Genomic DNA, 117,814 nt, shown 5'->3' with positions numbered 1-117,814 from the left:
TGTTTATTGTAAACGTCATTTTCATATATGCAAGTACACGTCTAAAAGTATCGATATCTGTATCGGGATATTATCCTTGGAATTACTTGGTATCGGATCGAGAGGAAAAAAAGTGGCATCATCACATTCCCGGGTACCAGGCGGTGACTGCGTGTGTGTTGTGAGGAATCTGTGTGTTAAATCAACAAATAAATAAATAAAATTTCTATGCAGTGTATGATTCCCATCCGAAATCACCGCCGTGAACGCGCCTTCACAGCAAAGTTCGCGAGAGGCACCCAACTGCAGTCAATATGGCCGATAAGGGCGCCGCCATATCTCAACTCCGTGCCGGATCTCCAAAACGGAAGTTTCTTCTTCGTGTGTTTATTCGGCGTTCACGCTGGTTTGATAACCACCATTAAAAACCGACAAAAAATCATCCAACCAGTATGGTTTGATTCCTAAAACGTAATTTGTACGACTCACAAGTTCGATGCATCGATGCATGTCTCCTTAACTTTGTTTTTCTAGTCCGGACTAACGTTAACTTAGCCAAAGAAAATACTGTGCACATTACAGGATGATAGTTGCCACAAGACTTGGCCAAATCCATTATTTTTCACCCTTTTTGGTGTGCTGTGGCGTAAAAAATGTTCACATTTCTTTTACCCTACACACACGCATACTTTTCATACCTATATACAATTATTCTTTTCTTCCAGATGCAACCTTCTATAAGTGAAGAAGACAACAGCCTACGGTACAGAAGTGTGTCAACATCTGTGTTTGGGTGTCCCGTCTGCCCCAAATTCAGCACTAAAAGTGAAAGTGTCGTCTAAAGGCACTTGCTTAATCATATGGAAAATGCAGTGCATGTTGAGGGTATGTCCAGGAAAAGTATCTTTTTCAGATCACATGCTTTTACATGTAATTTTGGTTGATACTTGCATTTCTACGGTCATATTTTAACCCGTGTCAAATTGGAGCTATCCAGAAATGAAGATACTTTCAAAGGGTCCCTACTTGCAGTACTCAGTGCTATGTTTTACCTTTACCTTTTTAAATAGACATAGCTGTTTATAATATGAAAAACACACCTGTGTATAGGATGTTAAGTAAATATATTTTTTTCTCAGGTACTGTATGATTTTAAGACAAATTCCTTTTTTTCTGTTTGTTTTTTTTTTTTTAGAAAAGATCATCTGCAGATAGATATAGGAGTTCTACAGCACAATATCACTTACAAAGTACATCTGTTGACCCAAGCAACGGCCTCCATGCCATTGAAAAAACTTCAAGAGGATTCAGTGTCCCAGTGCATGTGCAGCAAAAGACATGGGGACATAAGGATTCCCGGAAATACTACCTGCTTGCACAACAAAGTGGCCTCCGTCAGGGCATGTGCCATCACGTCAGTTCATCGGATTATTGTAGCACCACTGGCAGAGAGATACGACTGGACCACCAAGTCCTCCAGGAAATGGTGAAAAACTATTTTTTGGCCAACACTAAAGTAGCGGTGTGCAAAACAAGGCAACAAGAAGTAGAAAAAGTACATGTCCCCTCGTCTGTCTTTGCTGACCTTACTGGTTCTGAAAATCATATCTATATTCCCATTCTTGAACCAAAATTACACCATAACAGCACTTTACAAAACACTAAAGAAAACACCTGGAATTGTCCCTCTGCTAAAGCACATGCATCTTGTACTCATAAAGACATTGCAAAGAAGCACTTTTTCCAGGCACACAAACACCTTATCAAGGCTCTGTCATCAAACCCTACATCAGCAACAACAACTCACTCTGTCAATCACCCCACTACAGAGAGAAGTGTGAGGCATGTCTTGAAGTATAACAAAATACCAACCACTCTCCCTGAAGAAGTGGCAGCCTGCAGAACTCCAACAGATTTCACTCAGGGGTTGTTTCCTATTGACACAACGGGTATGTGCTCTGAAGACAATCCAAAACTGGAGGAGGAGGCTGTTCAAATAAATAACAAAGCCACAGTAGTTGGCATGGAAGGGTTAATGCAAAGTGAGTTCAATACATTATTGGATTGATGAGCAGGTATAGTTAATGTGATATTTATTTTATGTTTGTTTTTATGTCTATTTCAGACATCTCAGCTTACAATAGTAGATGCAACAGATACCAGGAGCGGGCAGATGGATTCCAGGTGTGTGTGAAACCCCAAACAATACAAAATGTTGTTACTCGTGTTGCCACTAGAGTATATTTTTAATTTGATGTGGTCCTACATTTGTTTTCTAAAGAAATTTTTCGGCAAATGTGGTTTCTAATGCACATATACATAAACTAGTTTACAGGAATGTGCCTGTGTAGGAGGTGTAAATACAAATTAGGAATAAAAGAACAACAGTCAGTTTCCACTTCATGTTGGCAGTGAGGTTGAATATATCCACATAGCAGGGGTACATTGAATGTAGGTAGGGGCAATACAGAGCTTTATTTGTTAGCTGTTAGCTTAGCTGGTCGATGTTAGTGACAAAAAGACAAACAATAAGTACCGTATTTTCCGCACTATAAGGCGCACCTAAAAACCTCCACAAAAGCTTACAGTGCGCCTTATAATCAGGTGCGCCTTATATATGGACCAATATTGAGCCACAACAGGTCTCGCAACTACGGTAAGCAGCCGCCGACTTCATTTTCCCCCGTAGAAGAAGAAGCGCGCGGTGCATGCTGGGATATATGACTGCGCGAGGCGGGCCGTTTCATTTCATTTCCATTTGTGTGTTTATGTGAAGACCCCAACATGGCTCCTATTAAGAGACACGCTTACGACGCAGAGTTTAAACTCAAGGCGATCAGTCACGCAGTAGAACACGGGAATAGAGCAGCAGCGAGAGAATTCAACATTAACGAATCAATGGTGCGGAAGTGGAGGAAGCAACAAGACGACCTGCGCCAAGTAAAGAAGACTAAACAGAGTTTCCGAGGGAACAAAGCGAGATGGCTGCAGTTGGAGGACAAACTCGAACAGTGGGTTGTTGAACAGAGAGCAGCGAGTAGAAGTGTCAGTACAATCACTATTCGAATGAAGGCAACAGCGCTAGCAAGCGAACTTAACATCGGTGAATTTAAAGGCGGTGCTTCTTGGTGCTTTCGGTTTATGAAAAGACGTAATCTCTCCATCCGCACACGAACTACTGTTTCACAGCAACTACCAGAAGACTACCAAGAAGAGCTGGCCACTTTCCGCGCATGTTGCAAAAACATCAACATGGACGAGGTTCCACTCACCTTTGATATTCCTGTGAACCGCACTGAGGATAAAACGGGAGCACGTACGGTAAATGAGAAGTCGTCCTTCACTGTAGTTCTCGCTTGCCACTCATTGAAGGTGCGCCTTATAATCCGGTGCGCCTTATAGTGTGAAAATACGGTAATTCAGTGGCTGTTTAAAATACGTTAATATTAATCGTAGCATAACAAATATATTCATGTGTGAATCAAAGCCAATGGTGACTCCCATTATAAAACGTATAATGTAATTTGGGAATATTAACATGTTCAATATTTTTCTTGTTAGTCTCTCCATTCCCCTTCCACTCCCACTACTCTAAGTTTATTCCAAGGAGGTGGTGAGAAGGCTGGGTCCACTCCGTTAAGTTCCTCCATCATTTCACAAGCTGGTAAGAACATTTGCTCTCATTCTCTCTCTGTACAAGTAAAAAAAAAGGAAGCTTGAGAGATAAAAAGTCTTCTTTCTTTGTAGCTTGCAGCCCCTCCAGCAGCAGCAGCAGCAGCAGTGACCTCCCAGTTATTTCTGATGTATTCTCACTGTCAGTGACCCCCCAAAGGTACGTTCTTGGGTTGTTCATGAACTTAACTATATCACTGATATGTCTATGAAGACATGAACTCTTCTTTGTGTTCACAACAGGCGGAAACGGTCACAGCCTGTTACTCCACAAACAACACTGAAGAGACCAAGAGTAAATGGCTTCCATAGTAGCACCCCCACTACACCCTCATCAGTAGATGTGAGACCACTGAGCCCCAAGTCTGTGCCTCATTTTAGTGATGATGATGGTGATACTAAAGTTGACACAAATGATGACAACATTGTCATCTTGGAGACTGCTAGTGCTCCCAAGCCAAAGAAACCCGTCGTTCATCTTAATCAAGTGAAGAAGGAGGAAGAGTCGAGTCAGATTCCCATCAGTATGGAGTGTGGCAACGATGCAGCTGTTGATGCCACCTCAGAGATAAAAGTTGAAGGAACGAGCTCTGCAGAGTCTGCTGCTGTGGAAAGCTGTCCTTCCCCATCACTCCTTGAAGGACAGGCCAGCGCCACCACCCAGAAAGAAATACGCCTGGTGAAGCAGGAAGTGGACAGCCAAAATCAGACTGAAAGGGAGGAGGGAGCACCACAGAGTACGAGTGCATGCAGTGCAGAGCAAAAGCTAATTAAGCAGGAGAGCAGTGAAAACACTGGAGAGTGGGTGTTGCAGAATATGATGAGAGATCATAGTCAGTCTGAGGTCAGTGTAAGGAAGGAGTTTGCTCACCAAGGAAGCCAGACAGAAGAAACAGAGGAAAAGATCGACTACAAAAGTCTGTTTGAGAAGACCAAAAAGAAAGTCAATGAACTCATTAAGGATATTGAGGCCTTATTTGAAGCTACTGAGATGAAGCCCAACAGTGAGGAAGAAGACAGTGATGAGATTTCAATGATGTTTGGCCGTCTACTACATGAACTGGATGAAAGAAACCAGGAGAGGGATGAACTACGCTCACAGGTCAGTGACACAGTTTTGATTTGAGTCCAGTTCAATTTAATACTAAGTAAGTCGAGCTTTACCTCAACATATATTTATTCTAAACATGTACATATATTTGTACCTCAAAAACGTGGATAGAACAAAGTCAAACAAGAACTCTTTCTTGTTGTTCTGCACCTTCAGCTGAACAGTCTGGAGGATCGAAATGCAAACCTAGAAGCCCAGCTGAACAGTCTGGAGGATCGAAATGCAAACCTGGAAGCCAAGTGTGAATTGCTGAAGTTGATTTTGCAGCATCAACAGAAGGAAAATTCAGGAGAAGGAAACGAGTCCATGAGGGGATGATCAGACATGTCCAGGGGAGGCAGGAAGGTTTGTGGTCTCTGGCCCTAATTTAAACTCTGAATCATACAGAAAGGTGGAGGTTACAGACACTCCATTCACATCTCATTACAACAATTTATAAAACCCCTAAATTATCAGAACAGTGATGTAAACATTCATTTCCTTGCCTATTTTTCTCCTTTTCTTTTTCCTCTTAGTTTCAGCAGAGCGTAGGGCACCTTCTCGTCCCCTTCACGCCTACACTGAAGTGGCAGTGAATGAATCATGATGAGATCCTAGAACAGGTTGTTTCTGACTCTGTCACAGCTCAGGTCAGACCAAGAAATTCTATTATGTGAATTTTCAGCTAAAATTAAGAAAACATTTGTCAGTGTGCTGATATATATATGTAGACCTGGTTATTCTTGATTCGTGAATGTAATACATGTATCAGCTTTACAACAGTGGTGGATAATTTACTGCTTTAATGCTGTACTTAAGGACAGCTTTGAGATGTAATAAATACATTTTACTTTGTAGTTATCTTTTATATTAAATTATTTTATGAGGTTTTAATGTGTCATGTTATTTTTGGGCTTTTTTGGACTATGAATTCACTATTTCAGATTTAACATAATAAAAACATTTTATTATTCCATTCCATTGTACTTCTAAGTATTCATTTATATATATTTTTAATGTAACTAAACTAATTTCAGTAGTTATTTTATTAAGAATCAGAGAAAAGTCAACTCATATACTTAAGAGAACAAGAAAGATTTGTGAAGTTAGAATTTACAAGTATTTCATTGTGTGCCCTATAAAGTTTTAATCTCATGTTCAATACAACTTTACAATTGGTGGCAGTAATGAGCCTTGAAGCTGATTTGACAACATAGATTCTGTTGCAATATTTGCAGAATAACGGTTCAGTTAAGTCCAACAGATTGTTTTATTTTTTTTTGTTTTGTTTTTTTTTTTTTTTTTTTTTTACTTGTATCTACTCGTGTCAAAAATCATGTTTGATTTGAACCTGTTAAGTTGTCAAAAACAGGTAGAGCACACAGACCTAAATGAAATGCAGACAGTATTAATGTATCTAAGTGAAACTGGAAGATGTGAACTTCCAGCAGGGCCATAGTTAGCAGTGGTAGCTTGGGAAAAGCCTCATCAGTTGCCAGCAGTTTTATTATTATTATTAATAATGAATAAGTTAAAAAATATGAATTAAATTACTCTTATGAATTTTTGAAGTGTTACAAATCTTTCATTTTTAATCAAAATAAGGCACTAAATGACACTTTATCGTCATTACATTGATTAGAAACTATGTCCATTTTGACAGATAATTTGATTATAGTCGTCTTAGGCATCGAGTGAAAGTAGGACACTGGACAAATCAGACGCACCCCTATCTTAGATTCAAGTTCTCAGTCTTTCCACACAGAGCCATGAGTGTCAGCCGGCTGAGGCAGACATGAAGTCATTAAAACATCTATGGTTCTTCAAAGCACTGTGGGTGTAAGGCGGGGCAGAATAGCAACTGAAAGACACTCGTAATGTCATTTTCAATCAGATTTCAGAACAATCTGAACAAAGAAACCAATGAGTTCAAATCAAATTCCATATTAAAGCGAATTATATAACTACACAGGACAAATAAGACACACCTGTTTATATTGGATTCAAGAACTTATTCATTTCCCGCTTTTCACATTTTTAAAGAATTCTTTGTAGGAAATGACATAGTTGCATATCATGTAAATACTGTGAATTAAAGTAAAATTAAAAACAGAGACACATGGAATTTATTTATTTGTTTTTTATTAGTTTTTAATTTAGAGTGTGCAACTAACCTAAGGTTTGTGTTGGTGTGGGAGGAAACCGGAGGAACCCGGGGAAAACCCACAAGAACACGGGGATAGTGCACAAAGGGGTGGGGGGAGTGTGGGGTGGGGGGTTGATTTCAAGAGGGGAGTAGTGTAATGGAAGGAGGGTGGTGGAGGTCTGGTAGAGGTAGGTCTGTGGAGAGGATGGAGAGGTGAGGATGGTTGAGGTGGAGGAAGAGTGACAGAAGGTTTTTAGATGAAAGATGGAGAAGAGGTGGAGGGAGCTGCTGAACAACTCGGAGCCTCCTCTTCCACTCTCACAAAACTGACCTTGTTCTTTCTTCGGAGCCAACTCCAGAAGCCCTTCTTCTTCTTCTTCTTCCCCTCCTCCTCCTCCTTCTGTTCTTCCTTGTTTGACGTTGTGGGCTCAATGTCTTTGTCCTCTGTCTCTTCCTTTGCCTCAGAGTCTTTATTCCTTTTCTCTATTTCTTTCTTTTCCTCTTCCATTTCTCTGATCCTCTCCTTCAGTTCTTTGTATTTTTCTTCTGCTTCTCTCTTCTTCGTCCTCAGTTCGTTATTTTTCTCCATCATCTCTTTCTTATTCTCCTTTAGTTCTTTATTCCTCTCCATTATTTCACTATTCCTCTTCCTCAGCTCTTTAATTTTCTCCTCCATTTCTTGATTCCTCTCCTCCATTTCTTTTCTCTCTTTCTCTAGACCTTCATTCTTCTCCTTCACTTCTTCATTTTTTTCTAGAATTTCTTTCATATTCTCCTCCAGACCTTTGTTTTTCTCCACCAGGTCTTTTTTCTCCTCTTCCAAATCATTGTTTTCCTCTTTCAGTCTTTTACTTGTCTCCTGAGTCTTGTTCCTACTCTCCTCCACTTCTTTCATTTTCTCTTCCATTACTCTCTTCTGCTCCTCCAGTTCTTTATTTTTCTCCTCCAGTTCTTTATTTTTCTCCTCCAGTTCTTTCATCCTTTCAGTTAAGTCGTTAACTTTACCGTTTAGTTCTTCACTTCTCTCCACCGTGGCTTTATTTCTCGTCTCCAGATCGTTCTTCTCTCGCTCCAACTCTTGGTTCTTCTCTGTCAGTTTTTTACTTCTCTTTTCCATTTCTTTCATGGTCTCTTCCAGATGTTGAACGTTTTCCTTCAGTTCCATGTTTTCTCGCTCCACATCTTCACTCTGGTTTTTCAGAGCTTTCATTTTCTTCCCCATTTCTTTCTTAGTCTCCTCCAGCTGTTTGTTTTTCTTCTCCAATTCTTTCATCTTTTGCTCCATCTCAGCGCTCTTCTCTCTCAGTTCTTGTTTACTTTTTAACATTTCTTTCTTAGTCACCTCCAGCTGTTTGTTTTTCTTCTCCAATTCTTTCGTCTTTTGCTCCATCTCAGTGCTCTTCTCTCTCAGTTCTTGTTGACTTTTTAACATTTCTTTCTTAGTCTCCTCCAGCTGTTTGTTTTTCTTCTCCAATTCTTTCGTCTTTTGCTCCATCTCAGTGCTCTTCTCTCTCAGTTCTTGTTGACTTTTTAACATTTCTTTCTTAGTCTCCTCCAGCTGCTTCTTTTTCTCCTCAATTTCTTTATTCTTGTCTTCAAGTTCTTGAGCACTCTGGTCTGCTTCCTTGTAAATGATTTCTCTCCTTTCCTTCCTCCGTTGTTTCTTCTGCTCCTCCAGAGCCTTACTCTCTTCTTCTATCTTTTCTTTCTCAGCCAGCAGATCTCTGGTCTCACTCAAGCTTGCAGACAAACTCTCCTTCTCCTTCTGGAAGTGAAGGATTTGTGAGTCTCTTTGGCCGAGTTCCTTCTTCAGGTCATTCACCTCCAGCTGGAGCTTGCTCAATATGGTGCTGTGACTCTGTGAAGGTGTCTTGTCCTTCTTGTTGGCTGTGGTGTTTCTCTGCTTCTCCAGCAGACCCTTCAGCCTTTCATTCTCGCGCCTCATGGAGCTGTAGTCGTTGTGGAGTTTGTTCTTTTCACTGACAAGCCCGTTGTTCTGCTTGCGCAGTGATTTCAGTTGACGCCGCAGATCGCGGACTTCCTCAAGGCACAAGTCGAGGTCAGTTTCGTCCCCGGTGAATGCAAAGAATCGTGGGGGGGGGTTATTTTGAGGAGGAGTCATTGCAGACTCCTGCCTATGGATTGGGTAGTATCTTTGGGCCATTGATGCGGGTCACAAAGACAATGTAGAATCAGTTGTAGATGTCTGATATAGACTGTGTCAAGGTCTATAACAAAGTTTGTAGATGTCTGATATAGACTGTGTCGAGGTCTATAACAAAGTTTGTAGATGTCTGATATAGATTGTGTCAAGGTCTCTCACAGGTTGTCTCTCGCAGGTAATCTCTCTATGTCTCACTTATCGCCAGTCGATAATGAAATGAAAGTTAACGTGCAGATAGTCCTATATGAAGAAAACTGCAGTATGAGATCATGTGATGTCATCAATTTGCCTTTGATGTTGCCCTAAAATGATCATGTGACCACACTATTTTGTCTTTGATGTTTTTAATCATCATTTGTTTATTAGTTCTTCAAGATGTTGCCTAGCAACAGGGGTTGAGCAGAAAGAATTTTCCATGATTTCCCCCCAAATTTCTTAGTTTTATTTCATTCATTGATTAAAACAAAACAATTTAACATAAACATGGATCAATTTACAAAGAACTTACATTAAAAAAAAAACACAATAAGCAGCAAAAAAAGAAGAAGAAGAAGAAGATAATAATAGAATAAAATGAAATAGGTATCAACCAACTGTGACTGTCATGTTTCTGTTTTAATTCCAAGGATGCAATTCCACCATACAACAAAACAAAACTAAACAAACTGAAATCTTTGCTTCATTTTTTTGCTTCATGTTGTGGTACAGGTCTGTTTTACATAGCGTAATGCAGGACAGGGACTTGGGCTACAGACTGTACACAAAGCATGGTTGATCCACCACTGTCTCCACCATCAAGGAGAACCTTAAAATAGCAGTTACAGTTAAAGCATTTATAACAATATCCGAAATCAAACACTGTGAGGGGCTTTTCTGTTCATTCTCCTCGGAGCCGAGCTGACGCAAATCGTCGCCATTTTGTCTGTCGCCCATCCCCCTCCTTCTTCCTGGACCTGGAATTTTACAGTTCGGTAAGTTCAGTTAAATAATCGTAAATAATAAACGTATTTTCCTGTTGTGAGACAATGTTATTTTCTGTTATTAAATTATTATTATTATTATGTGCATAAACCTTTTTAGCTAAAGCTAACCGTAACCTAGCTAAAGCAGCTCGCACCCATTGGTCCAGGGTCAGTGTCATTATCTACAAGTCTGCTTTCCCGGTATGAAACTCGAAATAAAAGTCAAATCAACGATGAATTCTTTCCTATCATTTAATAACAAGTTGCTTGATTATAAGGACTGAATCCACCTTTGTCTAGTGGCTCCTCTCATCGTTAGCTCCAGTAATAGCCACTAGCAATTAAAGGCTAGGCTAGGTCTTCATTATGGATTGTTACTGACCACACACAATGCCTTTGTTCAGATACTGTACTTTATTAAACCAGTCAGACTTAGGGAGCCTTTAGCACTACTGTGGTACACACTGTATCTTCTTATTTGCTTAAAAATGTTTTTTTTTTTTTTTTTTTTTTTTTCCAATAAGGAACCCAATGTCATTTAGGAATATTGATAATTATCAATAATATACTCTGTTGTCTTCTAACTATACTTGTAGACTGTCCATTCTCCATGAGTCTTCTCTGCTCAGTAGACTACCTGTACCAGTTCACAAGCTGGTGAGGAAAATTGCTCTCTCTCTCTCTAAAATTGAAGAAAGGAAGCTTCAGATGAAAGTGTTTATTATCTTGGTAGCTCACAGCCCCTCAGCAGTGTTGGCCTTTCAGTTATTTTTGAGGGCGTCTAATCATTACCTTTCTATGACATAGTTTTTGTCAGTTTTGATGATTTAAGCTGCTTTTTTTTCTTTTTTTTTCAAGGCCTGAGATTCCTGTGAAAGTGAAAGATTGGAAAAGGAAATTCAAACTGCTAGTACCATCTGTCCTCATGGGCAACGTGATGTCTGGCCAAACTCCGCCCCACACTCGGTCTGTCAGTTGCAGAACAACTGGTCCACGCCTTTATCTCCTCAAGGCTCGACTGTTTTAACGCACTCCTCATGGGGATTCCTAGCAAGAGCCTACAAGAACTGCGATACATCCAGAACAGCGCTGCTAGGGTCCTGATGAGGGTGCGTAAATATGATCACATCACACCCATCTTGCACTCACTCCACTGGCTTCCTATTTCGTCCAGAATCAAATACAAAATCGCACTACTAACCCATCAGTGCATTCATGGAAACGCCCCGCCCTACCTCAAAGACCTCCTCACACCGCAAAGCCCCTCACGCAACCTCCGCTCAGCAAACAAAAATACCTTACAGCCCCCCAGGACTAAGCTTTGCACGGTGGGTGATCGGGCTTTCTGCTCAGCTGCTCCTCACATCTGTAATTCCCTCCCAGACTGAGGGCTCCTCAAACACCAGACTCTTTTAAGAAAGGCCTGAAAATCTGTCTTTTTGAAAAAGCCTTTTCCTAAACGTATCGCTGTGTTTTGGCTTTTTAAACCTGTTTTAAATTTTGTTGTTAGTCTGTAGCACTTTAGGATTGTTTTTAACTGTGAAAAGTGCTTTACAAATAAAAAATTATTATTATCTTTGAAAGTAAGATGGACGAACTGCGCGCACTTGTTTGGACCCAGAGGGAGAAGAACCCTGGATCGACTGTATGCTAATTCAAAGGATGCATACTGTTCCACTGCCCTGCCCTCGCTGGGACAGTCTGACCACAACCTGGTGCTGTTAACACCTGAGTATGTTCCTACACCCAGCCTGTCTCTATGAGGACAATTAGGAGGTTGAGTCGGGACTACAGGACTGCTTCGAGACCACCAACTGGGAAGGGCTCTGACAGCCCTACGGGAATTACTAGACAGCACAACAGACTGTATCATGGACAATATAAACTTCTACAAGGGTACAGCCATCCCTATAGCGGCTGTCCGCTGTTATTCTAACAGTGGGTGCATGATACAGGATCTGCTGAACAAGAAGAAACAGGCTTTCAGATCTGGAGATGGGAACAAGTTGAGCGGGATACAGAGGCGACTCGATGTCAAACTGAGGGAGTGTAAAAGGTGGTTTAGGCGGCTTATGCAGCCCATTTGCAGAGCCTGGCACCGTAGCTGATGTGCACCTCGCCAGAAATATAACTACATGTCATGGCAACACAGACCACAAGAGCTCTGACTGGTCCGCAGGAGCGTATTTCCACTTTACTATTTCCGGCTGCTAGTCCAACTCTGCAATTTTCAAAGTGATTGTTTGTAAGTTAACTTAAATTTGTACTTGTACTTTGTACTGTACTTTCACAATTATATTTTATACAAACTTAAAAGCAAAAGTAAAATGTGGTCTTTTACGTTCACTCTAAATAAAACCTACAGTCGATTTACACTCGGAAGTTTACCTTTTTTATTTTCAAGTGCACTTTAAATGTACAGTTTATTCCAACATAAAAGTTCATTTTTCTTTATAAGTGGACTGTACTTTTAAAATAAAATGTATTTAAACTGAAATTATATTTTTTTTCTCTAATTGCACTGCAAAATATTTAGAGCTTTAATTTTTTATTTATTTATTTATTTGTTTATTTTTTAAATACAGTACATACAATACAAATATGAACAACAAAGAAGATATGAACAGTGTGTGTGTGTGTGTGTGTGTATCATAATTTGTATATTTACCAGTTAATACAATAATACAGGAATAATAATAATTATCACATTGTTATTTATATTATAGTAAGGATATATAATGAACATATGAAGTAAAACAACGCTTCCATTAATAAGTATTAAAAAAAGAAAGTAATAATGATAATAAATAAAACAAAACCAACAGACAAGTGTAAAACAATTAATAATTATAGTGATGATAATTACTATAGTGAAGGATAGTGAGAGATACTGGAGACGGAGGAGGAAGAATAGGGAAGATAAATCGGGTGGTGGTGTTGGAGTGGTTTTGTCCCAGACGGTGAACGCGGTGAAAGGTGATGTTGTTGACGGTGTTCGTGGGAAGTTGTGGTTGTTTGAGCATGAAGTCCTTCATTGTTTTTTCGGGTTTGTAAGTGTGTAGTTCTTGAATGTCGGTAAAAAAAAAATCTAATTGTCCCTCATGCTGCCCATCTGCAAGTCCAGGATGGTTTCTTTCATGATTTTATTTTCTGCGGTGACTGTAGCGAGTTGGAAGGTGACGGAGGAGAGTTGGGAAGACATCGTTGTGATTTATTTTATTTATTTTTATTTTTTTGGCTTTTTGAGAGCGTCCCATGTTGCAGAGTCGGTTGTAACTATCGTCACTGTATGCCTCGAGGTTTTCCGGGTCTGCGGTGTAATCCGGTTTGTTGAGTGAGACATGAGAAAAAAGAAGATGAAATAAATGAAAAGTTTGTGTATGCTCAGGTGTATCGCAGGTGTCTAGCAGCAGGCCGCCATGTTGCGTGTACGCACGATCTCGCGAGAGTTTGCGGTCACAGCTCCATCAGTTTGGTCACAACGCCCACAGCTTTAATTTGTATGTATTTGAGTTCTGTTAACTCTCTGTAATCTGAACTCACCGGGAGCTTGATTAGCCAATCAAAAAATAACATACCGCTGCATATCAGCCAATCTACGGGTGATCCTGCCCCTCTCTGTTACGTATATATCAGACATGTCATGTGACAGCTGAATCAGCTTCTTTATTGTTTCTTTTATTACGTCTTTTATTGATGTTTTCTGAGGCGGCGTCAACCTGTAGGAGCTGGTATCATTCGTCACGTTACAGGGAGTGGTACCTCTGAAGAAGACGGAAGAACCCGCCGTCAAAACATAACAGGTATGTCTCAAATAACCTAAAAGAAATCAAAAGAAAAGCGATCACATTATAGACACTATGCATGTTCTTGGATAATTGTTGCACATTGCAACCTATGTCGTCAAACACGTAAAGAAGACAGGAAATTCCACTAATCCACTTTTGACATGGCACATGGAGTTTACTGATAACCATAGATAACTACCAAATGAAGCTGAGAGTGTGTAAAGCTGTCATAAAAGCAAAACATCTAAATCATCTAAGATATATAGTCTGGTTTATGTAACACCTCAGTACAAATCTACAACTCTGAATATAATACAAATAAAGAAAAAACACTGTATTACTTCAACCCATTCAGTAACCATTTGAGTTTGACACTTTACAGACTGACCTAGACTCTGCTCATCACCTTAACGTGAAGATGGCGACGACATCAGACCACGTGGTCCCTCTTAGTATGGTGAGTTTAGTCCCTTATTGTTTTTAGGAATTTAAACCTTTAAATTTGATGCCAATAAATGTGGAGAATAAAAAAACAAATAGCAAATAACCGCTTCATATTTGCAAGGAGGTTAAATTTATCCATAATGTACAAATTTCTAGTCGTATATTGAATGAAGTCTTTTCTAAGTATGCGACTCTTTCACTCTCTTGTTATTTATTACTTACACTATAACATCATATTTTCCCAAGGATTTAATTATTTTTGTTTTTTCATTGGCTCAAAATGGTAAATAACACATTGCTGTTATTACTGCAGTTTTTTGCTTGTTTTTTATTTTACTTGGTGTGTGAATGATTAAATGGATGTAAGTTTCAATTTGGAGGTAAATTGAAAGCGAAAGTTCAACAAACAAATGATCAAAATGGGAATGCAGATCTAACTGTTGTGTCACCTTTGATCTGTTCCACTTGTAGCTTTCTCCAAAGTTTCTTCACAGCAACTCCACCAGTCACACCTGGCCCTTCAGTGCCATAGCTGAACTCATAGGTGAGTCATGAGTCATCTTCACTTCAACAGGGACAGGGCGTCTTTGTTCAGTTCTCCTCAGGTGATCTTCATAACTATTATTTCCAGTGGCGGCTGGTGGTGAAATTTGGTGGGTGGGCTAACAAATGCATAATACAGATTAAATAGTTAACATGGTAGCAAAAGGAATATCACCTACAATACACACAGTTACATCAATTACAGGTACGCATACTTTTTTAGTGCTCTACACCAGTGCTTCTCAGCTGGTCTGGCTTCACGACCCCTTAATCACCCCTTAATGACAAGCTGAGATCCAAATCCGAAAAATATTTCAACTTCTCCAATTTATTGAATGAAAAGATTGTGCAATTTAAACCTGAGACAGTAGAATACAATATCACAATATCAAAACACACACAAAAAAAAACAAATGTAAAAAAGTAGCTGCAAGTGTCAGTCACTTCTTCAAGCATTAATCATGAAGCTGACATGACAGTCACAGCATTTCATGAACAGACATTTTAACAGACTCAGTGTTTTCATGCAAAATATGTGATATAGAAAAGTGCAACTTCGGGGGAATATTCATAAAAAATTCAGTAGCTTAAGTTATGTGGCTTTAGCTGAGACTTTTCACTTACTGAACCTATAACAACCACCACTGCACTATGGAGACGTCCCGTGTGGAAGTCAGTGTCATAAACCACTGTACTATCCATATTTTCTAATTTTGTACAACAAATGTTTCAAATACACAATTCCTTGTTGGGTCCGTGCCGTATCTCCTCCGAAAAGTAGGCACAGAAAACGGAAGAGTGATTTCTTGGATACAGTTGTTGTTAGCCAGTCCTTTCTGTCAAACCAAGAAACACAAAATTTACGATTTTGTTGTTTGTCACTTTAAGTTATTTGCACATCGTTTGGCCCAGGTTAGATATCAAATAATCCACCTGGTACATGCTAACTCCACCATAGCTGAACTTCTTCTCTCTCCTCCCACTCTGGCACCAGCAGCACCTTTGACCAACGACCAGCAGCCTGAGGGCTCACTGGATTTAGCCCAAATGATTGGCGAATGACGGGGGGCGTGACATGACACCTGTCATTCACAAGAATTAAATGAATGGAAGCAGAAGTGAGCGGCGCTGGGATTGTAAAAAAATCAGCCCATTTAAAGATATTTTATGTTTTTCTTTTGACTTTTTGATGCTGTTGCTACCTTTGGTTTCACCAAAACTTGAAACAGTGCATTGCAAGTTATTTAAAAAATAATTTTATCATCTTTTTTGTGTTAGCTTGGGAGGGCTTAGCCCTGTTAGCCAGTTATACCAGCCGTCCCTGATCATTTCATATATTTTTTTATTTCTGTAAAGTTTAAATGAACATGAAGATATCTTCTTTTCCACACCAAGATTTCCCAAAGAGCACTAACCTACAGCAATATTTGAATCATTACCACTTCCTCCAGTTTTAGGATTAGAATCTGTTTTGCAATGCAATTCTTAGAGTGACTTTAGTTGAGTGTAGAAGAAGATAAGTCCCGCAACACGTCACTGGGATCTTGCATGCAGATGGATAGTTCTACAACCAATCAGAGCCATTTTGTTGTCAACAACTTCTGTCCCTCACTGCATAAAACCAGGGAGATCTTCCCTAGGGTAGAATGAGTTCCCAATGGAGTGACTCCAGACAACTTCCCCACAGAATCTGACTGAAAAACCATCCAGTACATTGGGCTCTCCATACGCCCCTAAATCACTGCAATTTTGTTAGAAAATGAAAGAATACTTTGTGTATGGTTTAAAAAAAAACTTTCTCAAATTGTTTCTTTTGACAGACAATGCCTATGATCCAGATGTCAACGCAAAACATTTCTGGATTGATAAGACTGTGATCAAGGGTGAAGAATGTCTCATCTTTATGGATGATGGAAATGGATTGGACTATGAAACAATGCGCAAGATGCTCAGGTACAGATGCTACTGATTGGTATTCCTGAAAAACTACAATTTCAGTGGTAAAGAAATATACTAAAAAAGTGAATGTAGGTGTGAGGGTAGAAGGAGAAGCTGGGGCCGTGGATGGGTGAGACAGGAGTTGCTCTGCTTTCCTACTCTCTGTGCTCACGTATACATGTATATAATGTTTTAATACAGCCAAATTACCAGTAAAGCTGTTCTCATTCACATAGTTTTGTGTTTCTGTTGTCAGACAATGTAATAAGTATGAAATAGTGTGAAATGTGTCTTGCTTAGATTAAATATTGCATTGAATTTCATAATTGCTGTATTGCAAAAATCATGATCTTATGGCAAATTCCTTGTAGACATAAGTTAGACACTTGCAGTGTTTACGTAGTGACTCAGAAGGTTATTGAGGGACTGTTGCAAAGCAAGTGGAAGAGTAAGCCGTCATACAGAACGCTGTGTTATCGTTAAAGTATTGTTTACACATCTATATGAACAGAGAAGTTTCCAACAGTTGACTCTGCAATGTTGAGAAATGTGTAAATAAATGACAATATTAATATCAGCATTCTTATACATCACGTTTTTTAAAATTATTTTGCCCCTTTCAGCTTTGGGTACAGTGACAAAACTGCTTTGCGTGGTAAACAGCCCATTGGAATCTATGGGAACGGCTTCAAGTCTGGATCCATGCGTCTTGGCCAAGATGTCATTGTTTTTTCCAAGTCAAAGAACGCGTCGTGTGTTGGGATGCTCTCTCGGACCTACCTGGAAAAGACTGCTGCCGAGCAAATAGTTGTGCCTATTGTTTCCTTTGAAGAGAGAGAATCAGAATCAGCTTCATTGGCCAAGTATGTTTGCACATACAAGGAATTTGACTTTGTACAAAAACACAGAACTTAAATAAGCATTAAAATAAAAGTGTAAAATATAAGACTACACAGCATAAATTAGACTTTATGGAATAAAACTTAAATACAACAGAAACAAAACGGAAGTATATACCCTTTCCCTAATGCTATGGCACTGCTATCTAGCTTGATAATACCCCTACTGGAAATGTAATGTTGTCTTTTAATGTGAAAAGGTTGCAGTGTAGTATTGTTGCAAATCATCATGTTATGTTTGTGAATTTAACATAGAGAAGAGCATGAAGCCAGTCTACAGGACATCCTGCTCTATTCACCTTTCAACAAGCAGGAAGAACTGCTCATTGAAATCAATGCCATCACCTCCTCCTGGTCCAAAACCAAAACTGGCTCTCGGATCATCATCTGGAATTTGCGAAGGTCTGACTGTAGTCCACACGCACTGTGCACTGATGAATACACTAAGCTTTCCTGCCTTCATTTACTTAAGTGTCTTGGAACCCTGTTTTGCTCATACCCAAAGCGTCCCAGGTGCTTCGCTTGAAAACCTGTTATAAGTTCACAAAAAACATGACAACTCACCTGTTTGTTTTTTTGTAGCACGTCCACTAGAAGAACAGAGTTTGATTTTCAGACGGACTGTTACGATATCCGAATTCCATCTGACGTCTATGAGGATCTGAAGGAGTCTACTCAAACTCCAGACAAGGTCACATCACACATCCCTGAGTGTGTGTTCTCACTGCGGGTAAGGAGCAGTAATGTATGGACTGATGTGTGTGTGAAGTTTGACTCTAGGAGGCTGTTTGCACATTTATCAGTGAAATATTATGTGACATTGCAGGTAGGAGACCTCCAACAGTAGCCAGCACTTAAACTTTTGAAATTAAAATCAGATTTTACACTTCAGAACATTCAGTATCATGTCAAAACTAAACTTCAGACCCATTTTAAGAAGGTCAGAGAAATTGCAATCGCAGTCTTTTGGGGATTATTTAGCAAAGTATTTTCATGTTCTATCACATCTACTTCAATTTTATAAATAAATTGATAGCTGTGTTTCTCGTGGTTTCAGGCATATTGCAGTATTCTCTACCTGAAGCCTCGGATGCAGATTGTGGTACGAGGTCAAAAGGTGAAATCTCAGCTCGTCGCTAAGAGCCTGGCCTGCATCAGAAAGGACCACTACAAGCCCACTTTCCTGGTATCCTTTCTTCACATGTTTCTTTCTAATCTTCTTATTTTTGATTGATCATATGTGTTCATTTTGCTGCTCTTCAGATTTCCTTAAACATTATTTCAGAACAGACGCATTCCTATAACTTTTGGGTACAACACCATGAGTAAAGACCAGTATGGCATCATGATGTATCACAAGAATCGACTCATCAAAGCCTATGAACGTGTGGGCTGTCAGCTTAAGGTGAGTTTGGAGTTTTTTTTAGAGAGCTTGTTTATTCCTCATGTATTCAGACGTTTCTAAGTGTTAATATGTGCTGGATCTTTACCTTCTACAGGGCAACAACATGGGAGTTGGAGTCATTGGGGTCATAGAATGTGACTTTTTAGATCCTACCCACAACAAACAGGACTTTATGGACACAGAGAACTACAGGTAATAACAGCACCATGAGCACACTGGATTTCTGATGCATAAAAATATATTTTTATTAGTTTGTTCATATTTCCTGATTCCTCAAAGTCTGATATGTTTGATACAGAAAAACCATCAACAATTTGGGGATAAAACTGGAAGAGTACTGGAAGGAAATCCGCTACAGGAAGACAAAAGATAATCCAAACTGCACCGTACCAGTCGAAGATACCATGTTAGTAGAATCTGAAATGACTGACATCATGTGTCATGTATTGGTTTAACCATGTCGTTGACTCCTCCATAGGAAGCAACCAGATCAAAACTGGGTAAGCTGTGATGAGTGTATGAAGTGGCGCAAACTCCCTGATGGGATTGACAACAGCAAGCTGCCAGAAAAATGGTTCTGCTATTTGAACCCTGACCCTCAGTTCAGGTAATTAAAGCATTATCAATTTAACTGATGATTAAAAAAAAAAACATAAAATCCACTCATATTGTTAAAAAGGTTGCTAACTCATAGTTTGTAGGACTAGAGGAATTACACAAACGTGTAATGATGGACTACTGATTGGACCATCTATTCAGGACAGCCTCTACAACCTTAATATTTACTATGTGCTTGGGTCAAACACGGCATGCTTTCTATCTGATTTACCCACACAGGAGCTGCAATGTAGATGAGGAGGCCGAGGACTTTGCTGATGACCAACCGTCATACACGAAGACCTATAAACAAGAGTGAGACTCAAATTTTCTTTTCAAAACCCACCACAACTTACTAAATATTTAGACTCAATAATAATGATATTGCTAATGGAAACGACTGCACAGAGGTCACTAAGAATGAAATAACAACCTTACTGAATAGGTTGTTATTTAACCTGATAAGAGTTAGTGGTTGTGATTTAACATAGAAGTTTTGGATGTGTTGAAATGTCAACATGATATTAACTGGGTCATAATCAGCCAATCTACCAAATTCCACTTGCACAACATTACTAACATCAGGGCTCTGGGTTTATTCATTTTTTTGTACTGTTTCATAGACACATCGTAACTTGCTCTTCTGGACAATTAGCATTAAAACTGTCCTGTCTAATTCTAAATTGGGATTGAACGACTTCTGACTCTTTAAAGTCGACTATCAGGTGCTTAAAGTGGAGTCTACACCAACAAATAGTAGCCAAAGACACAATAGAAATTAATGGTTTGCAACAGTGAAATCTATATTCTTGACCTAAATACATAGCGTCACCTCAGATGAGTGTGCATTTCTGTAGTACTTTTGTGGAGTATTTCTACACACTGCTGACCTGATGGACCACTGCTAGTTTGCTGCAACGACCTACTGCTCTCCTCAACTGTCTTGTCTTCTTAGAGGCATTTATCCTGTTATTGTCATGCGTCATGCGACTATTGTCATAGTCATCAGTGACTAGTCGACATTCCTGAATTTTAAATAATATTTAATATTTGCAAGGGTTATGTGCTTAACCAAAACTAAAGAGAAGAGAAGGTCACATCACACATTTTTTTTCTTTAGTTAAGCAGTTAATTAAAACAGTTCTCTCTTTGACAGGCTCCATGAAAGTTTTTTAGTTTAAAGTGAAATTGATATGATTTCTTTTGATATTTTCTTCTCGCTTGACTCCAGAAGTTAGTTGTTCTGATTTTTGTGACCGTTTTTAGCCCTGATTAGTTTGCATCTCTGCTTAATGTCTGCGGGTGTGACTCCTTACTTCTGTGATTTATTTGTTACAGAGAGAACAAAAAGAAACGAGAAATGAAAAAAACGACGGTAAGAGAACATGGTCTGCTATAAATCAGCATCTCGTGTGTCCATCTTAAGGTACCTGTAACACATCAGCGGACTTTAATATACTGTACAATGGGATACTTGATGTTAATTTATTTTACTTTAATCAGATGATTTGTGTCTATAGTTTCAAAATCTTAATACTTATAGTAACATAATATTAATTTTGAAACATTAGTAACTACAAATAATATAAACTCTTTTCATTTCTTTTCTTGTAGACTGTTCACTCCCCTTCCACTTCCAGTAGTGAGATCGCTGAGTCCACTCCGCTAAGTTCCTCCGCCGTTTCACAAGCTGGTGAGAAAAATTGCTCTCTCTCTGGATGAGTAAAAGAAAGGAAGCTTAAATTAAAGAGTATTCTTTCTTTGTAGCCTGCAGCCCCTCCAGAAGAAGCAGTGGCCTTCCAGTTATTCCTGATGGAGCCTCACTGTCAGTGACCCCCCAAAGGTACGTTCTTGAGTTGTTCATTAACTTAACTGTATCACTTCTGTGTCTGTAAAGACATTTTTTCGTGTTCACTGCAGGCGAAAAAGATCACAGGCTGTTACTTCACAAGTAACACAGAAAAAAACGAGAGTAAATGACCATAGCAGCGCCCCAGCTACACCCTCATCAGTAGATGTGAGGCCTCATGACGAGAAGGAAAACGATGATGATGACATTGTCATCTTGGAGACTGCTAGTACTCCCAAGCCAAATAAACTTGTCCTTCATTTTGTGAAGAACGAAGAAGAGTCGAGTGAGATTCCTATCAGTATGGAGTGTGACAACGATGCTGCTGTTGATGCCACCTCAGCGAGCAGCCAAAATCAGGGGAGAGGATGGGGCCGTGAACTTAGCTTTTCCCTGGAAGCTCAGCACAGACTGCAGAATCAGTCTGAGGTCAAGGTGAAGAAGGAGGTTTCTCACCAAGGAAGCCAGACAGAAGAAACAGAGGAAAAGATCGACTACAAAAGTCTGTTTGAGAAGATCAAAAAGAAAGTCAATGAACTCATTAAGGACAATGAGGCCTTATTTGAAGCTACTGAGATGAAGCCCAACAGTGAGGAAGAAGACAGTGATGAGATTTCAATGATGTTTGGCCGTCTACTACATGAACTGGATGAAAGAAACCAGGAGAGGGATGAACTACGCTCACAGGTCAGTGACACAGTTTTGATTTGAGTCCAGTTTAATTTAATACTTACCAGTAAGTCGACCTTAACCTCCAAAAACGTGGATAGAACAAAATCAAACAAGAACTCTTCTGTGTATCTTACACTACTATGTTCTGTGCCATCAGCTGAACAGTCTGGAGGATCGAAATGCAAAACTGGAAGCCAAGTGTGAATTGCTGAAGTTGACTTTGAAGGATCAACAGAAGGAAAATTCAGCAGAAGGAAACGAGTCCATGAGGGGATGATCAGACATGTCCAGGGGAGGCAGGAAGGTTTGTGGTCTCTGGCCCTAATTTAAACTCTGAATCATACAGAAAGGAGGAGGTTACAGACACTCCACTCACATCTCATTACAGCAGTTTATAAAACCCCAAAATTATCAGAACAGTGATGTAAACATTCATTTCCTTGCCTATTTTTCTCCTTTTCTTTTTCCTCTTAGTTTCAGCAGAGCGTAGGGCACCTTCTCGTCCCCTTCGTGCCTACACTGAAGTGGCAGTGAATGAATCATGATGAGATCCTAGAACAGGTTGTTTCTGACTCTGTCACAGCTCAGGTCAGATCAAGAAATTCTATTATGTGAATTTTCAGCTAAAATTAAGAAAACATTTGTCAGTGTGGTAATATATATATGTAGACCTGGTTATTCTTGATTCATGAATGTAATACATGTATCAGCTTTACAACAGTGGTGGATAATTTACTGCTTTAATGCTGTACTTAAGGACAGTTTTGAGATCTAATAATTACATTTTACTTTGTAGTTATCTTTTATATTAAAATATTTTATGATGTTTTAATATGTCATGTTATTTTTGGGCTTTTTTGGACTATGAATTCACTATTTCAGATTTAACATAATAAAAACATTTTATTATTCCATTCCATTGTACTTCTAAGTATTCATTTATATATATTTTTTAATGTAACTAAACTAATTTCAGTAGTTATTTTATTAAGAGTCAGAGAAAAGTCAACTCATATACTTAAGAGAACAAGAAAGCTTTATGAATTCTTCTCACACCTTGCCTGTCCTACAATAACACTCTAGGGGCGAAAGTTTGAATTTACAAGTATTTCATTGTGTGCCTTATAAAGTTTTAATCCCACGTTCAATACAAGTTTACAATTGGTGGCAGTAATGAGCCTTGAAGCTGATTTGACAACATAGATTCTGTTGCAATATTTGCAGAATAAAGACCAACAGGTTTTTTTTTTACTTGTATCTACTCGTGTCAAAAATCATGTTTGATTTGAACCTGTTAAGTTGTCAAAAACAGGTAGAGCACACAGACCTAAATGAAATGCAGACAGTATTAATGTATCCAAGTGAAACTGGAAGATGTGAACTTCCAGCAGGGCCATAGCTAGGGCACTGTAGTCTTTGTGTTTTCTAATGTTGATATGAAAGATCATTATTACAGTCACAGACATTCACTCTGGATTCAGGGGTCACTCAATTAATTGAGGAATGTATTACACAAAACCATGAAATATTTAATATCTTCATGTTTTCAATTGTGATTTTTTTTAAAAAAAAAAATGAAAAATCCTTGAATCCATTATAGAAGTGTGTCTGATTTGTCCAGTGTCCTACTTTCACTCGACAACTAAGACTACTATAATCAAATTATCTATCAAAATAAACACAGTTACTAATCAATGTAATGACACTAAAGTTTCATTTAGTGAGTTATTTTGATTAAAACTAAAAGATTTGTAACACTTCAAAAATTCATAAAAGAGTAATTTAATTAATATTTTTTAACTTATTCACTAAAATAATAACAGTACAATTGCTGGCAGATATGGGGTTTCCAGAGGGGAGTAGTGTAATGCAACAGGGGTTCCGTGGGCAGTGCTTTTAAACATGACTGACATGGTATGATATCTGGTCTTTTACTTAGTTCTTATAACTCTGTTTGTTCAGGCGTTCATTCTTCCGGTAATGTCTGTGGATTTTTTTTTGTATTTTACATAAAATGCAACATTAACTTGCTTTCCACAATTGAAGTTTTTCTTAGCTAAAGGACATTGAAAGCACTGCCTACGGAACCCCTGTTGCTAGGCAACATCTTGAAGAACTAATAAACAAATGATGATAAAAACATCAAAGACAAAATAGTGTGGTCACATGATCATTTTAGGGCAACATCAAAGGCAAATTGATGACATCACATGATCTCATACTGCAGTTTTCTACATATAGGACTATCTGCACGTTAACTTTCATTCATTTCATTATCGAGTGACGATAAGTGAGACATAGAGAGATTACCTGCGAGAGACAACCTGTGAGAGACCTTGACACAGTCTATATCAGACATCTACAAACTTTGTTATAGACCTTGCACAGTCTATATCAGACATCTACAAACTTTGTTATAGACCTTGACACAGTCTATATCAGACATCTACAACTGATTCTACATTGTCTTTGTGACCCGCATCAATGGCCCAAAGATACTACCCAATCCATAGGCAGGAGTCTGCAATGACTCCTCCTCAAAATAATCCCCCCCCACGATTCTTTGCATTCACCGGGGACGAAACTGACCTCGACTTGTGCCTTGAGGAAGTCCGCGATCTGCGGCGTCAACTGAAATCACTGCGCAAGCAGAACAACGGGCTTGTCAGTGAAAAGAACAAACTCCACAACGACTACAGCTCCATGAGGCGCGAGAATGAAAGGCTGAAGGGTCTGCTGGAGAAGCAGAGAAACACCACAGCCAACAAGCCGAAGGACAAGACACCTTCACAGAGTCACAGCACCATGTTGAGCAAGCTCCAGCTGGAGGTGAATGACCTGAAGAAGGAACTCGGCCAGAGAGACTCACAAATCCTTCACTTCCAGAAGGAGAAGGAGAGTTTGTCTGCAAGCTTGAGTGAGACCAGAGATCTGCTGGCTGAGAAAGAAAAGATAGAAGAAGAGAGGAAGGCTCTGGAGGAGCAGAAGAAACAATGGAGGAAGGAAAGGAGAGAAATCATTTACAAGGAAGCAGACCAGAGTGCTCAAGAACTTGAAGACAAGAATAAAGAAATTGAGGAGAAAAACAAACAGCTGGAGGAGACTAAGAAAGAAATGTTAAAAAGTCAACAAGAACTGAGAGAGAAGAGCACTGAGATAGAGCAAAAGATGAAAGAATTGGAGAAGAAAAACAAACAGCTGGAGGAGACTAAGAAAGAAATGTTAAAAAGTCAACAAGAACTGAGAGAGAAGAGCACTGAGATGGAGCAAAAGACGAAAGAATTGGAGAAGAAAAACAAACAGCTGGAGGTGACTAAGAAAGAAATGTTAAAAAGTAAACAAGAACTGAGAGAGAAGAGCGCTGAGATGGAGCAAAAGATGAAAGAATTGGAGAAGAAAAACAAACATCTGGAGGAGACTAAGAAAGAAATGGGGAAGAAAATGAAAGCTCTGAAAAACCAGAGTGAAGATGTGGAGCGAGAAAACATGGAACTGAAGGAAAACGTTCAACATCTGGAAGAGACCATGAAAGAAATGGAAAAGAGAAGTAAAAAACTGACAGAGAAGAACCAAGAGTTGGAGCAAGAGAAGAACGATCTGGAGACGAGAAATAAAGCCACGGTGGAGAGAAGTGAAGAACTAAACGGTAAAGTTAACGACTTAACTGAAAGGATGAAAGAACTGGAGGAGAAAAATAAAGAACTGGAGGAGAAAAATAAAGAACTGGAGGAGCAGAAGAAAGTAATGGAAGAGAAAATGAAAGAAGTGGAGGAGAGTAGGAACAAGACTCAGGAGACAAGTAAAAGACTGAAAGAGGAAAACAATGATTTGGAAGAGGAGAAAAAAGACCTGATGGAGAAAAACAAAGGTCTGGAGGAGAATATGAAAGAAATTCTAGAAAAAAATGAAGAAGTGAAGGAGAAGAATGAAGGTCTAGAGAAAGAGAGAAAAGAAATGGAGGAGAGGAGAAATGAGGAGAAATAAAGACGAGGAAGAGAATGTGAAATAATGGAGAGAAAATAAAGACTAAAGGAGAATAGATGAAAAGATGGGAGGAAAAAACGAACTAGAAGGACGAAATTAAGAAAGAGAATGATGGAAAAAAATAACGAAGAATAAAGACTGAGGAGAAGGAAGAGAGAGAGACAAGAAGAAAAATACAAAGAACGAAGGAGAGGATCAGAGGAAATGAAGAGGAAAAGAAAGAAATAGGAGAAAAGAATAAAGACTCTGAGGCAAGGAAGAGACCGAGGAGACCAAACGACATTGAGCCCACAAACGTCAAACAAGGAAGAACAAAGGAGGACGGAGGACGGAAGTCATAGAAAGAAGAAGGCTTCTGGATTGCTCCGAAGACAAAAACAAGGTCAGTTTTGTGAGAGTGGAAGAGGAGGCTCCGAGTTGTTCAGCAGCTCCCTCCACCTCCACCTCCACCTCCACCTCCACCCCTTCTCCATCTTTCATCTAAAAACCTTCTGTCACTCTTCCTCCATCTCTCCATCCTCTCCACATTACCTCTGCTACCAGACCTCCACCACCCTTCTTCCATTACACTACTCCCCTCTTGAAATCAACCCCCCACCACACCCCCACCCCACCCCACACTCCCCCCACCCCCTTTGTGCACTATCCCCGTGTTCTTGTGGGTTTTCCCCGGGTTCCTCCGGTTTCCTCCCACACCAACACAAACCTTAGGTTAGTTGCACACTCTAAATGAAAAACTAATAAAAACAAATAAATAAATCCTATGTTGTTAATTTGATTTAATTTTACTTTATTTCACAGTACTTACATGATATGCAATTTTGTCGTTTTCTACAAAGAAATGTGAAAGCGAGAAATGATGTTTGGAATCAGTGGGTCACAAGGCATGGAAAAGTATACAACCGGAAGTGAAGTGCAGTATTGTATTGTGTAAATCTCATAAAATAATAAATAATAATGTTATTTTGCCCTTTTAACAACCAAATACAATTCAGAAGAAGTATTTCCTACCAACTGAACCATAACATGCCACATCTTCACATGGATTGGCCTTCTTGCTTTTCACTCAATACAAAACTATATTATATAAACAACAATGTATTTAAGTGATATTCTTTGCTCAGTGTACAAAGCTCCATTAAATTAAATGGCAGCTGCACAGCATTGGCACAGCATTATATGCTGTATGTGCACAGTAAAGTATTTCCTTGCTCGATTGTCTGTTATCACAACACACTGATGATAGTTTAATCATTTTCATGTCCTGCAGACTTCTTGCCAACGTGTGTGTTCCCTTCAGATGTCAATAACAAAATTGTATCTTCACAGCCCAGACAAAACCAAACCTGATAGAAAATGAGATTATGAGGGTCTTTCAGTTCTTATTCTGTGACGGGTTAGGTGGGGACTCCAAACAGAGAACAAGGCAGAGCCGAGAGGCAATTTATTAGCCAAAGGTTGAGTAATGGACACCATTTGTTTTGTTTTGTTTATTTTTATTAAGGTTATAAAACTACTCTTCCTGGGGTCTATTAAAATACATATAAAGCAATTAAACATGCAATAATAATAATGAAATATTATCAAACTAATCTATCTAACTAGAACAAAATCAAAACAACAATCAACCAAGGACCTCCAGGTCTGGCTGCAAAAAGGAGCAAATCCCCATAGACCCCCATGTTAAAAAGCCCAACTTTACAGCATTATTAAACATGTTTACAGCCCGGTTCAAAAAAACGGTTTTGGTGTCAATGGGTTATTTCACTATTCATGGCAACTGTGTGGTGGCTGAATTTTTTTCAAACTCATTCGTTTATTTTTTATTTACGTTTAAATTTCTGCATAATTAAGGGCGTTGGCGCTTTGAGTGACAGGTGACGTATGGGCGCTGCCAGAGGCTGCTAACTGCTAGCCTTGGTCTCTCTGCTAGTCCTCACCTAAGCTAATGACAACCTGAGGTACGTCACTTCTACCAGATGATGCCTCTGAAGAAGACTGCAGATGACAGTCAAAATATGTCAGGGATTTAAAAATCTTACCTATCCTCTCGTCTTACCAAACGAATCAAACAACATTACTGAAAGTTTAAAGAAGACAAAATGAATGGTTTTGAGCTGTATCACATCCTGCCTGATGTTTTCCTCCATCTTCTCCTCCATCAACCTCTCTGTGAGCTTGTTAAGTTCTTTCCATAAATGGATACTTGACAAAACAGTAACATCAATTCACTTCTTCAGCGTTGAACTCAGTCGCCTTTGTGCGATTAGCAATCATCCTGGTGTTATCAGTCGTCTTCGTATGAAACTCCTCCATCTTTTGCTCTTGGTTATCAAATCTGGTGTGAAGAGCTTGAATGGCTGCAACACATCAGCAGCAGTTGGAGATGATTTTCTGAAGATGATCTCCTTTGGATGGAGTTAGTGGATGAATTTCATCAAGGCTTCATTTTTCTGCAATGGATGTTACTGCTTTGTCATCTTTTTTGTTGTTTTTTTTTTTTTTTTAAAAAAAACTTTTGGGTCAATTCCTTCCTTCTTTTGCTATGGTCGGACTGTTGATTGTAGATAAGTTGAAAAACATACTTTGAGGAAATTTTGCACACATCCTCTGAGTACCCACAGTCTGTGATGAGTCAGTTTCTCCTTGATCTTCATGACGTGTGACGTCAGCGCTACCGATCTGAAAAGGCCAGATGGGATGGACTTCTTGGGGATTAGGGGGTCCAGTGCTGAATCTATTGAAAAAGATATTCAGTTCATTGGCTGTGTCTGGGTCACTGTCCTGCTGCTTGGCTTTAATGTTAATGCTGTGTTACGTCCTCTTCATTTTCACTGGCTATACAGGTGTGTTTGGCCTGTGCCTAATCACCTTAATCAGCTACACCTGAGAAGACTGACTAAAAGGCCTGTTGAAGAGGCCCAGGGGATGACTTTTCCACTGCAGAAGCTCACCTGTTTTTCTGTCCCTTCTTGTAAAAATAAATACTTTTTGAAAAGTGCTGGTGATCAGCTTCTTGCCTCTCAAGACATCCTGGGTGTTGTTCTACTGGAGCTTGGCTTCCAAATGAGGGCCTTTGGGTGTTTTTTTTTACGCAGAAGCCTAAACCACCTTTTACACTCCATCAGCTTGACCTCGAGCTGCACTTTTATCTCTTTCAACTTGTCCTCATTTCCAGATCTGAAGGCTTGCTTCTTCTTGTCCAGCAGTTCCTTCAGCTGGCTGATGATACAGTGCGTTGTGCTATCTATGCCATTCCCATTGGGCTGGCAAAGCCCTTCCCAGTTGGTGGTCTCGAAGCAGTCCTGCAGACCGTCACTAGCCTCCTGACTCAACTTCCTAACTTTCCTCATAGAGACAGGCTGACTCTTTGGTGTAGGAACACACTCAGGTGTTAACAGCACCAGGTTGTGATCAGACCGCCCCAGTGGGGGCAGAGCAGTGGAACAGTAAGCATCCTTTGAATTAGCATACAGTAGATCCAGAGTTGTCTGTCGTCGGGTTGTACAGTGAACAAACTGGTGGAAATTTGGCAAAACATCGTTCAAAGTGACATGATTAAAATCACCTGAAATGACAATGAGGGCCTCCGGAAAAATGGACTCTTGATTTTTAACAGTGTCTTTAATAATGCCACAAACTGACTTTTTGCGCACTCGGGGCCGGATGTAAACGGCAACAAAGATGACAGATTTGAATTCCCTCTGTAAATGATATGGACACATTCTCACAACTAAGAGTTCAATGTCTGGTGTACAGACACGCTTCTCTACAGTTATTTTAGCGGGACTGCACCATCTCTCATTGACAAAACAGCAATCCCACCACCACACTTCTTCTTACTCAGGGCCGTGTCTCTATCCGCCCGTATAGTCTTGAAGCCAGGTATAGACGCTCTGTGGTCCGGGATTTTGTTGTTCAGCCAGGTCTCCGTAAAACACAAAATACTGCTCATGGCGTACTCCCTCTGGGTCCCAACAAGCACACGCAGTTCATCCATTTTATTTTTCAAAGACCAAACATTCCCCATGAGGACAGATGGTAGCAGCAGCAGTTGCTCTCTAGTACACACAAATGGACGGCCACGCTCCTGAGTGTCACACCTAACGTCCAGAAAAAAAGGTGTCCAGGTCAGAAATACACTGATTTCTTAACGTGAAGTTATTTCTTAAGTAAAAATACTGGACTAGACAGCATACTAAACTGGTTAACCCACTGTTCCACTCTAGCACATACAGCAAACAGAAAACGTACTAAAATATAATTTGACCTGATTTCAAAATGTAAACTGTCACATTGGTTGGATCGTCCCCTACCATGCTCTTTACAAGTCAAATGAATTATGACTCTTTAATTTAATTTTGTGTAATTATTTGTTTCCTCTCTTATTAATGAAAACTATTGCAGCTATCGTATAAGTCAATTCTGACCTGGAGGCATCCTGGCTTTTAAAAGTTTGAGGTAATGACCTGCAATGAAGTTTGATATATATATGTATATATGTAGCACAGAATGGTTTGATAATTTTACACATTATGCTTTATAACCAGCTAAAACAGCCAGGGGTCAGTTTGATCCAGGAGGACAACAGGTTTGACTTTGTTACCATTAAAAAAGATCAAAAAGATTTCAAAACAATATCCTGACGGAACTTTTAAACTGAAATTTTTAAAATCATTGTGCTTCATCAGCAGTCAAAACAGACTCCATCACATTTTCCCGGAAGAACAACATGGTTTGTCCCAAGCGTTAACACAGGCTTCGTATGATAACTTAGCCCTGTGGTTAGCGCCGCTCACCACCGTATAGTAACGACTACGTTAGCCCTAGTCTTGTTTTATTCTGGCCTCAGTTGAAAGTGTCGATGACATCAAATTCCTACAAATTAAAGATAGCGTTAGTAAACCATACCGTGGACTGTTGATCTCATGACATCTTATGGAAAATGACGTCCTATTGGCCCCACTTGATAAAACAGTCCGGGGAAAAGTTTTTGCTTTTGAGCCTATACAGCGGAGCACAGAACAGCTTAAATACCCGGCCCGCTTCATCGTTGATGCTTATCCAAAACTTGTTTCGATATCATTGATGGTACCTGCGCACACGGAAGGGAAGGGCGAGGCTAATCGGAAGCCATGTATGGCAGGGCAGGGCAGGACTGGCATCACGTGAGAGGTGGGGTACACCCTGGACAGGACTCCAGTCCATTGCAGAGACAAACAAACCTTCGTACTCGCACCTACGGCCAATTTAGAATCACCAATTAACCTAAGAAGCATGTCTTTGGACAGTGGGAGGAAGCCAGAGTACCAGGAGAAAACTCATGCAGACACAAACCCCACACAGAAAGGCCACAATTGGATTTGAACCCAGACCTTCCTGTTGAGAGGCATCAGTGCTAACCACTGTTCCCGTAATGGATCTCATAATGGTAGAAATAGTGAATTTACGTCTAAATAAGAAAATAAACTCACCAAATATTTGCTTTTGAAAGTCCAAAGAAACTTGAACACAATTAATTATTCAGTTTTCTCAAAATTACAGCATGTGAGTAAATGTACCTCGTTATTTTCCACCGCTGCTCGTAAAGCAAATACATGTATCCTAGGAAAGTTTCTAGTAACAGTAAGTAATGGTTACATGATAAAAGGCCAACATTTGGTATTCTCATAAATCAAGGATAAACACGTCCACATATTTTTGCACACTGACACAATTTTAGATGTTAAACAAAACAAATTCACACAATAAAATGAAAATAGATTTATTGTTAATGTATTATGTAATGAAGAGTAGATCTAGTAGAGAAAAAAAAGTGTACTGAAAAAAGGAATAAAAGGTGCCACTATGCTGAGCAGATAATCCAAATTATTAATAAATCCAAAAGGGAATAAAACCCCAGGCACACAGAGAATACAGATTGGAAACAAAAACAACAACACACTAGTATTAAAAGCTAAGAATACAGATGAACTGACAAATAACAAAATGAACCAATCTACTTCATACATACTAGCGGTGAAGTAATGTAAAAGAAAATAAGTCAAATCAGGGCTCCGTGGTCTCATGTCTACAGATGAGGACGTATGTGGGGAGCTCTCTATCTAGGTCTCTTCGCAGTTTGTAGAACACCAGGCTGTGATCTTCTTCGCCTGCAGTGAACACAAAACAGAGTTAATTATATATAACATATCATTTTAATAGTCTTCACAGATGCAGAATTAATATAGATGAGTTCATAAACACCACAATAACATACCATGGGGGGCTCTCTGACAGTGGCCCTCGCTCAAAAATAACTGAAAGGCCACCACTGCTGCTGGAGGGGGTGTGAGCTATAAAGAAACAGTACACAAACATGTCATTCTCTCAAGCTTCCTTTCTTTTACTCGTACAGAGAGAGAGTAATTCTTTCTCACCAGCTTGTGAAATGGTGAAGGAAGTCAATAAAGATGACTGGGAATGGACAATCTACAGTATGACAAGAAAATATAATACGTTATTTATAATTATTAATATTCCTAAATGACATCCGGTTTCTATATTGGAATATTTAAAGAGGTTTTTAAGGTTAAATTAAAATAAATGTGGACACATGAACAGGCAGGTGTTGATTTACCGTGGATGATGTATGCTTTTTGTTCTCTTTGTGACAAATAAATCAATGAAGGAATCAAACTCACAGACATTGAGCAGAGGTGCAATCTCATCAGGTGGCAAAAAATATGAACACCGAAGTTCTGGTAAGATTATTTTAAATATTAGATTGATGGAGACACATGGTATTGCACATCACGCTGTCACACCGTGGTGAGGGCGTCTTGTCTTGGGGTTGTTCTGTCCTGTCATTTCCTGTTTTATTTTGAAAAGTAACGCTCCTCTCGTTTCAGGTCACTTGCCCTTCATCATGTGTCACAAGTCTGATTGTCTTCCCTGATTCCTGATTGTGTCCACCTGTCCCCTATTTCCCTCCATGTGTTTAAGTAGTCTGCGTTCCCCTTGTCTTGTGCCAGAGTGTTGTCGTCGTCAACTTGTTCTCGTGCCTTGCTTCATGTTTTCAACCAAAGAATTTCCAAGTAAGCCTGTGAATCCTCTCGGAGAAATAGTTTTTGTTTGTCTAGTCCTTTCTTAGTTATTTCCTCAGTTCTGAGGTTTCCTCCATTCGGAGTGTTTTGTTTTTAATTAGTGATTTGTTTCTACGATTTGTATTTCCTCCTTTTGGAGAGTTTTTGTTTTCACTGATTAGAATTACATCCAGGAATTTTTGTGGCCATTTGTTTGTCCCTCTGTGAGGGATCTCTGAACATTCCAATTAAAACCCCTTTTTCATCTCTGCATACTGAATCCTGAGTTCTGCTTCGAGTCCCGGCCTGACACACGCCTCTGATTTCAGGACATTTTCACGCTATCTGAATGTCCACACTTGGACGGCATTACTCCAGCAATGATTGAGAAAAAGGGGCTATTTACAGCAGGGGGAGAACTGGATTCATATTGCCAACTTCAGTTTTGGGCAAAATTTGGCCGTATTAAAACACGGGTTACGTGAGCACAGAGGGAAAGAAGCAGAGCAACACCTGCCTCCGTCTTTGATCCCCACTTGTTCCAGCTGCCTAATTTCCCTCAGCTTACGTGTTGCATTAAGTTTAATGCAAAGTTTGCACGTAGATCCTGGGTACCCACTCCGGATTTGCATGCAAACTTTGCATTTCCTGCAATTTCGTGTTACTGATTTCTTTGTTTGACTTTTAATTTCAAATTACCACCAAAAGGGAAATTTACAAAGATTTAATCAATAAAAAAAAAGGTGAAAAAAAACAGCAGTAAAACAGCAATGTGTTATTGACAGATTTGAGATTTTGTCCAATGAAAAAGACAAAAATAATCAAATCCTTGGGAAAACATGATGTTATTTTATTAAGAGGTGTGAGAAGTATGAAAAATAATATCTATATAAAATTATTGTATGATAAAAAAAGTACTAAATCTTTGAGAAGAACACTCTAACACACCTATAATAACATAAAAACTAAGTGAAAGTTTCACATACTTGAAAAAGAATTAGAAACCTGTCCAGGGTGTACCCCGCCTCATCTGGGACAGGATCCAGCAACCCCCGCGACCCTAGTGAAGGATTAAACGTAATGGAAGATGAGATGAGATATAAGGAGCCTCGAAGAGGTTTTAGCAATTTAACACTTACAGAAGTTTCTTGAATTCAAAAAGTACTTATAACTTATATTTAGAGTAGATGTACGTTCAAATTTACAGATTACCAAGAGAAACATCATCATCAACGTTAACATACCAAATATTAACTAAACAGTTATGTCAAATAAATGTATATGACAAATAAATGTGAGCACAGAACCCTGGATCTCTGAATAACCACTCAATATACAACTACAAATTCATACAATATGGATTTAACCTCATTACACATTACGTGGATATTTTTTCTCTCTATATACATATATTTTTATTATTCTTTACATTTATTGCTACCAATTTAAAGGTTAAATTCCTAAAAATGAGTGAGTAAACTCACCATACTAAGAGGGACAGCGCAGTCTGTGGTCATCGGCATCTTCACGTAATCTTCGGGTGCTGAGCAGAGTGGAATCTGAGAGAGTCTGTGGATACTGGATGGGTTTATCAGTGTGCTATGTTTATATAAAACCTTCCTCTAAATATTCAAATAAACTGTTTATCTGCACAGAGGTGAGGTCACAGGTTGGAGCCAGTGATTATTTGTTTATGTCTGTGGGAGTCAGTGTCATGAAACACAAGGTTTGGACATTAGAAGAGTCGATATCTAATTAAGTCAAAATTGTTTGATTTATCTTATTTATTTTTGGTTTGAATTCAATTTGAGACACGGAGGCCAAACCAGTCCAAAAAACTGTGCATGCCATCTCATTCAGTGTTTTGTCATTTTCTACATGGTAGATTTGTACTGAAGTGTTAAATAAACCATAACATATTTTAGATTTGTAATTCCTCAAAGCGGCCACCATCTACTTTGATAACAGCTTTACATACTCTTGGCTTCATGTAGTAGTTACCTATGGTTGTCAGTTAATAGCTGTGCCATGCCAAGAGTGAATTAGTGGAAGTATCTATCTTCTTTACGGTTCGACATAGGTTGTAATGTTTAGAGTTAGGGTTAGGCGCATAGTTCTCTCCAGTGAGAAGCGTTATTGGACTGCTGTTCTAATCTGTATTAAGGCAAGAACCACTCAAGATAAAAGTCACTCCATCATTACATTAAGATGTGAAAGTCAGTCAGTCTGAAAATTTCAAGAACTTTTAATGTACCCACAAATGCAGATGAAAAAAACATATAACTGTCCCCCAATAAGAACAGGAAAGACCAAGAGTTACCTTTGATGTTCATTAAGCGTGGTTCATACCTCTGCGGCACATAGACAGCGTAACCTATGTATGTCGCCGGTGCAACACTTGTGTGCTCGTCAGTCTGGCTCACTCTGTAGAAACGCCACCTAAATGATAGTCGGTGCTGTGTCTTTTTTGAGAGTTCATTTTTATTACATGATAATCAAGGCTCTTGGCCTCTGCGTTACATAGTTACATTTCTGGGGAGGTGCACATCAGTTGGGGTCTGCACTTTTTCCAGAAGTCCAAAGCTCCTATTAGGGTCTGGGCTGTCGCTATGCCGCTATGCCGCTATGCCGCTATGCAAATCAACATCACTTCAGATTAGAGGCCACAATGATGCTTAAAGCGGCACAGCTCATGATCAACATTTTAGACGTGAATGTGTGAGTCAATCCTTCACTGTGGAAATGCTGCAAAGAAGTCACTACTGATGAAGAGCGATAGCTAGAAGAAAAAGTTTGGGCCGAGACACGCAATAAATGAACATTAGATCAGTGACAATCTGGACTTTTGTTGTGTGTGTTGTGTATTCGTTCTACTCTGTGAAGCGTGGAGGAGGAGGTGCTGATGATGTGTGCGTTGTTGTGTCCTTATTTCCACTCTCTTCCTACTGTCCTGATTTTCATTTGACTTGGTTTGCATGCAAGTAGCGCAGATTAGGCACCTTGACATTTGCATGGAGAACCCGGACTTCCTGGATGAAAACTTTTTCCTGCAATTGCACGCTACTCTTTAATTTCCCACGCTCATTCTAAACCCGTATTATTCCACACAACAGGTGTAGATATTTTTCTATACAACTATAAACATAATTTAAACATATAAATGGACATAGCTGCCTAGCTGCTCAGTACCAAGAGTGAATGAGTCATGTAAACTAAGAAAAATCTTAGTTTAAGTTCATAGAGTAAAATTTCTCCCTCTGTCTGGAGGCGATTGTGTGAAACATAAAATGTGAAAGCATTTTTGCTCCCATGAAGTGTCAGAAAAATCTATACTGATTACAACGGCATTACATTTTCATACAATTTGTTCAGAATAAGATTAGCATTTGAGCAATTAAAACATTTATTATTTATTTACTTAAACAGTTCAAGAGTTTTATGTAGAGGTCTATTGAGATAAACAGGCTTGTGTTTCTCCCTTGCTGTCTCTAATTAGCGGTTTTACCCAGGATACATGTTTTATACGCTTGACAATTTACACTGACACTGTGGGAAATGATCATCACAAAGGATGAGAATGCTGCTGACCTGGCCTCCAAATTCACTAGATCACAAACTGATCAAGTATCTGTGGGATGATCCACAGAGGCCCCTCCCCTCAACCCATAGGACCCAAAGCCCCCCCACTAAAACTGTCCTGTAGCCATACACCGACACTCAGAAGACCCATGTCCATTAGTCTGATCAGTCAAAACTGTTTTAGAGGCACATTATACGGAAGGTGGTCATAATGTTACGGCCCGATCGGTACAGTTAAGTTAGATTGTCTAATAACTTGTTGCAGTGTTTTCTAAATTCAACTTATTTCATTATGCAAGTGTTATTATAAAGGAAAAAAAACAACACTCAAGTTTCATGTTTAATTTAATGAGTCTTATTTTTGCTTAAGCAAAACCTGACGCTGTCCTTTAAACATCCAAAAATAACTTACTTAAACATTCAGCATTATGAAAAAAAAAAGAAAAAAAAAAGACAGAGGTCAGTTGTAAAAACCATCCACGTAGAACTACAAAGACATTTCCCTTCAACACCGAAGTCTGCAAGCATGTATTATTACATCGAGGCACAGCCATTAACAGAAAGGGTTTTTTTCCTGGTGTGCACGGAGAACATTCAGTAATGTACTATTGAAACTCTTAACATAATTTAAAGACGTCTGGACTTTACATTCTGAGTCAGAGTCGTGCTGTAGAACCAGACATATGGAAAAGAACATCAACAATCATTAATACGGGTCTTCACAGTTAATCTGCTATTTGGCGTCAAACCAAATAAATCTTTACTGGAACTATCATTATTATAAGGTGCATGCCTTATAAAAGCAATAGCAGAGGAATGGAGGGTTTTAATGGTAACATGTTAGTCTTTAATACCACGTAAAGGAAGAGAGAAGACTCTATGTCACAATCCCAGTGTGCGAACAACTCGCAAGTGAGACAACGCTCTCAAAGCAAGTGAGAACAAAAAGCATTTCCCTGTCATTTTTCATCAACATACCACATTTTTCAAATATCAAAAAAGCCCATAGGGAAGAACTACCATGAAGTCCCTTTGTTTTTCCAGTATAGATTCAGTGTGAGAGCACCTCAGCGGTACATGTACTGATGTGAAGATCAAACAAGTAAAACATTAAAAAGCAGATTCCCAAAAGATTTCCTTTTTTTTTTTTTCTAGTTCACAATACAACATTATTACTGGGTGTGCCCATGTTAGGTATTCTACTTTTATGGCTGCACATGAAAACGTCACGACAGAGCTTTCAGCTCTGCATGGGGTCCAGGAACTCTTCTTCAGTGATGTGCTCCAGCTTCCTCAGGACCATGTGTGAACTGGCTGGTGGGTAGTCCGCTACGGGGAAGTGGGCCATAGGGTGGCCGTTGGTTGGAGGGCCCTGGAAGGAGCAGCACAGGGTGCGCAGGAAAGGCAACAGCTGGGTGATGGAGGACAGGGAGCGCTCAGTGAGGAGGGGGAACTGCAAGGGCTCCGTGGAGGATTCCTCACTCAGCCCGTTCAGGGTCTGAAAGGACAGGAGAAGACATTGCAATCACAGCTCAGTGTGGGCGGCACAGACCTGAATAACTCTTGGCCAATTCAGTAATGGCCATAGAGGTGGAGCGTGAGTGGAGCTGAGGCAAGTGGGTGAGACAAATATAGGGAAATATCTAAAGAGACATTATGTACCAGGCTGTAACTTATTTCTTATTAATATTAACACTGACTTGTTTTTGGAGCCTCCTTGTGGCCATTTGAGGAACGACACGTTGTCTTAATTTTTGAGCCATGGTGTGAGACATCTATTAACTATTTATAATTTTTTTTAAATCAATATAAATTTGACACAGGACTCCACCAACTTTATTAGGATAGAATCATGTTGTAGGACCGTAACACATACACATGTTATTTTGTCATAGATGTGGCTATCGCTGCAGCTCATTGGCACATGTGATGAGGCTGGTGCCTCTTTTGAGTTAATCTCTTCTAACTCTATGTAAAAGAACTAAAGCAGCTTTCACACTCACATGAGGTTTGATTTGAACTTGCCTTTAAGGCTACACAATTATTCATCATGTTAAAGCAAACGTCTATATTTTTATTGCACTACGTTTAAACAAACAATGTTCGAACAGTTTTCAGTGCAAAACCTTAACTTTTAAATTAGAATAAATTCTTAAAAATAAAAACCTGTTGTCAGGGTTGCCGATGGACACGGACGTACTTTGGAGTGTGATGCTGATTTTAGATGTGTGAACAGATTTGAACAAGTTATATGCAAAGCTGCACGCTTTGCATATAACTTGTTTCACTTCACTCGGCCTGAATCCAGAACAAGTCCTTGTCAGTACACCGTGTAACTTGAGGCTCCCGCTCAGAGGCGCACTCGTTTTAGGCAGCTTACTGATGCCTAAACCTTGCATTCGCCCCCTGGTGGTTCGGCAGACTACAGGTTGAGAAACCGCTTGATTCGATTTGCACTAGTGCATTATAAATGTAAATATCGCAGACGATTTTATTGTGGCAGCCAAAATCGTGATCACGATTAAAATTCAATTAACTGTGCAGCCTTATTTGCCACGATGCAAATGATACCCATATGTTAGCAAGTGCAGATTAGTGAGTCCTGTGCTTATTTCAAGCTTTACATCAACATGACTCTTGACCCTACAACGCTCTGCATTGTGAGGCAGTTTTGACACACATACATACACACATAATAAACAACAATAACTTACCCCATAGCGCTGCTGGATCCCTTCCACCACTCGAACAACATGTGGTATGCATTCCTGCTCGCCTTCGATCAGCGCCGTCTCTGGACCGCTGTAGCGGTTTACATCCACCTCAGGGACAAATGCCCAGCGATACCTGCAAGTCGAACAGACAGTTACATAAAACAGACAAGAAAACAAATTAACCAGTCGATACCTAATCTAATTTCGAATGTAAGCATGGGTTCGTGCGACTCAGGCTCTTACATCTGAAAGAGTGGTATCCTCTCTGAAGGGAAAGCCAGGGAGGTGTCCAGAAACTTGCAGGCTGACAGGTACATGTCCAACTCTGACTGTGAGAAGTTCACTAGTGTATTGGTCCTGTCCAGGGCTCCACGTACCACTTTAGCCAGTCTAGGTAGCACATAAGGAGGCAAAAAAAAAAATGTAACAAGATATTCAACATGAGAGTTTCAACTGGGCGTCAGTGAAATACAACTGTGAATTAACTCACTTTGAGGTGTCTTTATCCGCCTGCAGAGCCTTCTCCAGACGTGTGAAAGTGCGAATCTGGAAATGGAAATTGAAATTAACAGAACTTACAGAAAACTGACCCTCTGTATCAAAGCAACCGCCAGAAGACTGGATCTCACCAGTTCTGTGACCATTATAGGCCATAGAGACGTCAGATGCTGGGACGAGATCCGCAGCAAGAGAACCCGAAACATCAGGAACATCTGCGCCGAGGCAGCGGGGCTCGGGTTCGTCCGCAAAACCTCAGTGAGGCGCTCTGAACGTAAGGGGAAGGTCACAGTCAGCGTCAAGGTCTGTTTTTAAATCTAGAATGAATCCAATCACATAAATATCAAGTAACAACCCCTCCCACCTTGGATAAGGGGCAGGTAGAGATGATATTGGTCGAGTTCACCGCTGAACATGGCGAATGCCTGGCGTTTCAGCAGCATGGGCTTCTGGTCGACGTTGTTGAACAGTTTCAGGGAGCCACTCTGCATGCCTGCAGCAGGAATAAAGGAAGATTTGTGAAAGACAATATTAAACAAGCATTTATGTGGAATTGTAAACTACTGTAATGATCTGAAAATAAATGATGTGCTTTTCTTTACAAGGCTGATCGTGTATCCCTATACAGTCATTTGACTTTCTTCAGACTCAAAAAATAAATGCATAAAATCCTTCTCTATCTTAGCATAGCTTTTATCTTTAGATTGCAATAATGTCTTTACAGCAGGGGTCTTCAACGTTTTTTTAAGGCCAAAAACCCCAGTCTGAATAGAAATAAAGTAGTGACCCCCTACCTACTAGATGTGTTCTATATTAAACTGGGCCTAGTGCTATTTCTAAATATACATTATTATTTGCATTCAATATTAAGGTATTCAAATAATACACAGGTTCAAATATCCATTTTTTTTTTTTTTTTAATTTCAAACGTGCGATAGTAGGGTGGCTGTGCATCTGCAGTATATACATATATATATATACATATATATATATACATACATATACATATGTATATGTATATATATATGTATACTGCAGAGTACTGCATATACAATATAACAATAATATGTATATTATATGTATATATGTTAATATATAGTGTATATATAAATATATATATATATATATAAATATATAATGTATTATGTATATATATATGTTGTATATATTATATATATATATATATATATATATATATATATAATAAAACTAAGCGATCCATTTTGTGACTAGCTCAGCAGCAATAGGGGCGGGGCCTACTGTGTACAGGAGGCTTAGATTGGCAGGTCTCAGCTCTCACCTTCTGCCTCCATTTATAAAATATGTTAGATTCATGTTAATGTGTATTTAAAGAAATTTATATTTGTTGGGGAAAATATAAAAAAATATATAAAAAAAAAATCTTATCAACCAAAAATTTTGCGACCCCCCCTGCAGTACCGCCGTGGACACCCGAAGGGTGGCGGACCCCCTGTTGAAGACCTATGCTTTACGGAATCAAACGTTTCTTAGAGGCCATACTCACTCATGAGGTCTTTAAACACGGTCTTCTCGTGAGTCAGCAGGTGATCAATGATGGATTTCCAGCTAAAAACAACACAAGTAAGTCAACAGACATTTGATGATGTCAAAGTCATGCGTGTAATACTGTTTAAGCATCGTAATAATGCTCTACACTTGGTTTGAGAATCCAAATGTACTAACTTGTGTGTACAGGAGGCATCCATGGTGAAGAAGAGGGGGTCCATGTAAAGCTCGAAGACTTCTTTCTTCCAGGCCCTTTTGGTGTAGGCGTACCCACTCAGGCTGCTCAACAGCCGGGAGCCCGCTTCAAAGCTGGGCATGTTGTAGGCACTGCAAGAAGGGAGATCCCCAAGTTAACCCCAAAAGACCGACGCCGTACATGGAGGCAGCCGTGCGACAGCGGCAGTCACCTGTGGTTCTTCAGGTAGGGGAACACGTAGTACATGAGGCGAGAGATGAGAGGGACCGCTTTCTCCTTCTCATCGCTGCGATACACCATGTCCAGAAGCGGTGCCAGGATCTACACGGAGACGACGTGTGTTAAGTAGCACCTATTGCTCATTCATGTATATGGATTAGAACAGTAAATACACAACATCCATCCTACCTCAGCCAGAAGCACAAGAGCCTGCACGCTGTAAATTGAGGGAGCAGAGGAGGAGACCATGGTGCTGGCTTGGGCCGCTGACTCTGACAAGGAGAGGGACATAAGTGAAAGTTATTTCTCAGTTTTTTTTACTGCTACACTGACTTGAACGGCGTAAAATGGGAGAACCATCTGACTGTGTCGCCGTATAGGACAAGCATTAAAGTCTGTACAGTCTGAATTATCACCATGCCCAGATGTGTAATTGCCCGTCTGGGATAAATAAAGTTTTTTATTTTTTATTCTGATTCTGATTACACAGAAGAACAGTGACTGAAACTCTCTCCGAGGTGCAAAGTTACTTCATTCAAAGCTCAGGTTTACATGACAGAATCCATTTCTGTCCACAACGTTCTCTTTCTTTCACTCTCAGTTTGAAGCCCATAATTGTATCATACGTCTGGCACATAGTTTAAATGTTGTAGATTAAAGTCAGCAGACTGACCCTCTTAACAGAAACAGGTGGCATCTGTTTTTCCCACCGTGCTTCCATAGTCAATGGGCAGAGCTCTACTTTTATGTACACTACCAGTCAAAGGTTTGGACACTCTTCTCATTTAGTTCAATGAGAAGGTGTCTCCAAACTTTTGACTGGTAGTGTATGTCCATTCACAGGAATACTGAGCCTAATAATAGCAACAGTAGTTTATATGGCAAGAGGAGCGATTTGTTCTGCATCTGATTGAGGAAGTGACACTATTACATGACATAGATGTTGACAGTTACCACAGTGGTCTCCATCCATGTCTGCATCATCAGGTTCTTCTGCTTCTGGGCAAACCTGCGGCTGGTTCTTGACCTCCAGGCTGCGGCTGAGCCAGCTGGTCTGCTCTAAAGATGAACCGGCGATGCCTCCTACCGCCTCGAGGATCCGCTGAGTCACCTCCTGCATAACGATCGAACCATTAACATCACCACAGCATCCTGTCGGCTCTCAACCAACAACTTAGCAGACATCTGCAAATGGTAACACGATGCTGCTTCTCACCTGCAGATCTTTACTGTCCTTCTTGCTGTCCACGTTTGGGAGTCGACTGACGAAATCATTCAGGATTCTGAAAGACGTGTTACATCATGTTGAATTAAATGTCGTTATAGTCGTTTTTCTGTTAAGGTCAAACTACGTTTGAAATCACCTTCTAACATGGAATTAATAAACATGTTTTACAACAGAGTGAGGATGAGAACTGACCCCAGTAGCAGGAAGTGTCCGGGTGGGGCCAGGTTGAGCTGCACAGACTCCCGTAACAGACTGAGTAGAGGAGCAACGTTTTCCTGCAGAGCCTGAGCTGAAATACTGCAAACAAAACAAGGGGTTGTCATCAGAGTGAGAATTTCAAGAAATATATTAAGTCAACCTGCACTGTGTTCCTCCACTTACCTCTGGATGTAGGCGTAGCTGAATTGCAACATGGGTATATCGACCAATGCTGACTTCTGGTGAAGAAAAAAAAAGATAGATAGAAAATTGGATTAAAAGAAAAAAAAATCACAAATAATCTTGATTGTTTTTACTTGTATGTATGATTATGTACCTGTTCTCCCTTGAGCTGATGTGGTTTTTTCACCACCTCTTTGATCAGTTGTAGAACGGTGTCCGTATGTAAGGTGTTGAGGGATTTCACCAACTCCACGATGGTTAGACGAGACTCACTGGGCACAGGTAAGACCTGAAGGAGAATAGAGTGTGAAGATGTCAGCAGGTTTCCTAAAGCTTATAAAATTACTTACACAGATCAAGTATAACATGATGATGATGTGTGTGAGTCTGTGTCAGGCTGCATCCTGCTGGACTGCTGCTGATTGAATTGTCACAAGATGTTACTTACTTCTCCTGTCAGTGGTTTCAATGTTGTGTGTATATACAACCCGGTCTTTGTTTGTAGCTACACAGCAGCACTTACTTTGTTTTTATGCCTCCTTTTACTCTTCCTGTTGCTCCACACTGCTCCCAGTGAAGCCATCAGCTGCACGCCATACTGCCCTGTCAGAGGGAGCAAGAACTCCAGTATCCTCTGCCTCAAGATCTAAACATGGACACATAGGAAATGAATAAAAACCACAACATTTTTTAACCATTCTGCATCATCAACAAACGCAGACAGCAGGCATGACACTGCGTGCCCTACATATGACTAATAATAGTAAAACACACCTTGGTGCTTTTGAAATAGACGGAGGTAGAAGTGTGCTTGTAGCTCTGGGCGGAGTCGGTTGCGCGCCTCTGAAACTCTTCCCTCATCACCACACCCCACAGCAACGCCATACTATTAAGCATGTGCGGCAGTGCCTCAATCACGGCATTGCGCGCGTTACGGATGTCCACAGGATCGCAGGCGACGAGGGTCTGACAGAGGGAGAAAGAGGGAAGCATGAAATAATCATAGTTACTAGACGTGTATATAGTTTGTTTTGTGTGTGTTCAGTTTACCCTCTTGCTATCCAGCAGACAGTAGTGCGTTATGGTTGTCAGGCCTTCTAGCAGGGTCAGAGGGTAGTCAGGGGCTATGTTCTCCTTCCTCCCGCTCAGGCTGATCAAAATTCAAGAAAAGAAATGAAATAAGCAAAACCATCCTCACTGCACCAGAAAGCATCTCCAGCACCAACATGAAGAATCCCATGTTATATAGGTTTATCATATAATTAAAGATCATGCAAGACCTAGCACTGAAGGTTACTGTTTATTCAGGGTACCTCTGGTTTGTCTTTCCTCCGTCATGCTCGTACAGCTTCACCAGTTCGTCCAAGTTCAAGCAGATCTGGCTGATGAGCGGAGACACGATGATGCCTAGCGAGCGTCCCAGGTACGGCAGCGAGGTGCACAGCAGCGACACCCAGTGGGGGTGCATGGCGTAGCCGTACTGAGGCTGCAGAGCTCTGGCCGCGGCAGAAACAAACATGCCCTGGGCCGTGATGGGGTGGCTTTGGACGTACTGGCCCGCCTTGATGGACTGCTGGAAAAGGACCGCAGTTTGCCACTCGCGAGCGAGGGAAGAGCTGCCCGCTGAGGATTCGCGGGGCTCCCCGGCCTGACCGCCGGGCCCGGGCGCTGAGGCCACCCCACCCGGCCACACGTGGTGCTCGAGGACTATGAGAGCCTGCAGCAGCTTGAGTAATTCCATTTGTAAAGGGTACTGCTCTGATCCCCCTCCTGCCTCGAGGTTCACCAGACTCTCCTCTGACAGGCCCCTCTGCTCATCAAGGAGCTCCGCGCTTTTGGACGACCCCTTGTCCGTTCCCCTCTGGCTGATGTACATAGATGCCGAAAGCGTGAGCAGGGCATACTGCTGCACTTTACAATCTGAGAGGAGCTTGCGGATGAACTCCAGATTGGCCTTGCTGCCTTCTTGTTGCACTGTGGAGCCGAGTTGCTTCACCATCTGAGTCAGCACCTCCACGCTCTTCACCTGGACCTCCCTGTTTCCCTGCAGGTCAAGAGGACTCAGGCTCAGGTAGGAAGGGTAGTGAGAGCGCAGAAATTGGAGGCACAGGGACACCAGCAGTTCAATGAGCAGGGATGGGGGCACAGATGGGGAGGAGGAAGGGGACAGCAGACCGCCGTAGAACCCTTTACCATCCAGGGCCTGCTGGTGCCGCTGCAGAAGGTTAGAGACCAGGTTTAGATGCGAAGCGGAGCTCGTGTCAAGGGACGTGGAGGAGAGGGCGTCCACTAGAGGGTACTGAGCACTGCTCCTCAGGAGGCTGTCAAGCAGTGCCAAGCCTTGGAGGAGGAGGCGCCAGCCTCCCGGCACAGGGTAGAGCAGCACATGGCGGAACAGAGAGTCGATGGCCTCTCTCTTCTCACGCTCCTGCTTCAACAGTCGAGACCTGGCCATGGCCTCCAGCTCTAAATCGTCTTCATCCTCACTCGAGAGTGAATCGGACGCTTGCGTGTGCTCCGACTCCGCCCTCCGCAGGCCGTTGACCACGCCTCCGTCCTCAATGCCACGGTACGGAGCAGAGCCTGAACTGGAGTTCTCCGTGGACACTTGGGCGCCGCTGGTGTCGGCGGACTCGGTGTGTTCGCTCTCAACCTCCTCCTCTTCATCTCTGTCCTCCTCTTCTTCCGTCTCTTCACTCTCACTCCTCGATGCCACTAAGGCGTCATCTAGCTTTGCCAGGATCTCTGGTCCGCTCTCTAACTCTGTCCACAAGGATTCCCGGTCCACGATGTTGAGGACATTTAAGGTGGTGACCTCTGCTACCATGCCGTTTGCGGACGACCCAAGGGTTTTGGTGGAGCTTCGACTTCTGTTGTTGAGGACCTTCAGGTTACCTTAAAAAAGCATAAAAGCATTATAACAACTTAACACACACGAGAGAAAGCATAAAAAAGTCAAATTTGGAAAAGTCAAATCCTTACCAACGGTAAGATTTTGTTTGATGCTCTGAATGGAGCAGCGCTGGGTGGACGGATGAAGCAGCAGCAAGAGGATGGGTTCCAGGACACGGATAACGTCATTGAGGGACAAAGCCCTGACCAGCCAGCACTGAGCTGCTGCACTTATTGAACCGTCAGTAGAGCTCAGACTGTTCAACACGACACACAGAGACCTGAGAGAGACACGCAGATTTAAAATGTCAGACTTCGTAAATACAGAAAGGAAACTTTCAAGCTGAAGCTTCTTCTTTACTATTTTTAATTATTTTATTTTATTTTAATGACAACACAGAGCGACAGATTGTTACCATATCAGAGTAGAATAGAATAAAAACTACATACAAAGTATTAAAATTACAAACTAAGAAACCATACAACCATTATGGGATCATGCAAATGATATGACTAGTTATATTAAGGGATAAACAGGAATGTTATTTAAATGCTTATGTCACTAACAAGGACAGAAATCTAACTAAGATACCATTGATTGTGAGCCAAAAGGCAATAACAAGAAAACAGCATGAGAAGGGACAACCTATAGAGAAAATTACTTTTTGTTTTGTTAACAACCGGAATGGACAGAACGGGAGATGTTTAAGACGTCGTTTATCTTAACTGTACTAACCGATCAAAGGAGCGACTGAGGGACATGGTCCTGCTGGTCAGGATCTCCCGGGTCAGGTGCCATAGGACTGTGAAGCGGTGCTGAGCCTCCAGTCTAACCGCCTGGGGAAGAAACGTACAAAACTTTGGCTTATTTGCTCAACTCACCGGATTATTATTAAGCCTATTTGTGTGTCCCAGTTAAATACGTCTAGAAGCCATTACGGCAAAAAAAAAAAAATGTAAATGTGTGAACAAGCTGTTGGTTCAGCATGTCTGCAGGCGTTGATACCTTGTCTTTGTGCTGTAGCGCTTGGCAGATGATGTCTTCGCAGATGGACGCTGACGGAGCCAAACAGTGCAGCCTGTAGAAGAGCTCCACGCAGGAAATGTGCTGCTCCCTGCGCTCTGTGTCCAGTTGATTCCACAGGACCTGGGACACCCTCTGGGTTACACAAAAAAAGACATTGAATATTGAATTTATGCTACTGTTAAAGGCTACAGCATTTTCCTTTTTTAATTTTTTTTTATGTAAACGCTAACCTGATAGAAATCGGTGCTGTCCTCTATGGCGCGAAGCATGGCGGGGTAGATGGGTGGCACTGTGACCATCTGCAGCCGTCCACTCAGGGGGTTGGCTTCGCAGCTCTGGTAGCGTCTGTGCTTGTCCTGAATGACCAGTGCCAAGGACTGGGAATGGTTGATGAGTTCCAACAGGGAAGCCACTGCCGTGTGCTGGATGTTGTAGTCTCTGGACAGGCAGCAGAGTGTCATCAGGGACCTCAGCCACGTTGGCAGGCTGTCCACGTCACCATCTGCAACAAACAAAGATGTTTTAATCAATTACTTGATGGTGGAAACCTGTTCCTGGACTTTAGCATGTGTCCAACCATCGGTGTGCTAACCTGTTTCAGCAAACATGTCTGCGTGAAGAGCCAGAGTCTCCTCTTCGCTTAGGTAGACAGGGAAGGTGGCGCTCTCCAGCAGTAGGTGGCAGGTGGCGATGAAAGCCTGTCGACACGCCTCAGAGATCTCTGCCCGTCCCCGTGGCATGTAGCCGGCCGCCCAGTCCAGACCCCCCGAACGCCCACGCTCCTTTCTCTGCTCCTTTTTCTTTTCAGCGGGAGCCGCCGAGGGCTCGGCCTCGGCCTCAGGAGAGGAGCGGGCTTTGAGTTTATTTGGAGTGAACAGCTCAGTCAGTTTGTCTTTGATTTCACGTCCACCTCTGACACCCAACGAAACCTTCTGATCTACAGGGGAGGAGCTAAGGTCGGGTTGGGGCTCCTCTTCGGGTCCCCTGACATCCTCCACCTGCACCAACAGGTATCTGAAAAGTGGAGTGAAATCACAGTTAATAAAAACGTCCCGTGAAGACCGTTTACCTGACAACCACAACTGGCTCACCTTGTGGTTATAAAGGCCAGGATGTCCTGCAGACACTGTGTCATGGTGTCTATACTGCCTCCCCTTCTCCACACTCCTTCGCTGTCTTTGGTAATTTCATTTCCCGCAGCTCCCGTTTTCATCCCAGGGGGCAGATGCTGCTCTGAGGGTGAGGCGCTGATGCCCAATCCACTGTCTTCTGACCTGAGAGTTGGGTAAACGCCATTCGCAGGTTCCGTCTCATCTTCACCGTTTTGGTTCAGCTCCTGCTCCTCATGGTGCCCGTTGAGCTGAACGGCGCTGCCATCCTTCTCTCCTTCATTCTCTACATCCTGTATAAAATATAAAATAGAAATTATGTAATGAGGCACAGACATATATCAAAAGAAAACCACACAGGCAAACATTTGTAAATGCCTAACCTGAGTCTTTGTGCTTTCCTCTTCTGGTGACTGTAACTCCATCTCCTCTGTGTGTGAGCCTGACTCAGCGTCCATGTAGGCCACGGGCATCTGGATCTTACTGAGGACCTTGAAGCACGCACGCAGTCCCTGTGTGACGTCCTCGAGGCAAACCGCGTCCATGTGGCTGCGCAGAGTCTGCAGCATGGTGCCCAGCATCTCAGGGAGGAAATGTGACTGGATGTCAGCATGGAGCTCCTGTGGAAGAAAATATGTCAAACGTGCCGTTTGTGAACAGGAAGTTCTTCAGGTGCTTAGGTTTCAGTATTTATAACTGTAACTGAGTACTTGAAGGTTGCAAATTGCTTCACTGAGAAGTTCTTTACACTTTATAGGGGACTCAATCTTGTGTAGAAAGTGATTCTATGAATCCCCATAAAGGGTTAACTATTCTTTTCTAATATGATATTCTAGGTTTAAATACGTTGTTTACCAGGGGAAGAACATCAAGGAGGAAAATGATGAGGTTGGACATCTCTGTGACAGAGGGAGGTGGAGGAGGAGGAGGAGGAGGACTGCTCTCCTGCTCAGGAGATGCTGCCGGATCATCTTTGTCGCTGGAGTAAAACAGAGAAATACAAACAGCCAATTATTGTCAACTGATATATGGAAGCAAACGAGTAACGCATTCTTCTTCTTCTTCTCTATTTTCTCCCCCACCCATCGCCATCACAGACTCATCACAGATTCCCCATAACAACTCGGGATTCGGCGTCATACCCGAGAGAAGTGCAGAAGAGCCGGGTCATGTACTCCCACAGGTATTCGCTGTTCATGGAGCTCACGAGCATATTCATCGTCTTTATGATCTCCGATGTGTTCTTGTCCTCTTTTATTTTACTGTTTAAAGAAAACAAAACAAAAAAAAAAGACTTGCGTTGGCACATGTTTCATTCAACAGCGAACATGCAGCGGACCCACTTATGGCTCTCACCTAGCTAACTGGTTGGTTGAGAGTCCTGAGCTGGCGACGCCTTCCTGCCCGAGCACCTCTCGACAGTAGCTGTAGAAAGCTCGGACCACCTCTAGCAGCACCCTGCTCAAGACGGCCGGACCTGAGCGGAAACATCAATGAGGTCATTTTCAATTCTGTCTACACTGCGGACTATACTGCTTAGTTGCTGTGTACCTATCTCCGGTTTATCAAGCAGACTGATGATGATGCGAAAGGGCCTGAGGTAACCGATCACATGTTCCGGGTCGCTTTCCACATCCTTCTGTTTGAGGATGTTAATCAGAGCCTGGAGTCACACACACCAACACATGGGGGAGAAGAGAAAGAGGTGACAAAAACATATTAATGCACTGTTTAGACAGAAGCACATGACAAGCATAATATGTTCCCGCTCAGCTATTTGTATTTCACTTTAGCAAAAACTGCTTATTTGTTTTTGTGCTGTTAATTAGGCTGAAATTAGACAAGAGACGTCTCCTAGTAGGTCAGGTGGGATTATTTCCTGGAGGCTCAGGTTTCAGCTGAGAAATAGATGTTTGCATAAACCCCTGGGAAATGACAACATGCTGTTTTCACACGTTTTTTTATGGATTAGTCAAAGTGAATACAGAGTGCTTGTAAATGGGTTATATTATCTAGAGACAGGACAAATTTTAATTTTGAGTATGTAAATAAAATTATAAATTGTACAACTATACACACTTGTATAACACAAGTGTTATATTTGCATTTTCTATAATTTCTTGACAAACCAGCAGCCTTGTTCTCCCTTGTTTAACATGCAGAACCTTCTTTCCTCTGGCTTTAAATACAAATAGGAACATTGACGTGTGATTAACCACCTACAGTCCTTTTAACAAGTCTGAACATCCTGCTAGGTCAGCAGGCTTTTGTTATAATTAAATAAAGGTGAATCAAATGTGAATTTCTAAACTGCAGGCTTTGCAATTCCACCAATGACTCAGAGAAAACCAAAGTAGAATAATGCAACCAAGATAAGATAAGACATATGGGTTCTGCAGCAGACTGATTTCATCTCTAGAAGGTTACAAAGCATCAACAGGATACCGTTGCTGAGGTGATTGCAACAAAAAAGTGTCCAAGTGGTTAAATATGACAGGAAACGCAGTGAAAATAGTGATCAGGAACTGAAAAAAAAAAACAAGTGACAAGCGAGACATTATCGAGAACAGGACAATAAAACAAAAAGGGAACTGATAAACGTTTCAGCTACCTTCACAAGGAAGTCTCTAGAGTAGTTGTTGAAGTAGAAGGATGAATGCTCCTCTACGGTGGCGGACAGCGTGGGGTGTGGAGCCACCATTCCTCCTTTGATGTCTGTGCCTGAGATCACGTACACATAAAAGACAAACATACGTGAGCGAACACAGAGGGAGTGATTCATTTGACCCATCTGCGATTCGTCGTGTATGAACGGTGCGGACCTAGGAGCCAGGCGTAGAGGCGTCTGTTCAGGGACATGTCTCTTCGGAGCAGCGTGAGAGAAGCTGAGGACACCAGCGTGATCATGTCTTCCGCTCTCAGAGCAATGCTGGGCACGGCTTGGTCCTACAGCAACACACAGAGCAAAAATAGTTACAACATAAAAAAAATATTATAAATAATTATGGTTTATTCCCTAAATAACCTAAATCTAATATTTGCAGTTTTTCCATTTTGATAACCTTTAATTCAGCCAATTAAGTCCTCTAATGCTCATAATATGGTGGCATTGCTGGATCATGAGAGTGAGCAACATTGTGTTTTGCAATCTAATGCAATTACCTCAACAGAGGAAAAAACTAAAGTACGTGGACTTGAAATATCATCTGTAAGGGATCCTGATGGCAACACTAGTAAAACAGATTTTCTCGGTATTTATGTGCATCCTCTCTGACTACTCTAGCAAACAATGGTGCGTGAGATTTTAATGCAATGAAAGAAAACAACATTGTAAGTAAACCTATTTTTTGGACCAAAACCAAAGAAAGTTGTCTGATACGAGGATTGCTTTAAATGGATTCTTGAGGTATTGCCTTAAAAAAATAAGAAGAATCGTGTTCATGTTGATACCTACCATGCACGTGGCAAAAGGGAAAAAGTAGAGCAGGATTTCCAGTGTGTTCCTCTGCACCAAGACATTTGAATCTTGCAGGGAAAGACAAACTGACTTCACCTGGAGGCACACAAAGGTTCAGACGGCTGATGTAGTTTATGATCCAGAGTAAATGTATATCTATACATATATATATACATATGAAGAAAACTCACCACTACACGGTGATCGTAGCCGAGCATGTGTGTTTGTTGACTCAAAGGTGCCATCCGATCAAAATGTGTGACTACGAACACGGAAGCGGGCAGTCGCACCATGGGGGTGACCAGCATGCTGCCCCACAGGGCACCGTAGAAGACCTGCTGGCCCACCAGCAGAGACAACTTCACCAACAAAGCATCCGTCCTGGACAAAAAGGAGAGGAAGAAGCGAACAGATAACTTTTAAAACTATAAAACAAGCAGAGCAGCCTCCAGAGGGGACTGTAAGGTGCAGTTCAGGCGAAACTACGACAAGTCAAAACACCACGTCTGTCAAAGGCTGAGTTGGAAAAGTTTCCCAGCTACTATTCGAGAAAGTTTGTCATTCGCCGCCTTTAAAAAAAAAACAGCTCAAAAAATGGTTAAAAACTAATTAAACCTGTGGACATGTGTGACGTCTGATAAGCACTTCTTTACTGTAAAGTATTACCCACATTTGTCTTTTATTTATTGTACTGAAAAGTTATCTGTTGCTTTTGTAAAGTCTTGTATATGCTGTATGTTTATGTTATGTCTGAGGACTACAGATGGATATGAGCTTGCAGCTAAATCCGACATATTTACACAAGGTCACGTTTGTGTACAGAGTATTCATTCACCTTCGCAGTCCTCACCAAATAAATAACAAATGAATAACAATAAAATAGGAAATCTACCCGTACTTCTGTTTTGTGGTCAGTGACGCATACACCCGTCAATACAGACGCTCGTTTTAAACATTATATGATCCTCTGGGGCTCCAGAGACTCAGAACCTACTTCATGTACTTTAGATGACACCGTGGTCACACGTTCTGTGTTCCCTGATTACTTTGCCCTCTGGCTGTTTAAACTAGTCTGTAAGTTAGTGCAAAAGTAACAAAGCAAGCAGACAGATTAAACTGAAACTGAAATATTCACAGTAAATATTTACAGAATGAGAAAGGAAAGGGAACGAGGTAAAGGTGAAAAGGATGATATCGGTTCAAATACCGATAAACGTGTGTGTTTAGAGGTAAAAACAATAATCGAGTTTTCTGTTGTATTCTTTTGATACTGTGCAGTAACACTGATCAGGCATAACATTATGACCGGAGAAGTGAATAACGTTGACCATCTTGTGACAATTCAACGTTCTGCTTGGAGATTTCTGGACCTGGCATTCTTGTGGATGTTACTTAGACATGTACCACCCACGCACACCAGACTAAGCAACCCCACCCCACAGCGATGACACTCCCTGATGGCAGCAGCCATCCCCAGCAGGATGCAGCCTGACACAGACACACACACACACAAAAACAGTTTAGGAGGAACAAGTTGTTGACCCTGGTACGTACTTGTCATAGACGTCCAGTCCTTCCTCCAGGCCCGGTAGGAGTCCTGTTATGAAGGCCTGAAGACTGGGCAGCAGAGCCCTCTGCAGCGGGAGGTAGTAACGCTCATACAGTTTCAGCAGCACGGGCTTCACTGCAATAGCTGCGTGGGCCAACAGCGGGAACAAGCCCGAGCTGAAAAAATCAGGACATTCTCATCAGGAGCTAAAACTTAACTTAAAAATCTGCACTCACAATAATAATAATAAGGTCAGCCCTCCGTGATGCAGTGAAAGATTTAGGTCAGTTTCTTTTTTCTTTTTTTTACCTGTAAATGAACAGATCCTTGGCCAACCATTTTGTTCCAATGATCTTGAAGATGACCTCGTAGGTCTCCAGAGCCTTGAGGTGCACTCCGCTGGGCAGAGCAGGGTGCAGGCACTGAGCCAGGCGCTTCCCGATGATCAGCCTCTTGGGCAGGAGCGAGTAGCGAAGGTTACTCTGCAGGGCCTGATAGAAAGAATGAAAGAAGACCAAAAAAAAGAAAGAAAGAATTCATCAATGCACGGTTTCATGTTTATCAGATCTCTCCCTCACATTCTTTGTGGACTTTAAGGAGCAGTTCCTCTGCATCAACACGCCGACACTCCAAAGTCAACATCCGCTCTGCAGGTAAATGGAGCAGCGGAACATTTATTGCCCACAATAAATGGTCACGGGAATTAAGCAACACATTTGTATTATCACAGAGAGAGAGGCGATATGAAACAAGAACTTCCTCATATCTACAGAGAACCGAAACACACACACAGCAGCTGTAAAGTCAACGCCCTTAAATTATGTTTACAGAAAAAAGAAAACACCACGGTATATGTCCTGTGGCATGAGGTCATCATCACACTGTACCTTATTGAGCTTGCCCAGGGAGGAGATGAGATCGGCCCACTCGCTCGAAGACTCAAAGTTTCGCAGCGCTTTCTCGATGACTGTCGCATAGCTACGGTAACGGTAGTCATTCTGCAGCTCTAGCTCCTCGGGATCCATGATACGTTAGTCTGATCCCAGCATGTTTAGCACGACGCGACTGGGAAAAGAAAAGAAAAAAATAATAATTAGAAATTGCATATTTTGTGAAAAAAAACAGAAAGCAAATCAGCAGTCGGGCCTGCCTGAAACCTGCTGCGTGCTCCTCCGCCTCTGAGCCTTGTTTATCGCAAACAGAATTAGCCAATTAGCTCGGTTCACTGGCATACACAAGGTCTGAGGCAATGCGGACAAGTACGCTCATTCATGGCCGGTAAGTGTTTGGCCGATGGACCTGTCTCTCTTTCTGAGGAGTCGTTCTAACACAAACTCTGTGGCCCTGCGTACGCCGCCTGAGAAAAACAAGTCGAGGACTGAGCACAAACACAGAGAGGGAACCATGCTGCCTCTGCTCTCGTATTGACCGAAATGTAAAACAGCGTTGATTGATTTGTTTTTAACCTCCTCGGGGCAAAATGGGACAACACAGAACCACCTTCTAGTGTTTTCACAGCAAACAGCAGACACAAGCAATATTGGCATTTCATGAGCTTCCAGTACGGTTTTGGTATCCATCTACTTGTGAGGGAAATTTCTGTCTCTTTGATAAACAGATACTGAGTCTCCAGTTTGGCCTCAAAATAAGGTGAAACAGAGCGCTGAGACTATTTGCAGACTGGACGACCAAAACCCATGAGCCGAGAGACGGCAAATCGAGACACTGCAGTTATAAGTCACATTACAGTAATTGCTCTGGTTCATCACCACAAACCCTCACTGTCACATTAAATCTATCCCCTGAGAATCTGTCAATCTCACAATGCGCATTTAAATCGTCCTGAGGAAAACTTTAAGTAGAAATAAAGGCTTATTTTCAGCAACAAAATTAGAAATAAAATCAAGTGCTAAATGTGTGAGTGAAGAAGTATAGCTTTCTTATTTGTAAGCACCCAAACAGTCGTCTGTGTGCATATAGTATTACGTATTTGAATATAACTAAACAAAGAGATGGGTGGGGGAGTATGAAGTTGGGATTAGAGGAGCACAGACATCTGGACTCCCTGCAGCTGAGCTAAGAGGGTTTTACCGCTGAGAATAAGGCCAGCAACACGTGTTCGGGATGGTGCTGCCTCAACAGTGCCCGACGAATACCGTAAATGTTCAAGTCGAGAGAAGGAAAATTTTGGAGCAGTGCACAAAACCTAAATACACAACAAAAAAAAAAGCTTCTCATTCGCTGCTTCTGTTATGTTTATCTGTCTCCTTTACGTTCAGCTTAAACAGGCAGATTAAAGCATAAAATCAATTTTGCAGACTAAAAAAGTAAGAAATATTTAGAAAATGATGGACAACTCTAAAAAAAAGAGGCATGTTTACAGTCACACTAGCACCAAGAACATGTGAGAACCATCAAATTACGTGAGTATATGGAGAGTAATGAAATAGAGAACCCATGGAGCATCTCTTAATAAAACAAATACTGTGCAGATTTCAAGTAAAATAAGTAAAATACTTGACACATATATTGTCCAGTTCATGTTTGTAGGACTGGACACAGGATTTGACATTTTGGATTTTGGATATTGTCCTTATTTTTTCCTATTAGGCATTTGTGTGAAATCGTGTAATGAATTCTCGAGCTAAGGCAAAAAAACATGTGTTGCAAAGTCTCATCTGACGACCTCTCTCTAATCCGTTGATCCTTGCATCAACGGGAACCGTTCTGTCAAATTCCAAGAGATTTCTTCAAGGCGCTTCTGAAGTATCACAACATAACGCTTCAGGACTTGACTGGCGCACACGAGGAGGAGGCACAAAGAGGAATTAAGTGGCGTGATATAACACCGCCAACAGCCGACCTTCAGTACGATCACACAGGGAGACAGAAGGCTAACCCAGTCCAATACGTCGTTCACTAGTGTTCATCCTGGTTGTTGAATCCTAGAAAAACAGCATGTGATGTCTTATAAATTTACAATAAAGGACTGAATGAGTAATTGTTGAAGGGTAACAATGACGTAATGGTCTTATGATGCATGTAAAGTGTGCGCTCACTGTGCTCTAAGTCTGCAGTTGTGCAGGACGGAGATCTTGTTTGTTTTTTTGTGTGTGATATCTCACCTCACTCCGAATAGCATGTTGTATCAATAGCAGTGCACTGTATATAAGAGATAAGATATTACTGGCCAATAATACTGGCCTGTCATTTACAACTCAGGAAGACAGTGAAGCCACATCCTCTTTTCGCGTTCACGAACTGTGCGCTTTTAGACGTGGTGAAAAGACAAATTTGAATTGTCAACATATTAGATGTAAAAAGTAAACTGGAACAGGAGGTCGAATATATTGAATTGGAAGCTCAAACATTACATCCCTGCATTTTTTAATATACGACACAATTCTGAGGGCAGCAAAACAAAAAAAACATACTGTTGTTTTACTAAAGATGTCAGGCAAAACTGTCCTTTTTCATCATTTTGTGAGCAGCTCTGATTTGACTGTTAAAGATCACCTTTCTGAAAAACTGGAGCAGCTCTTCATCTAACAGCTCAATGTGGCTGTTCCTTTTTTTGTGGCTGTATGTAGTTTAACTTTTTCTGCATTTCCTGCCAACGTAAGGAACCTTTCATGTTTGTGTTTTTTTGGGGAGGGTGACTACTGCCATACTTCATTAATACAGTGACTGCGACACTTGTCGTTTCTTTTGCTGACACACACACACATTTTACAGAAGAACTTTCTTCATCATTACTTTTAAAATACATATCCAGAATTGTCTATTCCATCCCCCCCACACCAGGCACATGCTGGACTTGTGACCTCAGCATTTGTAAATCCCTTTCACTCGCGGATTATATTTTCCCCACGTGCTTTTGTGGCTGCTGGCAGCACTCCTATAAGTGGTTGGAATAAAAAAAAAAAAAAAAAAAGTGATGTCCAGAAATGTATGGCTGATATTACGTAACCAAATAAGGATTCTGAAACCCCTGCTTAATCAGAAGTGACACTCTGATAAACAAATTGTGAAGGCGACGGATAACAAAACGCACGTTCACACTTCCTTCACTGTATGTCCCAGCAAAACAGCAAGTGTGATAAAGACATGCACTTTTACAGACTCGTGTCAGGTTCAGTGGCGTGTGTGCTTTGAGGGTGGACACGCGCTTACAGCACACAGTGAGCCCGTGCGTGGAGCGAATCACCTGACTGACTGACACCACCACCACCACCACCACAGGCTTTTAATGTGACGGTGTTGGATGCAGCACGATCTGCGGCCAAATGACAGCCTCCCGCCACGGCTCTCGGCCTGTGAGAGCCTTTGCTGTGGCATCAGTGGAGCCTAATGATGTGCGCGTTATGTAAGTGCGCGACCTCAGATCACAGGCAGGGTAAAAAAAAAAAAATAGATATATATAACACAGCGTCAAAGACTCTGAAACGGTATTTTACAGAGGTCAAATGTGTGCACAGCAAACAGCACAACATGAAAACAGAATGAGCTAGCTAGTATCAGGTGCATCAATGACTCACCAAGCGAGAAACACGCACAGGATGGGCCGGACAGCACTCGCTTCAACGCGGACTCAAAACAGGAGACAGCCAGGCGCTCCCGGTTCATCTCCCACGCCTACACGGCCGAAAGAAAATTAGGACCTATTTGTCGTGGGGTATGTATTTGTGAAGTCAACCATCCCCGGTGTCTCACAGAGAGAGAGAGAGAGAGAGAGTTGACAGGCGTAACGGGGCGGGATCCTCAAACTCAGCTGATCCAGAGCCGAGCGCGGCCGCACGGCCCACTTCCGGCTAGCGAGGAGGGGTGAGGTGGGAATATGCGAAGCAGTAACTTAACTGTTTGTCTTCTAACTGTCATTGAAATGTCAATACGCACAGAAAAAAGTTACACTGCACTCCCGCTCGGAGGCAAAGGAAACACGTTTGTCTTCTTGCAGCGCTGAAGCTAAGATGTAGACATTTGCCGCAAACCCACCGCCTCCGGCTTTGGTATATTCCAGGATATGCAGTGTTTACAAACCTCTCACCTCGCTGTCAGATATTTGACCATGTATTTGTTAGCAAGCTGCGCTGCATTGTGACCATATAGGCTGTGATAACAACTTAAAACTCAACACAGACCATTTTTTTCGTTAAGGTGGACAAAAAATAGTTTTCTATATTTGCTTTGTTTCACACAACACAATCGATGCCTATACAGTACAATAATAATGGTTAATTGTCCAGTAGAGGCCATCATTTTAACAGCTAACTCATAAATAGGTTCATCAGTACAGTATTGCATATTTAGGTAGGATCACTGTATTTTTGGGATGAAAGGAATCAGTAGTGAAAGCAATATATATATTTGCTGCCTCCATTATTCTGCAGAACCACTCATAGCAGTGCTACTATAAAATAAATATATAGCTACATTATTTAACAATTATCAGCAACTTTATGGTTATTTTTCACACTGCTGGCTGGTTTAACCTGAAGTCCATTGCATATGATTAGCTAACCATATATGCAATGTCTTCAGTAACTAGTATAAACTAGGTGTGCCATATAAAAGCTGTCTGTTCCTCTGAAATGTTGAGGATTTTTATAATATAAATAATTGACAACTATAAAAAGGTTTGGATTCTACTTAGGGTTTCCAGTCCCTGATGTTTTTACATAGAAGATGTTTTAACATGTCACAGAAGCAGTGGAACAGATGCACGTAAATAGGAAGTTGCAGGATATATACATTCATATGTCTTGCGTTCTTTGAGTGCTGGTTCTGGATTAGTCTTTCATGCTGTATCATGTACATGTGCTGCATGTATGCTTTACCCCGATGCATGTGTTAATTTGAATGCGCTTGCTTCTGATTCTTCCCCTCCTTTCCTCCTTTCTCTGCTGTCCTCATTTTTCCTGTCTCTATGCAGGCGACCTCAAGCAGAGATGGGTTGCCCCATATTTGTGGAGTTCTGGTCAAGGTTTCCTCCTATTTAAAGGGACTTTTTCATTTCTGCCTCCTCTTTGGTGTTTCCTCTGGGGAACTTTAAGCTTTTGCAAAGCATCTTGAGACCATCTTGGTTGTTGTTGGCACCATATAAGTAAAACTAAAGTGTACTGAATATGTCCAAGCTGGACTATAATCCTAATCATTTGGATAATAAGACGATTTGTCTTCTAATACTTGCTTTTTGTATATACATATTCATTTCAAGTAGTATGTCCATGCTGCCACACATTAAGGCCTGTGTTACCATCTCTGATTTCCTCTTCCCATCACATATCGTGGGTTTCAGCCCTGTGATATACTAATTGACTTATGCCAAAGCCCTTTCCCTCATATTAGACAAATGTAACGATTCGCAAATCATGTATTATGTAATATGTAAGTCCTATCTTGTTAAGTTATGTAATGGCATTTCATCTGCTGATCCTTAAGAACCTGCATATGCTGTTGTTGGTCTGTAGATGGAGCCGTCGTAATTGCAAACTTTTGCAGCCTGCCTGTACCACATCTCAGACCAATGCAACGCAGATGTTCTATCAAAATCTGCAGCTGTTATAATGTGAGAGAAATCGTAAGTTCCACATAAAGAGCAACCCGTCCTTAGTTCGTCTATTATTAGTAACTGTAAATGTTAATTGATATGTTGTATCTTCATGTTTTATTTACATTATTAATTATTTAAATGTGCTTATTACAGTGGCATCATTTTGCCATTAAGGCCTTTTAGCGACATTAAACTTGATCAGGTTCCTGAGGCAGACTACGCAATTTACCACTTCCATATGTGTGTGTGCCACACAGGCAGATTGAGAATAGGATCATTGTTTTCTTGCATCAGTTTGTGAGTCACAACAGAACTCAAAGGTTACTTTTTAACTTCCTATGACCTTTTACCTACATATCCCACCTTCCTGTCCTGCATGTTCACTGTATGTGAACATGTAGGACGTGTGTGTATCATAGTAAACAATGTATGCCAATAATAATTGGATTCAAAGTGGCTTTATATTGAATTAAGCTAAATTACTGGCAGTAGAGAAATATCTGACATATCTGAACACCATAAATCTGGATATCTCACCAGGACTGAATTCTTTTACTGCAGTTTAGAATTTGTTTTAAAGTGACTAAACAAGTAGTGAACAGACTAATGTTTGATGACAGACTATGCTCGAGATGTTTACAGCCCAGTTTGTTATTATTATTTATTAGAAAATCTATTAAATTTAACAAATAATGCATGTAGACTTTATAGGTCTTTTGTAAAATCTTGAAATCCAACCGAGCTTTGAAAAACAGCAGGGGGATAATTGAGCATTTTATTAATAAAAAGGGAACTTGGGATTGACTCAGTCTGGTCTTCCACGTTCATGCAGTAATAGAGCACATGAGCTAATGTTTATAATAGAGAGTCTTTTTATACACTCAAATGTAACATTGTGGTATTTATCAATGGAAAGCATGCCTAATAATAGCAAGGCTTTATATAGACCAGGTGAGAAAAAAGGCAGCATTGGAAAGTGCATGCTCACTGTGCTCTAAAAATGGATCAGTGAAGGCCTTTTAAATGAGTCTAGATCCAAAATGTGTCCCCGTTCAGGGCAAAATACATACTTTGATCTTGGAGAGGAAATGACAGTTTCAAATTATTATTATAATTTATTATCCAAAGTATTTCCAGCCTTGTGCTTCACAGTTGGCAAGGTGTTCTCCTTGACCTACCTTTAGTGACTGTGGCCAAAGAGCTGAGCTCAAATTGTTATCTCCCAACAACATTTCTTTCCAAACCGACTGCGGTTTATTATTGTTTTGTAGATCTCACAAAACGACCTCTGTGATGAGCTTGCAGTTAACTGTTTGTTCTGTGCTCCACGTACACTTCACTGGCCCTCCTGTACCAGCTGAGCCTTTCTGCAGCGTGTAATGGTGATTCATCTTAGAGTTTAAAGGTTTTCTTGGTGTCACAGGGCATAGTCTTGACTTCCAGAGTTCAACTTAATTAACATTTCTCCATGACATTTTATAAGCCCCTGTTTTACAGCCACATCTCTGATCTCATTCTGTGAGGTTCTTTGTACCTCAGAACAGTTCTGCCTCATCAGAGCATGGACTTGAGCCTTCCGGGGGTGTCCTGTGGTGGGCTTTTATGTGTATGTCTGTGTCAGGCTGCATCCTGCTGGGGAGGGCTGCTGCCTTCAAGGACTGTCATTGCTATGTGGTGGGGGTGTCTGGTCTGGTCTAGGGGGGATGGTACATGTCTAAGTAATATCCACACGAATGGCAGATCCAAACGTTTCCCAGTAGAACATTGTTTGGTCAGTATTATTCACTTCACCTCTCTGTGGTTATAATATTGTGGCTGATCGGTGTATATACTTCTACAACTGCCAGAGACGTTTCACACACAATATTATGTCTCTTACACATGCAGTGTTGATACTGACGACAAAGTTGGGTGACCTAGATCTCACATGACATGAAGCTGGTTTGCTGTGTTCACCCTGAGGATTGTCTGTAAATAGATTTGTGGGGATTCATTCATTCATAATAATTCATAATTCTCCACATGTCCCTACATCATTTCTCACGCAGAAGTCACCATTATTTGAGAATTAAGCCTGCAGCTCACTGATATAAGGCAGCGATTGCAGTGTAAACCGTGCCTTTGTTTGAGGTCCTAGAACTTTGAATAGCATCAACTCAACAACAAACATTTATACTAAGCCAGGAAATACATCAGAGTAACACACAACTAAGTCGGGTTAGTTTATTTATTTAAAAGTGGCTGTTGTACAGAGAATAATGCATGCCATCGTGGCTACAAAGTCAAACTTTGCCAATAAAATCAGACTCAGGTAAAATCAGGTGGTTATTCTTATCTGTGGTTTTAAAGGTCTGGATGAACTCATCCGTCATCGGTGGATTAAAAATAATTGGCTCTATAAGCCAATAAATTTGGCTACACCGCACCTGTGATACCTGCCTCGTGTAAGAGTGGAAGGTACGACTTATCAACATAAGTTCTAATGTCTGGAGATCCAAGCCTAGACAAATAACCACAAGACAAAGTTCACTTACATTTCAAATTGCCAGGAAGCACCGCCTAAAGGCCTGCTATGATGAGTGGCCATTCCACTTGAAAGGGAAAAGCGCGTCTTCTGTTTTAGTAAGTGCTGACACGAAGCAGTGCATTAAGTACTTGGTTCAAAGACTACTCTTACTAATGATAACAGACTGGATGTTATATAAACACCATGCTTGTAGTCTTCTGACTAATGCAAATCAAAATCAATCTTTTTCCAAAAACAGAATAATGCATTATCTATCTTATTTGTCAGTCAGAGAAGGGAATGCAGATAATAAATGTAGATACTGTATGAGGCACCGAGACGACAGCAAAGCTGGCAAATGAACACCCAGTAACTGCAAAAAGAACAACACAGGACATGTTGAGACGGGAACAAATGAGGACAGTTCAGAATGACCCTTCTTACATCAGTCTCCACTTTAGAGTTGCTTATAATTGCTAATGCGAATAGATGAGGTCAGCCTACATTTTCCTAAATTATGTTTTGCAAATGCTGTGCCAGGCAACAGGCCTAAACCAATCTATGAATCCTCAGTGTAAGCCACCTCAGCTGTTTGGCCTAATGCTCAACACCAGGGCCCTTATGACTGGAACAATGAAGCTGCAAACGCCATGACAAAATGCTTTAAATAGTCACATTCACATAAAACTATCCAAAACAACGTAATACATAGAAACAGGCCAGTTTAAGTGCAAATACAGACCAAAAATAAAGCGCAGAACCAAATATAACGTGTTAGACATATCCACCAATATGCGTAGCATGATGGGAAACAGTATTTGAACATCAACATTGTTTAAGACGCTCTAGGTTAATTAATTATCTCTAATTATCTCAAAATCTCAACAGTTCTAGAACCACAGCCTCCAAAATGAAAATACAGCTGAATCAACAGCTCTATCAGTTATGTCAGTCAAAAAAACATAAAAACCTTTATGAAGTTACCATCTCATGCAGGGCTATATGAGAATGCATTTGTTTTTGTTTTTGTTTTTAATAGTAGCTACACCTAATGAACTGCAAGCGGGTGTAATATTATATGTAATATAATTATATTATATAGATCTACTCTCAATAGGTGTTTTATTTGATTATAGTATTGGCATGTTTATTCAGTTATTTGATTTCTTCTTGTGTTTTGTATTTTATACACTACTTGAATATACTAATGTATATTAGAAGCGGGTGGTTACATTATGTTTGTTGTAGAATAAATCTCGTTATTTTCTTTACTTTTAGACACGTAAAATAACCGGTCACCGCATTCCATTTTAAAGCCTCGCCCACAGTCACATTTGTCGCACACAAATAAAATGAAGTGGGCGTTCACAGCGGTTAAAAATAAAAAAGGCAAATAAAAAACTGAATTCAACTTCCTGCTCTGCCATTCTTCTCCTCCGAGCGACAGAGGCCGTCGCTCATCGACCACGCAACGCAGCCGCGCGGTGTTTGCTGGGTAACGTAGTTTTTCGTGAAATGGAATTTTCCGAATGGAGTGGAAATTTACACACTCCCTCCTTGTAGTATGCAGAGCTCAGCCGAGGCTGCTTTGTAAGATGTTTTTCCTGGAAGTCAATCAGTTTAACCATATTGTCTGACTGCTGAGAAAGCTTTAAATGTCATTATGCTTATTACAATGAGATTGATCACAACAACCTGACTTTATATTATTCAAACAGGAGAGGCAATGGGTATTTCTTTTTTGCCATTAAATCATGCAGCCTAACTGAACCACACCAACAATACAATATACAATACAATAAAAATAAAATACAATAAATGCACCATTTATTGAAATCAGGACACATTCATGTTCATTTTTAATCTGCTGTTTTCATACTTAAGGGCCCACTCTCCACTTGAGGTGCTGCTGTATGATGTAAATGAGAGATTTTCTCCCATATTTAATGCACTATATTTATTAACTCAGTAGATTAAACCTCATATTGCTTAACCTTGAGAGGATGCATCGCTTTGCAATTCACTGATGGCACAATAGCTCCAACAGATTAGGTGCTGGTAAGCTTTGAGTGGCGAGTTTTACTCCTGTTGCTCTAGAATTTCAACTATTTCCTCTCGATCACAGGCCCAATGCTTTCCAATGAATAGCTTCTCCCATGCCAGATCTCTTGTAAAATGAAAACATGTGTTGCTTCAAAAGCTGAGTGTGCATAACTGTATAAAAATGGGCATGAGTACGGATACTGAAATTCGCGAGGCTGCAGAGAAACTGTAGTTGAGAAAGTCAAAATGAAACCAATCTCTTTAATTATTAAACAGACCTTCTAGATGTTTCCAGATTACAGAGACGTCTCCTTAAATCCGATTACCGTACGAACTTCTGTAATCAGCCAGAGCGTGAGTTTCTAGTAGTTTCTGTCATGAGACACATGATAGCTTATTTGTGGATGCAGGCAAGCGAAGATTAGGTGTAGACGGTTTGATAAGAAGTTAGTGTTGGAAGGTTAATAATAATAAAAAGTTGGGCATATTGTTGAAGTTAAATGATTACTAATTTGTGCAAATATCTCTGCACAAATGGCATCTTAATTCTTTTATTAATGTGTAGTAAAGTTGTCACAGTTAACGATGCAATGGATTAGCGTAATTTCATTTTGTAATACCAGTATATAGTTGCTTAAAATGTATTTAACTGACCAGACATAAGAAAAATTAAAAAATTACCACCTCACTGCAATTTTATAATCTTAGCAATTATATTATAATTACCAATTTTAGCAATTTTAGTTACCATTCCACACTGTATATACATCAGAATCAGCTTTATTGGTCAGCATAAAGTCTTTATATTTCTCTTGTCTGCGCTGCTGTGACAAGGAAATTTCCCATACGTGCGATAAATGAAGAATGTCTTATGTCTTTTAGGCCGTTATAAACAGAGGTAATTGGCTGAGGCGATTTCTAGTGGGCGTTTTCAGTCGCGTCACGGGTGTGCTACACGTGTGGGGCGTGGAATTTAAGGAGGATAAGCAGCGTTGTTGTCAGATGCATCATACAGCTTCTGTGAAACTCAAAGAGGACGCACACAGCTGCTGAAGCCAAAGCAAGAGCGCGGAGAACTGCGTGGGTAGAAGAAGTAACACATCTCCGGGAGAGAGCCTCCGCATCTTCTTCTTCTCCTTCCTCATCATCTTCTTCTCCATTCATATCTCCCCCATGGGGCGTGGAGCTTTAGCATCTTTAGCTAACACTTGCTGCACAAGGTACATGTTCAGTGTTTTGACAGTGGAGCCGGTGAGTCTGTGTGTAAACTTGTTTTTGTGTTAATTTTAATTCACCATGTAAAATGTATACGCCGAGTTAACCCTGTGAAGGTCGGTAATGTCAGCCCTCCTATCACCAATTATATTGTGAAGCTGACATCAGACCTATGCGTTAGCGCTGACGTCAGCCAGGAAGAAATGCCAGAGATATTTTAAAGCGGACACGGGAACAGCATTATATGTAACGCCTTAAATATCCACGCACGACTCGTTCAGTATAGAGAGGAAAAATAAAAAGACAAAAAAAAAAAGAAAAAAAAAAGCGAGGAGTCTTTTAAGATGCGCAGCTTGTGCGGTTGAATGAATGAGTGACTGTTCTAGAAACTTCCTTTCACCTGATTGGTGCGTCGCTGCCTACACACGCTGGCCGTGGACTTGGTGACGCCTCTTCCTTGTATTCACAGAGGTTTACGGCCGTATCTTACCATTGATTAAAGAAGCATTGTTCTGCTGCATGCAACGCTGTCCGTGATGCAGCCTGCTCCATGGTGGCATCAACAGACCTTAACCTCCACTTCAGCCTGGATTGCATACGTCCTAATTGCAGCATTATAACTCTATTCTCTTTTTTTAATTAAGCTACTTTGACCTGTGTAAGAGAAACATTCATCTGGAATACGTGTGCTCAGAGTAACTTCAGATGTCTTGGGTTTAATTGTTATGTGCACTTGATATTTAGCATCTGGTCTCTGCTCTACCCCTGGGTCCTGTTAGTTTATCTCACTTGAGGTAATCCCTACATGTCAGGGCTGGTTTGTTTTGGCATATTTTCTTTTTGAATACCTGGCACAGACAGTCATGTAGCAGAGTCTAAGTTTCTTCCCTGCTGGAAGGTAATTGCTTGCTTGGGCAATTCTGTAGCAGAGAGAGTAAGAAGGGTTTTATTTTTTATTTTTTTTTGGCATTGAACTCAGTGAATGTCAGTAGATACTGGGATACAAGGATGGTGATTATGTTTTAGTCCTGTATCATACAGCGCAGAAAATAAAATTACACTTATTCATTGAATGACCTTGCTGTATTTCAGAGGCAGACCCTCTTGGGCAGTGTTCACGGTGAACGCATGGGAGTGTAGCCCGTGTTGATGAGATGGTAAAATGAAAACAAAGACTTCTTTTATAGGGAAGGATTGGTTATGCATAAAGCATGGCTGTGAAGACGAAAGCGTGGGCTTATTTTCTACCATGCATGGCAGACTGAAACCTCAAGAGAGGTCAGACGTCCAAGTGTGTGTGCGTTACGTCGACAGAAAACAGATGTGCTCACACAGCCCCTTGCATACTAGTTTTTGCTGACATAGGAATCTAATTTGACCCATTTTATTATTGTCTCGCAATTGTCTGTTGAATTTGGGCTATTTTGCGCGTTTATATGGAACTATAGGTCATAGGTTGAGCTTGAACTGGATTTTCTATTTCTAGGCTGGTGATGCATGAAGTGAGTGAATCGGCATTAGGTGTGTATAGCATCATAAAATGAAAACAATTACTTTTTTAAACCGTCATTGTTTTGTGGGATTACGTACTCAACATTTGCATCTCCTTCATTTTAGTTTATACATGGTCTAAGCCAAGACTGGCACAATTCTGTTAAAGGTAGAAGCTGTCGTTGAATTGCACAGTTTGTTGTCTTACATAATATCTCTTTCAAGTGTTTACAGTGGAGTGGAGTTTTTGTTTAAAAAGGATTAAGGAGAAACGTAATAAGAAGGTTAAACCCAATGACTTGCGCTGGCGTCTACTTTGAATAAATTCAAATTAGCAACCTTACTGGTTTTTACGTGGTTTTATAAAGTAATTTGCCATTTTTTTCCCATTAGTGATTTTGTCAATTTCATGTTGTGGATAATGTGACGTTCAGTTTGACACTAATAACATATAGACACCACTTTGTGCGTCTACTTAGTCGTCAGTGAGGCTGTTGTTAAATGTAACGCTTTTGTGTTCAGTGTTTTGTCCTCTCAAATCAAGGCTCTAATGAGGTGTTTGTCTTTGCTGTCTTGCAGGAATGTTAACTGTAGGCTTTTCTAGACCAGAAGTCTACAACATCCTCCACTAAAAGTAGAACGACCTCAGTGCCGGTGGATAACCCCATCCGAAGCACACCTAGTGTATTTGACCTGACGGTGGATCCTACGCTTCCATCCAGACAGCAAACCAAAGCAGAGCACTTCCATTGCTCCTTTTTTTTTATAAGTAACATCCATAGCCTTGACTATATAGCTGTGACCTTCACATCAAAGAGTTTTTTTTTTTTAAAGTAACCTGTAAAAATGGGCCCTGGAATGGAGGCAGCGGACATAGCTGTGGTAGCACTGTATTTTGTCCTGGTGCTAGTCATCGGGTTTTTTGCTATGTGGAAAGCCAACCGCAGCACAGTGAGTGGCTACTTCCTGGCTGGACGCTCAATGACATGGATAGTGGTAGGCGCATCGCTCTTCGTCAGTAACATTGGCAGTGAACATTTCATAGGCCTGGCTGGGTCCGGAGCCGCGAGTGGCTTTGCTGTTGGAGCATGGGAGTTTAATGCACTTCTACTTCTGCAGCTTCTCGGCTGGGTGTTTATACCTGTGTATATCCACTCAGGAGTCTACACTATGCCGGAGTATCTGTCGAAACGCTACGGCGGCAACAGGCTAAAAGTTTACTTTGCTTTCTTGTCAGTGTTGCTTTACATTTTTACCAAGCTGTCTGTGGACTTGTATGCTGGAGCTCTCTTTATTCAGGAGTCCCTCGGTTGGAACCTTTACCTGTCTATTGTTTTGCTCATTAGTATGACGGCTCTACTCACTGTCACTGGTGGATTGGTGGCAGTGCTGTACACAGATGCCCTTCAGGCGGTGTTGATGATTGGTGGAGCCCTAACACTTACCATTATCAGCCTGATCAAAGTGGGTGGGCTCGAGGGTGTCAGAACTAAGTACATGCAGGCAGTTCCTAATGTTTCTGCTATAATGGCCGCCGGGAACTACACTTATTCACCTTCCTGCCGTATTCACCCTAAACCGGATTCCCTCCGCATCCTTCGAGGTCCCCTGGATGAAGACATCCCTTGGCCCGGATTCATTCTCGGCCAGACCCCTGCATCTATTTGGTATTGGTGTGCGGACCAAGTCATCGTTCAGAGAGTACTTGCCGCAAAGAACATTGCCCACGCCAAGGGCTCAACGCTCATGGCTGGATTTCTCAAGATCCTGCCCATGTTTGTGATAGTCATTCCAGGAATGATCTCCCGCATCATGTTTGCAGACGACATCGCCTGCATCGGGCCAGAGCACTGCATGGCCGTGTGCGGTTCTCATGCTGGCTGCTCGAACATCGCCTATCCACGCCTGGTTATGGCAGTGATGCCGGTGGGACTCAGGGGTCTTATGATGGCAGTCATGATCGCGGCGTTGATGAGCGACCTCGACTCAATCTTCAACAGCGCGAGCACCATCTTCACCCTGGACATCTACCAAACAATTCGGAAGAAGGCGTCTCAGCGCGAGCTGCTGATCGTGGGTCGCATGTTTGTCGTGCTCATGGTGGCCATCAGCATTGCTTGGGTGCCCGTCATCATCGAGATGCAAGGTGGACAGACTTACTTGTACATCCAGGAAGTTGCCGGCTACCTCACTCCGCCAATCGCCGCCCTGTTCCTGCTAGGTGTGTTCTGGAAACGGTGTAACGAGACGGGCGCGTTTTGGGGAGGGATGACCGGCTTCACGCTAGGTGCACTGCGACTGATCCTAGCTTTTATCTACCGCCAGCCTCGCTGTGATCAGCCTGATGATAGGCCTGCCTTCATAATACATGTCCATTACATGTATTTTGCAGCTGGGTTGTTTTGGCTTTCCGGCTTGGTGGCAGTGATTGTAAGTTTGTGCACCTCTCCGCCGGACGTTGAGCAAGTGCGCACCACCACAGTGTGGGGGCTCCACAACATCGAAAAGGTCCCCGCAAAGGACCGAGAGGAAATGCACCGACTGACGAAGAGCCACTGCAATGGAGATGGGAGGCCCCGTGAAGAAATGCCCGCTGATGTCAAAAAGGAGAAGTGCGTAGATGGGGCAGATGTCAAACTTCTGTTCCCATTCACTGATCACGACCCAGCGACCCCAAGTACAGAGACATCCGCTGCCAACACCCCTGCAGAACATTTTGGTAATGGAAGGATGGAGATGCTAAGAGCAGAAGAAGGCTGCCATGGTAATGGGGAGAGGAGCCGGTGCATGCGTTTAATGGACTGGTTTTGTGGATACAAGGAAGGGGAACAGAGCGCTCAACAAAACGCGATGAAGGAAGATCCGAGTGTCATTGCGGAGATGCTGTACGAGCCACCCAGAGTTAAACTCTTCCTCAACTTGGGCCTACTATGCGTCTGCTCTGTGGGCATCTTCATGTTTGTGTATTTCTCACTGTAGTCGAACCCTGCGCTGAACTAACAGGGACTGGTGCGAGGGCTTTTATAGAGGAGAAGACATGTGGGAGGTTTGGGGCTGTTACAAACATTGAAGTTTTCAGAGATTTGAGAAGTTTTGTCTGTAATATTTACAGTTGTCTTTTGTAGCTCCTTAACAGGCATCTAAGCTTATTCTAATCATTTTTTTGAAATGATTAAAGCCTGAACATGGAAACAGTTATACATCTATATGACATTCAATCTGGCACTAGTGTGTCCTTTTTGTATAGCCCTTGTTGTTAATTCTGCATTGAAAATATCTACTGGGATTTCTAGAATTGTATTCTAAGTGAATTGATTATTTGCCTTATTTGACATATGCACTCATCTTTGTTTAGTTTTGTGTTTTTTTTTTTTGTGAAATACAAATGTATCATATGATTTAAGCTTTTTTATTTTAACTTTGTTTTTTTTGACAGTGACTGTAGGCTTAGCTGCTGGTAGTAGCACACATACAGTATATGTTTGTCTGTAGTAATTTTAAATTCCCTTATATGTTGTAGGCCATGACAGTTTTATACAAGTTGTGGCCGCTTAACACTGATTATACTTATTATCATGCTATATCAATAGCTCTTCAAGTATGTGATTTTTTTTATATTATTATTATTTTTTTATTGTTCCCTGAATGGTTATTTTGGGCTTCTTGCCTGAGAGAATGAAATGAAATCCACACCTCTATTTTTAGAAGTGGTCTATTATGAATTTTGGGAAAACAAGAATTAATACTAAGTGCTATGAAGAATTACTTTGATGCCGGTGTTGCATAGGGCCATTATGTTTATGGTGATCTTTAAGACTATTGGTTTGATTTAGTCGACTGGAATTGTTGCATTTAAAATGTTTTATTAAAGCTTACAGTTGGTATTTGGTATCTTCAGTATGTCTTTAGCACATGCAAGAGAGCGAAACAAGCACAAGATTAGAAATCTTTCTTTTCGAGTCAAGAGGAAGAAAATAATGTAGATGGTACATTTGACTGTGCAAGTTGTCACCAATGACTAAATTCCAGTCACACCTGCAGCTGTATTTCAATTTCTAATGGTTTATATACTGTGTTTTCTACTACTGTGTTTTTATCAAGTTTATTTTTTTGTGTGTTTGTGTGTGTGTGTGGCTGTATTCTGTGTTATAGTTCAGAACCAACAGCTTTACATGCACTACTATTGTATCGTAACAAAAAGCCACAAGTACCAATGCTCATGATTCTGTATCGGTTTTTATTTTTATGCATATCTCATTTTATGTTTCACGTAATTGGAAATACGTGTTGGGTCTGTTGCATTATGTTGTGTACACTATGTTTCAGGACTCACTGCACCATTCGTAATACGTATTTCTTCTATAGTTAAGCTATATCTTGTGTATCTACTGTGTGTCGGTTTATTTCTAGTGCACTGCGGTACTGAAATGCATCTAATCTAGATTCAAGTGCATCTTTTATGAACCTCCTACCAAATGTGTCTTAGTGTGCAATGCTTAGGTGGAAAAAAAAAAACACAAGACAAAGAACACAAAAGCCTGTTGTTTTCATCTCCTAACAACTGTTGTTTAAAGCCGTGTCATAAATCAGCTTTCTCATGTAGTATGTTTTAATTTAGCGGTTGATTAGTGCATAACAAAAATGACATTTTAAACACGTGTGTCTTTATTAGCTGAACAAATTTAGTCACAACATTATCAAGGGTAATTATATCAGATGCATAAAGATGCCGGCCTTCTGGATTTGGGTCATTAATTCCACAGTGTAATGTATCATCCATTAAAACCTCAGACTACAAAAGATAAAGGAATAATACTGTGTTCGTGTATGTTTTGGGCTCCAGTGTTGTGTGACGACAGGCCAATCCTCGTCAATGCCAGGCATAAATTATGCACAATATGGATGAATAATAAAAAATGATGATGGTTGTTTGGGAAAGAGCTTTAAAACCTTAAGTTTCTAAGATCTAAGAAATTATACATTGTTATTTTTATGCCTTTTATTTTTAGAGACTGAAAATAAAGTTTCTGTGACGACCAAAAGACAAATGTGTTTCGTTTCTTCATTTTCTATTAATCACCTGTAAAGTGAGCAGCTTTTTTTTTTGACTGGTGTTCTATTGCACCATCAGGAAAAAAAAAAATTTTAGCGATGATTGGGGGGATCAGGTGGTTCCAAAATGCATGAAGTTTAAGCAGAGGTGATTCTATAGTCTAATGGGGACTTAGGCAGAAAAATAAAAACTACTGCATCCTTTTATCTCGTAGATGAATAACTTATTTAACTTATTTTTGATTTGAATAGGGCGCTATTCTTGCATGACCTTTAAAAAACCATGCACGCGTCCTGTAACCGGACTGAGTGTAGAGTTGTGTGAGATGGGGGGGGGGGGGGTTGATGAGCTGCGTCTCTGAGTCTAAGCATCTGTTTTGCAGAAATTGCCAAACAGCTTTAATTTAGTATTTGTGTACGCCACTTTGCAGATCCCCTCATGTGGTTTTCAATTCAACGTTTTTTTATTTATTTTTTGTTTACAACTTCTAAATAGCTGCATTGTGTTCCAGTACGACGTGATGAAACCCTTTGTGTGGTGATTGAGATGTTTTCAAATCTTTGGAGGGATGAAGAAATTCACAAATAATAATAATAAAGCCGCGCCTTTCAGCATTTCCTATACATGAGGCATTTCTGTTATTGTTTACCAGGATTACTTAAAACCCCGACGAGGCCCTATTAATCCACTCAGAGTCAGACAAGGATTGGGCGATTCCAGGCTTCTTGCCACAATGTTCAACCGATAAAAAAGCCTGAATCAGCTGCGTACAAATCTCCACTTCTTACCAGTTTGGCTCTTTACATCCTATTTTTCCCCTCGGCTGACTAAACCTCACATCTCTGTAGTTTTACATACTTAAGAGTGGATTAAAAATCATCTTTCAGCGCTGAATTCTAATTGGTACGAAGCCCAAACTCCAGTATGTAAAATGTGAATGTCAATATAATTTTAGACCATACAGTTACGTAACCTTTTGATTAATATCCTGTTTTTCAAAATGACACAATCAACACCACTGAATTTATCTCTTTTAGTCAGGGGGTGGCATTTAGAGGCCATGATCTGTATCCCCATTCAGACAGTGACTCATATCCCTGATATCCTATGACTCTAAACAACAACAAGTTAAAATGTAGCATGCGCACATGAAAGGGGGCTCTGTGGGTAGCATGTGAAGCATGAATTGCGATAAAATCACCTTTACTTTTACTGACAGGTTTTTTTGGCAGGTGCGTCGAAGTGTCACCAGAAACCTGAATTTCAGGTCCTCACTTCTTTTCAGGAAGAGCTCAGATGTGCTCCGACGTTGTCACGATGATGACCTGTGCTTAAAGCAGCGATTCAGGTTCTCGCATTGTTACCTCAACTGTAAATCTGAATGACTGTGAATGTTTGAACACGCGTGAAGAGGACTGTAATTAATTCACCTTTTCAAGGAACAGAGCTGCACCCTTCCACATGCCTCAGGCTCGTGTCAAATAAATGACTGATTGTCAAACAAGGGCGGATGATGCCTTCTTTATGGATAATACCGTGGCAGCATTTTCTCTTTCACTTATCCAAATGACTTGACTATTCTTGCACCACTCTTCACTGAAGGCATACTGTATAATGTCTGTCACAAAACACAACGGATCAAATAGATTAAGCGCTGGTGCAAAGTGAACTGCTGTTGGGTTTCCTCAATAAAACCGTGGAGCACAGTGACCTGTGTTGGTTTTCTTTTACATCGTTGCTCTGAGACGGAAAACTACTTTGGATGAATTAATATATAATCCCATCACTCTCACACATTTTTTGCTTACCCCTTCCGCCAGCCTCCACTTGACTCTAGCCCTCCCCCCTGTGCCCCAAGAGGAAACTAATGATATTGTCCTTGTGGAAAAGTACTGGCATCCCGGCCATGCTTTGTTCATTGTCTATTTTGGACAGTGAAAACACGAACAATAGTTAGAGACAAATGCTTGAAATGGACGGATTAGTGAGTCCAGGGGGCTGTGTGTAACATACAAACAAGATTCATCAAATTTCATCTCAACATTGAGACTTACCCAGAATGTATATATGCGATGTATAGATTCCATATATTAGACGTTAAGATTATAGGTCTTAGAATAAGTTGTTGTTAAATATAACAACACACAAGATGCTTAAAAGATACACCAGAAATATAAAAAGGCAATCTATTTAATCTTCACAGGTACACCATGCAAAGTCTCTTCATTATTGTGGGATTATCATAGTCTCTCATTGATGATCAAAGGAACGGGCGACCCTCCAGAGGACAAGCACTCGCAGAAATTGAATGAACGGAGGAAAACAAAGGAACATTTAGCTAATCAAATGGCTGATGTTACAGATGGATGGTTAAGATGAGGCCTCAGGCAGTAGCTGGGGTCAAGGTAAGTCAGCTCTCAAAACAGGCAGAGTTCACTGAGGTTCTTTGCATGAAGGTTGAGTGAAGGACTGTCAATAAATGTTGCATTTACTATTAGGATGGTGGTCTGCCTTCCTCAGTATTTCACTGTTTCTACCCTTCATTAACTATCACAAAATCTTTAGATATTTGAATGCTTTCCACATGAAACCAGATATAGAAACATACAACCTGTGGTCCAGTTTTATGAAAGTGCCCCAGTCAGTCTAAAAATCTGGAAGAGATGTCCTTTAACGGGCAGAGATGGCCCCTTTCAAAGTGCATTTTTTACACAATAATTTCTTGCCTGTCATAAATCATACCACACACTTTCCAGATCTGAAACAGCATTCACATGCTCCTCATGGGATGCTCTCATTTTCTGACCTGGAAAGTTGTTTTTCTGACCACAGTGTATTCATGTGGTTTTAAGTCAAAATAATCTGGCAACAACAATGCCACACAGAAGATGTGTTGTATTTTTTCAGCAGCAGCACATTGATGGCTGTTTACAGCGTGGTATTTGTGTGACAACATAAACCAAGGAGAGCCGTGACATATGATTACTATGTACAAGTTAATTACAAAAAAAAAATGTTTCTGCGCATATGACATCAAATACAAGGAGCGTAGAGGTTTTCCAAAAATCATCAAAGTTATCACCTGGGGTTTTCTTCCTGTAAAGATGTAAAAATGTCATTAAAATGTCATATTATAGTTATTCAGTAACAGTTGTTGTCTTTGAAGCCCATATGAAAATTATTGCTCAGGTTTACTGGACTGTTTTATTCTTCCTGGCCTTTCCTGATAAAAGACTTCATGCTACTGAGTAATTAGCTTTAGCTGTGACGACTGGTATGAAAACCAGCTTTGTGAGGAAAAACAGCAACAAAACCTGAGAAACTGTTTAATGTTTACACGTATAGACATGTTAAAGCTCATTTTACAGGGCACTACAATAAAAGTATATCTTTGTCACAGGCTCCACCTTGAAGGTTACAACCACAATGTTGCTGATGATTTGTGTATTTGTTTTATACTTCAAGGTCTTTTAGTGGTAGTCCCAGCCCCAGCTGCTATGCGCATTGCATCTTTAGAGGGGGATGCAGCTTTGCACGTAGCTGTACAGCAGAGACACGCCGATCAGGCATAAGATTATGACCACCTTCCTGATCTTCCTAATATTGTGCCTCTGAAACAGTTGTGAGTCATTAGAGAGTGGACATGAGCCTTCTAGGTGTGTTCTGTGATGTCTTGCTTATTCCAGTTCATCCCACAGATACTTGATCACTTTGGGATCTATTGAATTTGGAGGCCAGGTCAACACCTTGTGCTGACCACCGAGGAACATTGTTGCTTTGGGATGGAGCTGCCTGGTCAGTCACATTGTATTAATGTTATTTACTTCTCCTGTTTCCTATTTTAATGTTGTGGATGATCGGTCTAAGTAGTAATTAGTCAGTTCAGTGGAAAATCTCTGGTCTTCAAACCCTCCTCACTCATACAGAGAAGCTCATTTCTATCTTTCCCACCAGAGTCAGTACGTACGTCCTTGACCTTTCTCATTGATTGGGTCCTGTTTGATCAGTCGTGATCATGTACCAGATGTTCAGAAGTCCTGAAGCTCGTCAGCTCATTTAGTGACATGTTTCCAAAGAAAACCTACAGATTGTTGCCAGTTTTCCGGCCTGTAGATGGAGTTCAGAGAACATGTATGAAACTCAAAAGAGTTTAATTTCCGTTAATGTAACTTTGAATAACACGTGTTCATTTCTAAAAACGTACTCCTTTTCCTCCCATGACTAACCAGACATTTTGCCCGTTCCTGTTGGGGTGACAAGCGGAAGCAGCCACGTAGGGAATGTGGTGTGACCTTTCAAACATACAGCAAACACATAGTCGATGCATTCCTGTCGTTCCCCGTTCACGGCCCTGGCTAAACTATGGCGGCATGCCTGGGATTCTGGCTTTAATCCGTGTAATAGGGCTTCAATGGCAAAAGGAAATATTTACCTCCTTTAGAAATAACACCAGGAAGAATAGTGTCTAGCGTCTAGGGGACCCGTGATTGTGAATTAATGAAGCAAATGCTAGAGTCTCCCTTTTCTGCCTGACCAGTGACAAAAACATTCTTGGTTAGTGACAAACATTACTTCTGGGATGTCGAGTGTAAACTGCTGATAAAGAGTTCACTGATATGGACACAGTGAGTTATTGACATGATATACTGGGAAAAAATAAAAATAAAAATCCACAGCAGCCTAGTTTATATGTAACGGAGCAAACCTTATCAACACCCTCATTCTCGTATGTAATAATTTGTGGGGGAAAACAATCCTTATCACATGGGCGGTTAACTACCATGTGACTGAGCCCACTGCTACTGCGACTAGAAAATAGGTGAGGGTGCGTGGAAATTATTGAGAGTGAGTAATGTTTCAAGACCTTTTCTTTTTCTCTTGCGTAAACAGGGGTGGAACTGTATCTACTGTATCTCCCTACCATGTTTTGAATGTCCCAGGGAATACATCTTGGTATGGGAGGAGTGTCGTAATTCAAAAAACATTTTGCTAAATGTCCAATAGTTGTGTTACCACGGCAAAAGTTCATACAATATTAGTGAGAGCATAATTAGATGCATATTAAGAGAGTCAGAAAAGTCTGAAAGGTCTGGAAAACCCAGGATCATCTGTTAATTAGTAGTATGTAGATCCTATCATTTTAATTTATTCTTATAATAATACATCTACAGTACATACTGTAATTGATCATCAGTTCATCCATCTGTGAAGTGTTTTTACATTATATTCATACCTAATCACACATACTGACCGATGCTGTCTCCTTTTTTTGTAGCTACTCATTGAACTGGGCCTGCTAACACTTTCTCAAAGACATCAACAAACACAACAATACGCTCCGCATAACTGCTCCTGCCTACCGTTCTACTCTGATCTCTTTAAACTCTTTCCGGTTTCTTAGATGTTCTCTGAACCCCATCTACAGGCCAGAAACTGGCAGCCGTCTGTAGGTTTTCCTTGAAAACACTTCACTAAATGAGCTGACGAACTTGCAGTGGCTTGCAGTGAAGCAAAGTGATTTTTTTCAGTTCATGTTTTAACTGTGCTAACTCTATTTTCTGGAACCCAATCACACATCACTGGATAAGGAAACGCTGAATAGCTTTCGACACTGCAACTGCATGTCTCAACAGAGTGACATGTCTTATTGAGTCACAATTACTTCCCCTGAACTGACTGATTGTTACGTACACAGATCAGCCAGAACATTAAAACCACTGACAGGAGGACTAAATAACATTGATCATCTTGGGACAATGTAATGGTCTGCTGAGAAACTTCTGGACCTGGTGTTCATCTAGATGTTTCTTAGACATTTACTACCTACCTAGACCAGACCAGGCACCCCCACCCCATAGCAATGCCATCAAGAAGTGGCAAACACAAGAACGGTTTATAAAAATGTAATCATCTGCCATGCTAACTAGCTACCTAATTGGTAGCTATCTATAATAGCTAGCTACCAAATAACTAGCTATTTAATAACTAGCTATCTAATAATTAGCTTTCTAATAACTAGCTATCTAATAACTAGCTAGCTAGTTATTAGATAGCTAGTTAGCATGTTCTTAAGAAATGTCCATATTACTCACGCTCATGTAACTCAAATGGGGAAATGTTTGATAAGGTCCAAGTCCAACTGTGAACTCTTTTCCAAAATGAAGGAGGTGAAATGTATGTGGATATGTTGTAATTCTTCTTCATAATTTTATGATGTGCTAATTACTTGGACCCTGCCTTCAGATGGGGTTGTGTTAATCACGTTTATGAGAAGAAACCATATGGACTGAACAGCCCCATCTTGTGGTATACACAAACTTGCAAATGGAAAGGTTTGGATATTTGGAAAGTTCAGAAGAATGTGAGAATTTACCCGCGTTTTTGTAAATTTTGGAAACAGTTCCTTTGTAGACTGCAGAGTTTTATTTGTAGTAATTTGTCTCAAGAGAATGCTGAAATACATTAGCTGATATGTTTATTTGTATGTTACCTCCTAGTCAGTTTGACTAAATTCTTAGCTTCAGTGGTTTCTACACACCAACAGTTGCCTAGCAGCGGTGTTGTCCCAACTTACAGCTACCAGGCCTGTCAGGTTACCAGACGTCTTGGTTTGATCCAGATTCATGCAAAACAGATGAAAATATTAAAAAAATATGGGCTGGTCTCATCCAGTTTGTTGACCATAATTGTTGACCACGAGCTATTAAGACTACAATGCTGCCACCTGAAACCATTTCAGTTGTTTCTATTGTCACTCATTATGTAAGCGTCTAGTGAAAACAGAAGGGCTATGACATAATAATGTCATCACCACTCTGGGTTTTCATTTGATTTGTTAAGCTATCGCCCCCTTTTTTTATTGGCTACGTATGTACCTACCACATCGTAAACTTTTTATTTTTACTTTTCTCCTGCCTTCAACAGCGCATTTACAATGGAAGCGCCCTGACAGATCCAATAAAGAGTAAATAGAGTAAGTCGTAACAAATATGTCAATTGACCTTCCTTTGGACCTTTTCCTGCACAAATTTTTGTGGTCCTGCACGAAGTTGTTCAACAAACAATTCTCAGTCATTATGCACTTGGCTTTGCCCGTGTTTTGAGCTGGAAGCAGGGGCTGAGGTTAGGGGTCGAGCACGAAAAAAATGTTATTCTAATAATAACTAGGCCAGCGAAAGTCAACAATTGCTACAAATGCCAAGAATTGCTCCATTTTGAGCCGACATGTGGACATGTGGTCAAAACATGATTAGGATTCAGCCTCTTCGTGTCAAAATACAGATAAAAAAAATGCCCGTTCTTTGCTTTGAACATGCATAATAGACGGTGCTTATTCACTGTGTACCTGACAGCTTACAGCGTGTTACTCATTTTATCATGTTACTCATTTTATTAGTGCTGCTTCTAAACTCGTGCTCCTGCGTGTGTACAATATGTGTTTGTGTGCACGTCGGTGACGGGAAGAGGGGGAGGGTTCTGTGGGTTTGTTTCATATTTATTTGTTTTATATGTGAAGCATTTTGTGTTACAATTTATTTGTATATTATAATGTTAAACCCAATTGCCACTCTGGAGGTGTATTTCCACTCACTGCAGGTCAGGCGAGATCATCACCTGCTGCAGAATACCTCATGTGGTCGAGTGGAAAAGTACCACAATATAATCTGCTAAGGTCTAACAAATGCATGAAAAGCTGCCAACTGCAGGCCAGTTCCAACATAACACACGGTACGACGTGATTGTTCTATTTCATGATTGGATTATCAACAGTCATCAGATAGACAAAGTGTATTTCAGAAATCTAGAGCTTGTATGTGCAAAAGTAAGCAGGGACAGTACACTCTGTGTGTGTACCTGTGAATCTGCATTTCAGTATTTATGTAACATTCAAGCCTAGCTAGGGGGTTTGTGCTTCACCGGCTTCGGCGAGACTGTCTGCCGTGTGGTTTTCGCATCGTTCTGATGAGACTGTGGTCCAGCCAGTCTTATGATGCAGTCAGAAAGGCCTTTGGTTGTGTCACTCATAGCATTGCTCTCCATAGCTGTTGACACGCAGTGGGAACTGCACTTTTTTTTTCTCTTATATTCTACATTTACTCAATTTGCACACTGTCCTCAATCACATAACTTTATATAATATCATGAAACATAGCCAGGTTGTGCATAATACGTTTTTATTGCCAAAATTGCAACAATGGAAAACTTAAATGCAAGCCAAGGGAATATTCCTAATTTTACAACACAAAACGTGTTCAGATTAACAATTTCAATTCAAATTTATTTATATAGCATCAATAACAATACAAATCCTCTTGAGACTCTTTCCAAAAAAACGTCCTGAAACCTCCAGAACGAGCCTGAAGGTGACGGAGGCAAGAAGAGGTCAGTTTTAAAAGGAAGAAACCTGGAGCAGCTCATATGAAGGGACCCGTCCGCCTCAGACCAGCCGGGTGGAAACAGAGAAGACAGAGAAAAGAAGAGCAAGAGAAACAAGATAAGTTCTGTCATAGATACGTGCATCGGACTGAAGGAAAGACGTAGAATCTAATATTACAAGATGTGACTGATGATTTTATTTGACAGTTTGAGAGCATAAGAGGAATCATGGGCAGGTTGCAGAATTGTTCATCCAGGTAGTTTGGAGGAATAGTTAACTGTTACTTCACTAATCACTAAGCGCTAGGAGTAAACGTCTGCTCAGTCTTTCTGCTCAGAGTGGCTTCACTTTATACATGAAGTGAGAGAGATGATAGCGATGCAGTATCCTTATCCTTTATTGTGGAAAGCATCAGACGTTCTGGTGCTGGTCCCTCGCTGTCGCTTCATTTCAACACACATTGTGTCGTAACAAATTTTCCTCACATCGAGCCAACAGACTATTCTGCCTGATCTATCATAGGAACAAATCGAGGGTTATTGCAGAGACTGTTGTGTACACTTTAGCAAAATCTCTGTCTCTCGGTAATATTTGCATATGAAAATCTCACTAAACATACAGTAAGACACCAGCTTACAAGGCCTTTTGCATTTTAAATTAAACCCCCCTGCAGATTGAAACAAAGCACTTTGCAAAGCCTACTCCACATAGATTATGTCAGGTTGGTCGCCGTTTCACCTTTTCTAGTTTCTCTTCTCGCTTTTAGCCAGTGGAATTTTACTAAAGCTCATTTTTCCAGTTCCGTTTCTCTGAGTGTGTTCTTTGTGCTCTTTGTTCACACTGTTCCCTTTTTCTCTTGTTTCTCTTTGCAGAGAAGAGAGTCGGCACAGCGTCCACCCGCTGGCGTCGCATAGCAAAACATAAATGGTCTGGCAATGATCAGCGCTGGTGGGAGCCATCCTCTACAAGTGGGGCTCAGTGGGGTAGATACACTGCCCCTTCAAATGGGTTTAAGGAATTTTTTGCAAGCAAACAGATGCAACGCTCAAATGTCCTTGAGCAAGAATCCTGGCTACTTCCCTGACACCTCCCAGATCACCTTAGATCACCCCACTTCACTTTCATCATATACTTGCAGGAATAATTTGTTCTTGTTGTGTTTTTCTTTCTTTCTTTTCTTTTTTTTTCTTTTTTTTTGCAAAAGACAAAGTAAGCTATACTAATTTGACTAATAAGCTATGCTGATTTACCTTAAAAACTTGAGAAAGTATCAATAATTTAGCTCATAGTTGTGTTGCATTATGCTGCCATCTAGGGGAAGCTAATGGAAAATACTAGAATGGCAAACATGAATACTTCAATTTTACTGTCAATATTGTCAATAATGTATGTTCAATCATTTCATCTCCTGCTGTATTCTCCTACTGGATATAAATCTGTGCATATATTTTTTTTTCTTCTTTTTTTTTGACAGTTAATGATGACTTCCATCTCTCCCTTTTCCTTATCAGCCGGAGGAAATATCAACATTTTCAAGGTTGTGCCCCACTATCAGGAAGCAGTCCTCCTCCCCCACTTCCACACACACCACACACAGGTGCAAGCAGGAAAGATTAAAAAGTGTAAATAAAATGTGAGCAGTGACTGAAGGTGTTTTCCTATGAAGTAGTGAACTATCGCAGCTTACTCTTGAACAGCAGCACTCGCTGTCGACATCTCTTTGTTTTCACTCTTTTGAACTGCTGACCAGTTTCACAATGTGGCCTTCGAAGTTATGGCAAAAGGTTGGTACAATAAAGGGCTGAAAAAACATCTCTTAGGTTAGGTTCTTGCGCTGGTGATTTAGCCTGTTAAGTGCTATATTATTTACCTGCAGCAACTAAAGACTAAAGACTAAAGAGGTACAAATCTGATAACAGTTGTGAGGTTGCTTGATGATAGAACTTTTAATGTTATTCTTGCTTATGTGGCTAGATCATTATTTGTTCACTAATGATAACTGGGTTAATTTCTTTATTAATGACCGTGCATTTGGTGAGATTTCACCAAATATCTTGATTTAAATCTTCTACATCTATTTCTAAGTTGTGTAGAATTAGAGTCAGCCATAGTAGAATTAGTTTAGACCAGGGATTCCCAGCCTGTGGAACGTATGGCAAGTGTGCCGCCAAATCTTTTCATTTGATATTTGGGTTTTTACATGTTAATACGACCTACTGCAGTTTTTATTTTAAAAGGAAAAAAGATATAAGTAAGAGGGAAATGTTTCAAATTTGTTTCTTTGATGTTATTGCTTTTGCTTAAACTGAAGTTTCATCTGGCCCCAACACAATTTATATCATCTTTGTAAAGGGTTTGTGTTTATTTCTAAGCCTATTGATTTAAGGGGCTTCTTTTGATATTTGTTTGGATGTAATATTGGATGTCAAATTGTTATATATGAGAATACATTGGTCCATTGTTGAAGGATATCGTTATTTATCAACGGTTGGGAACCACCAGTTTAGACCTTTTTGGAAATAGTATTAAAATCGTCCTTTATTTTCTCTCCAACTAGTCGAGTGCATCTGATTGGTCCAATTTGACCCTTAATCTGGAGGAGTCAATAACCAGCGCGTTGGGTCGTTACCTGGACAACTGGAGGCGAAATGTGACGGCCGCAGCCAATGCTCTGGACAAGACTATGGCTGAGGAGAACTTCAGGGACGTCATCTGGTACCTGGCGGTGATGATCGGCATGTTTGCGTTCATTGTCGTGGCCATCCTGGTGAGCACAGTCAAATCCAAAAGGAGGGAGCACTCTAATGACCCCTACCACCAGTACATCAAGGAGGACTGGACTGCTCAGATACAACAGGGAGACGTCATCGCCAACTTTGCACCTAGATAGTGCGACTATCGACTTAACTCTCAAACTGCAAATCTCTGTATTGTAGGCCTACTGATTTTCTACTGTTTTATCTTTGTCATCAATCACCTAAAACCCGAAATGGAGAATAGAAATGAATGGTAGGATGTTCTGCAATATAAAATGAAATTAAATAAATGAATATAAGATTCTGCATTCTGTATTAATGTATGACATACAGGCAGTGGTGCTGAAAAAGTTAAGATAATTTCAAGCCTACCCCAAAAGATAGATAATCTTTTAGGCAGGAAAAGTTAAATATCCACTGATCAAAAGGTAAATAATATTCACCAACCACCCCCATAATTCTGCATTAAATGGTTTGTTCCTGCCTTAGTGTATCAGCTAGCACACAGCTGTGTGTAGTTGCTGTGTGTAGACATAATAAATTATTACTTATTAAGAAGATCAGGATATTTATTGTTATTTCATTATTAGTTTTTAATGTCAAATTTCAATCTCTGTTTCTAATGTTCAATTGACTACATTAATTGACTACACTGAAATCCCTTTACTGTACTTCATGAGGTACTCTGGCCCTGAATACCTCATAAAGTGGCAATTGTTAGATACCATATGGTCTTTTTGTTGACCTTTGTTGATTTTCCACATGAAAATCAAAACCCTTCAGCCATTACAATGAGGGAGTGGGGCTCAATGTATTTTTTTTTTTTCAGGGGCCCAAAATTCCTGGGGGTGCCCCTGCATTCAGGTGAATGTTATTGACTACTCACAACCGAGATCAAGCAGTCATTCCTCACCTGTTATGAATATGGCCGTGCATCAGAAAATTGCTTCCTAAGCAGCACTGAGTCAGTGGGCAACATCAGACCAAAGTGAAAGAGTCACAAGTCAAGTTGTTATTCCAAGTGAAGAGGAAGAAGAGCTTTGTCGTTGTCAACTAATTTTAGGGCCTAAGGTATTTAAGGGTCTATCACAGGGCTAACAAAGAGACAACCACACTCACACCTCAATTTAGAATCAACAATTAACCTAAGTAGGAAGCCAGAGTACCCGGGGAGAACCAATACAGACACAAGGAGAACATGCAAACTCCACTTCCTGTTGTGAGGCATCAGTGCTGACTACCACACCAGTCTACCACCCCAGACACATCATGTTCTAATTTAAAAATATGCTGTCAAAAGAAGGTTGCTAAATAGGATGCCTGCACCAAATCAGGAAAAGCAGATCCACATTCTTCAAAAAATTCCATCTGATTTTCTTAAATATTCACAAGAAATACTTGAAGAACAAACAAACAAGACCTGCAGCAACAGTGACTTTCCTCCAGTCACCTGACTTCACTGTGGCTTTCTTGGCCATGGTATTCGTAGTTGTACCTCCAGAGGGCAGTAGAAACTCTTGGACTACTGTTGCACTTAACATTAGTGTGGAGATGAAAAAAAGGCTGACAAAAATAGAGTTAAAGCTGCTTCGGTGTTGCCAGCAGTGTAGGAAAGAAACGGTTGGTTCTTAAGAACAAAAAGTGTTCATGTTAGATCCCAGAGTAGGAGCTTAGACTTGGGAAACGGTTCAGTTATAGAAAATCAACATGACAATACAAATCCCACTCAATTTTAAGCAAACGTTACATATAGATATTCAGCATATGCTCAGTTTGTACATGCTAAACTTACAGGGACACATCTTCAGCCTAAACACTACAAATTGTATGAGCTGCTCTTTGCACACCTGTTGGCAGATTGTCCCACGAGCTGTCGCTCATGATACGCCATAAATGTACATGCTACTATAGCACCAAACATCATGACTACTGGTTCTGGTCCTTAGAGACTCTTAAAATAACTGAACCATCAAATCTCTGGAGCTCCGCTTATCTCCTCCCACATCACAGAGTCCCTCGAAGAGTCATCAGGGGAAACACTTACAGTAACTCATTATTAAACCCCCTCTGTCATCCTTTGCTATCTCTGTTTCTCACTTGCCGTTTTATTTTTAGCATTCAAACAACTGGTCTCCTAAAAATGGTCCTATCCTGCATGGGTAGGGGAAGAGGACTGCTGCTATGTACGGTATCCACTCCCCCACTACCTCAAAGGCCTGGCAGGACTCCTCTTTTGCCTTTGTGTCTGCAGAGAGAAGGCGTGAAGGAGTAATCACAGTGGGAAAAAGACTTACTGGGTCCTGAGGATACTTTGGATTTCTTTGGTCAACTGGGGATGCCGGAGAACCACCACAGACGGACAACGTTTCACCTCTGAACCATCCTGCAGCTTTTCTTCCACTTCCTTTTTCTTCCAGCGGGCCATAGGTCACCTTTCTGGTTGTGCGGCGTCGTACTGTAAAGCTAAAACCTACTGAGGGGGCGTGTGGTAGCTCTGGACCATGCTCTCCCTGTGGTGGCTCCTGCTCCCTTGCCTGAGCCTTGTCCCCGTGGCCCCAGCCGAGAAGGGCCTGGAGTTCCCCCAGTATGACGGGAAAGACCGTGTTCTTGATATCAATGACAAGAACTACAAGAAAGCCTTGAAGAAGCACAGCATGCTTTGCCTTTTCTACCATGAGGCCATACCAGAGAGCAAGGAGCTGCAAAAACAACACCAGATGACTGAGCTGGTGCTGGAGGTAAAGTATGAGGTGGAGGAAAACAATGAATGAGAAAATGACTTTAAAAAGGGGACAGAGGAAGCAGAAAAACAAAGAGTTAAAGGAAGGAAAGATAAACAAAATGTCATTTTGGCCATGATACGAGAGAAACGACTCTAATTACAGACTACAAGACATAAATCTCTAGAGCTTTCCATCTTAATGTTAGCACGTACGAATTTCCTCAAGGTCAGCGTATAGGGACTCTAGACTCGTGTGAATTATGTTTTTGAGCTGCAACCCTGAAGGGCACAGCTACTTTCTCCTCTTTGGTGGACTTATCAAAGCAGAAGTAAGGGTAGACTAGACTATTTAGTAATCAGACTCAAGGAAGCAGAGAAACATGTCTAATTGATGATTAATGAATAAATCTCTCAGTTTGAAGCCCATATTGTGGGGGGGGGACTGTGTCCCGTCTCATGTTACACATGGCTGAGGGCAGGTGCTCTTTGATCTCTTGAAAGTAATTTGAGCCCAGACGTGCAGTCCTGATATAAGCTTCAGCTATTTTACACTACACAGGTGGGCCATGGTGCTGGAGTCAGACACTCATGAACCAATCTACTGTGAACCTCTAAAAAGCCAGTCACTGAGTGTTATTATGCTACGTAGCAGCTAATGTGTCTACAATACCTGCAACCTGCAGCAGCTGGTTTTTCCAATTTTGAAAACAGTTTGATGTCTGTTCATGTTCTCGTGAACCTTGTTGATTGGTTGAAAGGTGCATACAGTTAACACAGTGCAGTTCAGAGGTCAATGGAAGTAATTCGACAATCAAATGTAAGTTCTAGTTTCAGATGTTGGCACTTTATATAAAGCTGTTAAAATGAACTTCAACTTGATCGTTATTAAAATGGTGCCCCGTCTAAAGGTTTATGCGTTGCTAATTCATGAATTAGCCTAAATTAGAAAGTTTTACTCACATACATTTACATTCACCCCGTGTAATTATAACAACTATAAATAAAGTATCTCCACTTAATCATCCTTTCCTTACATGTTCCTTTCTGGAGGCATGCATTGTATATATTCACATTCTGACAGTTGGTTGTTGGTGCACGTCTGCAACCAACTCTCTGCCCGGTGCAGTAGTGAGGAAGTGAAGTCAGCATATACACCGACTGTACAATCACGTGTTTGGATGAAACAAAAAAAGAGGCCCCATTGTAAGCTCTTCGATCCATATTACTACAAATGGTCAACAACTTCAGTAGTCTGTATCTTCTAATTTATTAGCTCTGTGAATCCACTGTGGCAAATATCACCAGAGCCCTTTCATTGTAGTTGATACAACAATCGCCAGACCAATTATACACAGTCTTAGGTTTGGTTATATTTAGAACGAGGCAGTCTGGGTGATTATGTAACTGGGCACATTGGGCATGTCTGTCAAACTGCCAACTTCGGTCCTGCTTCCATTCACAGACACAGCCTCGTTTTTGTTTCCAGGACACAAAATGAATGATCTGAACAGCTGAATCCACTGACATTTCCCTCTTGGTTGCAGCTTGCAGCTCAGGTAATGGAAGAGAAGGATATCGGCTTTGGAATGGTTGACTCCCACAAAGATGCAAAAGTGGCAAAGAAACTAGGTGAGCGTGCGTTTTTTCCACGACATCTCCTAATTTGGCCTCGGTCTGTAGAGACAAATCTCAGCAAACGAACATCACACACTCAAGAAAACACTGTTTCAATAAGTGCAATGACATATAATTTTCTTTCATCGCAGGCTTGGAGGAAGAGGGCAGCGTGTATGTTTTTAAGGACGACAGGGTGATTGAGTTCGACGGTTTGCTCTCTGCTAACACCCTGGTGGAGTTCTTATTAGATGTGAGTATAATTATTTGAGGGCAGATTCCCAGCTGCTAGTTCCACTCACCTCCAGTCTTTCAGAGGTTACAAACTGACACTGGTACCCTTCAACCCTCTCTCCTCTCTGTCTGTCTGTTTGTCTCTAGCTGTTGGAGGAGCCAGTGGAGGTGATAGGAAATGCCCTGGAGCTGAGAGCCTTCGACAGGATGGAAGAAGACATCCGACTCATTGGTTACTTCAAGAGTGAAGACTCAGAGCGTGAGTGTTTGATTCCTGGTGCCTGGACACAACTTCTTGGACGGGTCTGTGATGGGATTTCTGCGACTCATGCCCTTCATTATGACATGAATGCATTTTAACCCCCTCATCTCCAAGGATTTGCAGATCCATTTTTACCACTGCTACACTCTCAGCTGCCACTGCTTGGTACCCTCACACATCCTGAGTCTAACAACTGAGTGTATGGTTAGCTTAAGTCACAGCACTGAGCTGCTGCAGCAACATCCCACTTGAACAACTGTGGGAGCATTAAGCCGAGGTTAAAGTTGAGCTATTTCCGTTCCCCCGGCGTCCAAATGTCAAGTATACAACAGCCAAAGAAACGACAAACAGATGTGTGATCACAACACGAGGCACTGGGTTGTACATGATGTTGTCTTTCCCCTGTTGTATTTTTCTGCAGACTATGAAGCGTTTAAAGAAGCTGCAGAGCAATTCCAGCCTTACATTAAGTTCTTTGCCACGTTTGAAAAATCTGTAAGTTGCAAACAAGCACGCCAACAATTAAAGAGAGGAATGATTGTCACCGACCGATCTGTCGACGTTGCTCTAGGTGGCCAAAGAGCTGACCCTGAAACTGAATGAGGTAGACTTCTATGAGCCCTTCATGGAGGAGCCCGTCACCATCCCAGGCAAGCCTCACTCCGAGGAGGAGCTGGTGGAATTCATAACCAAACACAGGCGGTAAACAAAGAGCAAATCAGTCATCGGTCATTGAGATTGCTGTATGGCTGATTATAAATGTTTTGAAATCTTTATGTAACCATGTTCTCAAACATTTCAGACCAACCCTGAGGAAGCTTCGTGCAGAAGATATGTTTGAGACCTGGGTGAGCAATGGTTGCATTGGCTGCACAGTCAACATGAGTACATGTAATTTTAGTTGAAATGTATGTTTATCTGGTATTTTTTTCTCCTCAGGAGGATGATATCGAGGGCATCCACATTGTGGCTTTTGCCGAGGAGGAGGATCCCGGTATGAGCAAATTATGTGTTGATGTACCACTTTAATCACTCTTTTGGCCCAGTGTTTATTTAATTTGTGCATGTGTAATGCGCACAATAAAAATCAAGCATTCAAATCACTGCCAAAAATAAAACCTCAAAATTAAATATTGCACAAAATAATAATGTAGGCGATCCAAAATTAGGCTAAAGAGGTTTGAGATGATCATGTACATCTGCTCTCAGATTCTCAGTGTGCATGTTCCAGACACTAAAAGCTTCCCCACCATCAGTTTCTCCCTGAGGACTGGAGGAGCCTTCCTGTTTATTCACTGCAAGCCTGTTACACAAATAGACTTCTGCAGAACTCATAAATTCATTTTAATATCAATACAAAAACTGGCAAGCCATTAGAGAGGTTTTAAAATTTGTTATCAACAAGTCAGAGGTGGAAACACGGTGGAAAGACTTCGGAAAGTCACCGCAGCCAGTAAAAAATAAATGCTCTGGAAAACTGCAGCTTGATTTGTATAAATAAAATAAATACTAAATAAAAGGGGACATGGACATAAATTGTTGTTCTGTGACACTACTTTCTTCAGATGGTTATGAGTTCTTGGAGATCCTGAAGGAGGTGGCCAGAGACAACACGCACCTTCCTGACCTCAGTATCATCTGGATTGATCCAGATGACTTCCCCCTGGTGAGCAGGACCCCTCTAGGTTCAAATGGACAGAGATGCATGCAGACAAGACAGGAAAAAAATAAATAAAGATGCCTTAATTGCATGAATGTTTAAGGCCTAATGCTTTTGTTTTTCTTTGCTGACTCCTTCCAGCTAATTCCCTACTGGGAGAAAACCTTCAAGGTGGACCTGTTCAGACCACAGATCGGAGTTGTCAATGTCACCGATGTAGGTTCCTAAACTTAGAGAGCAATGCTCGGTTTTCTTTTTTTTTTTTCTGACATTGTGTGACCTCACTCTTTCTCTGTGTGTGTGTGTGTGCAGGCGGACAGTGTGTGGCTGCAAATGGACGATGAGGAGGACCTGCCCACCGCTCAGGAGCTGGAGGACTGGATCGAAGATGTGCTCTCTGGCAAAGTCAATACAGAGGATGATGATGATGACGACGATGACGATGATGACGATGATGATGATGATGATGATGATGACGATGATGAAGATGACGATGATGATGACACAGATGATGATGATGACGACAACGATGACGACGATGATGATGACGACGACGATGATGATGATGATGATGATGAGTAATTCAAAGCATGAGCATAATAAATGTTCTTCAGGAACTATTCTCTAAGAAATAACTGAACTAAGAAATAACTGAACATTTGTATCTGGAGTATGTGCCTTCTAGATGATTTAATATCCATGATGTCATTCCATGCAAATGTAAATAAACCTGGAATGGGCTTTGGACTTTAAAATCTTATCTACTTAAATAAATATAAACATAAGCCATTGTTAATAATAATAAAGGACTGTCCATGTCATCGAAGTCATTTCTTCTTTTCATCCAGAATACTGTGAAAACCTTGGTTTTTAGTAGAAACTTTTAAATCTATTTTATGCCACTTAATAGGATTTAGAGCTCAAAAGGAAATTTGGCATTTTAATCACGGTATGGCATTTAATTTTAGACATTTTTTTTCTTCTTTCCCACCTTGTTACTTATCTCACGTTTTGCAATTACATTTTTCTGATAAAACCTAAACATCGAATTCTTTTTTTCATTTGTCATTTTGCTAAAGCAACGGGTCTGAATACTTCCTCCTCCTCTGGATGTGAGTTTCACCGAATTTACTGTCGGTAAACCAAACGGCGTGGTAAATGTGTTTTCCATTTTCATTTAGCTTTTAAATCGCCTCCCCTTTCAGGTAATACAACCTAAGATGTAATTGGTTTGGTTTACCCAATAAATGTGGCTTTTCTGCCACGGGGGGTTTTGCAGCTTTGGAATTGGAAAAACCACATGTTGAAAACAGCAAACTGCTAATCTCTTCTTTAATCTCTCACAATCCTCTTTCTCCATCGGGTTTATTTGTCACATCAGTTAATGAGGCAGGAAAGGAGATAATATTGTCTTCACGCCGTTGGGTAGACACAAGAGAGAGAGCCCATTCGGATGTAAATTCCTCACGTCTTAATGCTCAACCCTCCTCTCTCCGCACGGATTCGAAAACAGTTGTGCAGCTCTAAGCTAAATTATGAACGACCGCAAGATGCATCAAGTAAGTCCCTAGCTCTAACCCTCACCCGACACAATATTAGGAAGGTGGTCATAATGTTATGCTTGATCGGTGCTTACCTGTTACAAAACTGTTATCTGCAACAGACGAACTGAATCCAAACCTTCTTCTCTGAGGCCCAAGGTGCAAGAAACCTCAGCTCTGGTTTGGTGAATAAAAAAAAGGCAAATTAACCACATTTTCTAAATACCCCCATCAGAGGAATTAGATCAGTTACTCTAAAAAGGTCAGTACAAATATTTATTTATTACAAATGTGACGTTGACACTGTTGCTGTGAGTTTACATGTCATGTTGTATAAAAGAAGACGAGGACAACGTGGAGCCCGCGACCTGTCGGCTGCATCACAATTTGACATTTGGGAAAGCATTTTCTCTTTTCTTCGTTGTGTTCTTTTTTTTTCACTCTCTCCTTCTCTCATTCTCTCTCACACACACGCACAAACACACACATGAACGCACACACTTGTAAGAACTCCACGTTTGCTGAGCACATCCTAAATATGTAGCTATAACAGAGGCACGTGTGCAGTCAAAGAGAAGGTATTTACAGCCATCAACGCTCCAAAACAAAAACTTCAACTTCTGTGAGCACAGTGTCACTCTTGTAAATATAAATTTACGACATGGCGAGCCTCGTGAATGCAAAACGTTTTCAGATCAACGGTTTGACTGACGCTCAGTAGAGTCGCCGTTCCAGCAGTGGTAGGTAGGTGGCAGTAGTGTGACACTCCAGTGTCCAGAGACAAAATACTGACAGCAGGAATACTGACAATGTGCTGAGATAATTATTCAAATTTAGTTGAAACACTTGCCAGCAGGAGATGACACACTGTTTGATTTTTGAGAGTGATCTGGACAGACGGTCCTAATCTTTTTAAATTGCTCCTGGAGTCAGGTTTCTAAATAATTTCTTAGGTTTTGTGTTAAATTCATGGTTGATTAAACTGTACATCACTCGTCTGAGAGAGGTGCTTCAATAATAAATCCCTTCATGACAAACAGCACAAAGGTAGAAGTGTAACACAGACATATGCAGGTCGATAAATGTCACTGACGTCCAAATCATTAAGACGCTTTGCTACAAAGAGATCAGTGTACACTGCTAACACAGACATAACAAGCAATCAGGTGTGCTCCTTCACAATCTATTGACTAACCTGCCTGGATTCAATTGTACTGTTGTTGGCGTTCAGTCCAAGAGACTCCTATCTCCAGAGACTCCACCCTAATCTGTCTGACATTTACAAATGCGTCTTCAGGTACTTACAGTCCAGTTCTTTCAACAAATACAGCGCAATCGGACAAGATAAAAAAAAAAACAAAACAAAAAAAATCATTCAAGCAATGCATGAATTTTGGTATAAAAAGTGTGTCGGGATAAAGTATATTAACATATAAATACTGTACATACATCTGTAATACAGGACAATTAAATAATAATTGCTAAGTTCTAGTGAAAAGTTTATATCAAATGTCACTACAGTGGAGGAGACGAGTCAAGACGGACCCAAGTGCACAGTTCAAATCGCTCATTCTAACTTCACACAATCCTCGACGCTCTCCTGTGCAGGCACACACTGGCACATGCAAATGAAGGAAGATTTGTGACGGTCACCTGTAGTGCATAGAGGAATAGCTGAACTGTGTTCTGCAGATGTCAGGACAGAGATATCCCCCTCATTTACTGTCTTTTTTTTTTTTTAGATCTTTCTCCCGGGACAAAGACAAAAAACACAAATATTCTAAGACTAAAAAAAAAAACATAAGTACAAAAAACAGTACAAAAAGTTTGTTTTTCGAAAAAGTCAGTAGGATAGCAGTCCTGTGAGTCCGGAGAAGCAGCACCGGTCTGCCGCGCTGCTGTTAAACCGAGGTCTCTGACTGGAGCAGCAGTATAAACTTGTGCGACTTGGGGTCGATGTATTCTTCAGTCAGTCGGATGTAAGGGATGCCCTTGACGGTGATGGCTAAGCTGAAGTCGAGACACTTCAGCAGGAACTCTGTCCCCTCCTTGATGCCGCTGGTGACGGAGGCCTCGCTGACCAGAGTCCACTGGTCAGCCATCCAGCGCTCGGGGCCGTACTGCAGGGTCGGACCAGGGGCCAGATAGGCCTCGAGGAAGGCCTGGAAAAGCAGAAACAGAGGCTTAATTAATACATATGCACGGATAAATGAAATTTAAATTGCATTTCAGCATAAACGTGTCTCATTTGCAGGTATCTTTTTTGGAGTAATAAGCGATGCATAGCCACATTTTTATTTCCACATTATTTAAAAAGTTTTAGATACAAAAGCTTCATTGTAGTAATTTTAAAGAAATAAGGTTAAGATGCATAATTCATGACGGCAATATTTGATTCTCTCCTTACATTTCCTGCCTGTATTGCCACAACTATTTTCAATAAACATAAATGCCACGAATGATAACCGTCAGAATCAAGGGTCCCAGATCTCAGCACCGAGAAACACAATGTGATACAAGGATCCCCTCTTCTTAAGACAAATTCAGATACAACCACAGACATCCGAAGCCACGGCCTGACCTTAGGGCTCATGTTATTGACCAGGCAGAAAGCCAGGTGCTTCTGGATGCTCTCCATGCTGTGGCAGTGCTGCCTCCTGGTGGTGCGGAGGTACTTCTGCAGGGAGCGAGCCATCGAGGGAAATATGGCCAGAGCTGCCTCGCGCACATCCATGATGTCAGACGGCGTCGCGCGCTCGTCCTCTTTCTTCATGCGGCGGACGTGTGTGAAGGCCTCCTCCACAGCCACCACCAGCCTGGCAAACACACAACAGTTTCACACAACTCACTAATGGCTCATTACACTGGTTTTTGACTCATCGATAATCATCAATGCTTTGCAGGGGCTTTTCACCCGTATGCTATGCAAATCTCCAAATAATTTCTTGTACATTTCATTACTTATTTGAATCGGAAATCTGGGCAAAAATGTTAAGTTGTGAGAATATGTTTCACTTAATTATGCTGCATGTTACGATGCACTTGGGCATCAATGAATATTTGTGTTTATTAAGTGTTTGTCTTGGTTCTACAACTGGCTTTGTGACCTTCACCTTAAACTGACTTTAACTCATTCATACACAAGATCAGCATGTAACACTGCCGTCAAATTTACGTAAGGCGGCCATTTTGTTCCCACCTGGCTCTACGTTTGCGTACTCTCCTCTCGTAGTCGGCCTCTTCGTAGTACAGCTCATTGTGTGCGCTGTCTTTGCGTTTGGCGGCAGCTGTAACCATAGCCCGTGACTGATTCCCATTACCAGGCTGAGCCCCCGCCGTGCTTCCTGGGGCTGTGGCAGGAGGAAAGGACAGGGGTAAATTGGTTATATCACTTTGAGCTGGTGGAAGCGGCCCCTCAACTCACCAATCCCCCTCCTCACCAGTGATTAATGGGCTATATCTCAGTCTGAATCATGGCAGGGAAATCTCACATTGGAGGAGGAGTCCGATTTTATCGCTTGAGGTGTAAAATAACTCTGAATCAAGCTTTTTTGGTCAGTTTCATACCAATCTTATCCTCTGCTGACTTTTTTTTTAGTTTTAAGGGCAGTGTATCAATCTTTGTTACATATCTGGGGCAATCGTCCAGTCTCCGTCACAGAACATTTTAATAATAGAACTGAGAAAGGAGGCAATTTCCTCTTTAAGCATCCACATTTCTTCACGGATACTGATGTGAAAACCTTCTTTAATAGAGAGGGGTTGGGATAAATATTCATTGTTTTACACATCAAAGGACATGTGAAGTTACTGGTTTCTGTAACAAACCCACGAAAACTAACGGAGTTCTGTTGTGAGGGAAAAAAGATTGGATGCATATTAGGGGGAGACTAACTCCTGCAGGTCAGGTAGGGGCATAAATCATTCATAAAAACATCTGCATATGTGTGTTCATGCTTGTGCGCGCAGGTGAGAAAGAGACACGAACACAGAAATAAAACAAAGATGAATAAAATCCTCTACTGTGGAATGTGCCGTCACGCAACTCGCACGAGAAGCAAAAAGGCTTCTTTCACCTCCTGGCCTACATATTCACGCTATAAGAAGAGTGAATGACTGAAGGAGAAAGAGCCAGAGCGGCGCGTGGGGGTTGATGAGGAGGAAAAGTATAGAGGGAGCCGGAGCTGGAGACAGGCAGAGCGGGAGGAAGAAAAAATGTGGGAGTATGTGAGGAATGAGCGATACTCTGATGAATTATTTAAGGCTTGAAATTCCACAGCCCCCTAGAGGCCTTTCCGCCAGTACTTTGATACGGAAGGGGGGTGGGGGTGGATGAAAAGTGCTATGAGGACACCATATCCCATACTGCATCCCTGCTACAGATCAACAAATCCAGAGCGCTGTGCAGCGGGTTGGGGGGGATTAATGGGTGGTGAAAGGAAACCCTTTCAAACTGCAGGGAAGAGTGCAGTATGTGGCATTACGGGATGTGAGCATGTGGGTGCGGGGAGGCAATATATCAGGAAGATTGGTTGGAGTATGGAGTATAGCTGGAGTGCTTTCCGATGCAGTATATACGTTAATGTCAGAGATGGAGGCTTTAGAGTGCAGTAAGGATGAGGGGAGCCGAACCGTGAAATAAGCAGCTTCCTGTGACATGTGCCGTGTGGAGCGATGGCAAGGCCTTTGATCATCTGTACTTACTGTCCAAAAGATACGCTCTCAGTTTGTTTTTAAAAGCTGCTCGCGAAAGAGAAGAGGATGAGGGGGGAAAAAAATAGCGCATCAGAGCAAGGGAGACCAAAGGCAACACAGTGGGGATGTCAGCAGAAACGTTACATAATACATCAGGAAACATGAAGCGACTAACCATCCACGTTGTAAACCTTTAATCCAGCCAGGTGTTTGGCGGCCCGGTGCTTAGCGGCAGAGAGGAGGGCCGGGTTATGGAGCGGAAAATCTCTGTAGTAAAACTCCAAAATGGACAGAGCAGCCCTTTGGATGCTGTGTGAGATGAGATGAGAGAGAGAGAGAGAAAAAAACAGCAGTACAGTTAAGGTTAAAGCTGAATAATACAGCATATGACAGCTAGTGAATTAGCAATGCACTCCTGCAACACCGTGTGATCATGAATTGCACCGGTTATGTTTTATTCCATGTATTCTTCCTCCCTGTCAAAATCTGCCATCTGCATTACCCACAATGCACCTCCACCACTGACAGTTCAATCAGAGCACTACACAGCCTTGAACCGCTACTCTCAGACAGCTATAAAAAAGCAGGCTGCAGAAGTCTGTCATGTCCCCCTCATATTCCTGTCATACCTAGACTTGTAGTCTTTTAGTCCAAATCTGAATCAGCTGACCTCGTTTACGGAGTCACCTACCTCTGCACTCACAAAAGGCTTTATACAACTTCGCTCACATACGCGGAGCTCTGCACTCCTCAAGCCTGGCGAGCTGCAGTGAGCTGACCTCAGTGTATAAAATCGATTCCTCCTCTGTTGGTTATCTGAAGCTATTAATGCAAAGCGTGCTTCATGTGTTTCATCACCATGCCCGCTTCCTAATTTCTCGTCCGTCAAACTTCAAATTAATTCTGGCTCACCCATTTAGTCTCATCACACGAAGCTTACTTAAATGCAGACGTCGTTATGACGATAACATTTGTCAAAAGCAGAAACAAAATCAGTTAGCCACAGGCTGAGAGTCTGTGTCCAGCACACTCTCCTCCCTCCTCCTTGAGCTCGCATAATAGCCTCCAAGGCCGCCGAGGAGACTGCTGTGTAACTCAATTACTGTCGGTGCCAGTCTCCCCCGCGGACATGAGCCTCCAATTACACACATACTCCAACGAGGAGAGTGTAACGACTGTAGCCGAGTGTGTCTCCGTGCAAGCTGTAGCAGAAAGTTTTAACATGCGAAACATCTGTAAAAGGCCTACTTTACTGATGTTCTTCACTGAGGCGCTCACGGTACAGCGACCTACCTGAGCTGCCCTATGTTGTAGTGACGCGTCTCTCCGTCCGTGGAGCGGATGACGCACACGCTGTAGCAGGGCTGGAGGTGACGCAGCTCCAGCAGCACCACCGCCAGGTAGTGGACAAACAGCTGGGAGTCCACGAGGGACACGGCAAACTGGACGATGCCGTGGTAGTCTTCATCCTGCTCAGAACACAGCACAGGTTCAGTGAAACATTAGCTGCTGCTGCTGGAGGAAAAAAAAAAATTTACTTGAGCATTATTTAATTCATTCCGGTTGAAATAAGATCCTGTTTTCAGGAGACACATGGGCAAGGCAGACAGCAATATTAAATTACATATAATACACCACAAAACGTCACAAATTCAGAAGGTACCAAATCACATGCAATTAAACAAAGTAATGATGAGAGTGCATAAAGGGAGACTCTTAGCTCAACAGCTATTTAAAGCAATAAAAACTCTTGTAAATTAGAGACCTTAAATTAGAGATACAAACACACTGTCCTCTTTTCAACTCATTTCTACATTGGTGGAACCGGAAAGCTAGAAATAAAAAGGCTTAAAATGCTCCAACAGCATAGTCTCAAAACCCACCTGCGCATCGAGGATCCGGACCCCATAGAAGAGCCAATAAGACATGGTGAGAAGGAGTGTGAGCGTGGTGAGGAAGGCACGATACACGCACATCCTCGGCAGGGAGGCCCGGCCCGGCCGCAGGAACAAGGCCCAAATAGCCACCAGGAGAATGAGGAGCTTGAAGGAGATGGACAGGAAGAGGCCCTCACAGGCGGAGCCGCAAGCTTGCAGCCGGTCGGGCCACATCACCGCCGGGAGCAGCAGGAAGACCAGCGGCGTGGCAACGACCAGAAGCCCCACGCACGAGCCCACGGCCAGGGGGAGGTAGCGGCGGAAGCCCTGGGTCCGGTCCTGGATCTCCTTCCCCAGGCCAACCACCTCCTCCTGGGAGATGCTGAGCTCTGAGGTGCCTGTCACAGCGGTGGTGGTTTCTCCCCAGTTATCATCCTGAAAGGAAAAATGGACAGAAAGATAAAGAGGGATTCAAGTCGTTGATGTGAATTCGTGTCTGCAGGATTATCTGTGTTGACCCTTGACCTACGGTTACCCAATGGTTCCCTGAAGCTGCTCACTTTGGCTGTGTTGTAGGGACAGTGAATTACTGAGTCATTTTGGCCTCAGTAGTTGGCTGATGGGAGCGAGCTGCACTATTAGCTTCTCTTCTGCTAATGTTGCAGAATGTGTCTTGGATTTCACCTGGGGACCGAATAGGCTCTCGGCCAATTGTGGGGATTCTGATGGAGTCAGCGTGTAATATACGGCCTTGTGATTGGCTAAGTGGCAATAGGGGCGGGGCCTACTGTGTACAGGAGGCTCAGAATGACAGGTCTAGTGTGGCGCTTCCTGTGTCTGTTCCTGTGAAACTAAATGAGTGAAGTGCTGACTGAAAGACAACGTCTTCTGCCTTAATTTATGTCTTTACTAAAATGTGTTGGATTCATTTAAATTTGTGGGGGGAAATTAAAAAATATATATATATAAAAAAAATGTCTAATCAACCAAAGATTTAATATCATGAGCAGCTTTAACACAATTTCTGGTCATCACTACTGTTTTGGGACATTTTAGAGACCAATATGTCAAAACCTGGGTGAATAAAACCCATTTACAATAACAGACACACAAATCAGAGTCAAATTCGCAAGAAAAACAAAACAATAATAAAAAAGCACACAGACAGCAGCACCTCTGCTTCACTTGTTTACTCCCCTCTTTGTATGTGAAAGCTCCACAGATTCAATGCTCTGTGCACACAGTTCATGTTGGAGTTTTACCTCATTATCGCAAAAAAAAATAAAAAAATAGTCCAGCTGAAGTAATACAGGATGACAGGACAGGATGTGCACTAAGGTTCATGCTGGCAGAACATATGAAAGCACACACACTGAATAACAACAACAAAAGCTGGAGCCTTCCATGTCCATCATTTCAAATTAGAGTCTTTTTTATTATTTTTATTCCAACATTAGGGTCATTTTAAGCATAAATGTCTCCAACAAAGAGACACAAGGAGAATAAATTAGCGACTACTCTCTACTCTGGAGATGCATTTAGGTTGTTTTTGTGCGCCTGTCATTGATTTATGTAATTAGCCACTCATTGTCCCCCAGAGTGTCACGAGTTGTACCGACTACAACAAATCACAGGAGCTGCTGGCGGAGGGACGAGAGCTGAAAACACGATGGAACAAAAAAAAAAAAAAAAGACCTTGTGGCTTTACACACACACACACACAAGTGCACACACGAATGAGCACATCAAACAGTACGTAATGACATGTGAGCCCAATGAAGCTTCTGGGAAACCAGACAGAGACAGAGACGGGAAGACGTCACATTGCTTCTCACCTGTCTCCAGTGTGTGTGTGTGTGTGTGTGTGTGTGTGTGTGTCCCAGTGTAAACTGGGTCATTCCAGGCTATTAACAAGTTAAAATAAGCTTTTACAGATTAAAGCGGACCCAGCTTCTATTTGCAGAATGTGAATTCTCCATATTTTACGAAATGAAGCATCAGTGTGAATTCTGCCCTCCATTATGCTCCACAGCCAATTAACTCATGCCAGAGGAGGAGGAGGAGGAGGAGGAGGAAGAGGAGGAGGGGAGGGGGGGACGCCAGGAGGAGCTCGAAGACGAATGAGCATGAAAAGAGAAGAGGGAAGGAAAGTCAGAGAGGGGGATGGCAGTGGTTAAGGTGTAAGACGGCACCAGATGAGTGGAGGAGGAGGTTGGGCTGGGGGCTGTCAAAGTATTAGAGGTGAGCTATATATTGTAGGTATAACGTCAGCTCCATTTAGCGTCCGGTCTCATTTTTATTCGGCTCACATCGGCCCTCTTTTGCTCCATTTCTTTCGTTATTCCACACTTCAGAGCAAGGGCACTATGAATACATAAACGCCACCCTGTTACCTGAACAGAGACGCTGAATAGTCCTTTAGTGCAAAGAAGCGTGATAAATCAGAAAAAAAAATGTCATCTATAACAGGAATAAATCAGAAGAGGCCGGCCTTGATTTGTTTGTGCAGATGGAATAGTCTTTTAGAAATGATGCTGTATGAAAAAACGGTTGGACTCTTAGAATTAAGAAAACATTTAAAATTGTTTTTAATGACTTTAATAGAACGTCCACCATTAAGGAATGAATAGACGATGTGTTAGTGGCCTGAAAGCTCAAGATGGTTTGTTACACAGAACCTTAGAAAGTCAGATTCAATCAGCATCGCATGTTAATTTCAAAATCACCAAAATTAAGTTGTAGGAGAGCTCTGTCTCTGATAGTCTTTGATAATACTAAGAATCTCAACACACTTACTAGACATTGGGGGGCGTAATAAACTAATTTAACTCTGGTGGATTTCATAGGCTTTTGTTTTTGTGTCACATTAAAGTCTGATGTATTAAAACATAGTCTGGAAGCCTGACAAACAGAAGTTTATGGAGGAAAGTTAGTCTGGAACCCCTCCCCCTCCTTTATGATGTACAGAAAATTGACAGAAATGTCGTTGTACCATACAGTGGCTGTTGTACAGACTAGTCGCCTGGTCAGTTTGTTGACTTCACTGCTCAGCCACGAAGCTTTAAGCATCATGTCAACTAGTCTCTGATCACGTGACGATAACAACATGGATGCCTCAGAGAAGACAGGTGAGGAGCACATTGGATCATTGCAGCAAACTAGCAGCGGTTCATCAAGAGTAGGGTTGGGCATCAATAAGATTTTAATGACACTGATGCCATTATCGATTCTGCTTATCGATCTGATTCTTTATCGATTCCCTTATCAATTCCTCCTGTTTATGTCTAGACAATAATCTAGAAAAAGTACGCGTTTGTGGTTTCGTATAAACAACAGCAATTATACTGAGTTTCTAAACAAGAGATAAGAGAAGGTGTAAGAAAACAATTGCATAACGAAAAGCCTTGTTTTTGTGAATTGTACAAGAATCCAGCATCATGTTCTATTTGTAAAAAACCAACAAACCCTTTGGGTTTTATATTTTATTATTATTATTATTGTTATTATTATTAGTATTATTATTCTTGAGCTTTTCTTGCCTTTTCACAGTGATCTGGGGTGTCTTCACCACTCTCCTGGCAGCTCTTACTAAGCTTCATACTGAAAAGACTGATGTGTCAGTGGTATCAATCTTGTCATCTAGCTCCCGGCAAGAAAGCAAACACGAATATTTTCCACAGTGTCAAACTTCTTCAATAAAAACGCTTTGTGATCACGGACAGCGGGAGGCAATATATCACAGATCTCGTCATCTTTAACCAGCTCAGGCTCGAAACCCGACTGCGTTTGTAAAGTATGTATTTAAAGTCACACCGATTTTATTTTACTTGCTTACTTTCGCTCATAATAGTTAATAATAACAGCAGTGACAAGGGTTCAATGACAGTTCATATTCTGCATCACATTCTACATTTAAGGATGCACAATCGGAACATCTCACTCTCCCAAACAGCCTCCGCGCCAAGGCATTAACACAGGCAAGCTCTCGTGCTGATGTCTCATTCAGAGGAAGCAAACAGTGTATCGCTGAATGAGCTAATACACTGTTAAGTACACCATTAAGCCTCAGTGGATTCATTTTGGAGATTAATGCTACTCTAATCAGACCTGATCTCTGTATACGGTGGATGAGCAGGTAGTGAAACAGAATCAGAGTGAAACAGAGGAGGGTTACAGCAGAGCGAGAGACTTGTTTGGCAGTCTTTTCTGGCGGGGGATGTGGATATGGATTACTGCTAGACCTGTTCTAACATAGCACCACGGAGAACTGCACAACAGCCACAGCCACAGACAAAAAGCAGAGACTCTACCTCGCTAGCCTGGCTTGTGGTTAAAAACTCATTAACATGCAGTTTTTTTGTGTGTTCATTGGGATATTAGCGCCATAGTGTGTGTGTGTGTTCTTTCTTTGCTGAAGTAAGTCACGGGGCTTTTAAAGCTTTACAGAAGCCTGACAGGTCTTTAGCTGACCACTTCCTTCCTTTTGTGAGGGCTGTGTTTTTAAAAGGGCAAGGGAGCAAGTTGTGAAGCGCTAAATAAAAAAAGAGCGCCATACGGTTTGGTGTTAACGCTGTGAGGAAACACACGAGTCACAATGTCGGATAAAGGAGCGCAGCCAGTGTCAGTGACGGACTTGGCAACCTGTCTGTGACTCATTCAGTCTCTCGCAGGCACACACAAGCTGTGTTTCGAGACCGTATCCTTATGTCATAGGCATCTGTGTAAACATAGAGGATTATTCATATCATCTTTCCTCAAAGTGCTGTTTGGCTGGGTGCTAAAGGCTAATCTCCATCTGTGGGAATGTGTCTCTGCGCCGGAGACCGGCGAGCGTTGCAGCAGCTCTCTTATCTGGTTGGAGTGGACTTCAGTGATGGTGGGGATGGCAACGGCGCCGCGGATGCCTCTGTGCCATTTGGACACGTTTGTCTCAAGGGGCCGTCGCAGCACAATGGCAGATCACCTTACACTGGCGACAATGGATGCAAGCAGCAGGCTGACAATCACATGCCACTGAGGAATGCGTCTTTCCCGGCAGGGCAGAGATGGCAAAATAGGTCAGAAAATCACATCAATTAGCTCATTAGTTGGGAAAGTACGCTGTAGACGTCAGCTTTAAGTTCAAATACACAACTTTTATGCAATTATTTCAAGCATACAAACTAATAGGGAATAGACAATGAGAAAATGGTCTGTTTATAGTTTCTCAAGTAGGTCAGAGACACTGTGAAAGTAGCCAAAGGCAGGGTTTTCTATAAAAAGTAAGACTGATCGCTTTCTCTGTTTCTCACTCATTCCCCCTCTTGTTTTTACGTCTCCTATCATACGCTTTAACATTCAATGCAGTTCCTCCAATTAACTGCAAAGAAAATTTGCCAGTTTAGCACAAAGACTAGAAACGTCTCGCATTGTTCTGTCATTTCTTTACACAATGATCAAATATTTGACTGAATCTCTAATCCGTGCGCTGCCACGTGTGCAGTCTGTCTTTTTCTGGTGCGTAGCTCCGTGTCTAAAATTGCTTTATGGAAGGACCCATCACACATGACAGCTATACCCAGTGGCTATCACACACAAACGCACACTCTGTACTATAGAGCTGTTCAAATACATCCAGGGCTTCAGCAGGGATGCTAATGCACTGACCTATTTGATCCCTTGTCACTACCGTTATTATTAGGTGTCAGGCAGCGGGCAGCCAGCTGTGTGAGTACAAGTTTATAATGTCATGGCACAAAGGCCATACACGGATTTCTGCCCTGTCTTGCTTCATCTAGAGCAATATGACCGCGGCAGAGACAGCTTCAAGGTTTGCGTCACAAAAAAAAAACAAAAAAACACATGATTTGGTAGGGTAAGAATTTTGAGCATCTCCTATCTACACACTCGACATCAACAAATACCTGGGTGTCGTCTCCCTGCTCCGCTCCCGGAGAGGGTTCTCCCGGCAGCGGCTCTCCGTTGTGGACGGGCGAGTCCTGGGACGGCGTGTCAGGGGGGTTGATGACGACAGACCTCTCGGAGCGACTGCTGTCTTTGCTGCTGCTGGCTTTGTGTCGCTCTCGACTTCGATCTCTGGGAATTGATAAGTCAGAGAAATAACCAACATTCAACCGACATTTCTTGCAACGTTTGCAAAGTAATTTACAGCCCGAAGCTGAACGCGGGAATCTGCGAGTTTGTGTGATTTGTGATAATTAATGAAACCCACGTTTGTTGGGTAAATCAAGACGTTAAAAACCGTCAATTTATACTTAACATTTTATCGGCTAGAATGAGGATTTGTGGGCTAGTAGTGAGACAAGTGAGCTTGGGAGTGTAGAGTCACTGATTCAAATCTCATCTACATCCATTTGAGGAAGGCACCAAACCCCTTCAGCTGCTCCCTGGACGCTTTGTATGGCTTCAAATGTTACCACTACTCTCTGTGCTAAGAGGTGAGTGTGTGAGAAAATAATAAAACTGTTTGCCGCAGGCCTACAAAGAAAAAAATGAATATTTGAGAATGACAGGATCAGATGAATATCTCGTTTTCAGGGTAGGCAGAGGCAATCACCGAAATAGGTTAAAGCCACTCAGCTGCAACGACCCTAATCCACAAGCTTTGTCCATCTCAATCTCATTATGATTCGGTAGGGACCGATTCACGTCACGAGAAGGACAGTCAGACAGACTGGACGGGAAACGTACCCATGTCTGTTTGATCTCCCAGAGCGACTGGAGTGATAGGAGTAGCCAGAGTGGGTCGACTCGGTGTCCATTCCAGTGGAGTTGAGAGCCAGCGATTGGGCAGGGGGATGAGGAGAGACTTGTCGTGTGGCAGAGAGGGTAAGTTGGCAGCGGCGTTCAGGAAGAGGAATGGGTTGCTATAGAGACAGGCCACAGGAATCCACGACGACTGACATCTAGCCCAGAGAGCCACTTTAGTAACCACATTGACCTGAGAGGGGAGGAGATAGAGTGAACAGCATGAGGGTTGCTTCAAAACTTGCAACGTGCAACAAATAATACATTAGATAGGCTTCTATATTTCTGTACAAGACTGTATTAGAAAATCCATCATTAATATTTTAAGCAGTCATATTTATTCTTCTCTAGCGCACTAATGTTTCTTAGCTTAAAGCAGTTAAAAGACGGATGTTTAGTCTGTTCTGAGCAATTATTTTGTCCTCAGCACGCTCAGCTTGGAATAATCAACGATTCAAACTTTATTTGGAAAAAATGACATAAAACCAGACACTCAAATGGCACAATTAACACTTGTTCCATAAGGTTTCCAAAGAATTTTAAATGGGCAAGCTTTCTCTTTTTATAGCTCTCAAATTATTTGTGTATGTGTTATGTCACTGTGTCTAAATGCTGCCTTTTTGGCCAGATCTCTCTTGTAAAAAAATAATAATAATTATAATAAAGCATCTCAGGAGACTTTCCTGTTAAATAAAGGTGCCATAAAAAACGATGCAAATTCTGCGTTTCTGAAGAACGTGGAGACTAGTGACTCTCAACTGATGGTTTCAGACACAAAACATCTGCTTTTTATCAGGTGCTTTGTGTGGGATTAAACCGGTGTAGCCCCTCCCTAATCTCCACCACCATTAACAGTGATGGGTTTTTCAATAATTCCTTGTCTTTTCTGGGAGTTTTTCCCGTAATAAAGGTGTCAACCCTCTTTCAGCGTCAACTCCACATGACCAGGAACACAATTCTGGGACATAAATCCACTTACCTTTGTCTATTTATTCATCTAGAGCAAAAACAAAGGCTAATTTAAACATACTGAGTCGGAAATACCGCTATCATCTGACACAATATAGACCATATGTACATTTTATTAAACACTGGAGCCTTTTTTCCCTACATCTTGTCATTATGACATCAAACTGAATCTGCCAGACTCACTTCCTGAGTCCTAATGTATGTTGCGTGATGTACGCACCAGGATATCTTGGTGCCTCACCATGCATGACCATTCATTTAGACCCCAATCTACACCCTGTCTGTCTCCCAGCTGTTGTCCTGACAACCATCTGCCAATCACCGTCCCCCAGCTCCGTCTCATTTTACTAACCAGGATTATTCTGCTCATCGTTTACAGACTGTTTGTTATCTCTGTGGCCAATGGTGCGTAGAAACGATCCAACAGCCTGTTCAGCATATTAGGCCGCAAATGCTTTGGAGATCATGCTCTTGCAATAACAATGCTTACAGGAAGACACTGCTACGTAGCTGATTTCCATTATGTCTTTTTTTTTCCTTCCACTATCTATCATGGAAAATGTCCCTGGTGTACGTGAAAAAGCTCAGGTCTTCCATCAGGGATTGCCATAAAATAGATGTTAGTTATGCAAAATCATAATCACGAGCTCTAGGATTACTTGTGTCGTCATCCAGGTGTGCAAGAAGCTAAATCTGTAGAGACACATTAAAACCAGGAGGACATAATGTTAAACAAGACAGAATATAATACATGCAGAACTTCAGTTAAGCTAAATCAAAGGTGATGTTGCAGCATAAAATATTGAAACACAAACCAGAGTTTTAATGATAAAGTCATCCGTCTCATCTCTAACCCGCATCTGGAGCGTCCACCGTTGCCGTGGCAACACTGGAGGCAGGAGGCCACATCTAGCAGCAATAATCAATCACCCCCGCTGAGAGTAAATTTGTGTGATACACTTATGTGTGTGAGTGTGTGTTAGAGAGTGAGGGCAGGAGGCGGCGGCACAGCGAGAGGTTCACAAAGAGCAAACAATAGCTTCTCATCACGAGCAGCATCCGCACGGTTAAATGAATGTGTCTGCGATTTGAATAAAAGCCGTTAACTCCCTGAGTGCTGACCTCCGAGCGCGTGGCAGTGCTATGTGGGCCAAGATGATCCCACCGAGAAGCCACTCATGCACAAGGCGAGCATGAAGAGACATCAAGAAACAGGCCATGTGGAAAATCGCAGCCAGGGGGTAAGAAAAACTATCAGTTACAACCCAAAGATAACTATGAATAAAGCATGCGGGAGTAACAGCGTGCATCAGAGACGTTCGGCCGCCCGCGTACTCTGAATGGGCGAATCCAGAAAAAGTAGTCCACTGTGAGGGGGCGTGCGAGGAAAATACATTCTCTAGTGGACCGCAGTTGCATCGCTGCAGACCGTTCTGCTTGGCTGCACAGGGAAGAGACTCACGAGGGCAGAAACTGACACTAATGTAAAACAAACACTCATTAATGCGTTGGTTTAGCGGATGGAAGCCGTAGCACAGTGGGAGCTACTGTAATTACACGTAGCCAGGCCCAGAGATGCATGCGCACGCTGCATTATGGACACATTTTTTTTTATATTCCTGACAGGCCATGAAGAGATACATGAAAGCTGCAACACACTTGGCAGTAGTTTCTTCCTCTGACCGAAATACATCAATTAAACCCATGATTTTAGTGTGACTTTTGCCCTTGAATTTGAGCAAAGAGAGAGAACTGGAGGCCCAATTAAAGTATCCAATGCAGCGTTGGCACCCTAAATGGCAGAGATCAGTGCTCATTGCTCATCTAGAACACACGCAGGGGCCTGGTTACCATGGCATCTGTGCCCTCCCTTTCACACCCATTAGGCCCCGTGCCTTCCTTCCTTCATGTGTGCCCTGCCCTGGTGGCATAAAGCCATAATCTGCCAGATGCAGCAGCTGGCTGTCTGCTGCGTTAGTTTATTTATTTTATCGGTGCCTTGGCGATATCTTTCACCATCTACTCAAGCTACACATCTACTGGAAACCAAAATACCCCAGACAAGAGTTTAGTATGTTAAAATGGTCTTCAAGCAACAGTGAAAATGTCAGAAGAAGAGAAAAAAACAACCAGTATTCATGTTATCTGCACTAATCATTTGCTCCAGCAGTACGACTATAAATGCATAAGTAACAGTGGAAACCTAACTAGCACACACACACACACGAGTAACAGAACTCACTAATCTGGGTAAAACCTCTCAGACGTCAAACAAAGGGTGACACAGTGTGCGCCGGCGTTATTTATAGTGATTACAATCTCCAATCCCTCCATGGACTTTTGATAACCCAGAAGAACAGCTGTTTGTTAACATGTTAAATAAAATGATGGTCCAGCGACGCATGAAACTCCAGCCTTTTATCTTATTTCGCTGACCTTACTTGTCAAGATGTGCCCAGGACCTTGTGTGTCTGTGTGTGTTTTTTTTGTTTTGTTTTTTTGTCTTTCACTGTTTGCTGTGACACTCCGGCATTTGCTTCTGGGCACAAAAGCATTTGTTAGATATGTTCAGGCAGCAAACCTGTGACCTTTGAGTAACTGGATAGAACCTCAACCCCTCCTGCCCCTGCTGTAGTTTCACACCCACGCACACACACACACACACACACACACAAACACAGAGTAAAAGGAGAAAGCTGACACAGTTCTCTGGAATGCAAACTTTAGTCCCCTCTGATCCGCTCATGTGGAACTAAATTAAAGTACAGTAGGCAGAGGGAGGGAGGCAGGGAGGGAGGTGGTGCCGGTTGTGGAATAGATAGCTCAGTGTCTTCCTACTTTAAGAGCAGTGCTTTAAGTCTGCAAATACACACTGTTCTATAATGCAACGTGTATTACGCTATCCTGCCTAAGCTATGAGGGATCCTGCGCTTTAGCCTAAAGGTAGCTCCAGTTTTCATTACACGTCTCCTTCTTCTTCTTCCTCTGGCGCACTGCAATGACGGGTCAGAGAACAGGATTTTAAAAGAGAACAATGGCACAAGCACTGCCACCTTCTTTTGATCACTAATGGCAGGACACTGATATCCTCCCCTCCACTGGATGAATCATGTATTCAAGCTCTCCGTCCTGGACCTATCAGCACTGCTCAATAATTAAACAAAGTGAGGCTGTGCTCAGTTTCACTGCAGCATCATGACTCTCTGTGGGAGAGGAGACACGTGAAGCCGCTTCAGACATAGTAGCACCTCATCCAGCTGCGTCTCCTCCGAACAGCTGCTGCTGCTGCTGATGGCGATGCTCGCCGTCACCCTGCAGAGGCAGCCTGGTCCTTCTATTTTATAGGCAACTGCAACAGCAAAGGATGTTACCCCCCTGTCACACGGCAGCAGTTTGTGTTACAGCAGATCTCGTTTTCATCCGGTAGCCATTCAAGCACATCGGGGTTGATCATGTACAATCACCTCAAATAAAGCGTGCGTTCTGCTGGCGCACATCGTTTATTTACGCACGGGGTCAGCGTCCAAATAAAAAAAAAAAAAAAAAGAAGGCAAAACTGAAATCTTAACCTCCATTACGAATGCGGTTAATGATGCTGTGTGATGAGAAGGAACCCATTTCCTCCTCCTCCCACGACGGCAGCATTGAACTTCATCAGCAAACCCTACATATCTCCGGCTCCTGGCACTTACAGGCTACACCCGGTGTACTCAACGCCGCATCATGATAGCCGATTGTCCTACCTTTGTCTCAGAAGTGTTTCATATTCCTTTAGGGTTGCGTCCCCGCCTCGGTGAATAATGCCGCGGTGGTCGCGGTGCTGCCGCAGCTGCTGCTGATGTGAGGCGCGTCTGTGAGAGGCAGCTCCCTCATACGAGACTGGCCATTGTGGTTAGCAGGATCAGAAAGAGAGGCAGCATGGATGTACAATACACTCAAGTGCACTAGAATGGAGTATTTTCTTCTTCGACCCACAAGAGGTCGTCCTTCACGACTCGTTTCGAGCCTTCAGGGCCCTCAGTGAGACGAGGGAAGTTGGAATATTTCACCTAAAGTTTAACTCGCCCACTTAAAATATGACTTGTATGCTAGGTTCTCTGAAGGATTACCAAAAACAGAAACATTACAAAGGCCATTACAAAGGCCATTATGAATATAAATTAAAAGATAATGTTTTTCATGATTTAAGTATCTATTATACACAAATAATCCGTAAAAATACATTACATTACATTACATTACATACAGTTATTTAATCCGTTAAAGTTGTCATTAAAACGGCTCACCCTTAATGGTTAAATTAATTTCCAAAAAAAAAAAGCAAGGGATTTCCATAATCATTCATTTGGAAGCCACTCGCGGTCCAGCATGCAGACCCACTTTTACTTTAATATTCTGACACGGTCCTGCACTAAATCCTCCCTCATGACTGCTCTAATGTTCAGTTTATATTCAGTGTAGGAGAGTTGGTAATTCAATGGTATGACTGTTTTGGAGGACGTGCTTTGTGGTGCTCAGTCTGTCTGTAAGTGGAATAGTTTGTGCATGCGCGCATGATGTAGAACATTTTGTTATGTATGCTTGTGATTCACTGGGTACTGTGCAATTTCTTTGTATCATGCACATAATGACAGCGCAGACTTTTCTGTTTTTATTTGTTTTTAAACCCAGGAGTATTTCTGTCATTTGGCCTCGTCCACTGACTAGAACGGACTCATCAAGATAATAGCTCTCTCAGTAATAAACGCAGGACTGTTGTACAAGTATGCAATTGTTTTCATCTGTGTACCTATTGAAATGGCAAGTGATTGCATCCAAAAATTTTCACACAAACCCAAGGTTCAGGTCCTGATATGGGCTTCATGTGCTTCATACTTTATCATTCCATTAATTCATTTGTATATAGGCTTGTTATCACACCAGATACAGAGCCAGCTATGACACCAGTTTAACTATTAAAAAATGGTTGAGGAAATGTTGGGTTATTTCCAGCATCTGCATATGTTAACTTAGACTATGTCATGTGTTACTGCTGCTAGAACTGATGGTTAGAGACGGACGCTGCAGCAGAGGCTTGCTGCATGGACCTGCTTCAAATGGCTCCTGCTTTGTTTAAACTGCCATAGGGCCTTCTATCTCTGGCCAGATGGCAGAGACTAAATGTAAGGAAAACATAACATTTTTCGCTATTATGAAGTGGGTCACTTTTGCACGCAGTTGGAAAAAAAAGGGGCAAGAGGGGTAAGATGCAAACAGGCTGCAAGACAAATAAGAATGAATGGGTTGTTGTACAAAAACTAAAATATATACATTAGTAAGAAGTTCGCTCTTAACCTTGCAAATGACTTTTCCTTCACAAAATTATTTCACATTGCATTCAAGACACTTTTCCCAGGTCAGTATGAATGACATCTCATTTTTATGCAATAAATATATATACAGCAGTGTTTGCAGAAGTTCAGGGAACACCCATATTTTAAATACCCCCACAGATCATGCAGCCCTTAATGATACAGTGATGAGATCAGAGTTGCTCCTTTAAAAAATATGAAATCTTCACCGAACTGAAATTTGCAGGAAGTGTTACTTTACATAGATTGCCCAGAATAACACAAAACACACCCAATACTCAACATTTATGCAATTTTAATTCCTATTTTACCAGTAGAGACTAAAACCATTCTTTAGCCTTCATCTTCATGAAGTACTTCAAGTACAACATCTACACTCCCACCCCCTTCCCTCCAAATCCACTGCATTATTATATATAACGATTGTACGCAGTGTGTAGACCAGTGTGTGGTGTGTGTGTAATGTGGAGTGTACACACAAAGGGCAGTCACTCTTGCTGCTGGAGTGGGCACGAACAATACCTTGAGCCCCTTGGGTCACATTACTCTGCAGAGAAATTCACATAAAGGCTTGATAGGAGGAGCGTGGCCTCTGACTAATGGAGGGGAAAAGCAAAGGGACAAGCGGCTTCACGTCCACAGCCTGAACTCGTGCAGTAATAACACATATCGTGCAGAATGTCAGAACCTCACATTCTCAGCCACTCATCTCAGTATTTCAAATCTGTCGCTCCACTAAATGAAGGGTCACAAAAACAGACCTGCAGCAGAAATCAATGAGGGGAGCAGGTTCCCTTTCATAATGTGGTGCGGGGGACTGTTTTTGCCTGCTGTGGATATTTTTAGGCCGAAGTCATCAAAAATTATTGATGCGAATGCCAATAAAAATCACACTGACCTCAATCCCGAAAACAGTGGGACACGCTTTTTTTTGCCTCTCAAAATTTGAATTTCAATGCCGACACACAGTAGCACTGAATGCACCTGTATATTATATCACTTCTCCTGTTAGTGGTTATAATGTTGTGGCTGATCTGTGTATTTACTGTCAGTGTACACAGCTGAAATAAATATATTTACAAACAGGTGCAAACTGGAAACACAATACAAGCACATACACAGTAATATTATCACAGTTTGACTCACAGATATAATGTAATACAGTTTTCTAATTCATTTAATTCATATCATTCTTGGTGTGATATTAAGTTTTTCTGAAACTGATTTCCTATATAGAAAAGTATGTAATGCAGTAATGACCCTCTGTGTTGGTCTACTCCACAGTGTTAACACATATGGAATTCCTCAAATCCTGTGACGTCATTTAAAGTTCCTCTGTAGTAGCAGTGTTTGAACTGTCATCCTCAGGCCATCCTCCAGCTGTTGGCCCTCACAGCCTAAACATCCAGCACGTGGTTGAGGTAGGAGATGTAACAAATCGCCAGACGCAGGATTTCAATCTTGGACAACTTTTTGTCCGGTGGAAGCGTTGGGAGCAGCTTTCTCAGTTCTGTGAAGGCCACATTGAAGGCCACAACGCGGATCCGCTCCCTGGTGGCGTGGGCAGATCGGTACTTGGCCGTTGCACGCCTCCTGCGCCTCTTCTCTTCCCTGGAGCGCGCCTTGTCCTTTCCATCCATGGACATGTGCGGCGCGTTGAAAGTGTCCAGAAAGGTCCCTGGATCCGTTTGCCTCCAGGGGAAATCAGACTCCCGGTGGTCAGATCTAAGCATCAAATTCCTCATAGTCCTCACACGTCAAACGTCCTGAAAGAAGAGTGGCGGCTGAGTAAAGGTAAAACACACATGTAGCTTCCGTTGAGAGACAGGTGCCTGGGAACAGGCCCGTCTCAACTTTGAACTGAGATAAGATGCAAATGGTGACAGCGTTGGGAGTTGCTCATTAACCTGACAAATGTGTTTTCTTTAGTGGCTATATAATAGTAATACGAATAAAAAATGTCTGCACAAAGAAGGCAGAAATATGAGGGACTCGTGCTGCCCCTCAGTGGCCGATCATTGATGTTACTGCACCAGAAATCTTTGGCACGGTCCGAGATGCTGAAAGAATAAGAGACAAAAAAGAACACAATGGAAGCATTGTATAATTATTATATCATATTATATTCTGATTTTTTTTTTAATCGATCATGGAGGTGCGACAACAAATTTTGCAATTTTGCAGCAGTTTTTGCAGTTTTCTTTACGTTCTTCGGAAATTTCGTAACGTTTTAAATATAAAATGTGCCCCCTAAAGGTTGATTTAATACCCAAACCTGTAATTAAACTATAAACCGTATTGCAGAACAACGCGCAACTCATCGAGAAGCAGTACAACTTACCTTTCAAACTTGAAGAAAATAAGATATTTCAACCGCATCAGCTCTCCATCAGCTTTCACGTTCTCGAGTGGAAATGCCTCTTCAAACGGGGACGTGGGATCAAGTTTGGGTCTGCGTGAAATAACTGCGCTGTCATCCTCATCCTCTCACCCCATCACCCTGTCAGGCGCGCACCACTTCCTTCAGTGACATCGCTGATCTGCCTCTGTCTCCCATCCAGCCTCGCCTGGCTGCGCGTATGAGGAGACACCCCCCGAAATAATGAGAGGATGTGCCGCTCCCTGACCCAGCCTCTCCCTCCTTTCAGTTTTAACAGCAGCAGGTGAAAGACACGTGTGTTTTTCCCCCCAGACAGTTTTGCTTCTGAAGACGTGTCATACTGACGATAAGTGAACTTATCAGCAACCAGTGGAAAAGTCATGTGTTTTTTTTTCTTCTGTTGGAATAAAGTCAAGTGAGCACCTGTGTCTGGATGGAAAGAAAATCAGGTGAAATGAGTCTATAGGATCTTTAGCTATAGATGCAAACAAAGCATGTGTAGCTATGGAGTGGGGAGAAATGGAGACATATCTGTGCACAAGAAGCAGGATCTTGTCAAAAAGACTGAAGGTTTTTAAAGTGCAGTGGGCCTGTAGATAACAACATCCTGTTACAGTAACAACAGGACACCACCCGAAGGCCCATGTCCATTCTCTGATGAGGCACAAGGGGAGACCTACACAATATTATTAAGGTGGTCATAATGTTATGCCTGATTGGTATATATAAAGTGCACAGCGAAAAGTTGAAAATATTTCAACCATAGAGGGACTGAGAGCTGTGTGTAAGACAATGTAACACCAGGCCCAGTGTTGTAGATTGGGTGTTTACGTAGCCTGTTGTGTTTGGTCAAATGCGACTCGTGTGACATTTTGATCAGCTCGTCTCTCTGAGGGAAATGTCAGTGCTAATCATTACTAACATAATCACTGGGAGCTAATCACCAAAGGGGCCTCCATCTCTGTGGCGGTTAAAGAAAAGGTTTCCTCAGACGCTGTCAGAAATGGCACCATGAAGGCTCTATCGGCATTGCGTGCCATCGTTGAGAAGGCCTCGGCATCTGGCTAATGTCGTTATCCTTTTCTCAAAGGTGCTGGGCGACCATTTCTGTACTGTCGACCGGGAAATTACAACATTACTCACCGCAGGAAGGAATATGACGGCAATAAACTCTCAGAATTGTCGTTAATATTTGCTGACCCTTTTCGGTGAGGGCCAGATGGTTAGTTCAGGGCGCATGAATCCTATTCAGAGCTAACGTGTTGTTCATCTGGACCTGTGCTGTGGAGGAGGAGATGTTAAAAGAACACTTTGGAACTTGGAACTTGTTACCACTGCTGTAACAAATCAAGGGCTTCAAAAGTCAAGGGCAAAATTTGTTTAGTTTACTTTTCACTCTTCTATTTTATGTCATGCTGCCAGCTAGATTAGATCCTGTGTCAGGAAATCAATGAGTGAGATGATTTGCTGTTTCGAGCCCTTTGGACAACTAAATTTGAATCGATGATAATCAGTTCTGCCTCCATCTAAGTGAAGAGCTTTCTCCGAGTGGTCAAGGCCCCTACCTTGACATATTCAGTGACATCCATATAATGAGGTGGAATCTGGTTCTCAGAACACGTTTCTTCCCCTTCATCAGATTTACGACCTAAAGAAAACGGCCTTTCTTAGTGAAGAATGTATCCATCAGGGCATTTGGAGGTCAGGTTGTGTCTCCCGACGCTGAAATACGTTTGGTAACCTGACCAGTGTTTGGTGTTGTAAGATTGATGTTAGTTACTGTGTTTTATCTATAATAAAAAATAAGGCATAAAAGAACCGTTAGCGATGCCAAGATCGCATCAATAATTCTCATTTTACAATTAATTTGTTTTGAGAACGGTGTCCGTACGCTAATGAATAAATAATGCCAGAACCCTCCGCATCTGTCAGATCTTTATGCCTATGCTAGTAAATTTCATGGACACTGGGACACCTGGCTAGAACTAATGACATTTTTAATCATCTTTTTTTTTTTTTTTAATTCCAAATGTTTCATAATATTTAGATCAGAATTTAAATTCTCGACCTCAGCTTCCCTGGACAAGACTCGCAAACAGCGTCTTGAAATTAATTAGAATCCTTGTGCACTCCTGTCTTTTCTGTATCCTCCTCCATGTCTGATGGGTTCTTCTGGGTTTAACTCTTCGTCTGCGTGGTGTAGACACCATCTGTTTAAAGGATGGAGCCATGTGCATCTGTACGTCGCGACCTGCGAAATCATCCCCACAGGGAGAAAAATTAAGGATGTTTCCAGGTGCAAACTTTGTCTTATGTCTCATGTGTCATGTGATACAGCTGCATACGTTGCAGCCCATAATTCCACTGCTCTTTCTCTGTTTTAACTCTGTGATTACTATGTCTGATTAAAACTGCAGCAATATTTTGTTTCTGCTGATTCGGAAATTGGTGACATCTAATCGACCAGCTTTGTCGCTATGGTGACAGAGGTGGGGAGGAAAAGTGAAATGGAGGGAAAGAGAGCTGAGATAGTTCAGCAGCTTGGCCGTCATTACCAATGTGTTTGGTAAAACCTTTGACGTGTGCAGAGTCAGTAACCGACTCTACTGTTTCTTCCTTTGCTATGAAATGCTACGTAATGTAATTTACGAGGTAATAATGTAAATGTCACCACAAATTACAGACACAATTATGGCACTGTTGAGATTTAGAAAATGAAGAAGAAAGAAGAGAATAGACTGAGTGAAAACTGAAAATAACCTTTAAAAAGTGCACTAATTATTCTTTAAAAAAAACTCTTAGGGTGTTTTTGGGTCTAAACTTTTTATTATTGTAAAATCACGTATGCTTCGTACATCTTCACAAGGATGCTATCAGCACTAAGCTAACCTATCCAGTAAATTGATCGTCTAGTCAGGGCACACAGATCAGCTGTATAGGCAAACATAGAACAAGACGCAACACAATGAAGTCTTCTTAAAGTTACCAAAGCTCCTTTTTAAACACAAAATGTCCCTACTTTCCTTGTATTTGTTACAAAATCACTTATTTTTCAGGAAAACAGCCTTGTGCATTGCGTTGCTATTGCAAAAATTAAACCAAAAAAAAAAAAGAAAAAACGAGAAATGTGCAACGCCTAATTTAATTTAGTGTAGCAATCCTTCATTTTCAGTCTAAGCCGGAATTTTTACTTAAAGACGCGCGTACATAATTCCCACATGTAAAACCGCTGAAAGGAAGTGACAAAATCTAATTGATACAGAAAGGCCTAAATCGGCCAGAAGGGTGGATGGATTTGTTGCGCGGCTGCGAACAACACTGGGGAGATTGTTGTGTATTATTTGAGAGTTATTTCCCTGAAACCAGAACAGGCTCCAATTTAAACAATTTAAAATCGAAACTTCCCAAAATGAGTTAAACGTAAAGGAAATTACACAGGACACCTGATTCCAACTCCAGGGGGACAGTGGAGAGAGAAGACAAATGAATACTTTTTTTCTTTTTTTACGTAAGCAGCAGCTGGTATCTTTGTGCATGTCTGTGCTGTAACATCGAATAAAAATGCTCAAGGTTCGTCTGCCACCCGCTGTGTTAACAATGTAACTCAGGGTTTCGCTGTTAGACACTGTCCCGGTTCGGTGAACATCTCTTGATCACGGAGCCTCCGGCAATTTCGGCCTCAGGAAACTGTTCTCGGCTGACGAACATAAAATAAGTGACTTGTTATTCAGATGAGGACTGACGTAAGGAGCGCGAGGAGCATACACTGACATTTAAAATGTGGAATCTACTGACATGGCGAATTAATGTAGCAGTCTCATTTCACAAATAAATCACTTTCCAAAACTATATAGTATAGAAAAATACACCCTAAAGGAATAATATCATGTATCATGTCACAAGAAGTAAAAAGACACTAAGTGCTTAAGTTACAATAAAAACAAACTAAAAATGAACTAATGAGAGAGAGAGTCAGAGAGAGTTATTATGACAGCTTAAACAGCTTCTTTATTTCAAATCAGTGCTGCTTCATTTTTGTTTCTTGCATAAGTCTGTATCTGTCACTATCAGTGATACCAGACACCTATTATCACCTACCACCTACCATCTGTTTATGATGTTTATTAAATCTCTCATATCTGAAATGTGACTAATTATAATGCACCAGAAGATATAAAGGCTTACCGCAGCATCCA

General features: G+C 41.4%; 9 protein-coding genes and 1 long non-coding RNA gene across 15 annotated transcripts; 6 read left to right on the top strand and 4 right to left on the bottom strand.

Moving 5' to 3' along the window:
* Window positions 1–2,853: 2,853 nt before the first annotated feature.
* On the top strand, window positions 2,854–5,717 carry LOC125017634. 2 transcript variants are annotated; one of them, XM_047601026.1, is made up of 6 exons: window positions 2,854–3,300; window positions 3,541–3,643; window positions 3,727–3,811; window positions 3,895–4,753; window positions 4,961–5,107; window positions 5,278–5,717. In XM_047601026.1, exons 1-5 carry the CDS (start codon window positions 2,878–2,880, stop codon window positions 5,078–5,080), a joined length of 1,590 nt encoding a protein of 529 aa, XP_047456982.1. In that variant the 5' UTR covers window positions 2,854–2,877; the 3' UTR covers window positions 5,081–5,107; window positions 5,278–5,717. The 2 variants fall into 2 exon arrangements, with proteins under 2 accessions (XP_047456982.1, XP_047456981.1); XM_047601025.1 differs by having other exon boundaries at window positions 4,919–5,107.
* A 1,204-nt stretch (window positions 5,718–6,921) lies between these two features.
* Window positions 6,922–9,262, bottom strand: LOC125017632 (golgin subfamily A member 6-like protein 6). The gene has a single exon (XM_047601023.1). It carries the CDS (start codon window positions 9,049–9,051, stop codon window positions 7,141–7,143), a length of 1,911 nt encoding a protein of 636 aa, XP_047456979.1. The 5' UTR covers window positions 9,052–9,262; the 3' UTR covers window positions 6,922–7,140.
* A 4,401-nt stretch (window positions 9,263–13,663) lies between these two features.
* LOC125017728 (MORC family CW-type zinc finger protein 3-like) lies at window positions 13,664–23,055 on the top strand. Of its 2 annotated transcripts, XM_047601182.1 has the most exons (19): window positions 13,665–13,816; window positions 14,184–14,258; window positions 14,717–14,789; window positions 16,609–16,741; window positions 17,350–17,589; window positions 17,881–18,027; window positions 18,208–18,355; window positions 18,683–18,811; window positions 18,911–19,030; window positions 19,125–19,222; window positions 19,329–19,436; window positions 19,509–19,637; window positions 19,868–19,942; window positions 20,966–21,002; window positions 21,242–21,320; window positions 21,395–21,470; window positions 21,548–22,163; window positions 22,306–22,452; window positions 22,623–23,055. In XM_047601182.1, the coding sequence occupies exons 2-18, from the start codon at window positions 14,220–14,222 to the stop codon at window positions 22,423–22,425; spliced, it is 2,367 nt and encodes a 788-aa protein (XP_047457138.1). In that variant the 5' UTR covers window positions 13,665–13,816; window positions 14,184–14,219; the 3' UTR covers window positions 22,426–22,452; window positions 22,623–23,055. The 2 variants fall into 2 exon arrangements, with proteins under 2 accessions (XP_047457139.1, XP_047457138.1); XM_047601183.1 differs by having other exon boundaries at window positions 13,664–13,816; window positions 22,306–23,055.
* Window positions 23,056–24,392: 1,337 nt separating this feature from the next.
* On the top strand, window positions 24,393–26,132 carry LOC125017131 (golgin subfamily A member 6-like protein 22). Its single transcript, XM_047599975.1, has one exon. The coding sequence runs from the start codon at window positions 24,633–24,635 to the stop codon at window positions 26,130–26,132; it is 1,500 nt and encodes a 499-aa protein (XP_047455931.1). The 5' UTR covers window positions 24,393–24,632.
* Window positions 26,133–31,882: 5,750 nt separating this feature from the next.
* LOC125017941 lies at window positions 31,883–34,237 on the bottom strand. The gene is made up of 4 exons (XR_007113901.1): window positions 34,183–34,237; window positions 32,552–32,603; window positions 32,392–32,467; window positions 31,883–32,284 (listed from the first exon to the last, which is right to left on the bottom strand). It is a non-coding gene; the product is annotated as an uncharacterized LOC125017941 (long non-coding RNA).
* Window positions 34,238–37,102: 2,865 nt separating this feature from the next.
* Window positions 37,103–58,326, bottom strand: dop1b (DOP1 leucine zipper like protein B). The gene is made up of 38 exons (XM_047600902.1): window positions 58,111–58,326; window positions 54,460–54,637; window positions 53,882–54,063; window positions 53,578–53,748; window positions 52,215–52,404; window positions 52,021–52,119; window positions 51,389–51,512; window positions 51,178–51,287; window positions 50,118–50,229; window positions 49,923–50,043; window positions 49,709–49,828; window positions 49,422–49,545; window positions 48,950–49,186; window positions 48,549–48,859; window positions 48,050–48,471; window positions 47,688–47,959; window positions 47,437–47,589; window positions 47,167–47,267; window positions 46,521–46,711; window positions 44,852–46,433; window positions 44,589–44,688; window positions 44,313–44,504; window positions 44,062–44,184; window positions 43,693–43,827; window positions 43,539–43,594; window positions 43,350–43,454; window positions 43,146–43,212; window positions 42,884–43,043; window positions 42,119–42,201; window positions 41,922–42,031; window positions 41,692–41,841; window positions 41,513–41,574; window positions 40,352–40,480; window positions 40,119–40,255; window positions 39,980–40,035; window positions 39,733–39,879; window positions 39,490–39,622; window positions 37,103–38,273 (listed from the first exon to the last, which is right to left on the bottom strand). Exons 2-38 carry the CDS (start codon window positions 54,595–54,597, stop codon window positions 38,016–38,018), a joined length of 6,963 nt encoding a protein of 2,320 aa, XP_047456858.1. The 5' UTR covers window positions 54,598–54,637; window positions 58,111–58,326; the 3' UTR covers window positions 37,103–38,015.
* A 7,358-nt stretch (window positions 58,327–65,684) lies between these two features.
* Window positions 65,685–72,424, top strand: slc5a3b (solute carrier family 5 member 3b). 2 transcript variants are annotated; one of them, XM_047600963.1, is made up of 2 exons: window positions 65,685–65,894; window positions 67,960–72,424. In XM_047600963.1, exon 2 carries the CDS (start codon window positions 68,227–68,229, stop codon window positions 70,357–70,359), a length of 2,133 nt encoding a protein of 710 aa, XP_047456919.1. In that variant the 5' UTR covers window positions 65,685–65,894; window positions 67,960–68,226; the 3' UTR covers window positions 70,360–72,424. The 2 variants fall into 2 exon arrangements, with proteins under 2 accessions (XP_047456919.1, XP_047456920.1); XM_047600964.1 differs by having other exon boundaries at window positions 65,685–65,925.
* Window positions 72,425–80,708: 8,284 nt separating this feature from the next.
* LOC125017752 (potassium voltage-gated channel subfamily E member 2-like) lies at window positions 80,709–84,121 on the top strand. Of its 2 annotated transcripts, none has more exons than XM_047601221.1 (2): window positions 80,709–82,407; window positions 83,368–84,121. In XM_047601221.1, the coding sequence occupies exons 1-2, from the start codon at window positions 82,288–82,290 to the stop codon at window positions 83,698–83,700; spliced, it is 453 nt and encodes a 150-aa protein (XP_047457177.1). In that variant the 5' UTR covers window positions 80,709–82,287; the 3' UTR covers window positions 83,701–84,121. The 2 variants fall into 2 exon arrangements, with proteins under 2 accessions (XP_047457177.1, XP_047457178.1); XM_047601222.1 differs by lacking the exon at window positions 80,709–82,407 and adding an exon at window positions 82,416–82,594.
* A 1,634-nt stretch (window positions 84,122–85,755) lies between these two features.
* Window positions 85,756–90,879, top strand: casq2 (calsequestrin 2). Its single transcript, XM_047601927.1, has 11 exons — window positions 85,756–86,304; window positions 87,833–87,917; window positions 88,055–88,155; window positions 88,284–88,395; window positions 88,820–88,893; window positions 88,970–89,100; window positions 89,201–89,246; window positions 89,338–89,392; window positions 89,964–90,064; window positions 90,200–90,274; window positions 90,371–90,879. The coding sequence occupies exons 1-11, from the start codon at window positions 86,068–86,070 to the stop codon at window positions 90,638–90,640; spliced, it is 1,287 nt and encodes a 428-aa protein (XP_047457883.1). The 5' UTR covers window positions 85,756–86,067; the 3' UTR covers window positions 90,641–90,879.
* Window positions 90,880–91,861: 982 nt separating this feature from the next.
* On the bottom strand, window positions 91,862–109,810 carry LOC125017153 (vang-like protein 1). 2 transcript variants are annotated; one of them, XM_047600006.1, is made up of 10 exons: window positions 109,631–109,810; window positions 104,862–105,111; window positions 104,075–104,246; window positions 98,178–98,606; window positions 97,588–97,763; window positions 96,470–96,603; window positions 96,304–96,339; window positions 94,799–94,949; window positions 94,181–94,415; window positions 91,862–93,761 (listed from the first exon to the last, which is right to left on the bottom strand). In XM_047600006.1, exons 2-10 carry the CDS (start codon window positions 104,930–104,932, stop codon window positions 93,501–93,503), a joined length of 1,665 nt encoding a protein of 554 aa, XP_047455962.1. In that variant the 5' UTR covers window positions 104,933–105,111; window positions 109,631–109,810; the 3' UTR covers window positions 91,862–93,500. The 2 variants fall into 2 exon arrangements, with proteins under 2 accessions (XP_047455962.1, XP_047455963.1); XM_047600007.1 differs by lacking the exon at window positions 96,304–96,339.
* Between the last annotated feature and the right edge of the window lie 8,004 nt (window positions 109,811–117,814).

Source organism: Mugil cephalus, chromosome 12 (genome assembly GCF_022458985.1).
Source record: "Mugil cephalus isolate CIBA_MC_2020 chromosome 12, CIBA_Mcephalus_1.1, whole genome shotgun sequence".
Lineage (NCBI taxonomy): Eukaryota > Metazoa > Chordata > Actinopteri > Mugiliformes > Mugilidae > Mugil > Mugil cephalus.
This window is presented reverse-complemented; position numbering and strand designations above follow the sequence as displayed.

Bases quoted from the DNA above. Each gene is read 5' to 3' on its own strand.
- LOC125017728 (XM_047601183.1), top strand. From the start codon at position 14,220: ATGGCGACGACATCAGACCACGTGGTCCCTCTTAGTATG. The intron at 14,259-14,716 runs GTGAGTTTAGTC...TTCCACTTGTAG, and splicing joins ACGTGGTCCCTCTTAGTATG to CTTTCTCCAAAGTTTCTTCA. The intron at 19,943-20,965 runs GTGAGACTCAAA...TATTTGTTACAG, and splicing joins ACGAAGACCTATAAACAAGA to AGAGAACAAAAAGAAACGAG.
- dop1b (XM_047600902.1), bottom strand. From the start codon at position 54,597: ATGGATCCCGAGGAGCTAGAGCTGCAGAATGACTACCGTTACCGTAGC. The intron at 51,513-52,020 runs GTAGGTATCAAC...GTGTTGCTGTAG, and splicing joins TCCCTTTTGCCACGTGCATG to GACCAAGCCGTGCCCAGCAT. The intron at 46,434-46,520 runs GTAAGGATTTGA...TGCTTTTTTAAG, and splicing joins CAAACAAAATCTTACCGTTG to GTAACCTGAAGGTCCTCAAC.
- slc5a3b (XM_047600963.1), top strand. From the start codon at position 68,227: ATGGGCCCTGGAATGGAGGCAGCGGACATAGCTGTGGTAGCACTGTAT.
- LOC125017752 (XM_047601221.1), top strand. From the start codon at position 82,288: ATGATGACTTCCATCTCTCCCTTTTCCTTATCAGCCGGAGGAAATATC. The intron at 82,408-83,367 runs GTGCAAGCAGGA...CTCTCCAACTAG, and splicing joins TCCACACACACCACACACAG to TCGAGTGCATCTGATTGGTC.
- LOC125017153 (XM_047600006.1), bottom strand. From the start codon at position 104,932: ATGGACACCGAGTCGACCCACTCTGGCTACTCCTATCACTCCAGTCGC. The intron at 96,340-96,469 runs GTTAGTCGCTTC...TTTCGCGAGCAG, and splicing joins AAAGGTTTACAACGTGGATG to CTTTTAAAAACAAACTGAGA. The intron at 93,762-94,180 runs GTCAGGCCGTGG...CTGCTTTTCCAG, and splicing joins TCAATAACATGAGCCCTAAG to GCCTTCCTCGAGGCCTATCT.
- casq2 (XM_047601927.1), top strand. From the start codon at position 86,068: ATGCTCTCCCTGTGGTGGCTCCTGCTCCCTTGCCTGAGCCTTGTCCCC. The intron at 89,247-89,337 runs GTGAGCAATGGT...TTTTCTCCTCAG, and splicing joins AAGATATGTTTGAGACCTGG to GAGGATGATATCGAGGGCAT. The intron at 90,065-90,199 runs GTGAGCAGGACC...GACTCCTTCCAG, and splicing joins ATCCAGATGACTTCCCCCTG to CTAATTCCCTACTGGGAGAA.
- LOC125017632 (XM_047601023.1), bottom strand. From the start codon at position 9,051: ATGGCCCAAAGATACTACCCAATCCATAGGCAGGAGTCTGCAATGACT.
- LOC125017131 (XM_047599975.1), top strand. From the start codon at position 24,633: ATGGCCCAAAGATACTACCCAATCCATAGGCAGGAGTCTGCAATGACT.
- LOC125017634 (XM_047601025.1), top strand. From the start codon at position 2,878: ATGGTGCGGAAGTGGAGGAAGCAACAAGACGACCTGCGCCAAGTAAAG. The intron at 3,301-3,540 runs GTAAATGAGAAG...TTTTCTTGTTAG, and splicing joins ATAAAACGGGAGCACGTACG to TCTCTCCATTCCCCTTCCAC. The intron at 3,644-3,726 runs GTAAGAACATTT...CTTTCTTTGTAG, and splicing joins CTCCATCATTTCACAAGCTG to CTTGCAGCCCCTCCAGCAGC.